This window comes from Talpa occidentalis, unplaced genomic scaffold (genome assembly GCF_014898055.3).
Source record: "Talpa occidentalis isolate TD23 unplaced genomic scaffold, MPIMG_talOcc4v2.1 talOcc4.14, whole genome shotgun sequence".
Classification (NCBI taxonomy): Eukaryota; Metazoa; Chordata; class Mammalia; order Eulipotyphla; family Talpidae; genus Talpa; species Talpa occidentalis.
In genome coordinates, this window is record NW_023601433.1 from 72,477,503 (window position 1) to 72,604,943 (window position 127,441).

Sequence of the window (127,441 nt, forward strand, 5' to 3'; positions counted from 1 at the left end):
TTCAAAATGGTGGTTCTAAAGGAAACCGCCAGTTCCCAGTCTGTGGTGCCGAGAACGTATGAGAGGGAGGGTCAGAGAGATAGGGTAAGGGTTTCAAAAACCCAGTAGGGTTCCATACCCAGCAAAACTAAGATTGAAAGGCTAGCTAAAAACTCAGGTTTGTCTACATTAAAAATCATTGCCACTGTCGTGGCTGATATCCCAGCTTTGACCTCGGAGGCCCAGCTTGGCACGTCCACTGCCAGACTCTCAGACCTCACTGTCTCACGTCCCTTCAGGCCTCCCCTTTCCTCCCCTCCAGCCATACCAGTCCCCATACACACCAGTCCCCCATAGACACTGGTCTCTCCACATTTCAGGGGCCCCTTCCTGCTCCCCCTTTACCTGTTGTCTCCCCCAAGACTCAGCTCACCATTCCCCCTTCCAGAAGTTGCTACGGACTTTCAGGTCACCCTGACCTGGCTCCCTGGGGCCCTCTATGTAGTGGGATCTTGAATTACACAGACCTGGGTCAAAATCCCAGCTTTGCCACTTGAGAGGGGACATCACCTCTCTGAGACTCAGTTTCCCCAAGTGGCCAGCAAGGATGATCACCTCATAGAGTTAACATGCGGGCCAGTGGAATTATCATCACAAAGCTCTCAGCACTGACCTGCCTCTATGATAGTACAGTTCTGCTAATTGTTGCTTTCTTTCTTCATTTATTTGTCTGCTTCCATCCCAGGGGCCAGGGGCCAGGTCTCTAGTCCCTGAGCCTCATATTCTGGTGCCTCCCAGAAAGGACACTCCCAACAGATGTTTCCAAAGATGTCAGAGGGGGAGCCAGAGCTACTTAGCAGCTGGGTGCCCCCATGCAGTTATTTCCCTGCTCTTTGCCTCAGTTTCTGCATCTGTCAAATGAGTATCGATACTACCTACATCACAGAGTCCCTGGGAGGATGAGTGAGTGAGTGCCTGGCACAAAATAAAAACTATTTAAGTCTTGCTTTTATTATTTGACTAATAAAACCAGGGAACTGAATGATTTATTATTTCATCAATAGAATTGGAGACAAACACATTTCATCATGTGTGGGGAAGGGGATTTAATGATGAAATGACTGTAGTTACTGAAGCAGCCCCATCTGCACCCACCCCTCAAAGCTCCGTTCCCAGGGCTTCAAACTGGTGACTGCGGGGAATAATGATTTGGGATATTTCTTTTAATCAGCAGAGTGCAGGCGTGCTATTTCACACGCCGGCTGTTTAAGTGTATACCTAGTTACAGCTGACTGCCTCGGATGATTGGTTGAGGGGGCTAAGTTCCTGTTTGTCCCCAATCAATCTGGAAACTGAAAAGCAGCCAGAATATTCATTTTCCACCATCAGGCCTGCAGGCTGGGATATTGGTGATGGAGGAGCCCCTGAGCCCAAGTGCCTGGTGGAGCAAGAGCTGGGGTCTCCGGGGCAGGGCCTTGAGCAGACCATGTCCTCATCATCAGTTAGGGGGCAGAGCACCAGGTAGGGGGACTGAGGGCCAAAGTGGTTAAGAAGTAGCTCTGCACACATGCTCTTAGTGTCGAGGGTGTCTCCTTGACACAGTTGAGCCTGGCGTGACACCCAGACATGCAGGCTAGGATGCGTAAGCACCTACTGTGATCTTCCATAGCATGCAGTGCTTAACAGGGAAAACACAGAAGTGTAAGAACTAAAAATATGAATTCCATCTGGAAGAAGCAAAAGTTGGGGAATGTGTTTATGAAGATGGCCCCCTGACAAGATGGCATTCATTCAATCACTCCTTTGTTTACTTTGAAACTGTGGATTAGCACCTACGATGAAGCAGGCGGTTCCGACGACTTACAGATGCCAGAGAGGAGTAAAAATGCAGACCCTGCCTCCCAGGAGGCAGCAACACACTGGGCAAGATCAAGAAAGTGCATAAATAATAGCAAAAAATAGTAATACCAGCTGTTCATTGTGCACTGACAATGAACCGGGCTTCACAAGAGTTATTCGATTTAATTCTCACAATAGCTCAATGAGATCTCTCCTATTTTTATCTTGGGTTTGCTGGAATTTCTGAGAGGGGTCAGGTTCTTGACTGAGGCTCCTGCAATTAAAAAGGAATCAAAAGCGAAACCAGTCCCATCTGCCCTAAACCCCTGCAGCTAACCATCAGGCTGTCCTGCCTCTCAAAAGAACTAGGACACAAAGCTTTCCTTGCTAGGTGGGAACTACAGAAAATCCAGTGGGACTTCTAGAAGTGTGAGTGCCCACCCACCTGGGCTGAGATGAGGTGAGCCCTTGACAGTGACATAAGGTTCCCCAATCCCCAGCACACACCTTGGTGTCTTGCACATAGTAGGTGGTCAGTAAGTACTCGCTGGCTGACTAACAAGGTCAATTGAAGCCTCCCTGAGCTTCACCAGGCAGACTTCTGCTCCCTTCTTGCTCGAGCCCTCTAAGACAATGGATAAGCAAAAACTTAATCCACCAAGTCCATGAAGAGCGATTGTGATAAGCTTCATTTTGCAGTTGAGGAATCTGAGGCTACTGAGAAACAGGGGGACACAGGTTTGAACCCGAGCCCCAGGGACTTTGAAGTTCACGTTCTTTCCCTTAACCTTGGCTCTACCCAGGGGACTGACTCAAACAACAGCCTCAGACCCCAGCCCCCAAATCCTTCCAGCTCCATGTGTTGCCTCTTCCCCAGATCCAAGGGGCAATTTGTCTCATTCTGTGCCTTATTAACATGGAGCCACCGTGGTGTTCTGACTCCCAAGCCACCAGCGTCATAAAACATTCATTCCTGTCACTTCCACAATGGAAAATGCATCTTAATCCTCCTAGTGTGACCTTGGGCTGCTGTCTGCAGACCCAAGCAGGAGGCTGGTCCTTTCAATGTCATCCTATTCCCTCAACCAGCCTGGGGTTTCCTGAGCTGCAGCCTTTCAACTGTGGACTATATTTTATTCCTTTTATTGTTCACCAGTGTCTTATAGGTGCCAGAACCAGAAGGGATGGGTGTCCCTGCTTCCCCCAGTGCATATTCCCCACAACTGAGCATATAGTAGGTGCACAGCAAATCTGCCTGGTTGGCCCAGGCCTTCACGCATGCTGCTCCCCCATTTCATGTGCCCTCTCCCCTTCTGTCCTGCTTAACTCCTCACCCTTGTGGAGATTGGAGGTGATCAGGGATGGTCTCATGAAGGCAACATCCATGTGCACCAATTCACCAGCCAATGAACTTGACAGATGTGGACAGGGGAGGGCGACCTGTGGCAGGTGTCCAAGCACTTCAGGGAGGGAGGGACACTTTAGAGAAGAGCATCCAGGCCCGTGCTCTTTCATGTCCTCCCCCGCGAGATGTGTTGGCATGATTATCTCTATTAGAGAGATGATGAGTCTGACAGTCAGAGGGCTGGAGGTCACATGTGAGGGTCTCAGAAGCAGCAGGGAACAGCCAGGCTCATTGCAAGTGCAGGCAAAATATGAGGCTTTGATATGATCCAGAGGTTTGTGCCTCAGGAAAAAGAAAAGGGAACACTTGCTCCCCTCGGGTGGCTGCCCCAGCCCGAGGTCTATTTACTCTGCCTCTAAGAACCGAGCACTGACTGCATCACACGCCTGTGGCTCTGCCTTGTGCCTTCCAAGGGGCCCAGCGCTGGATGGCAGGGAAGGAAAAGGAAGCATCACCTTCGTGTTCTGGGCTCGCCTCCTCGTCTTGGAAAGCGAGTCTCAGAACATCTGTTCCACCGAGCGCCAGCATATTAAACAGCCGCCGAAAATGTATTGTTGCCTCCTTCAATACATAGCAATTACATGGCGTGTTTTGCTCATTAGTAAGAAATTGACACAGAGGCAATCCTGCTTTTTAAATTACCACTAATCTCACTGCACCTGTTTGGGAAGAAGGCTGGAAGGGGGAAAAAAGTTAGTAATAACCATTTCATGATATTTTAAAAACAAACACTTCCAGAACTCCTTTAAAAATAGCTTTTTTTGGTTTTCGGGCTGCTATCTTCTTTGAAGAGGAGCCCCTCAGCCTCCTGCCACTGGCTGCGTCACTCTGTGTTGGCGTCACTGGCTTGAAAGCCACATATCTGGGGGCAGGGAGGCTGGGTGATGAGCACGGTTTCCTCAGAGTTATTAAAATTGAGATGCTGGGACTGGCTGCGTGTCAAGGGACTCGGAGGGTCAATGGCAACCATCGCACCTCAGAGGCTTGTGAGAAACTGACATCCATGGGTGTGACAGGGATGCAGATGACTTCACAGGGCTCAGAGAGGAAGAGCCATTTGCCCAAATCACACAGCTTCCCTGAGGGCCGTGCCTGCGGAGCCGCGCTGTGTGCCTCTGCTGTTGCACATGGGGTGACTTGCCATGCCCAGCATGGAGGTTCACTACACACAGTAGGTGCTCAATAAATACACCCTAAGATGTGTCTGGGATGCTGCTGCCAAGACCCTTCTTCAGGGATGTTCTCCAGGCTCCTGAGTCAGTCTCGTTCTCTAGGAGGCAGGTTGCGCAGGCGTCAAGCCTCTCTGGGTGATCTCTGCCAAAACTCTCCATCCCTCTGAGTGCTTGTGTCCTTGTTTGGGAATCAAGACACTGATAATCAGCATGTCTCAAGCTTGCTGGCTGGTTGGCAAGAGCTATATATGATCATGGGGTTGAAGGTGTTGAGCAATTGGAGCAGTGGTTGAGAACCACGACTATTATTTTGGAGTTGGCCACTCCCTGGAGGAGGTGCTGGGGCAGTCTCGGATGAAAGCAACACTTCCTCAGACCTCGGTTGGGTAGTGGATTCTCGGTGGAGACATGCAAGAAGAATGCGTTCATTCATCTGGAAAGCCCTGACAGGCACTACTCTGGTGAAGCACAGGCCTCAGAGCTGGGGTGAGGCAGATAAGGAACATAGGGCCCTGGTTGATATTCCAGGGCGGGGGTGAGTTAGTATCCTGGGGCTGCTGAAACAGTCACAAAGTGGGGGCTTCAAACAACAAAGATGGATCTCTCATGGATCCGCAAGCCAGAAGTTGGTTCCTTTAGAAGCTCTGAGGGAGAATCTACTTCTCCCCTCGCTTCTAGTGGTTGCCCACAATCCTTGGCAACTCTGGCTTGGGTGCTTCCCTACAATCTGTCTCTGTCATCACGTGGCATACTTATTTCTGTGTCTGGGTCCAAATTTCTTGCCTCTGATAAGGGCACCAGTTAGTCACCATGGGCCTACTGTAATCCAGCATGACATCATCTTAATTCATCTGCAAGACCCCATATCCAAATAAGGTTACAGTCCCAGGGACAGGAGTTAAGACCTGGATATATCTTTTTGGTGGATACAGTTTGACCCACTATAGGGAGTTAGGAGGCAAATACATACAAACAGACTGTGCCAAAAGGGTGGCTGCCATGACCACAGTTAAAGGGGGAAGGAGAGTTTCAAGCAGAAGGTCACAATGAGGCAATGAGCCCCACAGGCATTTATGGTATCAGCACTGTTCTTTCAAAGAAGAGCAGGCACAAATGTCCTGAGGCAGGACCAGAAAGTGCTCAGAATGAGAAAAGACAACCAAGAGGTCAGGATGGCTGAGTGAATAAGGGGAAGAAGGAAGTGCCCGTCTACTGTCTTAGAGATCAAGGCTTCAGCTGTTACTTGGAATAAGAAGGGAAGGCATCAGGACGGTGTTGGCCCATGAAATGACCTTGTGTGGTTTAGGCTTTATGAGGATCTCTCCAGCTGATGCGTGGAGAACAGATTATAAAAGGGCCAACGGTAGACGAGAATAATTAATTAAAGGAAGACAAGAAGAGTCCTGCAGTTCATCAATGGACTTGGTCTGGTTATTCTGTTTGATCCATTAAACTCCCCAAAGAAGAAATATCAGCAGAGTGGCCCATCACCCAACTTCCATGTGCATTGAAGTGATGGTCTTACTGTACCAGGAAGAAAATAAGCAGCCCTGGAATGAGGGTGAATCATAATGGTCTTTGATGCAATTGAATTTGAAAGATACTTGCATCCTGCACACCTCACTGATGTCAAGTTCTAGTCAGCAGGGGCCTGGGATTGAAGAAATTCAGTCTCCCAATACCCACATGAATTACAGAGGGGAAGAGAGGAGTTTCTGTGCACACACAGTGAGCTCTAGAATAGAAGGGCTTTGGTTCCATATGGGGCATCTGGGAGGTCTTACTGGAGGAGGGTAGTGGCTGAGCTGAGCTTCTGTAGGGTTTGGGCAGAAAGAGTTACAGTGTGGACCTGCCTGGCTTGCAGAGGAACCTTGAGGAAGGACGTTGAACTTCAACTTGTCTTATGAACAACTAAAGTGGAGGGTGTGCTGGGGGTAGGAGAAGCTGTCATTTTTCACCCTCCCTCCTTTTTTATATACTTTGTGGGTGTCCAGTGAGCCAGAAGCTGCACTAGGCACCAAGAAGCAATACTTAAGAAGGCAATCTTGTCCTGCTTAGAGCCGTCAGCTGATGGTATTTCAATGCTTATGTGCAGGTACATTATGAAGAAGGGGGTGGGGCCATTTAAATACCAAATCAAGAGTTTGTGCTTGTTCTTTCAGGCACTGGGGAGCCATGATAGGCTTTAAATAGGGGAAGGACATCATTTTATTGGACAAGGGATAATCATTTGAGCAGCACATGTAGGATGGATTTCAAGGAGGCCAGAGGCAGTGAGGTGTGTTTGCATCAAAAGAAAGACCTCAAAGACCTGCCTTTATCTGGGCCTATCTGGTCAGCCCCGTCCCTGTGTGGCAGGGAGGTGGAGGTTGGCGCACCACAGGACGAAGAATAGGCTGCAGGTCTGGAAGGGATGAAGGGTTTCCATGGCAACCTTTGCTTGCCTGTAGCCAAGGTAGCTCTGCAAATTCCCTAGGCAAGATTCCTGTGGACCTTGAAGCCGCATCCCTGGCAGCTGAAAGCCTGACTTCAGAAAGAGTGGGATGCAGTGGAATTAGAAGGGGAACGGGAGACAGTAGAGGCAAAGCCGTTTGCCTGGAAGCAGGACACAAGCTCACAGGCATCCTTTGAAACATCCCTGTACCCCCTCTGCAGGCTCCTGTCCCTTCCTCCCAGTGGGGACTCATCCAAGCCAGCCCATCCCCCTGGACTTGCATCCTGCACCACGGGGGCTTGGGCCACCAGGAAAATGGGCTTACAGTACCTCCTTTCAGGATGCCATGACTTACAATACCATTAACCAAGCCCCCATACAACACCCGACCCCAGGAGGTATGTAGGGACAGGAACAGGACCCTGAGCAGGTTTTCTGATCCAGCAGACCGGGTGAAGGAGGAGTGAGAGGGTCCTGGAGCCCTCAGTGGCTTTTGCAGGCTTTAATTGGGAATTACCGGGCACATGGCAGGCAGGGGTGCTGGGGGGTCGGGAGGCTGGCAGGCCTCTTAGCCCCAAGCAAGTCTTCATTCTTTCTGGGCTCTCTGGCCTCTCACGTTCTCTCTGCTTCTCTCATGGTTCTGCTTCTGCTTCTCTGATTCTTCTCTCAGTTTCTGTTCGTTCTTGGCTTCTGCTGGCGTCCCTGTGACGCCGCCCTTATAAACTCAGTCTCTCAGCCCAGGTGTACCCCCTCCAGGTGCCCGCCATCAGGCATGCATTCAGGACCACAGGGTTCCCTCATCCATCCTAATGGCAGGAGGGCAGAAAAGCCTGATACTTTTTACCTTGCCCTACAAGATGGGTCCAAATGCCAGCAGTTAGTTTTCTTCTGTGTTGTTATTAGCGGATGCGAGCCTGGCTATCAGCATGCCGGGGCCCCTTCCAGATCAGACACTGAGTGTCCATGACCTAGAGACACTCAATGCCCTGCTCTTCCATCTCCTTGTCCTTTTGTGCCTCGGGGATACTGGCCCCATTCCCATGCACCCCAAGCTCTCTGCCCTGATTACTGTTGCCCTTGCTGCTGCTAGTATTAGCGCTATTATTATACCCCCCACACTATCAATACCTGCTATAAAGAGCAAAGATGTTGAGTTCTGCAAATGTTCCACTTAGTTGAGAATGTGAAAATATTGGACCAGAGCAAAAAAGGACACACCCTTTTATCTTCTGTGTTTTGAGGATGGGAACCAAATGCTGTATTATGTATCAAGAGAGGATTACTGTTGAGACTTATTAGGCAAGTTAATTCTTAAATGTTCATTTGTCTTAGTCCAAATAATTGAACAGACTGGCCCTCAGTTCCCAGTCTGGGCCATCCCAGATGAACCCAGATTCTACTGAGAATCTCAAGTGTGGAACCTTAGGTGGCATGGCCTCACTGCCTATTAAAAAAAAAAAAAGCCACATCCATCTGAAGCAGGTTAAGTTCACCGCTAGTCTAACTCTAGACCACCCAGAGTTTGACACATTTGTTGGGGGAGAAAGGGAGAGAAGGGATGGAGGTTATGGGGTCTCCCCTTGTACTCACCAGCACCTGAGGGGCGGGGGCAGAACATGTCTAAGTGCAAGAGCACGAAGGTTTCAAACCTGCTAGCACTCCTGCTCGCGACAGAGTCAATTAATCCCACAACATTTCTCCTGGGTTGTGCTGTTAATTGAATTAAATGAGATGGTATTTGTTGAATAGTTAGCACTGTGCCTGGAAATGTTTATTGCACAGAATTGAATCTGTAATGGGTAACGACTGTTAGCGTAGTGTTGCTGTTCTTAATTAGGGTGATTGATAATCGCCTCCATCAGCACAGCACTTAGAACTTCCAACTCAATTTTTAATGCATTTCCTCATGACATCCTCTGGATTTCAATTTCCCCATCAGACAAAACAGGGGAGGAAGAAGAGGGGGTGGGATGTCACTATTTGAATCACATGACATTGCTGGGAGACCATCCCCCCTGGGCCAACCTGAACACGCGTCCAGACCCTGGAAGGGTTTGCGGGCGTTGAGAGTGTGCTATTTCATGTTGTCGAAGTGGAGCGGGGGAGATATCACTGCTGTATCTGTCAGAAGACCCAGACCCACCCCATAGTATGAAATGACTGCCCAGCTGTGCTCCTTTGCCTATTCCAGGTCCACACTAGGCCCAAGTAAATGAGGCCATTTGACTCTGCCAATCCAGACAGTTCCTTCTTTCTACTGGATTAATAATGTTGCTCCCACCTCCGCTGCTGCCCCATCCCAAGTCCATGTCTACCTGGAACCTTAGAATGTGACCTTATTTGAAAATAGGGTTTGCAGATGCAATTGGTTAAGATGAAGTCACATGGGGTGAGCGGGGAGAGAGGAAAACAGGTAGCCTGAAGCCTTGTGTCCTCATAAGATGATCATGTGAAGGCAGAGAGGAGACACAGTCAGAGCAGAGCAGCCTGTGACAATGCAGGCAGAGATTGGAACCGCGCAGTTACCAAGCCAAGGCATGCCAAGATTACCAAGCCAAAGCATGCCAAGAATTGCCAGGAGCAACCAGAAGCTGGCACAAGCAAGAAAGGGCTGTGCCTAAGTGCCTTGACAAGGAGCCTGGCCATGCTGGCACCTTGCTTTTGGACTTTTGGCCTCCAGAACCACAGGAGAATAAATAAATCTGTCTTGTTTTAAACCCCCGTTGGTGGTGATTTGTTATGGCAGCAAAAGGAAGTTAATACACCCTCTTTCAGCCTCAGTATCCTATATGAGGGTGCAGTGCAGTACAAGTCTCCCACATGGCTGGGAGAATTGGGCAAGATGATCTATGCGACCAGGCCTGGTCGCTGAAGCTGATCAAGAAGGCCAAGCTCCATGTGAGCTCCACGGCAGAGTTCCAGCCTGGACAAGTTCACCAGGGCTGGCGGGATTGCAGGGGAGGGACAGGGAAAATGCAGTAGCTGGACAGAGTCCCTGATCACCACCCGGCAGCAGAACCTATCAGGTTGGACTTTGTACCCTTTTTCAACCCAAAGACTCAGAATGCCCTTCAGAGTCAAGTTCACTAAACTACCTCCCTAAAGTTCACTAAACTACCTCCCACAAGTTCACTAAACTACCTCCCACAACGCCCCCCACCTGGAGGATGGGAACTGTGACATTCCTGCCTCCTAGCTTCGCCATGAGGGTTAGCTCCGCACACACAGGCCCTCACACAAAGGTACTTGATAAGTGGGAACTACCATTGGTATTCAGCTTGTTGTAACTCCCTCTTGCAGGTGCAATTGGTTAAGATGAAGTCGCATGGGCGGGTGGGGGTGGGGAACAGGTGGCCTGAGGTCAAGGGACTCACCAAAGTTGTACAGTCATCAAGCCCTTGGTCCAGGACTTGGAGGTGGGATTCTGGCTCTGATCTCATGCATCTCAGATCCTCTCTGGAGAAGCAACTTGCCTCCAGCTTCTAACAAGGAAATTGGGTGATGATGGGGGATGGGAGGAGGAAGGGAGGAGGTTTCCAGAGTTGAAAACCAAAGTTTGGGTTGATGTGGCACAAAATGTTGACCCCATTTTATTTGGTTTTGGTGAGCAAGTGGAGAGGAATTTGGCTTGGAGGCCAAAAACCCCATGGGTTTTATTTCCAGGTTTGGTGCAAATAAGCCAATAGCAGAAGCAGAAGCTGCTGTGGGAGAGGACCGTGAGTCCACCAGGGCCCCAGCATTACTTATTCAGTGCTGTGTCCCCAGAGACTACCCCACAGCCTGCAAAGATGGGAGAGCAGTCGAGCATCATCATGTTGTGCACACACACACACACACACACACACAAGAGGAGTGGGTCTTCAGAGTGATACCCATTGTACAGATTTGAAATCTGAGGGAGGGGACATGACAAGCTGAGCTTTGAATCAGGTTCTTCTGGTTCTAGATCCCTCTTTGGCCACCTTATGTCCAAGGTGGGCATCTCCAGGTAAAATCCTGGCGCTCTCTGCTCCCCTGAAACATGCCTGCTGTTGCCCTGCTGTTGTTACTGTCTGTATGTCTTTTCATTTGTATTTATTGTTCCCAGACCTTGTGTTAGTCTGCCCTTTCTGCTTCCCACTCACGGTGGCTTACTCGTTGTCCTCTTCTATTTGCGTTAAAAATGGCAGAAGAGGGCCTCCCCTGGTGGCGCAGGGGTTGAGTGCTGGGTTGTGAGGCTGCCCTCAACCTCTGCAGCTCCAGTTTGATCCCCGGCCACTGGTGAGGGTCCCACAAAAAAAAAAAGGCAGAAGAAAGGTTATCAGAGACCTGGACTTTGTTTTTAAACCCACGGGGATCAGCTTGTTGCTCACGCATAATAGTTGCCCACAAAATGTTTGATGAATTTAGCTTATTTAGTTGAACTCTGTTTAGTCCACGAACATTCGTTTATCATTACTTAGCTGAGCTGATTAGCCGTGTTTATTGCTTACACTCTCAAAGAGGGCACTATTGTTCCTCAAGGGGTAAAATTTGGGTTGGGGATTCCAGTATATGTATACATCACAAATCTACCGAAGCAGAGAGAGTTTAGCCTGAGGATTACATTTTCATGAAAAATTATCTTATAAGGCTGCTGAGATGAGTGGTGATGAAAAGTAAAAGACTTGACAAACAGATTCATAATGCAATTCATTCAAAACCATCATTTTAAAAATCTCGACCACAAAACACAAATCGACAAAGTATGTAATTCAATCATTCACAAGCATGAACCGCTAGAGGAAGCTCAGGGGAAGTGTTTATTCTTCACAGAGGTCAAGTAATTGCACCTGCAAGTGCCCTTGAGGGGCCACCCACAACTGATTAAATGAGCTTAAAATGTTTAAACCAATAACACTGGGTGCTGGCAAGGTTATTGTAACATAGGTAAGTCCCGACGCTTTGTAATTTGAAAGACCCCTTAGGAAAGCAATATGGCATTTCTGTTCAGCTAGAGCTGTGAAAATCCTTCCGCCCTTTGACCAAAGAATTTCATTCCAGGGAATTTGTGTGTGGAAATGAAGTCAATGGTAGCAAAAGTTGTATGCATAAACACGCTCATTAACCCTAGGTAGCAACGAGAAAGAAATAAAAAAGGAAGGCAGGGAGCGGGAAAGCGAGGGAGAGATGTCTGCTGAGCACCTGGTGAAACTCCATTAACCCCCGCCACCCCCCAACAACAGTAGGGTAGGAAGATTTGGGCATCTGTCCAATCTGGATGGTGGGGGGCAAGTGCTTTGGGAAGCAGGGCCAGTGTCAGGGGATACATTGCAGAGGTCTGCGATGCAACCTCAGCAAGCTGAGACCGTGGACAGCTACTAGTCAGGGGACGTCCTGCTCGGCCCCTCGCCAGCAGGTGGCGTGACTTGAGGGTTGTTTCTTCTCCTCAGAATTCTATTACCTGGTCCTCCTGACTCAGGGTTGTCCAGAAAGCCAGTGCTTGGGGATTTCAGTTAACTTGAATTAGTTAAGAGGCCCCCTATGGAGCCAGCCTGGGGTGCACTGTGCAGCTCAGTTCTAAAGAAAACCTAGGAGTTCTCTCCCACCACCTGTTTTCTCCTCACCTGAGCATAGGAAGGCATCCATCCTAAAGCACAAACTAGCTAAGGCCAAGGCATCTGTGTTGACAAATTATCCTTTGCGCCTCCCTGGAGCCTGGTTAATGCTATAGGAAATCTGCGCAAATCCCCCACAGCTTTCCACCTGGGGATGCCTGGAGAAAGAACTTTCATCCACTCTGGTGTATGAATTCTCAGACAGCCTGGGATTTCTAAGTTTGAGGGGTGCCTCAAACAAAGAACACAACTAACATGAGCCCCCGGGCCCCTGGTATGTGGAAAAGAAGGACTTCTGTAGGTTTCGTAAGTCTGGGTGAAGACACAGCACTGAGGCCAGACGGAGGAGTCACTCTTGACCAATGAGGATAACTTTTGCCAAGACAGTAGGGTTTAGGACTGCCACTGTCATTTCCAAGTGATCTCACCAACATCTGGGCCCAGAGTTACTGGGTTGTCACCTGCATGTTCTCCAATGTTCAGCACAAAGGACCTAGCCAGAGACAGACAGGAAGAGTAAGCTGAGGCAAGAGGGGGTGCACCCACAGGTGTTCAAATAACATGGGGGCAGGACTGGGCAACACCCCGGGAGTCCAATGAGAGTGAACTAGACAAGGCCCCCGCCCTCATGGAGCACAGTCAAGTAGGACAGTCATCGTGTCATTTAAAAATCACTATAGGGCCTCCCCGGTGGCGCAGCGGTGGAGCGCTGGGTTGCGAAGCTGCCCGCAGCCTCTGCAGCACCGGTTCGTTCCCCAGCTGCTCCCCGGCCACTGGAAGAGGGTCCCGCATGGCGCGCAGACCTCTCCTGCCGCCCGCTGCTCCCCTCAGCAGTGTACTTCGGTCCTTCTGCCTGCTCTGCTCCCCGCTCTGGCTCTGGTGAATTCTCTCACCCTCCCGTGCTTCTGACTGTACCCAGTGCATGTATAAATAAATAAATAAATAAATAAATAAATAAATAAATAAATAAATAAATAAAATCTTAAAAATAATAATAATAATAATCACTATAAAATGGCCTCCGTGAGCTCTATCGTGTTAAGAACGCAGGAGGAAGCTGTGAGCTAGTCCTAGAGATCAAAGAAGCAATGGTGAAGCCGAAGCCTGAAGCAGGATTAGAAGTGGGGAGGGGAGACCATTGTCTCCGTTCTCCTTCTCTTGCCCTCCCTGCTCACCAAACAAGACGGGAAAATAGATGAGGAGAGATGAAAGCAGGACGAGCCTGAGCAAATAGGTGGCGAGAGGAGAAAAGAATACAAGAACGAGATGAAGAGTGAGACGCAGGAAAGCAGGTGGGGACTAAAGCAATGAAAGGGGCAGCAAAGAATAAAGGAACAGGTGTTATGGGACAGGAGAGAAGCTAACAAGTGAATGTGCTCACTTGTTCACTCCAAAGGAGGTAGATACGAGGCCAGCCAGGTGAGCAGGAGACCCACGCGTGAATGAAAGGCAGGTTGCTTCCAGTCCAGCTTTTTCCTGGGGCCAAAGTGGTCGAGGGTTCTTTGAATGAACAGAAAGCAGAAAACATTGAAGAGAAGCTCGTGTGTAGCTTGTAAGTTAGAAATTTTCAAACTTGTCTGCAGCATTGGAATCACCTGGAGTCTTAAAAAGTACCCATGCCTCGGCACCATCCCAGAGGCTGAATAGTGGGCTGCTTGTGAGCTGGGCATGAAGGTTATCAAGAACTCCCCAGGTGGCTCCTGCACCACGCGGGCTGGGACACAGGGCCGTAGGGCACTGGTTCTCGGAGTCTGGTCCCGGGCCAGCAGCATTAGCGTCACCTGAAACCTTGTTAGAAATGCAGATTGTGATCCCCTGTCCCTTGAGTTGCTGAATCCAAAACTCTGCCAGGGACTGGCATACTTTGCCTTAGCATGTCCCACAGGGGATTCTGATGCTAGGTCAAGCCTGAGATTCACCTCTTCAGAGGGGGTCATCACCGGGTAAGAGTCCTTTGAGAGGTAACCTGCTCTAGCTGGAGAAGACAATGCTCCCATTACATGCAAAGAAGGAAAATCCAGACTCCTCAGTTCCTCAGCAGCTAGACCATCATAGTCTAGACTAGGGGTTCTCAACTTGGGGGCTGGGGGCAGAGTTTGGGAGCAATTTTGCCTTCCAAGGGACATGTGGCAATATCCAGCGAGATCTTGGGTTGTCACAACTTAGACTAGAGGCTGCTACTGGCATCTAGTGTGTAAGAGCCAGAGATGGTGCTCCACATCCTACAGTGTACTGGACAACCTCCACCAAAATTATCCAGTCCAAATGTCAATAGTGCGAAGGTTGAGAACACCTGATCTAGGTGAACGCACCCAGGAAGACTTTGAGGAGAAGCACCCAATATGAAATGCCTTCTTTCCGGTCTCCCTCTTTGCAGTTCATAGACTCTCCGGCACTTGGCAGGAAAGGAAACAAGCCAAGAACAGAAATGATTTCCTAGGGTCTCACGACACTCAATTGCTATCCATTAATTCTTTCCATAATTATTTGTTAAGGATATACTGTATGCAAGACACCGTGTTGGCACAAGGGAGACTTATAACAGTAGACCAGAGATGGTGCCGGTCCTAATGGTGCTCACAGTAAGCAAAGACATAAAATTATAAAGACTTCTTAATTTAAGGTGGCTGGAGAAGGTACTTCAGAGAAGGGGGCATCTATGATGAATCTGAAGCCTGAGGAGAGGCAGCCACAGGAGAGGGAGCAGGGCGTGCAGAGGTTGCAGAATCTGGCTTCTCTATGTGGTTGAGTGTCTGTGGCTTGCTGGTCTGGAGGAAGTTACTGGAACTTGGAGGAGAACAGGCATTTAACTCCAGTCAGCATTCAGAGTCTCATAGAAACCCCAGGGAGTTTATCACATCTAAGACCCTGATACCATCTGTATTAGAAATGAGAATCTGACCAGACTGCTTATGAAAGATTAGCTTTAGTTCTTTCAGGAGAATAAATGGCTTATACCAACTCTGGCTGCTTTATCGGCATGCTCCTGCCAGCCAGTTGCCCTCTCCCTACATCAAGATGGCCACGGAAGGCCTCCTGGAATGAGTCTGTCATTTCCAATTCAGTGGAGCTAAAAAGTCTTTTGTAAGCATCCACTCTGCTCAGGGCCAAGTGGAGAGCTGTGGGAGGGGAAGTGTGAGAGGAGGCACAGCCTCTACTTTTGAAATACACACAGGCTCATAGGAGAGTAAGATTCTTGTATATCTACACATCTGACAGATGCTGCCCAAATGTAGCCCCCTGTGCCAGGCACTGTACCAGGCACCAAAAATGGAGAAAGGAAAGATGCAACCTCTGCGTATCTGGTGTGTCAGATCACAAATTGTTACACAAGTATAAGAAGTAAGCAGAGATCAGGCTATCATTAACCCAGCCCAAAAATCCAAAAGGGCTTCCCGGAAGAGGTGCTATCTGAATTAATACCTGAAGAGGAAAAAAGAGGGTTTGAAAAAAGAGCGGGCAAAGTCACCATTGTAGACCATAGCACAGACAACACAGCACATTTAGTGTATAAAAAAAGCTCCATATTAAGCCCTTTGTGTGAATTAGCACACTTATAAGAACCTTCAGACATAGGCACTACTGTATACATTTTTTCTATGTTTAAATGATAAAACTTGGGTAAAAGGACATGATACACAAGTAGCAAATTGTAGAACAGGACCCAACACCAGGCAACTGAAACTGTTTTTTCTAACCAACATGCTTACACTACACGTGTCTGCAAAATTATATGTGATTCTGTATCATTAGATGATTGAATTATAAAGGGTCTAGGGTGAGGTGGGGAGTGAGGGAGTCAAAACTGAATCAGGCCTGGACTAGAGTTAACATGATTTATAAACAATGTTGAAAGGAGTAAATTATATTCTGAGGACTAAGTAGGAAAGATTTTTTTTTTAAGATTTATTTATTTGTTTGTTTATTTATTTATTTATACAAGCACCGGGTACAGGCAGAAGCGCGGGAGGGTGAGAGAATTCACCAGAGCCAGAGCGGGGAGCAGAGCAGGCAGAAGGACCGAAGTACACTGCTGAGGGGAGCAGCGGGCGGCAGGAGAGGTCTGCGCGTCATGTGGGACCCTCCCCCGGTGGCCGGGGAGCAGCCGGGGATCGAACCGGTGCTGCAGAGGCTGCAGGCAGCTTCGCAACCTGGCGCTCAACCGCTGCGCCACTGGGGAGACCCTAAGTATGAAAGATTTTAAGCAGAGGAATAATATGGTCATATTGGAATTTTAGAAAAATCACCATGTAGGAGGATATTTTGGATGGGGAGGGGGAGGAGACAGGAGTGAGAAAACCAGTGAAGAGGCTGTCATAATTATCAGCCAAAAGATGATGCCAATTTGGGCCAGTGGGTGTAAAGGAATTGGTGATGTTGAGAGAATGAAGGATCAGAACAGTTTCCGACTGATTGGATATGGATAGAAATGGGAGATGTATCCATTTTTAGCTTGAGATAGGATGCCACAATAGCTTGGCATAGGTTGTCACAATAGCTAAAGTTTACCAAAAAATAATTGCATTTTTGTCCCAACAGAGAGAAAGAAAAGAACTTGGGATTAAGGTCAGAAATGAATGTGAAGATAAAATGGGGTTTGGCACCAAGGCAGCCAGGATACTCCTGGATAATTTTGGAAAGAATTGGGGCGAAATCTTTGTAATGACTTTCAAAATGGAGTTTTGCCTTGAAGGGAAAGCTGAGAAGCAAGTAGGATTGAGGAACCATGGGGTGACAGCTGGAGTATTCTGCTCTAACTAGTTTTTTTCCGTTAACTAGTAGGCAAACCTACTAAGAAAGAACAAAAGCACATATCCGCACATGTCAGGAAAAGGCAAAAACCTGAGTACAAAGAAGGAGACATCAGGAGAGAATATGGCAGCAAAAGGGGTCAGTTGAGTAAAGAGGAAACTGGACATGAAGAAATACCCTGAAGTGTCTTATCACAGATGTAAGAGCTATTAAGGGTGCGATCACACCTCTATCGAGTGTGGGTTTAGAGATCATGGATATAGAGCGCTGAGCAGCTACACAAGCAAAATTTATTATGCATTTGACCCCGACAGGCTGCATCTCTGATTCTCATTTCCTAAGAGCACTGTGTGTGGGGTCCAGAGTCCCAATTTCCAGTTCCCAACACCCCACCTACTGAATTTACATTAGTCTCAACATATCTTGGGCCTCAGTATCCACAACTATGACACATCTTTCTACCTGTCTTACATGTGGGCTTTGAAAATATGACAGGATCTGGGCCTCCCCTGGTGGTGCAGCAGTTGAGCGCTGGGCTGCAAAGCTGCCGGCAGCCTCTACAGAGCGGGTTCAATCCCCGGCCACCGGCGAGGGTCCCACATGGTGCAACAGACCTCTCCTGCCGCACCCGCTGCTCCTCTCAGCAGTGTGTTTTGTCAGTCTGCCTGTTCTGTTCCCTGCTCTGGCTCTGGTGAATTCTCTCACCCTCCCGCACTTCTGACTGTACCCAGTGCTTGTATAAATAAATAAATCTTTAAAAACAAAAAAAAAAAAGAATGGCTGTATAAAATGGATACAAGAATCTCAGAGACATCAACTTAGACTCTAGGGGGTTGGAGGTGGTTTTGAGGAGGAAATGGGACTGATCAGGGAGGGGCGGCTGGGGGACTGTAGGACTCCAATCATGTGAGTGCTAGAGTAGGTAAGAGTGTTCAGGGGTAAGGAAGAGCCTAGATGATCAGATACATAGGGAGATAACATCAGAGAGGTTTGTCCTGTCCAGCCCTAGAGAATCTTGAAGGCTGATGACACCATTTGGGTTTTCTCTTGGGGGAAGGAATTGATTGAACTTGGATTAAAGAGGAATTATGAGGATAGTAAGCCAGTTTCCAGGGCTAGAATGAAAAACATGAAAAAGTAGAAGGAAGGAAGGAAGGAAGGAAGGAAGGAAGGAAGGAAGGAAGGAAGGAAGGAAGGAAGGAAGGAAGGAAGGAAGGAAGGAAGGAAGGAAGGAAGGAAGGAAGGAAGGAAGGAAGGAAGGAAGGAAGGAAGGAAGGAAATTCACAACTCTTCTAGGGGAGAAAAGGAACATGTATGGTAGGTATGAAACTTAATCACACATCTTCTCATCTCAATCTATAGAATCCCTCATGGGAAGGAAGAGAAAGCTATTACTACAGATGTGGTGAGGAGCCAAGATGATATATTCAAGTATTCATTAGCCTCTTCTATGTGCCAGCTCCAAACTGCTGGTTCTAGTTTTATAAAAATAGATATTGTTCCCATTCTGAGGTATCTTTCCCAGGGGGACGGGCAGATATTGAGTTAGTAATTAGAAGCTCCAGGAGCTCTGAGAGCATGTCGTGGGGGGCTGACCCAGTCTAGAAAGCCAGGGAGGTGATGGTTAAGCAAAGAAGCTGAAATCTGAGTGGGGAAGGGTAGCCAATGCAGATAGGAGGACCCCCACATGGAAGTTCAAACTGTCACTCACAAGAAATCTCAGCTGCTAAAGAGAGACCAACATGTGTTCACTAGAACCCCAAAGCAATCCACAATAAGAGAGAACAATTTAAGCACAAGATGGAGAACTTTAGTTCCTCTTCTATTCAGAGTGAGTTCCTTTAGAATCTCATGTTTTAGAGCTTCCACACCCACCTTCCCTTTATTCTCTGCTAAACTGACAATGGATCAGTTTCAGATCGAATGCTACCTCCTCCAAGAAGCCTCCTGGCACACCCAGCCCTGGCTCCCCTTAAATTTCTATGGGAAGGATTCTTGATACTGCTCAACACTTCCACACTGCCCATGGTCTGCTGGATGCTGAACACCAATGGGCCTCTCCTTCAGCCTCATCCTCACAATGAGTTCAGAAGATGGACCTTGTTATCTGAATACCAGAATCAGTGCAGGGCCCACAGACCTGGATTCTAAGACCAGATCCAGTGTTGTGTAACCTAGGGCAGGTGCAGTTCATCTCTGAGCCTCATCATCTTCATCTGTAACAAGGCTGCCAGTAGTAGCCCTATCTGCCAGGGCATGTGAGAGGGTTGTTGGGGCCATGCATGGCAATCACTTAGCATACTTCCCATCCATCTATGTCTCCACATCACCAAATGGGGAACAAAGATTCAGGGACGTGAAATGAGGCATCCAAAGACAATTGGTGAGTAAGTAGTAGACCCTGGATTTGAACTCAGATCTCTGAGGCCTCCAAAAGCCTCGTTCTCTCCATGCTGCCACATGCCCTTGTTGATATCCTTTACCTCCTTACACCACGCATTTAAGGAAAACTAACTACATGCTCAAATCTGCACAAACATCTCTTATTCTTCCCCAAAACCACCTGAGCTAGACCTTTCTGCAGTGTCCTACATCACAAATCTGATCTTCCCAAAGTCATCCTTATTCAGCAATTCCTTTCTTCGGAAAGTGTCCACATAGTTAGCCAGGGAGAAGGCTGCAACATTCTCAACACCCCCTCCTCTTCAACCCACCCTCTCCAGATTGCATCCGTCCTCAACACCTTTGACCCTGAGATCTGTCCCAAATCTTTTTCACCTTTCTGTCTCCACTGTTAGTGAACCCTCATAATCTCTCACCTAGATTGGTCCTTGTACTATACACCCTTTCCAAGCTTCAGCCAGAAAAAGTGATCTTGACAAATCTAGGAATGTCATTTTTACCCCACGTTTAAAATCGCCCATTGATCTTGAGATAACTCTCAACCCTTTAGTGTGGACAGCTGAGATGACCTTTGTACATCTCTTGGATCAATGATTCCAATCACAAAATTTACTGCTGGTGACCCAAAGAACAAATGCAAGGGCATTCCAATTCTGAATTCTTGCCAGGCTCTGAGGCTGCATTTGCTAGGGCAAGCACTGCAGGGAGGGTCGGGAGATGTTAGTATTTGATGACTAGAGGGCACAGAGGTTAACAACAGAGCGCAGACTTTGTCACGGCTCCCTGGGGAGAGCCACAGAAAGTAGGAAGAATAGTTTTCTTGGAGTTGATTTCCTAAATTGATGGTTTGATCTTGTTACTTTCCAACTGTGTGACTTTGAGTAAGTCACTTAACCTCTCTGGGCTTCCGTTCTGTTTACTATACAAATACAAATGAGGGAGATGAAGAAGATTAACTGTTCAACCTCTAGGGTTTAACACCTAAAGGGGGTATTATACTGAACCACATGAAATGCTGTTATTTAACTTTCTCCTTCTTTTCATTACTACAGTGGTGGATTCATATATTCATACTTCAAACCAAAGGTTGGCAGACTTTGTAAAGAGCCAGAGAGAAATTACTTTGCTGGCTGCCTGGCCTCCAAGACAGTTACTTAGCTCCGCCTTTGCAGTATAAAAGCAGCCGTGGACGATGTGTAAAAGGGAAAGTGTGTCTATTCCAATGAAACTTTATTTGCAAGAACAGATGGCGGGGGCAGATTTGGTTCCTGGTCTACCATTTCCAACCCCTGCTTTTGGTTCATTGTTTTCCTTTATCAATAATAATTTCTATTGTAGAATTTTCATAGAGGGGCTGTGCATGCCTAACAGAGAGGTGAACGCAAATCCAGGTCGGTCTTCTTGGTTGTATCCTCTCCCATGTAGGCAACTTAGACCTGACATGTGGTTACATGGGGCTCAGTTCATTCACATTGCACAAGAGGTGATTTTTGAGGGGACTCACAGGACCAGGCATCCCTGATCCCTCCTCTGAGCTCTCACCCTAATGACGTAATGACAGGGCTCTGGAGCCACAAGTTCCAGCATCCAGAAACTCCTGGTGCTAACGAGCTGGGAGGCCTGAGGGTGGAATTGCTGGAGCAAGGCTTCCTCAGCTGGCACCCCATGGGCCTCTCCAGTTGATCTGAAAGGCCATGGCTCAAGCTGCTTCTCCCTCCAGTCGCCGGGGAAAGGCTTCTGAGCCCGACACCAATTCAGATCTGTCTGTGCCAACAGAGCTTCGAGCGTGCCAGTCCTGAGACGGGAAGAAAATGAATGCTTCCACCAAATTAGGCCAAGTAATACCCGTTTTCTCTAGGGGGAAATTATTTAAATAGCATCAAAATCAATTTCCGTGCCATTAAATATTCTGGTCTGTGTTTTAATTGAGACGATTACATATTCCCCCAAAAAGAGAAGAGCTATTTGAAGAATCGCGTCTTTTCTCTCTCCCTCTCCCTGGAACTGACAAGGAAATCACCTCGGAGAGCTGCAGACCGCCAGTTACCCTGCCTCCACTCCTATTCATCTTCTTTAGCATTAACCTGGTTTATTATTTTTCTTTAAGAAATAAAAATGGAGCTCTGAGGCACCCAGGGTACCAGGGACTCAGAGTTCTTCAAATGAATAAACCAGGTCATCCTGTCTTCTCCTTGGGGGGCTGGGGCTGGGGTTGGTTGCCAGGGGTCCATGTGCCTGTAGCTGGCAAGTGTGTTTGGTCCAAGGGGAACAGAAGGGCTAGGGTGGCTCCTAACCTGTGCTAATCCCAGCTCCTCCTCCTATTCAGTAAGCCTCCCGGGTGCATCTTCCAAGCCCAAGGCACTCGCTCCAATTCCCTGAAGGGGCTCCCCGTCTGGTGTGGGAGATGCGCCTGAAAACAAATCATTAAACTAAGCATGCTAAGAGCAAGAATAGAAACCAGGGCCCCAGTGAGTGTTCCTGGAACTTTCATTCTGGTGGCAGTTCATTTTCTGTCATTCTTTGTTTCACATCTGTCTCTCCTCCTAGCCTTTCAGTTCCGGGAGGTCAGAGACCAAGTCAGTCCTATTTCCACTGTATCCCCAGAGACTAAATGATTGGCAGGCTCAGAGAAGGGGCCCGATTAAACTAAAGGAGGGAAGGAAAGAAGGTAGGAAGGTAGGAAGGTCTAAAGAGAAATGAGCTCAGGGTTGAGACTTGTAGGATGAGTTCATTGATGGCTGAAAAGAGGGAGGGTATTTTCAACCTAGGGAATCACGTAGAGGAAGTCGTTCTAATACCATTCCATCAAGAGTGTGTATGATGTACTAAGCAATTTACCAATATCTGCTTATTTAGAGCTCTCTACTATCCTGTGACCGAGGTAAGGAGACTGAGGGTAGGGAGGTTAATTCTCCAAATTCTCATTGCTAGGAAGTGGCAAGAATATCACTCAGTGTTTCATGACTCAGGACTTGGTTCTAACCACTGTGTTTTGCTGCCCACCCTTCCAAAACATGGAGTTGGGGTCTTGTTCCGAATTTAAAGATAGTGATATTCTTAAGTTTTTATGAGAGATTATTAAAGATTATAATTATGCATATTTAAAAATTAGTGGTATATGGAATACCATAAAAAAAAAAAAACAGAGTTTGGAAAATACCAAGGAGTTGGAGGGCTGTAGGGTGAATGCTAGAAGGTAGGATGTGGCGCTGGTGATGTCTTTCTGTGGAGAGCCTTGAATACCGGGTAAAAGTCTTCTACTTCAATGTATAAGCCAGTATTTCCCAGGCTGTAACTCTGTGGGAACTCTATTTTACACATAAGTAAGTGGGATGTGGATACAGGAACGACAGGGAGGGAATTTCACAGGCAAATGGTTTGGAAAACATGGTGAAAACCAAACTAGACACGTTTTCCTTTGCATCAGGACTTGTCAGAGCCTTTACCATGAAGCTCAAAGAGGAAGAGAAAGCATTTTCAAATTTACTTTGGTGGCACACCTCCCTATAGTCCCCTGAATAGCGAATTTGGGGGTTGCTGGCATAGGAGAGGAAGACAGATTGAGGGGTTTTAAGGCAGGGGGATTGCCAGGACAGCAGGGAAGGTGACTGGTGAGAAGAGGCAGGATTTAGATGTCCAGACTCTATTGAATTCAAGACTCTCCCAGCCAGGATGTGCGTGCAGGCCATGGGGGAAGGGGCTGGCCTGCATCTGGCCCGCTGGCATCAAAGAGAGGCTTCCACTCACGGTCGGTCCAGTGGGAAAGAAACTGGATTCACACACATGGCATTATCCAAACAAAGCCATGTAGCTTCTGCATAGAACAATGGGCTGGCTTTTCAGGGTAATTTAGTGACTGTGGCATATCGCCCAGGCCATCAATTAAATTCCAATCCAATTTCCTTCCAAAGCATCCTCTGCCTTGGGAGTTCCTTTTCAACATGGAGCAAAATGAGGCAGGAAGATGGATTGGGCAAAATCCACAGTGAGTTTGCTTTTCAGAACGGCCAACCTCTCAGACCCCGTCTCACCGTCCAAATGCAGTCGCCCAGCGTTAACAGAGAATTAGATCGAATTAGATCATGGAACAATTTTAAAGCAATAGGAGAGTCCACCTAAGAGAAGGCTGAGGCTCAGTCAGCGGGTGGCCAAGGTCATGCAGCGATTAAGTGAAATTCCTAAACTGCTTCCCAGCATTTACTTCTTCCTCATTACAACCCACTCTGCCCTCAGCAATTAGAGGGAGGAGGAGCCTTAATCTGGCTTTATAACCCCTCACTTTAGTCCCTCCAGAAGCAACCCAGTGAACCTGGAATAAAATCTGGGTGGGAGACAGCAGGCAGCAAGGACGTGATACGAAAGATGTGTTGTGACACATCACAAGGACAGAGGTACAGCTTTTCCCCAGTCGGCACTGTGTGTGGACATTCGGCTAGAGGGTTGTTGGTGGAGGGGACTTTCCCTCTACATTTGGGGGGGTTTAGCAGCATCCCTGGCACTCTCCACCCCAGTCATGATAACCAGAATTGTCTCCAGACATTATTGGGTTGGGGGGTTAGGGGCAGAGTACCCCTCATTAAGAGCTACCAGCCTAAGAAAACTCCTAGGAAGTAGGATGTGTTTGAAAGACGGTTTGGGAATCCACACTGGCTGCTCCACCTACTGGGTGTGAAAACTCTGGCACTGTCTTTGCTTATTTGGACCTCAGTTTCCTCAGCTATAAAATGGGAAGGATTATTTCTCTTCCACAAGATTGTTTGCACTCGGATGGAACAGGCAGTGGATGTGATGGTACAATATTCATGCAAATGTGCTATAAAAGCATGATGTGATTAACTCTAGTGCAGCATAATGGACCTTCACTGCTATAATGACATGGGCATGGGGATATTATAGGATAGAATTTTCTCCATGACCAGAACTCCAGAAGGCAAGGTTCTCAAACATCAAGGGCATGCAACTCATCTAAGGTACTTGGTAAAAGTACAGACCTGTTGGTCCCATCTCCCCCCGCACCCCCCCAAAAAAATCTAATTTACTGCATCTGAGATGAAACCCAGGAATCTACAATTAAAAATCATCCCAGAAGATTCTGCTGCAAATGGTTTTTGAGAAACGGGAGCCTAGGGAAGACCTTCCCCCAGACTCTGCACTAGCAAGACCCAAGGCTTTCTGGCAAAGGATCATGAGCTTAAATGGATACACAAACCTGGAGCATGAGGAAGGGTCCTGGATACTGCCCAGGGGTCAGCACTGTGACCCTGCCTCGGGGTTTGCAGGCTGAGCGTTCATTGCGTTTTCAGTGCCCCTTTAGGAAACTGTGTTTGCCCCCAGTCTCTGATCCACCAGCCACCACGTCGACTTTATTTTTCATTTGCTTCTTACATAGCGTGACTGCCTCTCAAACATATTTTGATGCAAACAGTGCCCAGTGTCTGATCAAAAATTATGGTAAAACATTGTCTTGTCATGAGGCTAATAAAGCATGTTATCCCGCCTGTCACAGAAGTTGCCTGACGATGCTGTTTGTGATCCGCCAGGGCCTGGCATTAATCTCCCTTCCATGCGGCTACAAGAAACAGTCTACCATGGGGAGATCAATATTACATTATCTCACCACCTCTTCCCCCCCCCCCCCCGCCAGCTGTGGCCAGTGAGCTGTCATTCCCACAGTAGGAGCTGAGGGCCCAAAGGGAGAGGGCCAGGAGAGGAGGGAAGGGAAACCATTTGAGCAGGAGAAGAATGCTCTCAGGAAAAAGAGCACTGGGCAAAGTGTCAGAGAGCCCGGAACACAGAAAGTGGCTAAAGACACCATCCCTGGAGGTAAAGAGCCCCAGGACAGTGCTAAGCCTAGAAGTTCCGGGATAATAACTTCATTTTCTGGACCTCAGTTTCCTTATCTATAACATGGGCAAAAACGTAAGACCTGACAGAGGATTCAATTAGATGATATTTGGTGTCAGTCCAGTTCTTGGCACGGAGCAGGGGCTCGGCTACTGTTATTTTTGATATTCTTGTCATCTTCATCACTTTGATATTCTTGTCATCTTCGTCACTTCCTAGGTAACGCTGAACAAGTCACTTTCTCTCCTTGGCCTCAATGAGGATTCCTTTGCATCTTTAAAAAGTAAAAACAAGGGCCTCCCCAGTGGCGCATGGGGTTGAGCACCGCACTGTGGGACAGTCCGCAGCCTCTGCGGCACGGGTTCGGTTCCCGGCCAGCCAGGGAGCAACCCACATGGCAAGGCAGACCTCTCCTGTCTCGCCTGCTGCTCCCCTCAGCAGTGTGTTTCAGTCAGTCTGGCTGTTCTGTTCCCCGCTCTGTCTCTGGTGCATCCCCTCACCCTCTGCATCTCTGGCCTGTACCCCAACTCTTGTATGCATAAATAGATCTTAAAAAATAAATAGATAGATAGATAGATAGATAGATAGATAGATAGATAGATAGATAGATAAATGAATGAATGAATGAAAACAAGAGGCTTAAGTTATAGTAGCAGAATTAACAGAGGTTTTGGAAGCAGATGTTTGTGCATGTCAGGTAGTGAGCACCCCTCATGGAAGAAATAGTACCAGCAAAGACATGGAACCCAAAAAAAGTAAGAGGCAAGTTTGCAGAATAAAAGTTAGGAATGTCTCTAGCACCCTGCAGAGAATGCAGATATGCATTCAGACCTCCTGGAGATTTAAATTCGGGACCACTACAGATTGCTGAGGTTCATCTTTGGACCCTTCCTTTCATCTCTTTCTCCTCCAAGAGGAGGTCAGAATGGCACAAGGGAAATGTATTTCTTTCAACTTAAAGCTGGTCGCCTAAGGTGGCTCTTGAGAAAAAGCCCCTTGGTGTCTCCTGAAGGGGTGGGGTCCTTCCCTGCCTGCAGTCTCTGCCCCCAGGCCTTCCTACCTTCTTGAAACCTCGTTATGGGTAAGTCCAGCCTCCTGGATTCATTTCATGCTTAGTTAAAGAGGGAGTTGCAAGAAGCAATCCCCACTCAGGATGTAATGAGGTGTCCACTAATGATCAGACAGCAAAATGAGGATGAAGTGTGGCCAGCCAACCCTCAGAAAGGGGAGTTTGTACTGCAATAGTGTCTGCTCAGTCTCTTCGAATATTCACTCGGTTCAGATTTTCATCCAAACTATTCACTTGATGCTTAGTATGTGCCTTCATCCCCAAATCCTTGGAAGAGGATAAAATAAAAGAATGGCAATATAAAAAGCGTAATTATTAGTAGTATTTATATAAACAACATTAGATTTCTGTCTGCTAGTTGCTATGTCACTTGAAAGAAGCTAGATAGATTTTTCCATCAAAACTGGAGGATTTATGCCAACTCTTTGGTAGGATCACTAAGGATGAACATTGTATATGACACAGGCAACATTCTATTGAGAATATACCTGACAGAAGCAGACACACCTGTGCACCTGTAAAACCTCACTGTTGAGTTGTGCTCTTCATAATAGCCCCAACCTGGAGGCAACTCCATCGCCCTCCAACAGTAGGATAACTAAATTGTGGTATGAAATGGAGTACCACACAGCCATGAAAAGGGAAGGAACAACCACCCCATGCAACAAGATGGACAAATCTCATAATGAGTGGAAGAAGCCAGAAACAAAAGAGAATATGTTGCATCATTATCCAATGAATTCATAAGTAGTCAAAAGGGGTCTCTGGGGACCTCTCAGCACTCAGCCCCGACTCTGGAGGCAGCCAGGCCAGGGTTCAGGGCTAGCTGAGGAGAGACTCCAGAAATCCTTAGTTCACATCCTGGCTTTGCCACTTACTGGTGTTTCCTCATCATTAAAATGAAGACAACAATAGGTCTGTCTCAGGAAAAGAAAAAAAAGGTTTCAAGGCCACAGGTAAAGCCACAAGAATGTTTCTTTGTCTCCAGCAAATGAAATCATGGTTGTCCCCCTGTCTGAAGGGAATAGTCTCATCTTCAAACTAATCAAGCCTCACCGTTGTAAACTGCTCGGAACATCTTAAAACTCAGTGACACACATCACGCTCCATCACCCCAATTTTTGCTTCTGGAAGGTTGACCAAGCAAAGATCACTACCTTAACTTTACAAAACCTAGGCTGTGAGGATGGAATTTACTCAAGGCCATGCAACAATTTGCTGGCAAAATCAGGGCCCACCCCCAGAGTCAAGTCTCTGGATTTCTGGATCTTCTCCACCCCTGAAAACATCTGAGAAGCTTCCAGGGTTGCTGAGCTGCTCCTTATTCTTGTCTAAGAATGGGCGCAAACAAGAGAGGTGGTGAACTTGCCCCTGACACCTCTCAAACTCAAGGCAAGCTGCCAGGAGCCCTGCCCAGGCACTACAGCTGTCTGTGTGCGCCTGGGAGCAGTTGAACGCAGGTAGCTTTCCCGCCCTGGGTGTGCTCTCTGAGCTGCCTTGTTCCGTCTCCCAGCCCTCCCTCAACGACTCACTGATTTCTCTGTACACAAATAGATCGCGCTGTGTTGCTCTCCCTGTTCCTCTCCCCCTCGCTTAGGAAGAAAGCACAAAAGTCACACCAAGAGAAGTGAATGGAGGGAGGGTGGGCAGGGGGCCGTGGGGGTGGAGGTGGGAAGCGAGAAGAGCGTTTAATTGCTAATCAGTTGGCACCCATGTCAGCCCCAGTTAATCAGATTGTTAAGGATGCAAAGGCAGCTCGCACCCAGTGCCAACAGCTATCTGGGCTCATTCATGAGAAGATAGATGCACCGCCGGCTGCCGCTCCGATGAGACATAACTGGACATAAAAGAATGTTCAAGGCTTTCTGAACTCAACATGAATTACAAAGGAGGCCCATTCGTGGGGGAAAATCCAGCTCACAGAGGACAATTATCGGATAATTACTCTTGTAGCCCATACACTGAAAGAGTCTTTTCTTGTCAGTACAAGCTCATCCTTTTAACACCTGCCACAAGGCCCCCAACCCCACCCCGGCCTTCCTGCATTTATGCAGCAGACCCAGGAGGAGTCGGTGTCAGCTTCCATGTGCAGTTAGGTGCTTCTGGAGTGGCGTGTCCATCTGCCCAGAATCTCCCTCCATCCTTCTGACCTCAGCTCAAAAGGAGGGACGTGCCGGAAAAATGAGGAGAGAACAAATGTACCAGTTGGGTTCTACATTCCCCTGACCCCTGCTGCTCACGCAAACTGTGGAATTTATGGAGACGGGGTGTTCCATCAGGAAATTCGTTTTTGTAATTACAGCAAGTAAGGCTATGCATTCACCTGGAACATGTGGAACCCGTGATGCTGTAAAACAAAGCATGTGTGTCGGGGATTCCGTCTGCTGAAGACTCATCTTTGTGAATGCCAGTAGCGTAAACCAGCCACAATCCCTCCCTAAAAGGGTGCACTTTATAAACACTGGAGTCTTGTGTGTGGCCAGTATATGCATGATTCATTCAATAGGTATTTATGAAGGTCCTGCTATGTGTCAGGCTGTCGGCATGGAGTAGGTTTGAGGAGACAGTGAAGAATCAGGCAAATGCGATGACTACCCTTGAGAAATTTAGTCCTGGGAGGAAAGACGAGAAGCCAGACAAAACTGATGGTGTGATTGATGCCACGGCTTAGCTCTTGGGTGTGCTACAAGTGAAGGGCCGGAGAGTAAGCCCAGGAGAGACCACTGGCCCCTGGAAGGAGGGTTTAGGAAGATGCTGCTGCCTGCTGGAGATGGGATGGTCTGGCAAGTCCAGGAGGGAAACAGAGTTTTCACGACAACAGCTCTGGGAATGATAGGATACCTGAGAGCATCTTCTTAAGACACAGCCACTCCCTTTGCTTCTGCCATAGTGGGACTTGGGTTCTTTGGTGCATCATAAAAATGAAAAGCTGAGCGCATCTGATTTCCCATTTGACTGTGTTGAATGGACCCCCGCGTCTGGCCTGCCCAAAGGGTCTGGCCTGCCTGGACATGCCCTGCGCTCTCTCTGACTCTACAACGTCACGGCGAATCGTCACTTGAGATGGTCTTTTTCAGAAGGATGAAGATCCTGTGCCTGGTGGAGAGCACCGCTAGATCATCTCCTGGTTCAGGAAGAGCCTGTGTTGAGGGATTTTCCTGCCTCTCTTCCCAGGGGAGGCAGGACGCCTATGGGAGAATTCAGTGGGACTTTGCTTTGGGGTCTCAGTTTCCTTTTCAGTCCTTATCCTCTGGGGAGTTCTCGGGCTTCTAGGACCCCAGCCCTCCCCGCTTTCCTGTCACTCATCCCTCTACCAATAAATTCATCTTTAGAGGAGGAAGGGCATGGAATAGAAATCCGTCCATTTTAGTCCACTTAGTTCTGAGGATAAAACTGGGTAAAAAAAAAAAAAGGACATTAGGACCGGTTCAGGCAGAAGACAATACTCCCCGGTGAACAAAGCATCCCCTGCCCAAGCCCCAACTCCTCCTCATCCCGCCCTTGCTTTCCTGCTCTTCTCTTTCTTCTGGCTTCCTTAACGAATTCAATGAATACTTATTATTGAATTCAATAAGTATTTATTGAATTTATTGATTTCTCAGACCCTGAAGACACTATTATAGGTGATTGGTGATATATGGTGAACAAAATAAATTTTGTACGTTTGTACTTCTCACCCATCACTACATTAACTTGACGAGATGATGCAGGTGCACTATCACTCAGCAGGAGGGCCAGGGGCTGCTGGTGACTCCCAGGGAGGCTCTGAATATGCCAGTTATTCCACACTTGGGACACGGTTGGTCACGAGAGACGATGCTTGTGGTGTGGACCATCTCACAGAGACAAGAATGAACAAGGAGACAAGTCACCAAGATTAATTCTGATGGCAGTAAGTGCTCTGAAGAGAATGAGCTAGAAAGTGGGCATAGCGGTCTCTGAATGACCGGAGAGCCAGCCAAGCAGCTCCATAAAAGAGAGGGACTCAGGCCTGAGTTGCAGAATGAATTTAAAAGGTTTAAGGAGGGGGAAAAAAGTGTGTGTGCTCATACTGTAGTTTGTGGGGGTGGGCGGGATATGGTAAGAGATGATGTCAGAGAGAGGTCCCAGGCCGGAACCCCAAAGCCTTTGCAGACCACGGATGAGAGTTTTGATCTTATTCACAGCGCTACAGGAAGCCACTGGTGGGTTTGATGCAACAAGATCTTATGATCTAATTTATATATTAAAAGTACTACCCACCCCAGGTGATTTTTTTTCAACTTAAAACAAAATCTAATCATTTGATCATTTCCAAGCCTTCATCTGGTACAAAACCTGACTGTGGGTCCATTTTGGAAAGGTGGAGGGAGATCCGCAGTGGCTGGTGGCCTCGCTCTAGATGAAGACGCCCATTGTCTGTCTTGCCAAAAATGGAGGACCTCCTGGGGCCATTTGATATGAACTTCAAAGTCAAGACTCCCTAGAAGAGTGTGATGAGTTAGGTAAAGTACAGCGTGCTTAACCTGAGTGTAGTAAACAAAAAAAGGGGACCCTGGGAAAAGTCTCCCAAGTCTCTGGACTCTACTTAGTCCACATGGGAGGTGGGATGGCTGTCACTCACCTCCCCAGTCCTCGCCTCTGAGCTTCACCAACTGGAGAACAGACACAAGAACCAGATGGGATGAGCTTTGCTGCTGGTGAAGCGGGCCTGCAGACCACAGATGCACCCCACGCTGTGTTTCCTTCCCCAGGGGCTTCAACTGGGGGACCCCAGGTACCACTAGAAAAATCTGAAGGCAGAGAGACCCACACGCTACTGGCTTCCATCTCAGCGCTCGGCCCTGTCCATAGGGTCCGTGGCCAGCAGCAGCCCCAACACCTCCACTCAGGTGGCCCCTCCTGGCCCAAGGGGAGCCAGGAAGGAGTGAAGAGGGAGAGCACAAATACTGTTTCTTGGGGACTCCCAACTGGAACAAAGCACATTTCCCCATCCTGATGAAATGTTTGTTTTCGCCATCCTCTGAGATGGGCTAACAAACCTCAGGAGGTTCATTATTATTATTACTATTATTACTGATGATTATTGCTGTAAAAATAGCATGCACATAGCAAATGAATCAAATGACATAAAGCAATGCACGAGAGAAAGTGAGTCCCTCTTGCACTTTCTGCCGGCTCCGCTGACGTGATCCATATCACTTTGCTCAAATGTACTCATCCTCTCACTCTCCTGAGGCCTATTATCCCTACCAGTATACCTTGACGTTTTTCCACCTCACGCTGCATTGTGTGGGTACATAGTTCTGCTGTGCTTTTTATTACAGTGTTACAGTTTTTGAATAGGTAACACGCACACATACGTACACCTGTGTAAGCATGTGCAGACATATGCACACATACACGTATAGGCGCATCTGTGAAAAGGTGTAAAGTGATAATCTCCTCCCCATCTTTATTACCCACCCTCCTATTTCCAATGCCCACCTCCCCTTTAACCAGCATAATTAGTTTCTTGTGACTCCCCCCTTTGAAGATTATTTACCCCCACATAAGCAAATGCAATCCTGCAAATGGCCTTATTTTCTCTCCCTGTTTTTACACAAAGAGCTACAAACTTGGCACACATGGCTTTTTTACAGCATGGAAACCTCTTTGGTCCAGAGAGAGCTGCACCATTCCTTTGCATGCATTCTGGCTGGATGTTCCTTAATTGATTTAACCTTATTGATGGAAATTTGGTTCGTCTCCAAGCCTTTTGCTAATACAAACAGGGCTGCAGCATTTAACCTCATCCATGTATCATTTTGCACATGGGTAAACATCTCTGTAACATAGATTTCAGTCCTTTGTCCCAGAAACTCTTCTCAAAGTCCAAATGGATCAGCACCATAATCTAAGGGTTCTTATTCTCTCAGGGCGGAGTGAGCCAGGCAAGCCAGGCTCTCTTGGGCTTAAAGCAGTGGGTTGTGTTCAGTCACTCACTACTGAAAGCAGACTTCTGGACGCCAGCACTGTTACCTGGCCCAGTGGCTGACACATGGAAGGTGATCACTGAATGAATGAATTAATGAATGAATGATAAAGGAAGAAAGCAATGATCAAATGTGAGTGGGAGAAGGAAACTCAGTTCTCAATCAATCCAGCTTTCTTAGCCATAAAATGGGGATTATGCAAAAATCTTCAACCCAAATATTCACTGATATTAACAAAACAAAGCAGATGAGCTCCAGAAGGGAGAAAGAAGGTCTACTCAGTTCTGCAGGCAGTGACACTTCACCTGTCTTGTCCACTGTAGTTGACAACGTGGCTGTCCACCAGAGGTGATTTTGCCCCTACTCCAGGGGATCTTTGGCGATGTCTAGGGTCATTTTTGTTTTTTTTTTATCATGTTTTTGTTTGTTTGTTTGTTCGTTCGTTTTTGTTTATACATGCACTGGGTACAGTCAGAAGCGCGGGAGGGTGAGAGAATTCACCAGAGCCAGAGCAGGGAGCAGAGCAGGCAGAAGGACTGAAGTACACTGCTGAGGGGAGCAGCGGGCGGCAGGAGAGGTCTGCGCGCCATGTGGGACCCTCCTCCGGTGGCCGGGGAGCAGCCGGGGATCGAACCGGCGCCGCAGAGGTCGCCGGCAGCTTTGCAACCCAGCGCTCAACCGCTGCGCCACCGGGGAGGTCTAGGGTCATTTTTGATGGACACAACTAAGGGAGGAGGAGGTGGCCTCTGGTATCAAGTGGGTGGAGGCCAGGGATATGGTCCAACACCCTGTCCTGCTCAAGCAAGTCCGTTGTCCCCAGCAGAGAACTATCCAGCCCAGATATTGAAGCATAGAATTAGCCGGCATTCTTGTGGCAGTCCAGATGTTGTCATTTTTGGTTTTGTTTGCAGTGGTCTCGGTGTGGCTTTTCAAGCTTCCAGTGCCTTGTTATGTTACTGTTACTAACATGCCATGTGACCATAGGCAGCTCTGGCCCTCTCTGGTCTTTAAGTCTCTGGAAGTTTGTAACCACAAACTCTAAGAGCCTTTTACTCTGTCAGATGTGCTAGTTTGCTTTTGGTTTTGTCCCTGTGGGGGCCAAGTAAACCAAGCAGGGAAGCTGGGCACAATCGTTACTGTTCAGTGTGAAAGTTAAGGAAACCACTGCTGACTTGGGTATTAACACTGATGACTACAACAGTGACTTTTTCACGCAGCCATTGATGGAAATACACCCAGCACAGCTCCTCCCAGTCCTGTCTCCTAAAGGTACTCAGGGTGAATGCTCAGCCGAGGAAAGAATTTTCCCTCTCCCAGCCAGAAGCTACATTCCTAAGGGTTCTAATGACATGCAACGGGGTTCAAAGACTCAGTGAGCCATGAAGCCCTTCTCTGATTACAGATGTGTCTGCCTCCCCTGGGCCTCTCCATCACTAGGGGTTAAAGGCAGCCTTGAAACTCAGCTCTTCTTGTAATTTTTTTTTTTTTGTTTAAGAAACTTTTAAGTACTTATTATCACACTTTGGAAAATACCCACATCACCGAGAGGCCAATGCCCAGAGGCAGCCAGGACCATTTTGCTGCCATTCCTGAGTCCTGCCATTCCTGGGGTCATTACCCCAATGCAGTTGGTTTCAGCTGGGTGTTCTAGCTGTTTTCATAACATCGTAGAATCTTCTTGTTCTTTTCACTGAACACGATGGCAGGATTCTCAAGTTTTTGTTCCCTCCACTTCTCGTTCCATCCATGTGTGCCTGCCTGATGAGACGCTGTGCATAGAATCCAGGCCATTCCCAGCCACTCTGCTGCTGCCGGGCACAGACCTTCTGCTTCAGCGCTTCAGAGCTCGTTATGCTTTTTCGATGTTAATAGGACGCTTCCCAGTCTAATCTTCCATCTCCCCATCAAAGCTAGAAAAAGGAGAGAGAGATGTGCTCCCTCCCCAACTTGGATGGCTGAGCAGATGCTCCAGCGCCTTCCCTGCTCCAGCCAGCCCGGAGAGGAGCGGCTGCAGTGTGCATTTAATTACAGCGCTGCCTCTCCTGTTTGATATCCGTATTTGGTTATCAGTGTGTGGCTGTCTTCCTAAACCTGCAGGAATCACATCCTAGAGTGTTGACTCTCTCATGCCCAGCATCAACCAGCAGACAGAGTCAGCATCCAAGGCTTTCACTCATTAATTGATTGACAGCATTCGAATGGGTCACTGAAGGCACACGATAACGGAGGAACCAGTCAAACATGACTCCAGTGATTGCAAAATTTAAGTGCCTGGAGGAAGAGTCCATTTAACCCAGCGGTTGCTAGGGCCCTAGGAAAGGCCAGACTATTCCTGCAAGTTATTAAGTACCTGGATCTCGGAAATTCTGGAATCCAATTTTCACTCATTCCCAGTGGGACTTGGTTTGGCTTGGCCTCATCTAGCCAGCGTGGCTGCAAAGAACAAGGCCCCAGGTCTTGCAGGCTGCATGCACTGCAGATCCCAGACACATGCTCATCTGTCCTGGGCGTGACCTTAAGTTTGGAGTCAGTCAGCAAGATCCCAGCAAGTGTGAGCTCTGAGGATGGGGATATTAAGGGCAGGGAGGTGGATTTACCTGGTGGATCAGCAACTCATCTCAGGAATAAGGCTTTCAGTAGACGAGCACTGACTCTGTGCAGTGGATTTACTTCCTCGTGTCTGGGAGCTATTAGGGCCCCCAGGGCAAAAACCAGGACCAACAGAGAGGAGAGGCTTTTTTGCCCTGGGGGCCCCAGAGGAGGGAGTAATATATGGGGAGGAGCAGATCTTGAGGTCCCTTTTGTTGCTCTTACGCCCTTGCTGGCTGTGTTGGAACTCCTGGACCGGGGTGGCAAGGGTTGGTCACAGGCCTTGGGAAGAGTCACCACCTCAGTACACACCCATACCTGCAAGGCCAGGCCCCAGGGAGGCCAAACTAATAAGGCAAGACCCCGGTTTCCGGCATGTACTTTCCTGATAACCCTAATAATAAGAATCACCAGAGGGGATTTTCAATCCTCAGTTTTCCAGACCCCACCCCTGGAGACTCTGATGTGATGGATCTGGTTGGGAAGACCAATAATTTGTATTTTAACAAGGTACATGGTAGGGTGGGGAGTGTCAGCCAGGGGGGTATAAAATCTTTAGCCCACCCAGCAGAAATACAGAGGAGAGGACTTCAGGGGAACAGTCCTCTTCAAACTGAGGAGCAGGAAGACGCCAACAGTAACAGTAGCCCATATTTCTTAAAAGCAGCTAGTATGGTCTTTGGCATCAGGAAAACTAAGATTTGGAACCCAGCTTTTCTGTGTGATCTTGGAAAGTCACTTGATATCTCAAAGCCTCAATTGGCTCATCCATAAAATAGAATAGTAACTTCTTTTTTTTTTAAATATTTATTTATTTATTTATTTATTTATTTATTTATTTATTTATTTATTTATTTATTTATTTATTTATACAAGCACTGGGTACAGTCAGAAGCGCGGGAGGGTGAGAGAATTCACCAGAGCCAGAGCGGGGAGCAGAGCAGGCAGAAGGACCGAAGTACACTGCTGAGGGGAGCAGCGGGCGGCAGGAGAGGTCTGCGCGCCATGTGGGACCCTTGCCCATCTGCCGGGGATCAAACCGGCGCTGCAGAGGCTGCGGGCAGCTTGCAGCCCAGCACTCAACCGCTGCGCCACCTTATTCAACTTCTATTGAATAAGGTTGAGAAAGAAAGAAATAACAAGTACAGAGCCTTCAGCACATTCCTGGCACATGTTCAGCCAGCAGTAAAGTAATCAAAAATAAAGTTTGAGGTCACTATTACTATGGCCAAGGCATGCCAGCCAGCTTCACGGGGCCTTCTGTCATCTTTTATCACCTTCCCTCACTTTCTCTCTCGCTCTTTCTCTCTCTCACCACCTCCCATCCCTCGCGTGATCAAGGGGACATTTCTGTAACGAGATTGCTCAAAACTAGTGTAGCCACAAAGGACTATGGGTGCTTTGGTGGTGGGAGAGCTACAGTGACCACACCCGAGGGGAGAGATTCTGTATAGTCAAAATATTAACAAGGATAATACAACATATAGTAATCATAATGAAACTCTACGACCCCCCCACCAAGACATCAAAAATCAAGACGGGGTTGGAGCCTGTCACTTTGTCTTTTTTAGCAAGATTAACCAAAGTTTCCAAGAATCATTGCTGATTACTGGATTGTTTCAAAAACTGACAGTTTCAGGGCTGGAAGGGCCCTCTCCTTACCTGCTCTGGTCTGGTGCCTATTTGACTCACAGAGATTGGAGAGATGAGGAAGCCCACCAACGGCATGTGAGGGCACTATGTCCAAAGTAGGACCCTCCCCGGGCCCCCGCCCCTGGTTGCAGCCAAATGCTTTGCACTGAGTGGCAGCTGGGTCTTGCGAGCCAGGAGTCCTGCCCCTCTCCCATTGCCTTCTTGCACTACCATCTACAAAGATGACCAACATCAATCATTCAATAAAAGCACCAAGAATATAAAAGCTGCACTTCTGAGCAGACCCACATCTGATCTCCGCGGAGGCGGTGGCGTAGCTGTTACATAACCTTAATGACTTGCCCAGGCTGGCAAGGCCAGGAACTGTTGGGGCAGGATTTGGACCCAGGCCTAACTCCAAAACCTCCACGCTCCCCCTTGGGACCCGGATACCTGCTTCAACCCCTGGATGACCTTGATCTTCCTGCTGGTCATCCACACACCCTCCCTCCCCCGTGCCTGCCCCAGCCCCTGTGCTGCCATTGACCGGGAGTGCGCATTGGCTGGTAATCAATGTTACACAACAGGAACATTTGTCGATGCCAGTTGCAAACTGTTGCCGTCTATATAGATTAAGCCACTGCCGCTGACTCCATGAAAGTAAATGAGCCTTTCCAATGGCTGTGGAAATAAATTTAAATGACAGTGCTGAAGGGCCCAGAGACCGTGGCTGACTGAGTGTCTCTCTGCAGAAAATCTACAAGGACAGCTATCGGTCTGAGCACCATTGTCTCCAGGACATAATCCCGCTCTATCTCAAGGCAGTGCTGGGTTGTTCTGATCGCTCGGCTTCCTGCTGAGGGGTGGATACAGTGATGACAGTTAAACAGTGACAGCAGCTGGCACATTCTAATCACTCACTGTGAGGCACCCAAATGTGTGTGGGTGTATGTCTGCTTCACAGGCATCATCCTAGGAAACAGGAAATAAAAGGTCCATTTTGCAGCTGAGGAAACTGAGGCTCAGAAAGGTAAAGCCATTTCCCAGCTTGCAATTGGCAGAACAGGGTCGCAAATAAGTAAATGAAGCTGAATTCAGGCATGATTTTGCCTGGACCAGCCCTTATTTAAAATTACTATGTGGTTTTCCTTTCATGACAAAAGTAAATCACACAGAGTTAGCAGGCTACACAGGCCCACGAGGGCCTGGCCCTGACCGCTCTACCTCACCAACTTTTTCTCTAGTCACCTTCCTCTTGTGTCCTCTGCCCTCTTGCATTCCTCAGCCAGACTTCCACGGTCTTCCCACACCCTCTGTCCTAAACCTGCTTCGCGATTCTGAATCCTCGTATCAGTCTGTGCATCCTACAAGGTCACTTTTCTATTAGTTTAAAATTTTGCTCCTCCAAGCTGGAAGGGATCATGCTCAGCAAAATAAGCCAGAAAGAAAAAGAAAAATGCCGGATGGCCTCACTCATAGCAAGAATTTAGAAAACCTCAATAAGAGACCAGGAAAAAGACTAATTATAATAAAGTAAAAATCAAAATCAACAAGTAACTAGAAACTAGAAACACACCACAAAGAGGGGGAGGGGAGGAGGGATTAGGGTCAAAATATGGGGTGGTGGGAATTGTATGGGGAATATAACCAAGATGAAAATGCATACACTGTGCAAAAATGAAAAAGATGTAAAATATATATAAAATAAAAAAATAAATAAAATAAAATAAAATAATTTGCTCCTCCAATGCCAGACAATACAGCCCTGAGCCAGGGCACATGGCTCAGAGAGGAGAGTATATGGGCTGGTTTACAGCCCCACCCAAGTCCTTGTGCAGTGAACAACCTGCCCAACTGTGCATGGCAGTCCTGCAGGGTACATTGGGTTAGGGCCTGTCCTCTCTGTCCTTTAGCAGGAAATTTTGTCTTTTCAGGCATTTTCACTTTGACTATGACTAGTCCTCTTTTTCTATTCACTTTGTCTCCCAATACATATGCAACTAGATGTTAAGACTCTTCTGCCTTGGTTTCTGTAGCCCTAATGCTTAACTCAGGCTTGGCATGATCAGCTCTGAGTCTCCAAGGGAAAGAAGAGAAAAGCAGGAAAGGAGGCAAGGAGGGAGGGAGGACAGAAGGAAGTAAGGGGAGAAGGGAGAGAGGAGACAGCCCTTTATTTGTTGACAGAACACTGCCAGCGCCCAGGGAGGCCTTGGTTGCCCCCTTGGGAAAAACCACCCTCAGAATCTGACAGAAGGTAGAGGATCTAAACCTCTTTCTTGAGCCTGTTAACCGCTGTCTTTTCTCCTCTTCCCAAGATGCACCACCAGAGGGAGACACTGGCCTCTCAGACACTTACCTTCTGCCTTCAGAAGCACAGGGGAGCAGCAGTCTGAGCAAAGAGCACCCCCAAGAGAGGGTAACAGTGACACCTCTGAATCCAGCAAATCCTGCACAGTCAGGGGAAGAGCTTCTGGAGCCTGAATTGGAAGGGGCAGCCCCCTCATCCCCCTCAGTGGGTCAAGACCCTAAGGCCCTGTCAGCCCTGTCAACGCAGACTCCAGAAGAGGCGGGCAGCAAGCACACCACCGCCCCCAGGAAGAGGCTGCCCTCGCTCAAGCAGGTGAACTTGGCCAGGAAACAGCTGAGGCCCAAGACCACCTCCACAGCTGCCCTCCTGAGGACCGGGTCCCAGCAAGCATCCTCAGACCCGGGCCTCCTCGCTGCCATCACCGAGAAGCCCCATCCACCAGCCGACCTGGACCCAATGGCCTTGGCAGGAGAGGGGACCCGCCAGCTGTCCTCAGAGGAGCCCATCTGGCTGGACAGGAAGGACAGTGCGGTCCCTACCACACCTGCTCCCCTGCAGATCTCCCCCTTCACCTCACAGCCCTTCATGGCTCACACCCTGCCCCAGAGGCCAGACCCTGGGGAGCTGGTGATACCTGAGGAGGCCCAAGAAGCTCCTCCAGAGGATGCCAGTCCCATGACCCTGATGGACAAAGGTGAGAATGAGCTGACCGGGTCAGCTTCGGAGGAGAGTCAGGAGACCACCACATCCACCATCATCACCACCACAGTCATCACCACTGAGCAGGCCCCAGGTAAGCGCCCAACTCCTCCAGCCTCCTGAACCAGGGGAGGGGGGAGGGAGCCAGGGGGCGGGGCGGCCCATCTCCATCATAAGTGCCTGTCCATGTGTGCTATCTAGGAGCTTCGCCCATGGCTTAGAATTAATATCCCCACCTTAAAGATAAGACAGCTTATCTGTCAGGCCCCAAGACATCAAGCGACCCGCCCAAGGCCACACAGCTAAAAAGTGGGATTCAAAACCTTTTCATCTTGGAGCCAAATTCCTAAGTCTGCCTAGAAGGCCCCAACCTTCTCAAAGTGCTTTGCCTTTTATCATTACATGCACTCTGCTAGACTTGGTGAAATGCACTCTCTTTCTCCAGTTTTTAAAATTCTTCTATTTTCTTTTCCGCCTTCAAATAGAGACAAGTGTCAATCATACACTGATTTCGGACATAGACCATGTGACCCTGATTAAAGCATGTGAGCTTTAGGTTTGAATCCTGCTTGCTGTGTGAGCCTGGCTCAGAGATGCCCCCTCTGAGCTTTGGCTTACTTAGCTCTCAGATCTGTCCTTAGTAGGCTGAATAGGGTCACCGCTACTCGGGATGGTGCCCAGCAATATGTTGCTGTTACAACATGTTACAACTACATCTTGTTAGTGGTCATTTGTGTCAACTGCACTGTGTAGATCAACTGTACTGTTGATTCTGGAGCTGAAGGAGAATTAACAGTAAGAGGAGTGGGGGCTAGAGAATGCAAGTGTCCCCAGAGCTCTGTCTTACCCTACAGCCCATCTGAGAGATTCATCTGATCTTCCTCAGTGGCCTAACTAAAGTGCTCTCCTCCAGCCCTCTGCAGCGTGAGCTTCTCCGATCCCGAAGGGTACATTGACTCCATTGACTACCCACCGCTGCCCCTCAACAGCTTCCTGGAGTGCACGTACAACGTGACTGTCTACACTGGCTATGGGGTAGAGCTGCAGGTAACCCCCGAGTCAGGCTTACCCTCAATCATCTGGTTCTTTTCTCCCTAATGAGGATAATTTGAGCTGGGCTATGGTGAATGAATAGGAGTTCCCAACTCAGTTCACAGCTGAGATAGCTCGGCACATGTGGAGGGGCAGGGACCTGTTGATAAATTAGGAAGTATTGTGCCTGGAAGGAACTTTTTTCTAGTACCCGCTTATCACACACACACACACACACACACACACACACACACACACGTCCCAGCCAGTTCACTTGATCTATAAAATAAGAATGGAAAACCAGGTTGGTGTAGTGCTCAAGCATCTGGGTTTTAAGTCCCTGTTCTACAGTTAAAACAGTTTCTTTAGGCAAGGGGTTTCCCCACTCTTGGCCTCAGTTTCCCCATCAGTAAAACAGACAATCATGTCATGACTTTACAGGGCTTGAGAGGAGAGATAAATATTACAACACAGAAAGAGCATTTAGCGAGAACCTAAAAAAGTAGAGAAAGTTCAGTGGCTATTACCAATCGTCTTCACCCTGGTCCCAGATCTTCTCCAACTGACCAATTCCTCGTTAGAAGTCCTTTTTAAAATGGACTGAGGGGGCCTCCCCGGTGGCACAGTGGTTGAGCGCTGGGTTGCGAAGCTGCCCGCAGCCTCTGCAGTGCCGGTTCGATCCCTGGCTGCTCCACGGCCACCGGAGGAGGGTCCCACATGACGCGCAGACCTCTCCTGCCGCCCGCTGCTCCCCTCAGCAGTGTACTTCGGTCCTTCTGCCTGCTCTGCTCCCCGCTCTGGCTTTAGTGAATTCTCTCACCCTCCCGCGCTTCTGACTGTACCCAGTGCTTGCATAAATAAATAAATAAATCTTTGAAAAAAAATTAAAATAAAATAAAATGGACTGAGGAAAGGAAATGTCCCACATATGGAAGGAGGTGGTGGCAGACTCTTCGAGCCCATGGTCAGAGGTCTGGATGTGGACTTTCTCTAATAGACAACAAAGAGCCATCAAACGTTTTTGAGTTGGGTTGGTCATATGACCTGACCAGAACTTTCCTTTAAGAAGGTTCTTCTGACTCATACAGGAAAGATAACAGAGCTAACCCTTTCGGCAGAACTTGGCATCTTTGCACAGAGCTTAGCATAGTATGTAGCACATAGTAGGTAATTAATATTATTTGTGTCATTAAAATAAACTGGAGAAAAATTACAGCACATCTGATGCTGGCACTTAATGCACCCTTTCCACTGTGCCTACTGCTCTATGGTTTTTTTTATTTTTATCAGGCACAGTAGAATCCATTCATTGATCACCTACTATGTATCAGTCACAGCTGTTGATACTAGGGGATATGGTGATGTGCAAAAATGATGCAGTGCCTGCCATAAAGGAGGCTTTTATGACTCACACACACAGAGAGAAGACGTGAGGATGCCATTTGGAAAGGTGTCTAGTAGATGTCTATAGATGTTTATAGGGGATGTGGTAGACTCACAATGGAGGCATAGGCAAGCTCCTTGAAAGTAAGAGATGGCTGCACAGAGGAGGGCAATTTTCATGGGGCTTTGGCAAATAAGTAGGAGTTCATCAAAGAGGAAATAAAGAGCAAAATGTATGGCCTGAAAGAGAGGGGCTCAGAGGTGAGCCCTGACCTGATGAAATGAGGGTCAGTCAGGCTAGGGTCCAGGGCAAGGAAAGACATAGATATTCAAATTGGGCATTGGAAACTGGCCAAAGTCCCCACCCCACCCCTACCCCATTGTTCAATGTCTTTGTGTATGATTGCAGTATTTCCCTTCCTTTTCCTCCAAGACTAGAAAAGGGATCTTGGCAAAGCAAGTATCATTCTTTGAGGAAGCTCTGGAGTTGGAGCCATCATTTATTTGGGAAGATAAGAAAATGGACCTGAGAATGCCCTAGAGTCTCCTCCCCCAACTCCCTCACTGAGTACCTGCAGAAGAGGGAGGATGTATCCCATCATTCTGTAAATTCTTAATGAGTACTCTCTGTGCGCCAGGCACTCTTCTAAGCACTGGGGAGACGAAGAAACATGGAAAAATCCGTAGCTCCTTGGAACGTACATTCTAGTGGAGTGCCTCTTCTGTCTCCCTGGAGATTGGACTTCAGGCACAAGCTGAACAATCCCTGCCCTCCCCCTCCTGCTCCAAGGGAATTTACCCCAGCTGCCAGCATCCACAAGGGCCCAACTGTGGGAGCCCACACTTCCTTGCAGCACCTCTACCCTCATCTTGGTTCTACTCTATTCCCTCAAACTTTGGGGAGATGAAAAGGGTCTAGATATTCATAGATGTTTCAGGGCTGGGGCTTGGGGTCTGTCCCATTGACTAGAGGTCTGTTGAGGGGTGCAGCAATGGTATTGCCTAGAACCACTTGGGGATGCTGTATTTCAATGTCTGGGGTCATTCGGGGTGCTGCATGTATCTGGAGTTTTTTTGGGGAGTGCTGCATTGCAGTGCCTGGAGCTGACTGGAGGCATTGTGTTGGCAACACTGTGGCCTGGGGTGGCGCTGTCTCAAACAAGGCTCAGGTCTCCTCTGTCTACTCCTGCCCATCCCCAGGTGAAGAATGTGAACCTGTCTGAGGGGGAGCTCCTCTCCATCCGTGGAGTGGACGGCCCCACCCTGACAGTCCTGGCAAACCAGACGCTCCTGGTAGAGGGGCAGGTCATCAGAAGCCCCACCAACACCATCTCTGTTTACTTCCGGACCTTCCAGGATGACGGCCTTGGAACCTTCCAGTTGCACTACCAGGGTAGGATGGGGCTGATGCTAATGAGACATAGCTGCTTGCCTCAGTTTCCCTCTGGAACCTCTGAAACAAAACTCTTTGTTCCTGGGTGCCTCTGGCACTTTGGTATATCCCATGGACCCTCTTCTCGGGAAAATGCCTTCAAAAGCATAGATAAAAAATATAGACTTTAAGGAGAAGCCAGTCATACTGAGTTACAGTTGTCAAAATATTGTTTTAATCTAGAATGATCTATGTGCTTCTTTATTAATACACTAAATAATAACATCTCCTGGTGGTTCTGATAATTACTATAATTTCAAAGTGCTGAGGAGCATAAGAAATATGTCAAGATATCCATTATAATATGAAAATATCTGTGATTCCTCCAGGTGACTAAGTCACAGTTTCCATTAATATGTTGCAGTTTGTTGCCCACAGTCATGATTGCGGGAAATACGCAAGTTTCATTAAAGGTTAATGAAAATAAGAAAGGCGCTTTTTCTCGTTCAAGTTCAGGGTACTGCCATCGATACACGAATCCCCTGAGAGTCCATGGCCTCAACCGCCATGGTCCCTCCATGGTCTTTTCATTTTTGTTTGGGCTTTATCCCACTTCGTCCTTGCGTCCCCTGCGCAGGAGGGACATTGCCAACTCCAGGGAAAAGGAAAGGAGAGTGGAGTGCAGGGCAGTCATTTCTTTAGTTTCTAAGCCATGGAGTAAGACCATAGACTCACACTGGTTCTCTCCAAAACCCAAGCCTTTACCTCCCAGGGCAGCTGTTTTCAAATTTTCATTGCCACAGACATTTCCTGAAGAGCTGGCTGTTCTACTTCTGATCCGAGAGTCTGTTTTGTTTTGTTTTTTTAGCAAACACCTAAGTCGTTTGTGCAGGTGGAACTAACTACCTGAGCAACCCATCTCTTCCAGGGGAGAAGGCCATTCGTGCCCACGTGGAGAGGCTTAAATGAGATATGGGAACTCACTTCCCCCCAAACCTGTTGTCTCTGGTTAGGCAGAGTGGAGCCCAGAAAAAGCGCTAGGCTGGCAGTCTCAGCACTGCGTGATCCACGAGAGGCACAAAAATACCCTCCTCCAGGGCTCTGGAGTCCCCCGGGGCCTCGTCCTTGCTCCTCAGCACAAACTGGCTCCCAGGATGTGGGTCACATTCCCCACCGCCCCCTCTGACCATGGCTGCGCGCCTTTGCTATCTTCCCAGCCTTCATGCTGAGCTGCAGCTTCCCGCACAGGCCCGACTTTGGCGATGTCACGGTGATGGACCTGCACTCGGGCGGGGCGGCCCACTTCCACTGCCAGCTGGGCTACGAGCTGCAGGGCGCCAAGACCCTGACGTGCATCAACGCCTCCAAGCCCCACTGGAGCAGCCGGGAGCCCATGTGCTCAGGTACGCTCAGCCCCTCCAGACCACACACAGCAGGCCCGACCCAGGGGAGGCCAGCCCCAGGGCCTTAGGACTGACTTTAGGGACAGGCCCTTAGCCCCGGGATAGAGCGCACCCAGCACGAAGGCCCGCGGCCATTTCAATTTTGTTTGGCTGTGGCAAAATACACAATACCAGAAAATATGCCATTGGTGACATTCAGTACTTTCACAGTGTTGTACAACTACCATCACTATTGCGTCCCAGCACATTGCTTTCAGCCCCAAGTCACTTCGAATAAGTCACTCCTTACTCTCCCCTCCCCCAACCCTTGGCAATTGTATTTCCTATGGTTGTCATCATACAGTATGTCATCATTTGTGTCTGGCTGCTTTCATGGAGCATAATGTTTTCCACTTCATTCCTATTGTCACACGCATCATAACTTCATTCCTTTTTATGACTGAATAATATTCCATCGTGTGTGGCCATATCACATTGCATTTGTTCATTCACTGATGGACACAAGGTGTTTCCACTTCTTGGTTATTATGAATAGTGCTTTTTTTCCCAAAGATTTATTTATTCATGCATACAAGAGCTGGGGTGTAGGCCAGAGGTGTAAGGGGTGAGAAGATTCATCAGAGACAGAGTGGGGAACAAAACAGGCAGATCCACTGAAATACACTGCTGAGGGGAGCAGTGGGCGAGACAAGAGAGGTCTGCTGCACCATGTGGGTTGCTCCCTGGCCGGGGATCGAAATCGTGCTGCAAAGGCTGCGGACAGCTTCATAGTGCTGTGACTTAACCCCTTGCACCACCATAGTGCTGCTATGAACAGTTGCATGCAAGTTTTTGTGGGGACTCTTGTTTTCATTTCTCTTGGGTATATGCCAGATGTGGAATTACTGGGTCATATGGTAATTCTATGTTTAACTTTTTAAGGAATCATCAAACTATTTCCCACAGTGGCTGCAGAAGAATATAGGCTACTTTTATTAACTGAGTACTTACTATTTGCCAGTCTATGGACCATGTACAAGAAGAATATTGAGAATATAAAACATAATTCCTGTCCGCTAGGCATTCATAGCCAGTGGAATCCAAAAAGGACAGCTGATGATAAGGTCTGAGGTCTGATTGTTATAGTATCAGTCCCCTGAGGCCCTTCAGAATTTTTCTTCTTTTCTTTATAACAAAGAAAAAAAATCAGACTGTATTTGCTCTTCACACCTTTCTTACGTTAATCTTTATCTATGTGTAAAATCAGAGAGGAATTAAACCTCAATTTATGCTAAGAAAGATGGATGGGGAGCCATGGCTGGTAAATTAAAGCCAAACAGAGCCATCAGTTGGCTTAATAAGGCAAGAAAGGGAAACAGAGGGGCAGCAAATGAGGGGGAGCTCAGGGAGAACAGACGTCCCCCGCCAGGGACAATGTCCTCCACCTCCTCTTCTCCAGAGTCATAGGGCAATAGTGCTGGATGCATTTTGAGCACCTACTTTGTGCCAAAGACTGAGCCAAACACTCTTCATCATTTCATTGATTGTTCATCACGGTCCCATAAGGAAAGTGGACTTCTCACCTTTTTATAGCGAGTGAACGCAAGACCCTGAAAGCTCCAGTGACTTGGCCTAGATTGACCAAGATAAATGGCATAGGTGAGGCGTGAACGCTCATTTCAGGACAGGAAGGCAAACTGGATAAAGGAACATGGTGCTCTGTCCAAGGTTCTGAAAGAATCACAGCAAGTTCTTGAATTACCTCGTTTCATTCAGTTTTGATTCATTATAAAGCTGATGAGGGCAAAAATATTTATTCCTGTCTGGGGGCCTGTGTGGGGTGGCATGTACTCCCCAAGTCTGCCTGTGTTTTCTTCAGACGCTCTGCTTTCCTCCCACATTCCAAAGATGTGAGCATTAGGTTAAATGGTGTGTCTGTGTTGTCCCTGTAGGAGGGAGTGTAGGTGTGTGAGTGTCCCCTGCAAAAGAAGAGGCCCCTGCCCAGGGTTGGTTTCCATTTTGCACCCCCAGCTGCCAGGACAGGTGCTGGCCACCCATGAATAAGTGAGCTGGAACTAGTTGGATGGAACATGAATGAATACAAATTATTGTTGACTACTAGGAGTGTTGGGTCTTTCTTTAGAAGTTTGTTGATGTTTTGCAACCAGAACTATGTGCCATGAACTTACCTCTTATGGTAAAACTGACTTTGTTATAAACCTTTCTGCTTAAAGTTACAGTTTCCCAGAACCTATAAACAATGTTAAGTAAGAACTTACTGTACAGAGTTTCTTGGCAATGTCTTTGCTATAGATCACAGCAAAATCCTGAGCAGAGAAGAGGGTTCTATTCAATTGCAGTCATTCAATACATACTTAATGAGAATAAAATGTCACTAAGAATAAGAAAAATATATCTTCACATTTGTATGTCTCATCCCCATCCACAAATCACTTTTTTAAATTTCTTTATTAGATTTTTATAATGAAAGTAACATGGGTCTGGTAATGAAATTTTTTTAAAAAATACAAAGTATAGGTGATAGGAGCAGATCACTTTTATATTCATGGTATAAATTGATCCTTGCAAAATAGTTCATTGAACTAGGTGTAGCAGAACAAGAACTTTTCTTCACTTAAATTATAGTGGGCATTTTTCTTTATCTCCAACTGTTCTTCGAGAACATGGTTTTTAGTAACCATATAAATAGGTATATTTATTTCACCAGGCATCGGTGAATGTACATTCATGTTATTTCTTATTTTTGGCCCTTAGAAATTGGTTCACAGTTCACAGTTGAGCAGTGAACACCCTCATCCATAAACTTTTGTGAAAAATTCCAAATCTTTTCTTAGGATTAATTCCCCAGAAACTTAATTACTAGGTTAAAGTGTCTGAGCACATTTTCTAGATTTTTTACCAAATTACCCTTCTGAAAGGTCATAGCAATTTGCATTTCAACCAGTCGTGAATGAGAGTGACCATTTCCCATCGCCTTGACCAGCTCCTGTTTTATTTCTGCTTTTTATCTTGGCCAATTATGTGGATGAAAATAGAAGGGAGTTTAGATTTGCATTTCTGTTATTATTAGGGAGGGTAACATTTTTTAGTGCCCACTTGGTACTAAAGCATTTCTTCTTTTGTGAAATGCCTGTTTATATCCTTCTTGATGCCATTTTATAAGCAAAAATCAGGGTGCAGCCAGCACCATGGAGAAACCCATCAATCACAGTCATTCATTCCCTGCATGGGGTATACAAGGTGAGGGTCTAATCATGGAATGAGATCTCCTGTCAAACAGCAGGACAGGCCTCCTCCATGATCTCCCCCTTCCTGCCTGCAAAATGTTGGGAACCAAGAGAAGATGAAATGCTCACTTCCCCTCTCTCTACTCTCCTCTCATTGTCCTCTCACCCCTGCTTTCTGGGCACAGCTCCTTGTGGAGGGGCCGTGCACAATGCCACCATCGGCCGGGTCCTCTCCCCAAGTTACTCCGGAAATGCCAACGGGAGCCAGTTCTGTGTCTGGACCATTGAGGCTCCAGAAGGCCAGAAGCTGCACCTGCACTTTGAGAGGCTGTCACTGCATGAGAAGGACAGGTACTCTTCCCAGGGCCCCCACTCCTCCCCAGCCTGCTGGAATGTGGCAAGGTTTTTGTGTCTTGAAATGGTTGAAATTTTGATTCATTGAAGTCAAGAAAGGAAGATCTAGGGAGGATAACAAGGATCTTAGAGACCACGAGCTTTGATCTTCTCCTTTTACACATTAAGAAACTAAGCCGTCCAGAGGAAAGGGGACTTGCCCCAGATTACACAGGAAATGAAGCAAGAAGGGGATCTAGATGCCCTACATTGCACTGCCTCCTTCTTTCTCCTGCACACCTTTTTGCAGTTGAACACAGAAGGGGCGTTTATGGAGCTCCCTCTCTGTGACTAGTCATGTGTTGTACTCCATGGAGATTAGGTGAGAAGTAGAGAACTTTGCCTCCTGGGATAAGAAGTAGTTGACATGGGAAAGCAGACATGGTGTGCAATAACAAGGGGAAGTTAAATGCAATATCTAAGCAAGAGCACATGTATAGACTTTAATACAAATAAAATCCAGAACCCTAAAGCTGATGTTCTAAAGTATTCTAGACCACTCTAGAAAACTTGGACCTTAGCTATTTAGACTCATCTTAGTTTAGGTTATCTTGACAACAGGCATGGCGATGAGGATGAGAGGGAAAGTAGTTTAATTGGAAGCTGATCCTAGAAAGCACTGGTAGAGGCAAGGGGGCATGAACAGAGAAGAAATTATGTGTTAATCGCAGGTAATGGTGGGGCAACTGGGACTGCATCCACGAGGACCTCTGGGAAGCTGTTGAGCGTAGCTTAGTAGGCCTATTGGAGGGCAAGAGAGCTGGGGTATTTATCTACCACATTCTAACATCAAATATTAGAATCACTGTGCTCTGACTTCTTTGAAGTTTCAATTCTATGCTATCAAGCTCTTTAGGTAGAAAAGGATCCTTACAGACAAATGAGTCATTTACCTAGAGTCCACTTCCCACCAAGTAGTCCAGCTTTATCCTGAACAACTTGCTATCAGTAAATCACTGCCTTAAAGTGGGAAGTGTAGGACAGGGGCTCCAAAACATGGCTTCTCAGTAGCATCATAAAGGCTTGGGTACTCTTAAAAGTGAATTCCCAATCTTTCTTCCTGGAGACTGAGTGAGGAGCCAGGCCTGGGAAACCTCAGTGAAGGACACTATCTAAAACTATGACCTTGGATCTGCCTCTTCCAAATGGCTCTGAGAATAAATCAAAGTTAAGTGTGTATTAAGCAACAAAAATGAGAAGGGAAAGAGGGTTAACCAAAATGGTAATTTCTGAAAGTTATTTAAATCTGGATAAATGAGCCAAACAGACCCTCTGACAATGTAACTTACTAGTAGTTTCCACGGGTTTCTACAGAGGTCTATGAAAGTATGAATTTACAACCCCTGGGGAAAGCTAGTTCTCAAGTGTGTAATAGGGAAAGATGTCTGTAGTAGTTCATCAGCTTAAAGGCCAGCATACACGCGCATACACACACACACAGAGAAGATACTCTCTATGCTAAGAAAAAAAATGACATCAACTTTTTCTATCCCATGTCCTTTAGTGAAGAAAAACAGATAAAAATATTACAATATATGTATTTGATTGTCAATTTAGGCTATTTTTCATATACAGAGAAATCCTCTTGCTTCCCAAGTACAATGATGTATTGGGCTTCATGTCAAAAGCTCTCTGTGAATAAAAATCTTATAGTGAGAGAATGGGTGGCAGAATTTGAGAATTATGAAATGGAAATTAGAAAAAAGATAAAAGTAATATATTAAATAAGCAGGGATTATTAAAAAAAATATATTACAATATACCAGCTGCAAGAGGTTAGCACTAGATAAGACTCCACATAAGAAATAGGACCTCAGGCCTCCCCTGATGGCACAGCAGTTGAGCACCTGGTTGCGAGGCTGCCCGCAGCCTCTGCAGCGCCAGTTTGTTCCCTGGCTGCAGGCGAGGGTCCCACAAAAAAAAAAAAAAGAAATAGGACCTTGTCTAAACCTTGAAAAAATTGGATAAAGGAACCCAGAATAGAGTGGGGAGAGTCTCCCAAGGGGGGAAAGTAGGGGGATCAGAGAGAACACGGAAGTAGAGGAGAAATTTCTCATTGATTTTGCAGGGGGAGGAGAGGGGAGCTGCTGTGACAGAGGTCTTTTCACGAGTAAGAGAAGAAAATAAAGTTGGGAAGGTAAATTGGGGTCTGAAGGTCTTTGAATGCTAGGCTGCTCCTATAGGTCCTAGAGAGCCATGGAAGGATTTTTGAGTAGAAGAGGAATACCAAGAAAGATTTTAAGATGATTTTCCATAAAAGGAAGTCTTGCTAAACTCCAGTGTCATAATATGCAACATAAAAGAGAGGTTCTCTGGTCAAACAGATTTGGGAGATGCCATACTACATCCCTGTCTTGAAAGGTGTTAGTGGAATTAGCTAGCATAGACACTGACAAATCCTGCAGAAAATAATTTTTATTTAACCCAGCATTTCCCAAATCCATCAGACCATAGCCCTCATGTGGATTTGAGATAAAAAACATACTGCTGTTTCAGAGAACAGAGCAGGCTCATGAAAAACCATGGCTCCAACATTTATGTATGTTGGTGACATTAGAAAATTCATCTGTACAACATAAATCCTTTTTATGCTCACAGTAAAAAAAAAAATTCAAAGAATTAAAAATTCCAGTTTATGGCCCCATAAAAGAAACTCACCTAATCGTGTACTGTTTTCTTCCCCCATGTTTGCATAATTTCTTTAAAAATACCAGGACTAGCAAGGAGTCAAGTATCAAATGGTTTTAATAACAGTAAAAATGAGTACCAACATTTTGTGCTACATTTCATTATTCAGGGTATTCAATCCTGTCATATTTTCTTTTTTTTTTTTTAAGATTTATTTAATTATTTATACAAGCACTGGGTACAGTCAGAAGCGTGGGAGGGTGAGAGAATTCACCAGAGCCAGAGCGGGGAACAGAACAGGCAGACTGACAAAACACACTACTGAGGGGAGTAGCGGATGGCAGGAGAGGTCTGTCGCGCCATGTGGGACCCTCGCCGGCGGCCAGGGATCGAACCGGCGCTGCAGAGGCTGCCGGCAGCTTCGCAGCCCATTGCTCAACTGCTGCACCACCAGGGGAGGCCCAGATCCTGTCATATTTTCAAAACCCACATGTAAGACAGGTAGAAAGATGTCTCACAGTTGTGGAGACTGAGGCCCAAGATGTGTTGAGACTAATGTAAATTCAGTAGGTGGGGTGTTGGGAACTGGAAATTGGGACTCTGGACCCACACACAGTGCTCTTAGGAAATGAGAATCAGAGATGCAGCCTATCAGGGGTCAAATGCATAATAAATTTTGCTTGTGTAGCTGCTCAGCGCTCTATACCCATGATCTCTAAACCCACACTCGATAGAGGTGAGATCACACCCATTTTGAGATGACAAAACAGAAGGTCCAAGTGGTGAAGTGTCCTTGTCCAAAGTCACACAGCTTGGAAGTTTCAGAGGCCAGGACTCTGGCTGTCTCACTGTAGATGTTAGAAATGTTTCAGAAATGATAATAGTCCATTAATCCCTGCACCTCTATTAGTAATAATAATCAGTATTGATTATTAATCTGGGCTATTACATCATGTATATCACTTTCCTTACACCACAGAATCAGCCCATGAGGCGTCTCCAACAAGCATCCTGGAACCTTCTCTGGGAAGCTTGTCTGAGAAAGTCAGGGGCAAAGTCAGGGTTTGAGTCTGAGGCTCCAGAGGCAGCAATCAGAGCCGCTCTCCCTGCTAAGTGCCGTGACCTGCTGTCCTCTCCCACTGCCAGGATGCTGGTCTACAGTGGGCTGACCAACAAGACAGCTCTCCTCTACGACTCCTTTCAAACAGAGAGTGTCCCCTTTGAGGGGCTGCTGAGCGAAGGCAACACCATCCGCATCGAGTTCACCTCCGACCAGGCGCGAGCGGCCTCAGTCTTCAACATCCGATTCGAGGGTGAGGAGCCTTGGGAGTCCCGCTCCTCTGGGGGGTGATACAGGATCAGAGGAAGCATGGTGGGTCTGGGGCTGCATCCCAGAAGGGGGAATATCTGGCCTGCTGAGTCTGGGGGAGACCCAGTGGCCAGACTGACTCTTTGACTTGCAAAGGCTGACTCTGCAGCACTGGGAGGGCAGGAGTTCTTATTTCCATTTTAGATATGAAAAGTGAGGCCCCAAGAAGCCACGTGAATGGCCCAAGAGCCGTCAGCGTATCAGCTGGACCTGGAACACAGGGTCTGGTTCTCGTTTTCCTCCGAGCCTCCCTGGACAGCAAAAGGGGCGGATCCCTCTTCTGAGACATAGGCCCGGGGTGGCCCCTGACTCACTTGAACTGCTGCCTCTCTTCTGTCCACCCCCCCCCCCCAGCCTTTGAGAAAGGCCACTGCTACGAGCCCTACATTCAGAATGGGAACTTCACCACATCCGACCCCACCTACAACATCGGGACCATAGTGGAGTTTACCTGCGACCCTGGCCACTCTCTGGAGCAAGGCCCCGCCATCATCGAGTGCATCAACGTGCGGGACCCATACTGGAATGACACGGAGCCCCTGTGCAGAGGTGAGTGGGCCCACCACCTCCTCTCAGGCTGCCCCTCAAATGAAAAGTCCAAGGCCTCAGTTTAGCGGCATGTCTATGTCACCAGTTCACATGCTGATGGAGGGTTAGGACCCTCTCCAGGACTCGCTAGCTTTTGTATCACATTTGTTGCCAGTCCTTGAGGAAAGGGCAAAATGGATCATTTTTTTATAAAGTGTCCCTACTTCAGACACAGCTTGGTGAGCAGATTGCTGCACGGATCTCAGCTCCTGCATTACCCCCAGGTTGTACTCTCGTGCAGTCCACAGCCCGCCCAACAGCACATGGAGCCCTGGCTTGAATTAGTAATCGTGATGATATTAATAGATTTTAATAGAAGTGCAAAACTGTGCATGCACTCTACCACGGCCGTGTGCTTGTTACGACTTCATCTCACTACAGTCCTGTGAAGTACTGTTATTATTGACCCCATTTACAGCTTAGGAGACTGAGCGCTGGCGTGACCCGCCTGAGAGTTCATGAGGATAACTGGCAGGGGCAGGAAAGGAACTCGAGTCTCTGTTTTCAGAAATTGCACTGTGAGCAACTCAGGACAATTTTAGTGTGCAGGGCCCTCATCTACATGGCTCCCCACAACCCTTCCCACTCACCCATATTCAAGGCTGCTGAGCCACCCTGAGCCCGGCTCCATGTGGAGCCGCCTGGATGGCAGTTGGCGTGAAATCACAGCCTTGCCCTGGTGAGGGATTGATCCCTGTATTAAATGTGCTGGTTTAACAGAGCGGAATTTATTGGTGCTTTGGCCTCTGCCACATTGAAAACTTTCCAAAGTGGTAAACACAGAGTGGAATTTAAAGGGCCAGGTGCCAGGCACAGCTTCTTTTCCACCTCCAGTTTGGACCCAGGGCCTTTCACAGCTACATCAACCAAGGCTCACTGAGCACACACCTAGTGCCAGGCACTGTGCTGCGCTCGACATCTATGAGCTCAATGAAGCCTCAGAATAACCCATAGGGTCAGCAGTGATGTTACCCCACGTTACAGAATACAGGAGCACAGGTTCCAAGAAGTAATAAGCCTTGTTACAGAGCCTGTTGGTGGCCCAGGGAACATACAAACCCAGGCCCACCAGACCTGAATGTACCGCCTCTTAGCCCATACGCCCCTGCACAAGGTAGGACTGCCCTGGCTAGGATTCATTTGGAATTCTGGGCTCTGTCATTGGTGCTAAAAGAATTGCAGTCATGTAACAATAAATGCATTTCAGTCAACAATAGACCACATATACAGCACTGGTTCTATTAGTCTGGATGATGTGTCTATATTATAGTAGATGTACCATCCATGTTTGTGTAATTGCATTCTGCCACATTTGCATAAAGATGAAATTGCCAAACGCACCCCCACTGTTAAGCAATGGATGACTATATACAGCCATAGCCCCACCTTCACCAAGCCTTAGCTAAAAGAAGCAGGTGCCAGTCTCCTCACATGTATTGACCACCTGAGGTGAATGCACCTGTCCACACACAAAACAACCCATGGCTGTCTGACTTCATAGTACAAACACTTACTTGCTCTGCCAGATAGGCTTCCTTATGAATAAAGTGTCTCTGTGTTTGTCTTTGTCTTTTACAGCAATGTGTGGTGGGGAGCTCTCTGCCGTGGCTGGGGTGGTGCTCTCCCCAAACTGGCCAGAACCCTACGTGGAAGGTGAAGATTGTATCTGGAAGATCCACGTAGGGGAGGAGAAACGGATCTTCCTAGATATCCAGTTGTGAGTATTATGATGGCAGGACTACCAATGCAATCTCATTGCAAAAGAAATTTCTCCTGATTTATTCTTTTTTAAAAAGATTCATTTTATTTATTTGTGCATACAAGAGCTAGGGTACAGGCCAGAGATGTGGGGGGTGAGAGGACTCACCAGAGACAGAGTGGGGAACAGAACAGGCAGACTGACTGAAATACACTGCTGAGGGGAGCAGCGAGTGAGACAGGAGAGGTCTGCTGCGCCGTATGTGTTGCTCCCTGGCTGGTCGGGGATTGAATTCGTGCTGCAGAGGCTGTGGATTGCTTCATAATGCGGTGCTTAAACCTTTGCGCCACCAGGGAGGCCCCCTCCTCGTTTATTCTTTCAGCCAATATTCGTTAAGCATCTACTGTGTATGTGAGAACTGTATAAAGAGTGTGGGAAACAGTGAGGGAAATGATAGTGAGGGAAACAGTCCTCGTATACACACAGAAAGAGCCCCTGTCTTCAGGAAATCCAATGTACTAAGGAAGCAGACATTAAACTAGGGGGGAAAAAATACCAATAATTGGTCCCTGTAACTGTGCTGTCAGATTCCATCATGGAGATTTGTTATAAAGAGGAAGGTCAGAAAAGTCTTCCCTAAGGATCTGATACTAAAGCTTGGGATGAAGTGATAAGCTGGAATGAATGCATCAAAAAGGAACAGAATATGCAAAGCCCCTGTGGCAAGAACAAGCACATCATTTTCAAAGCACTGAAGGGTCCGTGTGGCCAGCAGGAGGAGAGCAGTATAACTTGTGCTCACTGAACTACGGTGGTTTATTTTCCTAGCTCACTCAACTAAGCCAGAAGGTCCTTGCAGTCAAGTCTGGTCTGAGGTCTCCCTGAACCAAGGGATAACACAGAGCTAGATACCTAGCAGGTTCTCAGGAAGTGAGAGCTCAATGAAGAAATGCTGTTGTGAGGGGACTTGCCCGCCTGCGTGGCTGTGTTGTCTGTCCTCAGTGCGGGTACCTAATAGGTTCTCCATCAAACCTCTCCTTACCCCACAACTCCTCAGGGATTGAGAGAAGGGGACAGAGCCAGATGGTGTCTCGAGAAGCAGAAGAAAAGGAGTAGCTGACAGACCCAGGGACAGGGACAGTGGGAGTGGGGATGCCAACTTCTGGAAAGTCTCTCTGGTCTCTGGGGATCAGCTCTCCCCTCAAGCCTCGAGAGTTTCCACAGTAGGCTGAGAAGCATGGCTCAGGAGCTGCCTGGCTGGGCCCAGAATTCTTCCTAGAGAAGAAGAGTGTTATTTGCAAATAATGAGTGACTGTCTTTTGAAGCTGTGAGTGCAGTGTGCCCAGCTGTCCCAGGACCTCCTGTTCCAGTTTAGTTAGAGATTTGCAGTCCTTGGTCAGTTACCACTTGGGAACTCGGGGCCAGGTCGGCCTAGGCCAGAATCTACCTGCTCTACTTCCCAGTGGGGCGACTTGGGGCTTCTCTCCTAGGGCTGTGTACTCGTGTCAGGAGGGTCTTAGAAGTCAGTGTTTTGTGCTGCTGGAGGCAAGTTTGAAGTGTTCCTGGCCTGTGCCTCGCTCACTCATCCGCTCACTGCTCAATGAGAACCGACCCCCTTCCTCCCGTTCTCATCTCGCCGTCATCTAGCGTCTGCAATAAAATGCTTATTCTTTCAGGACATGCTTTGAGTGTCAACTATTAAGTCAGCTCCGTTTTAGGAACTGGAAAATTTCGGAGAGCTGTCCCTGCAGCAGTCCAGTTCATATTGGAAAGGAGTGGATTGGACGGTCTCTCTAAATTCTGGCAAGAAGACAACTTTGTACCTACTATGTGCAAAAGCAAGTACTGGAGGTACAACTGTGAAAAAGTGGAACAGGCTCTGCCCTCACTGTTTAGTGGGTGAGGTGACGGAAATCCACACGCAGTGTGATCAGAGTGAAGGTGCAGGGCAGGGAGCTGAGGGGCCTGACTGAGGTCAACAGGAGCCTCCAGGAAAAGTAGCTTCTGAGCTGGAATGAAAGAGATGGCAAGGGGAAAGGAAGGGTGGACCAGACAGTGAGAACAGCGTAGGCAAATCCTGGAAATAAGAGACGGAGCTTACTCAAGCGGGACTGAGGCAGTTTAACTGAGTAGAGCATGGAAACAGGGTAGGGGTCCCAGAAGGAAAGGGTCCAGGGAAGCCTCTGGGTTCCTCTTTTTTGGTTTATCTTCTAAAAAAAAAAAACAACAACAACAGCTCTTAATTTCATTGAATTTTCGCCATCACAGACAAAAGAATCTAGGGTTCAGATACCCCCACACACACCCCTAATGATGCTCAGATCCACTGGTAGAGTTTAGGGATCAAGTGGGGTGGGATGTGAGGGGCCCTATTGATTTTCTAGGTCCTCTGGGCACCAGATGCCAGCCAAGATGAAGGTGGTGGTGGGATCACATGCAGGCCACAAGCTGGGGCCAGGAGAAGGGGACTGTGCCCCAGGGAGGCCTCCAGTCCCTCCACGCAGCAAGCAGGCAGCAGCATCCCAGGCCTGTAGGACTTGAAATGACATCAAAATCAATTCCATCCAGTTTCAGTTCTCATGGACAGATTGCAAAGACTGTGATTTTTGTCTTTGAGTGAGTTCAACTCCATTCCACAAACATTTATTGCGTCCCCACTGTGAAGAAGGCGTTCTGGCTGGGTTCTGGCAGTGAGCAAGACATATGCAGCCCTGCCCTGGGAGCCCTCATCATCAGCTGACCTAGCAGAAGCAAGAGGCAACGCAGGGGCCCTGGGTGTGGGAGCTCACCTGAGCCTGGTAGAGTACACGGAGGAAAAGCTTTCCCGAGAAAATAGTATGTAAGTCAGTGGTTCTCAATTTTATTCTCAGGGACACTTGGCAATGTCTGGAGGCACTTCTGGTGATCACTTGAGAGGACAGTCGTGCTGCCAAACACCCTGCAGTGGCCAGGACAGCCCCTGCCATCACCATAAAGAATTAGGAATTAGCTCACTCAAAATGTCATTAGTGCCAAAGAAGAGAAGTCCTAACCTCTGCTGAAACCTGAAAGAGAGAAGAGAGGCAAAGATGGAGAGGAACAGTGTTCCACCCAGGGGAACAGCCTATGCTAAGACCCAGAAATAGGAAGTCAGGACGCTCTTCTGAATTGTCCAGAATGTTGAATGTTTACTGAACACTTAGTGCAGCCCAGGCATTCACGTCCCAGGAACCTTCACAGCAGGCACATGCAGTGCAATCCATTACTAGTTCCATTTCACAGATGAGTAAACTGAGGTTGGAGAGGTAGAAGAGTTACCGCTCACATGGCAGGGAGCTAGCAGAGCTGGGATTGCATCCTGCAGGGCTGGGATCCTCTCCAGCACTGGGAAGGGGCTGGAGGAGTCCTGTGTTCCTGGAGCTCAGGTATCCAGGGGGAGCCACATCCGTGAAGAAGTCCTGCCATGTGGCAGTAGATGTAACCAGGGCCCTGAGGACTGCATTGGGGAGGGGAGTCGGGATGTGCCCTGATTGGGCAGTAAGGGGAGGGTTTTAGGCATTTAACGGGATTAAAGCTTTGCAGAAGGAAGCCTAGTCCTCTGGTCACCAGCCCAAGGCTCCCTCTGGCAATCTCTTCTGGCCCTCACTTGGCAGAGGGGCGTCTGGGCTTGGCACCTCCTTCCTCCCACAGAGGGAATGAAAATAGCATCTCACCAGCGAGGGTTACATGAGGCCCAAGAGCTGCTGAGTTTAATTTATCTTGCTTGGTTTCCACTGACAGTTTTAGTAAACCAATTTGGGTTTGATAGTAAAAATAATTCCGTCCTCAGGGCCCCTCAGCACCGCCTAAGTGTTTGCAATTCTTATTTATCACATTGGCGAGGGGGAAGGCGTTTGTGCTGCAAACTGAGCTGGGTAGGTGGCCCATAGTAGGTGCTGGCCAATGTTTGCTGAGTCATGAGGATACAAGCTATATGTGCCAGGGGAGAGGGGACCTTCCCTACTCACCAACTGAGGCCTGGCTATTGCTGCCATAGGTACTTAAGGCAACAGTTCTAACTATTCCTGATTTATTAAGGACCCACTATGCGCTGGACCCTGAGCTGTGTAGTTTATATTTGTGAGCAATGACAAACATTATGGAGAGATAATAATGACATAAATTAGAGCTAGTGTGAATATAAATCATTGCAGAGGCGTAATTACCCAAATTAGAGATAATGTATGCAAAGTGCATGGCATGGGGTCTGGCACATAGTTGGTGCTTCAGAAACAGAGACTGCAATTACCAGGAATCTTTATAAGGCAGAGGTGATCATCAGTGCTTTGTAGATCTGGAAATGACCGTGCAGGGAGGTATAGTGACTCCTCATGTCACACAATTAGCGAAGATCTGAAATAGGGGTTGCACTCACACTGCAGCCTCCTCTCTCGGTGATTTGGGTGGCTCTTTGGGGACCAGCTGTGTGTCTCAGTGGTGAGGCAGGGAGGCCTCCAGGAGCTCAGAGTTCAGGAAGGAGAGTAGGGCTGCAGTCAGAGGACCTGGCAAGAGGCAGGTAAAGTACTGTGACTGAGGGGAACAGGAGGAAGAGAGCAGCGAGCTGGGTCTATCTCTGCTACTTGTGGAAATATCCAGAGACGGTGACATTCAAACAGAATCTTGCAGAGTGTGAGCTGGCTGGGCTGGAGTGGTGGAGGGCATTCTGGGAGGGCCCATGTGAGGGAAGAACAGCAGCAGGAGAAACGGACATCCTGAATTGCAGCCTTAATTAGGCAACGTCTGGCCTGCATTGTTGGTGCTGGAAGTGGGGCGTGCATGATCTTAAAATGAGTCAGGGCCCCAATACTAAAGCTCCTTCATGCCCCACGTGCCTGGCCCCAAACCCATGTGTGCTCCCTGCTCCATCAGGAATCTGCACCTATCACTACTGAGCAGGAGCCTTTGGAATTTGAAGGATTTCTGAAATCTTTTTCTCACACTTGCTCAAAATAGAGCACAGAAAGGAAGATAAAAGTAGGAAGGAATTATCAGTGAAAGCATAATAGAATGGAATCTCTGGAAGGTGCCCAGAAAAGAGAGGTAAGCTGCCTAGCATCACACAGCAAATAAGTGTAAGGACCAGAAACACAACCTCCATCTGTCTGACTCTGCTGCTCACTGGCAGGTGATCCCTGCCTCATAAAGGTATATTTTGTTCTTTAGCCCCCATGCCTGGCACACAGTACGTGCTCAATAAATATCCACTGAATAAGAGGGCGCTTGTAAATGTGTAAGTTGATTAACACTTAAGTTCTTAGTGAACATTAAGATTGACATAAAATAGACAAATTAGCACAGATAACACTATTTCCACCCCCAATGACATGCCCTATTTTGTGTAAAGTATTGGCATGCATCATTTCCTTGAAGATCATCATAGAAATCATCACAGCATCTATTATTGAGCACTTACTATTTGCCAATCACTAAGTGTTTCACCCATTTAACTCTTACCAAGAGCCATTTAACTGTCACCAAGAAGTCTATGTGATATCACCATGACTTCCCATTTTACAGAAAAGGAAACTGAGGCTGAGGGCCAAAGTCTTTCACCTGAGGTCACACAGCTAAGGAAATGCCAAGTCAGGACTTGAACTCAAGTCTCTGGGGCCAAAGTCATGGTCATGACCACATAATAAGTGGCAGTGAGCTGCTGCATCAGGGAGAAGCCCCAACTCCATGTGATAGAAGAACAAATTGAGCTTCAGAGAGGTGTTCTCCCTTTCCTGGTGCCCACAGAGAATATGCACATATCTCTGGAAGGAAAAATGTGTCATGCCAGGGGCAGCTTGCTTCCCCCGGCTCCACTGTTGGGCCCAGGCCCACATCTCCCCCTTCATGGACCCCAGCACAGTTCTCTAACCAGAAAATAAAATGACCTAATAACAAATCCTGTAACTGTATGATTGATAGCTGCAGAATATTTCTCTTTAGTCGCTGCCAACCTGCACTGTGCTAAGTTAATTCCAAGCCCTAAAAATTAAGTGCCTTGTCCAGAGGCACTTCAGTCTCTCAAACAGAGATATAGTTGCTCTGGATACAGAAATGCAGCTTGAGAGCCAGGCAAGAAGGGAGATCAAGAATCCAGGGTGACTTTGACCCCAGAAGCACAGATTTCCAGACACCAGCAAAAAATCATGGGAGAAATGGCACACAGTAGAAATAAAACTGGCTGGACCCAGACTTTTCAAGCCATCAGCAGAAAGGATTTCCCCAGAGCCAAAAGTTTGGAGGACTCCAAGAAGAAGTAGCTTAGTTCATAGAGCCCAGATTTCATTATGTTGCAGAAAATGACACTGAGTCTCAGAGGTGGAAAGAGACTGGCCCCAGACCACTCTGTCAGTCAGCTATTGCTGCATAACAAATGACCCCCAAATCAGCAGCATAAAACAGCTAGCTTGAGCCATTGCTCACACATCAATTTCTGGTCTGGGTCAACTCATACAGCTGTGGGCAGCTACTGGTTGGGCAGGTGGTTGCGCTGATGGCAGCTCACCTGTCTTACACATTAGGGATGGGCTGGCTGTCAGACAGTTGCAGCCAGCCTACTCTGGGATGGCTTATCTCTGCTCCACATGTTAGCATCCTCCAACGGCGAGCTCGGTCTTGTGCCCGTGGTGACTGGCCAGGGCTGTGAGAGAGAGGCAGAAGCATTCAAGCAATCTAGAGCCTACGCTAGGAGTTGGCCCAGCATCATGTCTGCCACATCCTGGCTAGGCCTAGCCCAGACTCCAGGGGTGGGGAAGCCAACTCCACTCTGGAGGTAGATGCTTCCAAGTCCTACTGCAAAGGGTATGGATGCTTCCAAGCCCTACGGCAAAGGGTATGGACCCAGAGAGGGCAGAACTTGGAGACTAAATGTGCACTCAAGCTACCACATATAAAGAATGATGGGGGTTAGAAATGAGGTCTCATGGTTCCAGTCCAAAGCTCTAACTGACATCACTGTGTACGGCGACCCCATAGGGCAGACAAAGTTATTACTACAGAGGAGAAACTGAGGCTCAGAGAGGTGAAGTCACTTGCCTAAATTGCCACAGCCAGGAAGTGAAGGAGACAATATTTGCCCCTAGGGCTTGATGCCTGGCATATGGGAGACTCTGAAAGTGTGTTCTTCTCTCCACCATATTTTCAACATGTGGTTGGGTTGGAGGGTTGATGGGGGCACACTCTATAAAGATCCTGGATTTTCTCAGGGAGAGGAAAAGGCCTTTGCTTGTGGAGGGAAGTTTTGGATTCAGGTCCAAACTCTTCTATGTGTTAGCTGTGTGACCTTGGATAAGTCACTTCACTTCTCTGAATCTTAGCTCCCGATCTTTAAAGTAAGGATAATGAAAAATAATAATAATAAAAAAAAATAAAGTAAGGATAATAATAGTACCCACCTCTCAGAGTTTCTGAAAGGACAAAACACTTGGCAAGGGTCTGATCTGTTGCACTCACTCAATAATTTGATAATGATGATGATGGTACCATGGAGGGTGCGCAAACTGAGCTTCATTACACAACCACACTCATACATGTTCACACTCAGGGTGACCGCCCCACGCCTGGAGTTGGGGTGTGGCAGTGAGGAATGGAGAAAGTTCATCCTGAGGAGCTTGGAAATGCAAGTTCTAAGACAGGTCCTGCCCCACACATGCCAGTCTTCTTCAGTTCCAATGCCACGCTCCTCCCAGCCATGGCGATGGCAGGAGCAATGTGGCAGGAGGTCGGGTCATTGCCTGGCTGGTACACACCTAGGAGCATGAGGTATTTGCCTACAATTGCATCTGACACCTTAGGGAGTCACGAATGCTGGTTTTATGAACCCCTGACATGCAGCTGTCTCGCCCACTTACTTGTCAGCAAGTGTTTATTGGGGGTGCACTGGGCAGCTGGTATTGTCTGAGATTGATTATCTGGGGCCTGAAGAAAACTCCTGGAATGGAGCCCTCACTGTGTGCCAGGCTCTGCTGAGAGCACGGCACCTCTGTCGACTTTGTTAATTCTCAAGACGACCTAGGCGTTCACATAGTGGCGTGCCCCAGGCCTCAGAAGGGACACAAGTGTTCAGAGGTGCGTGATGACTGGCTGGGTGGACATTGGGTGCCCGGGTTCCAACTCAGCCATCTGCCACCCAGTCCATGTCCCATCTCCCCTCCCACTTCTAGTGAAGTGGAACCTGATGCTCTGAGAGGTTTACACAGGTGCTAGCGGGGCAGACTTGCGGGTTAGACAGAGCACCCTGGCAAGAAGGTGGAGGGGGACAGAGTAGGGGTGAGGGAACAGCGAAGGAGGCAGAGGACCTGCCTGACCTGGGTCCTGTGTGGCCACAGCTGAGGAAGCCTGGATGCTGCAGGGCTGTCTCCCAAGGAGAGCTCTGGTGGGCCCTCAAGTTTCCAAGCAGTGTTTCTTTTCCTGAAGGAGAGCCCCACACAGGGCCCACGCTCCCTGACTCGCTCTGGGTTTATAGGATGGTTCTAGCAGCTCAGATGAGCCACACTGAGGCCTCACGAGGAGTCAGGATGGAGATATGGAAAGCCAGGAAACACAAATTCAGCAGCTGTCAGCCACCATCACATCTTCCTCCAGCAACACAAAGCCCTCAGCCCCCTCCCTCTTCATGCAGTTGTGTGTGTGTGTGTGTGTCTGAATATGTCACATACATCACCAACAACACATACCACACACATATATGCCACACACCACACGCACACCACTTGGACATATACTCCGTACAGCACACACACCCCAAATCCAAATCCACTCTTTGGTTATGCTCTCTCGAGTTAGTTCTAGCTCCCTGGCTTAGAAGTCTTAAAACGAAGAAGGCCTTGGGTCCCACCCACTAAGTTTATAAATGTGGGGAGGTTCACATCAGAAAGAGGAAGGGCCAAGTACATCTCCACATGGGCAAGTTGAGGAAGGACCACAGACCTGACAGTGGTTGCCTTGGAGCCTGGGAACCCCGGGCTGCACTTCCAGCCTCTACGTGAATACTTGTATCCCCAAGTTGATCCCTTCATGGGACAGGGGGACCCCACAGTGAAGATGTGAGATCCTACCTTCTGAATAGAAGGAAAATGTGAAGTGATTTTGAAACAGGAGCAGTCAGGGCAGGAGGAGGCTAAAGGATGGGATACCAGATTAGGCCACCCACCTGCCCAGGTTCACAACAAGAGAGCCAACAAAAAGCCTCAAAAGTCCAAAAGCCAACACCAAGGGCTGTAGCAATACAACACCTATACATTGGGTCCTGAGGGCTACAGCCAATCAAAGGACAGTACCCGATTAAAGGACAGGTCACTGTCTGTGGGGTCTCACCTGCAGGCACAATTGCAAGAGTCCTCAGTCTCCAGGTTTATCTTACAAACAGGGGAATCATAGAACTTACTGTATCCACAAGTGGCTGGCTGTCTCACCCAGACAGTGTCAATGATGGTCACCACCGCTAACCAGGAGTGCTGGATAGCTCTGGCCAGTAGTGCTGGTCACTACTGGTCCCCCTAAGGCAATGTCGGAGACACCCAGTGCTAACAGCTCTTTGAGACACCAGGCCCTGGGCCTTTGGTGCGCCTTTCAGGCAATGTCGAGACAGGGCCAGAAGCCCAGGCTCTGACACAGGTCTTCAGCTCTTCTTCCCCCTCAGAGGCTGACTGCTGAAAGCTTTTTTTTTTCTTTCAGCTTCTGGTCCTTCTTTTTCAGAGGCAGGAACAGTCTTCCCCTTCATTCTTCTGAGGCAAAAGAATCTTTTTTTTCTTCTGAGGCTAGAACCATCAGCTCTCCACTCCCTCTGACCCTGGCTTATATCCTGTTTCAGGTGCCCCCCCACACACGTCTGATTGGACCACTTTACAATCCTGTGGCTGATTGACCCATTTAGCACCAATCAGCTCATAACTCACACCTGATTGGTCCATTCCATGATCCAGGAAGTACACGGTTGCATAAAAGGGCTCTGAGGAGCAACTGCCACAACTGACTTGTGGTGGAGCAGAAAGGTAACAGAACACCACTGCTGCTGCCTGCTCCCACAGCTGACATGGCCGGGTTCTGGTAACAATTTGACCAGAGTTGTTGTTCATTCATTTTTCTGTACTTCAGGGATTCTGAGATTTTCATCTGAGGAAACTGTGGCTCTGGCTGAAAAAGTGACTTATCCCAGAGCAGAGAAGCAGCACAGGGGGCTCCAGTCACTGAGACCTCCTCACTCCAGGTCACCACACCCCTTAGCAGGCCGTGTGCTTCTTTATAAATTTTTTTAAAACTAAAAATGGACTTTTAATCTAATTCCTGACACTCGTTCTGTCATTTCCAACACTCAACAATCGCGAGGGCACTGAGGCCCAGAGAGGCTAAGCCACTTTCTCAAGGTCACCCAGCTAGAAACCAGCACATTGACCCCAATGCCCATTCTCTTAGCACTGCCTCTCAAGGTGGAGCAGGAAAGCCAGAATGGCTGAGGCTTGATCTCCGAAGATGAAGCAGCCGGGAGCTGTTGGGCTTTCCCTGGTCCTCAGGGCCAGTGTGACATGTCTTGTCCTCTACGCCCCCAGAGCTTTGCCGGCCACATTCTGGAGGTGGAGCTGAGAAGCGGTGCCTCCTGGGCGTGATCCCCCAGGAAAGGTGTATCTGGCGCAGGAGTATCTTCCCTTCCCCTTTGGGGATGAGAGGGGAAGGAGAAAAAAGAAAGGCAGGAAAGGGTGGAGCCTGGGGCTGTTCGCATTGAAACCTCCAGGGCCATGACTCTGGGGCCCTGGATGCTCCGGCCAGCCTTCACCCCCCAGAGAGGCTGAGCATCGAAATCATGTGGGGCGCAGCCTGGGCATCATGGGGGTTCTTCCATCTCCCCTGGGATTGCAAAGAGCAGCCAGGCCTGGGCAGCCTGGGCCAAAGCCAGGCTGAGCCTACACAGAGCACTTGGTAAAATACTTGGGTGATAAGGGGAGGGAGGGAGGGAGGGAGCAAGGAAAGGAGATAAGGAAGAACTGAGCAAGAAATAAGAGAACTGTTCACATTTCTATGCTTTAAATTGCCCTTTTAGGAAGTCAAAGAGATTGGTTTTCTATGTCCTCCCTGGAGCTGACATGGTTTCTCATCCTGTCTGCCATTTTATCAAATTAAATTGAAACCAAAATTAGCACTGAGCCAAAAGATCCCTCAGCAATTCAGGGGCGCTCAGGGCCTGGCGCTGCCGCATGGCACCGGGAAGGAGCACAGCCGCCCGGGGGGGCGGAGCCTTTCTGGGCTCAGTTTACACCTCTGTAAAATGGGTTAAGAACATTCTCACTGGCCACCTCATTATGTGGTCGAGAGGAGCCACTGAGAAAATGGATGCAAAGGAATTCTGACACATCGCTTGTTAAGTGTGTTTCATGAGTTTCATCACACTGACAAGTGCCTTCATGGTCCTGATTCTCTTTTTTCCCCTTCTTAAATCCTCCAGTTGTCATCATCTCTGCATCCTATGACAGTCCTGCCTTCATTGCAGTTGCTGTTTTCTTAGGAAAGTCATTGAATCCTCTGTGCCTCAGTTGACTCATGTGGGAAACTCATTTGTGTAAATGGCATTTCATTCACCTGTGCCAGCTCTGTGCTGAGCGGCAGCGGGGGAGGCTGGTGAGGGGGCAGGGAGCGAAGAGCCTGTGCCTGCAGGAGCTTGCCCTCCTTTAGGGGGAACATGGGCAGGTGGGGGCCCCTGGTGAGGTTCTGCCTTCCAACCTCAGAGGCTCGTGTCCTTATAGGACCCCAGTGTTTGCCTTCTGTAAGTTTCTCCCCCTCTGGGTATCAGTTTGCTTATCTGTGAAGTGGGTGAGAAGAGAATTGCTTACAAGGTTTATCTGAAGATAAGATGAGATGGTGCAGATGAAGTGCTTGAACGAGCTCCCGGCAGCAGGAAGCCTGTGGAAAGCTTGGCCAGTTACTGCACACAAGCGTACCTCGCTTTATCGCCGCTGCTTTATTGTACTTTGCAGATATTGTGTTTTTTTTAATAAGACCCATCCTCTAGCAGCAAAACGATTATGAATCACTGAAGGCTCCAGTGATGGTTAGCATATTTTAGCTCAAGTGATGGTTAGCATATTTTTTAATTAAGGTCTGTGAGTACATTGCTTCCCTAGACTTAATGCTATCTCGCACATTTAATCAACTATAGAATAAAATAAACACCTTTTATGTGGAGTTGGAAACCAAAAATTTAATGTGACCAGCTAGTTGCGATAGAAGCTCTATTCCATAGTCTCTCCAAGGCTGTTAGTGCAGGGTTCGTGGGGAGAGCAGAGCGACCCTGGGGGACGAGTCATGCCGGCCGTGGGGCAGAGAGGCAAGGGGAGGTGTTGCAGAGAGGACCCAGCAAACTGGGGACTACAGAGAATCTGCAGTTCAAGATTGCAGAGATGCTGGGGCCTGGACTGGGGACCTTCCAGAAGGTCTGAGAAGGGTTTACTGTGACTTTATTCTGTGGGCTCATTTTTGCTATTTCCACAGTCCCATTTCTATTATGAGCTGCTGCTTTTTTTCCTCCTTAAACTGCATGTAAATTGCTTGCTTTTTCACTTGGCTTACCCTAAGCAAAGTAATGTCCATGAAATTAGAAGTTTGATGTGCAAACCATTTATTTATATATTTTTTCTAGTTCACATTTAAATAAATACATAATCATTAGATATTTTAAAATATGTTTGTCTACCTAAAATCATCTGGAAAATACCACTCAGGAAAACCTTTTAAGGACAAGATTTCTAAGCAAGGGTCAGATGTTGGTTTAGAAAGAAAGAACAGAACGTGGTTTCTTCACCCTTTCTTTCTATACTCCTGCTCAACAGTCAAAAAGCTCACCCACCACCCTGGACAGGGGTGCCGGTGAGGGGGTGGAGCACCTCCTACACCATGCCTGGGCATACACTGCCCTCTGCTGGCCAGGAGCAAAATCACTTCACAGAGAAGAATTTGCTAATCTGTGTCAAATTCAAATTTGCATTCCAGGCTCACCTCTTCGACTCTCTGGATCCTAGTGAAGGCAATAATGAGGGTCCCTCAGGCAGTTTTTATCCTTTTTGAAGAGGTAATACATTCCCATGATTCAAAATTCAAAGATACAAAAGGGTTTACTGTGAAAATTAAGTTTCTCACCTAACCCCACCCCCACCCCCGTTTCTCCAATTCCCCTCCCCAGGGGCAACCACTGTAACTAGTTCCTCATGCAGCCTTCCCAGACACTTTTTTAGATAGTTCAGAAACCATAACAGAAATCTTATAAAGCCACTCAGACTAAGTAAGCAGTTTAATGCTGATTTTATTGCATATTCTGTGACATAGCGGCAAAGAAAAACAAAAACAAATTTGCTAAGGAGAGATGTAAAATGTTAAGGAGACAAAATCTTTTGACAGAGAGGCTATAGAGAGAAGAAATGTTACTTTGATAGAAAAAAATTAGTAAGCATGAGTCCAATCAAATGAACTTGAGCAATGACTTAATTGTTAGGTTGCATCCAGAGGAGGGGGGCGTGAGTGGGGTGTCATCGTTCTGCAGATTCTACTGTAATTTTTTATTCACATTTGCTGATACAAGACTGACCCCAGGCACGCTTTTCAGAGACACTTATATGTGGTTTTTACAGAACATCAAATTAAATAATGGCTGAGATGTTAGACTTTGTTTTCTGACAGCCCAAGGTTTGAGTCCCAGGTCAGGTTCTTAGGTGACTTCTCCTGGTTCGGTCTCAGTTTCTTATCTGTAAAATGGGCTTGATCATAAGTCTTAGCCCGTGGGGTTCTTGTGGTTCCAGCGCCTGATACTCCATAGACTTCTTATTATTCTGAAGCTAAATGAAGGTCTTGGGAGATCCTTTCTGGAAGTCCAGGAGGACAAGTGTTTTTACTGTCCTGAATTGGAGGAATTGGAAGACACCCCAGTGCAGGCACTGGGTGACATAGCTATAGATGGCTGATCAGCGCCGGAAGGGACTGTGGTACGTGCCTGGAGCATCCAGCTGGACAAGGGGAGGGAGGGAGCTAGAACCCCACTGGTCAAGGCCAGAGTGAAGGGGGTGAGGCTGATCAGGCAAGCAGGGTTGACCTGGTTTGATCCTGGAGGTCTGCATATCTAAAAAGAATGAAGGGTGTGGCAGCAAGGATCCAGCAGACTGGTAGGGCAGAAGGCACTGGGGGCAGCTCCAATCTTTCAGAGCTTTTCAAATGAACCCCCAGAAACAAATGTTGAAAGTGAGAGGAGTTCCCACCAGCTGGCACAGTAAGAGTCCATTGCGGGCCAGGGACCCCAGGCTGAGATGGAGTCAGTTCACTCCCAGTGGGATCTGAGGCTGAGCCCAGACATCTGCCTGAAGCTGCCACTGATTCCCCCACATCATTCACATGTACGCAGAGCGGGGAGACAGCGGTGCGCTGGACGGATGCGATGGCTTCCTGGCCTCAAGGAGCGCCAGTCTCTGCGCTGCAGACATGCCCCAGACCACAGCGGAGCTCCATGCGCAGAAGCTCCCAGCCCAGACTCAGAGAGGATGGTTGGAGCCTCCGCGAAGCATGAGTGGATGCCAGACGTTACCCAGGTCTAGAGAGGAAAGAAAGCTGTTCAGGGTGGAAAAACTGGTATTTGGAAAGCCCCAGAGGTGAGCAGGGGCACCATTCTTTGGAGAGATTGCCAAGTAATTCAGAATGTAAAACATTTTACATTCTAGAATGGAAAACAATGGGTTGAAAGGGACAATGAGAGATGAAGCTGCGGGGAGCTGAAGGGTAAAGAAGAGAAGCACAGGCCCTTGAGGCCAGGGTCAAGAACTTGTATTTTACCCTGAGACGAGGCGCATTTTTTCAAATTGAGGTGAAATTCACATAATGTTTCATCCACCATTTTATGTACAACCCAGTGGTGGTTACTACATACAAAATGCACAATCCACACCTGCATCTAGTCCCAAAACATTGTTATCATCCCCCAAATAAACCCCATATCTATTAACAATTGTTCCCTATTCCTCACCTACCCTGCTCCTGCCCCCAACCTTTGGCAAATACCAACTAACTTTCTATCTCCATGGATTTATCTGTCCTGGATATTTATTATCAAGGAGCCATACAATGCATGACCCCTTCATGTCTGGTTCTTTCACTTAGCATAAAGTGTTTAAGGTTCACGTATGCAACAGCACATTGTTCCTTTTCATGGTTGAGTAATATTCCATTGCATGGCTATACTGATTTGCTTCTCTGTTGATCTGCTGAGTGAAGGGGCCAGATTTGTGTTTCACAAGAGTTCATTGCAGCTGTGGGGAGAAGGCTTGAGGTCAGGGAAGGGTGAAGTCAGTAGGCAATGAGGTATTCTGTAGTCCAACAGAAAGACCATGGGGTGAACAGTAGAAGAAGATATAGAAACTGAGGTCTTCTGGCAGGAACTCAGGCTGTTGCATCCAGGGAAACCTTCCTTCTGGCTACTGAGAGGGACTAACACAGGAGCTGACCCTGGGAAGCTCTGTCCTGTAGACTCCTCCCTGAGGCGAGCCTGCTACACCCAACTGTAGTCAGAGCAAGCCCACCTGCCTGTCAGCTCCTCTCCATCTAGAGTCAAACTGACGTTCTGATCTCTCGGTGTCTCCTTGCGTTATCTGGCTGACAGCTCACTTGAATCCTCAGCAAAAAGCTTCATTCTGCCCTGTGGCCAATCTCTGCTCTTACATCTCTCATTTTCAAGTCGAGGACATCCCAGCGCCAGGGACCCTGGATGCACTCAGCGTAGCAAATGCAGCTGCATGGGCGAGTGAAGACATGGGCTCATCTTCAGAGACTGGGCAGAAAATAAATGATCGGCATGTGTGTGTAGACCTCACGGGAGCCTGTCTATCCGGAAGGTGGACACAGAAGGGTACAACAGCGAATCACTTTATTCTTTCTCCCACAGCCCCTTCATGCACATTCTCCTGATATTTTTCTTCTCGGAGTGAAAGCTTAGCTTTTATGGGTCTCTTGGTTGTAACAAGTGCAGTGCAAGCTAATGATCACACAGCTCTAAACATTACTCATTCTCAAACTACCCCCCTCCTGCCAGGCTCCCCAACTGGGGACTCTGCAGTGAAGAAAGGCCTGGCGGGCTACTTCTGTCTTTGAACAACCTCACGTATGTCGTGGGGGTACAGGACATGGTGTTCTGCTCCTCCAGAGCACTGGTTTGGGCAAAGCCTCCTGAGCCTGGCTGCTCTGGACCTCCCCCTGCTGGGTGCCATCACCCTTTCAGGATGGAAACGCTTTTAAGGAGACCCCCTTCTGCGCATCTTAAGGCTCACATCTAGTGCTGAGGAATGTATTCACCTCTCTCCTCAATGACGCAGCGCACTCCCGCGTCCCCTTTCTCTGTCCCACCACCAGGCAGGCAAGCAGGCAGGCAGACAGGCAGCTCCAGTCTGACTTTTATCGTAATTCTTCTCTGGGCAAGCGTGAAATGCAGTCACTGTTCCCCAAAACTCCAGGGGTCACTGACCCCGTCCAAGCCACCAAGCATTTCCTTGAAGCCTCCCCACCAGACTTAAGGGAGGGTGATAGACCTTCTCCCCTCCATGGGCCCCAACCCCTCTCCCCGCCCTTCCCCACACTCCTGCAATCCTCTCCGATGGCCCAGTGATCTTTAAGCTAGAGGTGGGGACACAGCTCGGATTGGAAGAGCGGCATAGAGGGTGCTGGCCAAAGCCATGGGTGCCCTCCCTGAGCCCCGGGCCCTGGCCAGCGCCTATCCATGATGGCTTCCTGCCACAGGCCTCTCCACCTCCACAGAAGGCTTTCGGTGCTGCCACGGGGGAGGCCAGAGGTGTAGGAGATTCCTCCCTTCGCAGAAGCCCTCGGCAAGGAGGGGAAAGTTGGAGAATAAATGCCCAGCTCCCTCACTCCCGGTGTGCACCCCACTGTCTCTCACATCCTACAGGACTGAACCTGTGTCTGGTGGAATTCGCCATGCGTGTACCGTGAATTGACTCCTTGGCTGCTTCTGTCTCCCCCAGTGCTGCCTGAGATGGGCCTCCAGGAAACACTCAGCTCTTCACTCAGGCTTTGCTTCTGGAGAACCCAGGCTCAATATTTAGTACCGATTGGCCTGTTCTTAGCTTAGGGGACCACTACTGAAATTCCAGGACAACAGCAGTTGCATTTAGTAGTCTGCTGCACACCTTACAAAATGTATTCACGGAAGTCAGAGTTTCTCAATCGTAGTACTATTGACATTTTGGGCCAAATAACTCCTTACTGTGGGGAAGGGTGTTGTCTAGTGCATTGTAGGATATTTAACCGTATTTCTGGTTGTTTCCCAAACTGTGGCAGCCCCCCTAGTTGGGACAACCATGTCTTTAGGCATTACCAAATGTCTCTGTGGTGCAAAACCACCTCTAGAGAACCACTAATGTAAGTCATTTGATATAAACAGCGACCCACAGCGAAAAAGATACTGATCATGGTGATGGTGGTGGTGATGGTGGCAGTGATGGTGGCCATGCTGGTGGCGGTGATGGTGGTGGTGGTGATGATGGTGATGATGTTAATGATGTCAGTGGTGGTGATGACAATGATGATGGTGATGACGCCGTAATGTTATCACATAGGATGTCACCTTCACACGGGTTGATCTAACCTGCTTGGGTGCCATCAGTGAACCTGGAATTTGATCCCAGATCTCCGCCTTCCTTATCTCACTCCCAAAGCCCATGACATAGACTGGAAATAATTATTTCAGACAAAGAACCTGAGAAAAACCACATGCCTTCAAGTGGACAGAGCCAAGAATCAAACCATGTTTTGTTTTTTTATTTCCAAGGAGGTGTGCTCATTCCAGAGCGCTGCTCCTTCCAACTTTACAAAAAACAAAGAGTTGTGCTATGGTTTTAAAATGAAAGTTTGCACCCTTGTGGATGCTTCTGCTGCACTTAGATATTGAAATAAATGATAGCATAAAGGCAAGGTGCACACTGTCTGGAACACACTGTTAAGAGCGAATCGGCTGTGAAGTCGGCTCAAGGAGTAAGTATGAGCCACAGGCCGAGTCTCCCACTTGCTAGCCCAGCCCTTTCCTGAGTGGTTGATGTCACGTGGTACTAGAACAAAAAGTCTCTTCCCTGTCATAGGTCAAGAGCTGACATCAATCCCACTCTGTCCATTGTCAAATAGACTCTCATATCATAACATTTATTGAGCACATACTGTGTGCAAAAGAATTTCAATATCGTAGGGTCTAGAAGCTGCAGGCTGGTTGGAAACTGGCAGGGAGTTGGGGGAGTCCAGGACTTTGTCTTAAAATCCTGCGTGTAAAGCAAACAGACAGCTTTTATAGGAGAGGATGTTTTAGGGGTCCTGCAGGGGAAACTGATGAGATTCAGAGAGCAATTAAAATCTCCCTAAGCCACCGCTTGGGACAGCTTTGTGCGAGGAACTATGAGAGGTGCTGAGGGGACACTGTGGTGAATGCCCTCCACCCCTACCCTCTGGGACAAAACCTTCCATGGCACGCCGCCATGCACTTCTGTGGGCTTGTTCTTGCTACTTGAAGCTCCAGCATGGGCGGCCGCACCCCTACCCTGCCCATCACTCTTAGATGAAGCCGTCAGCGGGGAGGGCTGTTGTCAGTCTGTGTCAGTTCCAGGAACTTCGCGCAGGGCCCTGTCCTGGAATGCCTCTCCCCTGCAGTGACATACTCAGTCAGGTGGCTCCCACTGGAAATCTTCAGTGTCTCTTGCATCCCCAGCAAGATGGCATCCAAATGCCCATGCTGGGCCCTTGAAGCCCTCCCTAGTCTGGCTCCTGCAGAATGCTCTAGGCCCCCAGATCTGTGTCTGTACCCCAGGCACGCTGACCACTGGGCAAGTGTCTTCAGGAACCAGGATGCTCTCCCTTCCCCCTCTACCTCTTGCTTGGCCCTCTCCCACTGCCTGCTTATCTACCACGTGGTCTCCTACTCTGTCTGGAGATTCCAGAGTAAGTATTATCTCCTCCAGGGAGGCCTCCATGCTGCCTCCAATCTGATTTCCATGCCTTCCTTTGTGCTTACCTTCACCCTAACTCCTACCACAATCCCTGGGGTACTAACCTAAATATACTACTCCTCTGTGACTCCTAATTTTCTGAGCACAGCACAGTGCCTGGCACTTAGTAGGTGTTCAAAAAATACTAGAGAGAGGGACACAATAGGACAAAGCTCCCAGGGAAAGAAAGGAAAGAGGCACGCGTTAATACCTGTCATGACGGAGGTGGTCACAGCCAGATCACCTGTCATTCTTTCAAGCAGAGATCAACTTTATCCAGCGTGACTGACATGAGCACATTTCTGTGGCGTATTGAAGTGTTTTCTGGATTATTAACTATCCACAGCAGGCCAAACTTTTAGTGTCAGGGGACTTTCTTGCATTCAAATCTTTGAAAATGTGTCATCCTTTAATGCTACGAACAGTGATAGCAGGTTTGAGCATATTTCATAAATAAAGGGCCTCTGCCCCACCCCTTAAACATAACAGGCAGCCTAATTGATTTTGAGGACTCTGCCACATAATAAATGGAGGGATCATTTCACCTTACATGAAAACACAAGTTATCACTAGCAAACCATCAACTTGCTCTGCGTCAAAGAAAAATGAAAGCACCTTGCCTCGCTGCGGCATGTAGGCTGGTGCCCGGGCCCAGCCTCGCCCATGACAAGGGTCTGAGCGCAGCTCTCCTTACCACGCAGCATTGGATTCTGGTCACTTCCATGCAGGGTGCCCAGGCATCTGCACACCTATGTGCCAGCCTACCAGGAAGGATTAGCCTGTCCTGGTTACCTCACACAGTGAGGGACCTCACACAGTGTCTTAAGAAAGGGTGTGTGGCCTGAAAAAGTCTATCAAAGTCTTGTCGAAGGCCCATCACTCTGCTTCACAAGACCCTCCTCTTCTCTCTGCCCTGCAGCCTCAACCTGAGCAACAGTGACATCCTGACCATCTACGACGGAGATGAGGTCACACCCCACATCTTGGGGCAGTACCTTGGCAGCAGTGGGCCCCAGAAGCTGTACTCCTCCACGCCAGACCTGACCATCCAGTTCCACTCGGACCCTGCCGGCCTCATCTTTGGGAAGGGCCAGGGGTTCATCATGAACTACATAGGTAGGTGTCTCATACAGTCAACGCCTATTTTTCCTTGTGTTTAGTTACAGGTTAAGATGATTTCCTTTAAAAACACATATTGAGGGAGGAGGCTATGCTACATGGGCTAGTTAATATATTGGGCCAATAAGTAGATGTCATTTTTAAGAGCTTTAGTTCACTAGTTGAAAGAACCAGGGCTTGCGTCCTAGCAATGACACCAGTGACTGTGTGACCTTGGGCAAGTCACTGGACCTCTCTGAAACTCCTTCACTTCATCTGCAAACGGAATCACCTACTCCACAAGGTTGATAACATGCTCTAGTAGATTATGCCTCAGAGCTAAGTTTCATTCGTCATCAGCTTGGATTTTATATTGTCCACCCACTCCCCTATATTTGCAACTTCTCAAAACATCATCTTCAGTTGCTTGCCTCAACAGAAGCTTGGTTCTCCCCTAAGAACGCATCTTCCCCTAACGCCCCATTGAAATGAGACAGCTCTTTCTCTCCTACCTCACATGCATTAGAACCCCCAAGATGTAAAATATGTCTTTTCTGGGGGCCTCCCTGGTGGTGCAGGGATTAAAGACACAGCGTTATCAAGCTATTGGCGGCCACTGCAGCACGAGTTCGATCCCTGGCCACCCAGGGAGCTACCCACATGGTGCAGCAGACCTCTCCTGTCTCACTGCTGCTCCCCTCAGCAGTGTACTTCAGTAGATCTGCCTGTTCTGCTCCCCACTCTGTCTCGGGTGAGTCCTCTCACCCCCCACATCTCTGACTTGCACCACAGTTCTTACATGCATAAATAAATCAATCTTTAAAAAAATAATCAAATAAAATGTCTTCCTTGATCTTCACTGTACCCTTAAAATCATTTCTCTCCCCATCTTAAAAAAAAGAAAAACCAACCAGCTATTAAGTTTAAGCTAAGTTCACACTTCACCATCCAATATTTTCTTGTTCTAGTTGCTTTTTCTACTCACACCCTTCCCTCCTCACCCTGGGATCCCCCCTGAGATCCTTTACCTTCCTCTACTCAGCCCTAAACATTGGAGGGTCCCATGTTCCATCCTGGACCCTGCCCTCTGCTCTCTCTAGACTCACTCTGTGTGTTCTCATCCAGTTCCAGGTTTTCCACTGATCCCCAATTTGTACCTCCAACCTTGACCTTTCCTGTGAATTCAGATTCATCTAGACAAACTCCCTGCTATGACCTCTTGCACGTCAGTTGGCTTCTCAGACCTAACATGGCCAAACAGAACGCTTTCTTTCCCTACCCCAACCCATCACCACCCAACTGCTCACCTCTGTCTGCCCATCCCAGGAGACTGAATACACCTTCCTGTTTTCTGGGGCTGCTTCCTCTTCCCTTGTTCCACATCCAGGCCATTCTCTCTACTTCCCTTCTACAATATGCCTCAGATCCCAGCACCACTCCATCTTTCTATGGCCACATAGAAAGTTGGCATCATCCCAGGGACAGGAACACTGGGCTGCCAATAGCTTGGCACTGATTCCAGCCCTGAAAGGGACTTGAACTAACAGAGCATCTGATGCAACTCGTGACACAGTAGAAGCTCTGGACCACTGAGGATAAGGGACTTATTGTACAGGAGCATATCTGAGCTCACCCCAGGGTTCCCATTCCCAGCTCTGAGGGTTTCTCCACCTACAACATTCCTTGCAACAACAGAGAACCTGAGAAGTGCAAGGGAGAGTTAGATCTTTTGCCATCCAGAATTGTGAGTGCTTGCAGCCTGAGGATTTCTGCGCCAGATTCATCCAGCACTTTAGGGACCTTCTTGCACCTCCCAGGATGATGCCTACCAAGAGGTTGACAGCCTGATTTCTAGGATAAATCAGGGAAAAAGAGGATTCATCCTGCCAAGTCTCCCCACTACCACCGCCACCACCTAAGACCCTCTTCTGGACAGTTTCCATGTCTGGTTCTTTCTTCCCCTTATCGTAAAGATGTACTCATCTCACCTAATAGAAATTGTTCTCTCTGAACCACCTGCCTCTAAAATACAAGCCACTCCCCTGATCATTGACTGTCTCCAGGAGCCTCCAGCTTGTGCAAATAAATCCATTGTTTTTTTATTTCCAGCTGGTGGGCATTTCTCATCCCTGCCTGCTCTGCATGCACCTCTCGAGAGGCGCACACAAGTGTTGACTGTCTTTTTTATGTTTCTCAGGGGCCTTTTTACCCTTGATGGTGCTGCTAAGTATTTTCAGACTGTTATGGCTGCTACTTCATGGTTTCTTACTGCTTACTGGGCAGTGCCCTGGGCATTGGGGAACAGCATGTGCTGGCTGTCCAGGCCAGTGGCCCTCCAGAGTCAGCTGCCTTTGCAGGGAAGGCTTCTGGTTCTTGGCTTCCATCTATCCCCTCAGCCATCCCCTCCCTCCCCACTGGAAGATGAGGTCATGGTTTTGTTCATTTGTCTCCTCCGGTGTCTGAGTCAGACCTCCAGAATGGCATTCCGCTGGATGGCAGAAATCCGACTCCATCCAAGGCTGCCCAAGGTTAACCAGAAAGTCTGGCCAAAATTAGTTTGACAACAACTTGAAGAGGAGGCATTCTTGGTAACTGAACCTGAAACTTAGATTTGTGTGACAATTTAAAGTTGGCAGGCACTCCCACATACATCATCTTATTTCATCTTCAAATGTATTATCTTCCTTTCCCAGAGTTGCGTTCACAAAAACCTCATCGCATCTCTTCTGTGCTAGACCCTGTGCTAGCCACCAGGATATAGGAATAAAAAGGATACTCTCTCTGCCCTGGAGCCAGTTAGAGAAAATAAGTGAGGTAGTTCCATTGACAGACAATGTCAGCAGCATGTGTTCATGCTGTGGGAGAATCTGTGGGATTCCAGAGAACTCAGGATACACAGCCTGGCAATGTGACTGACACCAAGAGAAGACAGTTCCTTTTGTTCTTATTTCTGCTTAAAAACATACACACACACACACACACACACACACACACACACACACACAGAGTTAATGTCACAGGGAAGGCAGCCTTCTGTATTCAATTTTGATGCCAATCTGTTGCCTGGGACTACCTATATTGAAGATTGTTAGAAAGAATTCAGAGGAGGTTGTGCCTGAAGGTGATGAGAAAGAATGCCATGATTGATTAGTAATGTCTGCCTTGGCATGAGAGAGGTATTTGCTATGAGGATCTAGATTTAACCAGACATATATGCAACTCCCTTTCAGAGGAGGCATCAGATGGCAGGGTCAGGGGCTTCTGTGGTCATCTAGAGAATTCTGAAACTCCTAGGCTAACCTCTAGGCCTAACCCCAACTATTGGAGGTATTGAAGGCTTATCTGCGGTGGCTGCTGTCAGTCTTTCATAAGAACACTCTGACCTCCCATAATTCTCCTTTGCACAAGCAGCTACAAAGAGCCATTCTCTTCACTACTTCTTGGACTTCACCAGTGCCTGTGGTCCAGTGCATGGGAAGGAAGGAAATTGGGATTAGGCTGTGTTTTTCAAAGAGATATTCATCCCTCGTGTGTTTATTCCTCTAATGCTGGTTTAATACAAGAGTTACACATTGTAGGTCAACTCCAAACAAATGACAGTGGCTCCCTGGAGTGCCGTGTTGAGAAGGATTGGAAAGTTTCAGTTTGATTCAAAGAAAATGATGGCTGTGACTGATTAATGAGAGCTGCCTGGGCAAGAGACTGGTAAATGGTAGCAAGTATTCCACACACATGTGTGTTTCTTTTGCCCAGAAGTTGGACCATGAAGCTAATCCTTACCATGAGATTTCAAATCCTTTTCTTCCCTGGGCCTGGCATATAGTAGGTGTTCATAAAGCCTTGTTCAAACAAATCAACGAACCCCTATAACTCATCTTAGGGCTACTTTATCTTACACACTAATTGGCTTTCACGTTATCCTTTGGGTTGGCAGGACTTTGATTTTTGTCTCCACTCTAGGATTGAGGACAAGGAGGCTCAGAGATATTAACTGGCACTTCGGGAATCACACAACTTCTAAAAGTTAGAAGAGAACTGCAAGGGAAGTTGTCCAAATCCTTGGCCAGTTTTCTTATTCTTATCAAAAGGCACAAGTCATTTCAGAACCTACTCTTGGGGTGTTTGATTAACTTGCAGATTCCTGAACTGGGGTCTTTGGAGGAGGATTCTGCGAACCAAAGAACATGAAGTTCAGGTGACTTATCCAAGGCCACCCAGTTAGTCATGGAGGTGCCATTGGAGTTGGCCCTGCAGTATGTTGGTTGCAACTGACTAATCACAAATGTGATCCCTGCCACAAGGAGGCAGGGGGTCTATGACATAAGCCGTGTTGGTTCATATGGAAAAGTCAGACCAGCAAACCTTTCTCAGTCTCAAAGCATTTAGCATAAGTATCCAGTATTTGCCCCCATATCTCCCCCTTAATCCATAGATTTAACATTTGCAGCTGTGTCCCAAATCCAGGGCTTGGCTGATTTTTCAAAGGCCTAAAAATAGAGACTCCTGTTCCCCACTAAGCAATTCTAGAAGCCATTTCCCTCTCCCTTCTTCTTGCAGACACCCATGAGATCTCCTTTCCTCAAATAAAATCATGATGAAATCCCAGGAAAAGCCATTGCTTGTTTCTCAGAATGACTTTCCTGCAGACAATAGAGGTACTTTGCTTTCCCCAGAAGCACATAAGAGCTGCAAATTAATTACACAGCATAATTAGCTCCCTTCTAAAAATCTGTGCAGTGGGCACTTTGCAACAAGAATAGTAATAGTGGACTTTAGATTGTTGCCTTAGTAATGAGAGTTTGTCAGAGAGGAACAGAATTAGTCCAGAGAAAGATGCATGATAATAAGCTATGTGTAGCATTTTCTGGAGTGTGGTTAATGTTCACTGATGATATGCAATGTGATTTGAAGAATGCCCCAATTTGGTTTTTTTTCTTAGTTTTTAATCTTAATATGCAATGCAAAAGTATATTACTAATTCATCAAACCCATGGATTTATAAACATTCTTAGGATCAAGGAAAGCATATTATTTACATACCACTGTGTGAAAATAACCCTCCAAAATTAACAATTTCATGGTTTCTATGGCCAAGAATTTAGGAGCAGCATTAAGTTGGGAGTTCTGACTCGGAGTTTCTCATGAGTTTATATTCTAGATGTTAGCCGGAGCTGTAGTCTCAGCTGAAGGTTTGACTGGGGTTGGAGACTCCACTTCCAAAATGGTTCCTTCATGTGGCTGGCAAGTCAATGCCAGTTGTTGACAGGAGAGTTCAGATTTTCTCCAGCTGGGTCTCTCCAATGGTCTGCCTGAACATCCTCCAGAGAAAGCAATTCACAAGAGAGCACTGATTTTAGGGCCTAGCCTTGGAAGTCACATGCCATCACTTCTGCAATACCCTGCTGGTTCTGCACATGAGCACAACTCAGTGTTGGCTAGAACTAGGCTAAGAATGGAATTCCAAGGGGTGAGAATTATTGAGACTTGGAATCTGGCTCCCACAGCAAGGCAGGCATGGGTATGATGACATTCACGAGAGGTACGGAAACTGGGACACAGAGAAAAGTGACCACTGCTCAGCACACTGCTAGCAAGTGCCAGAGCTAGAATTCTAACTCTAAATCCTAAACTGACTTTAGAGAATGTTAAGAGAAATCAAGAGAATGTTAAGTTCAGTGGCCCATGGGAAGAGGGAATGTAAAATCTCCATCTGGAAGAATTTCTTGCAATTTAAGATTTGGGAAGATGTGATAGTTATTTCTGGAGGCTTTTTCTTCTATTTTCTCTTTCTTCTGATATTTGTCAAAGGAACCCCAAACAAAAAGACCACCTCCCTATCTAAGGATGATGCTTTTGTTTTAAAGAGGTGTCAAGGAACGACTCCTGCTCAGATTTGCCTGAGATCCAGAATGGCTGGAAAACCACGTCTCATACAGAGCTTGTGCGGGGAGCCAAAATCACCTACCAGTGTGACCCCGGCTATGACATTGTGGGGAGTGACACCCTCACATGCCAGTGGGACCTCAGCTGGAGCAGCGACCCCCCATTTTGTGAGAAAAGTAAGAGACTTATTTTCTTCCTCTAAGTCAGTAGGTAGCAAATCCATCCCACGGGGTGCTTTTTGCATAGTTGCAGTTAACTTATTGAATGTAGAAACTGCCCTCCCTCCTACTCCACCAACTCATCAGTGTGGCACACAAATTTGCAGCTCTAGGGCAGGAATCTCAGACTCAGATGCCTTCATCAGGCAGAAGAGAATATAAATGAGTGAAATAGGTTGGGTGTGATACAATAGAGAGTGGTGTGGACTGTGGTGAATAGTAATGCATGCAGTGTGTATAAAAACATCATTCAAATTCAGTTCTTTAATATACCTAGAGAAGGGCCTCCCTGGTGGAGCAATGGGTTAAGACACAACCTATGAAGCTATCCGCAGCGTGAGTTCGATCCCCAGCCAGCCAGGGAGCAACCCACATGGCACAGCAGACCTCTCCTGACTCGCCCACTGTTCTCCTCAGCAGTGTATTTTGGTCAATCTGCCTGTTCTGTTCCCCACTCTGTCTCTGGTGAATCCTCTCACGCGCCCCCGCATCTTTGGCCTGTACCCCAACTCTTGCATGTATAAATAAATAAATCTTTGATATATATATATATATATATATATATATATACCTAGAATCTCCAAGCAAAACAAGTCCAAGTTGGCCCCTGTAGTTCCTGTTGAAAATCCCTATAGCAGATAGCAAACTTTACACAGACAGCACCCATCCAGCTCCCTGGTTCCTTCTGTCTGCTCCCTGCTCCTACTACAGGTTAAGCATGGTGATAGCTGAATCTAGTGTATTGAGAAGGGCTGGGAAAAGGAAGTATTTCTGGTTTTTACACTTAGTGGCAGGGGGAGAATTTAAAATTGGAAATGGCCTCTCCACACCCCACCCTCAGCCATTTGCTTCCACCTCCTACATAAAGTTCTAGTCCACACCCTCTTGCTGGAAATCTTGGTAATACTTTGACAAAGCTGTTCAGCATGACTTGGAGCACCAATTTCACAATAATAGATAATAAATGTGAGCAGAGACAGAGAGTATCATGGGGGTTATAAACAATTCTTATAAACATCCCAACATCAAAGTAATTCCTTATAATTACAGAAACATAAGTGAAGTTGTTAAAGAGTCACAAACTCAGTTATATAAACAGATCTCTGTTTCACAAACACCTGCTGGCTGTGTGTGTGTGGTTGTGTGTGAGTGTTTGATGTGTCATGTATTGGTAACCCAAGTCCCACCACCAACTCATGAACGCGAAGTCCATTATCATTATACAAAACAATTTAAAACCTTGGAGAAGACATAAACTAGTTCTTCTGCGTTTCCTCACTTGCCTCCATTTCTGCCAAGAAAAGGCCCAAATTAGAGCAAATAACTGCATCAAGCCCGTCGTGTGCAGGTGTTTGTGTTTGCCTGCTGGACATCCCACTTGCTCTCCATTCAAGCCAGGGACTCACTAGTTGCTTTCCCTTCCATGAAAGGAGGGCAGCAGGATCTCCTTAGGACCATGGGGCTCCCCGGGAAGTGCCTAGCTGTTGTGAATGCCTCACAGCGCTTAACACTTTTGACATTAAAAGATGTGTGTGGTTGGGGATGAGTGTGTGACATAGGGGATGGAGTCAAGAGGTACAAACGTCTAGCTATACAGTAAGTCGTGGAGTGTAACGTGTGGCATGGAGACCATAGTTAAGGATATTGTAATGCATATTTGCATCTCTAAAGTTCTCATGACAAGAAAAAAAATGGGTGACTTTGCAGTAACCAGACTTCGTGGGGATCATCTCACAAGTGTGCGCAACTATGGAATCATTATGTTGGGCACCTGAAACTAATGTGATGCTGCAGGCCAAACACACCGCATTTTTTAAATACATAAGTGAATAAATATGTAACCATATGTTAAAATTACATGAGTAACAAATGTTGACTTGTAGGACTCAAGCAGCAGTAAAATTATGAGCTAGAGAGTGAAGATTTTTTGCAATCATCTGCTCCAGAGATGATTCCAGTCTTTAAAGTTTATTTAAATTGTTCCAGCTGGAAGCACATGATATGTGTGTTACACCTGTATGAACATGTGTGTGTATAGACATATAAAGATATTCACACCGAAATAGCCACAGATAAACTTCATCAGCACAGAGAGCAATTGATACAAACTGCCTTGTGACTGCTTTTCCTCTCGATTCAGAAACACAAATACCTTTTCATACCAGACAGATTGTCTACTTCATTCTTTTTTAATTGGTTTATTGTTGTCCTTTTATCTGTATTGATTTTTTTATTTAAAAAGTAGTGGATGCTTTTTTAGGATATTCAAGCACTACACTTGGCTGTCACTAGTGATTGTTCGGGGTTTTTTGCAATAACTATTCCATGCTTTTTAATTCTTGCCCTGTCAAAGGATTTGCGTTGTCTCTTTTTTGCATCACTGTATAAGCAGCTGGGCAGCATACAACCTTGTACACAGATCTTTGGGCCCTGATGCAAATGCTTCTTTGGGCAAATTCCTAAATGTGGAATTCAATTCAAGGCCCTCTAATCCTGGCTCACCTTGAGGAGCACAAAATGTGTTACCTTCCAAAAGGGAGAATAAGTTAGGAAATGTTCTAGATCATTCTGTAATTTTGAGCCAACCTGTGATCGTCAGGAGCCCTAACACACTTGGTCTGCTTTCGCCTTGTCTGTGTAGTTATGTACTGCACCGACCCTGGAGAAGTGGACCACTCGACCCGCTTGATCTCGGACCCTGTTCTGCTGGTGGGCACCACCATCCAATACACCTGCAACCCGGGCTTTGTGCTTGAAGGGAGCTCTCTGCTCACATGCTACAGCAGAGAAACCGGCACTCCCATCTGGACATCACGCCTGCCCCACTGTGTCTGTGAGTCTGTTACTGGCAGAGCCCCGGTGCATGTCCAGGGCTGGATTCCTCACTCATGGTGGAGGGCTGCTAGTGGAGGGCTGGGCTGCTAGTGGAGGCCTTCTGCCCTGGATCGTGTGTTCTGACTATCACAGGGAAGTAGCTAGGAGAGACTGAGGGCATGGATACTCGGATTTTTTGTTTTTTGTTTGTTTTGTTTTATTTTGTTTTTAGTTCATTTATTTCTATGTATCTTACATCATTGTTCATATAAATGGTGCTGGGAAAACTGGACCACCACATGCAAAAGAATGAAATTAGATCACTAACTCTCACCATGCACAAAAATCAACGCAAAATGGATAAAAGAGCTGGACATAAGACCTGAAACCATAAAATATATAGAAGAAAATATAGGTAAAACTCTACAATACTCAAATATTTATGGTAAACTTACCAGGCACCGTGCAAGATCCTTGGCCAAGTTTCCCTCTGCTCATCCTCAGATAGCCTTGCAAGTCTGGCATCATTGCCTCCACTTTAAGAGGAAGATACCAAGGTTCAGAAGGTGAAATCTTTGCTCTAGATCACACAGCTAGTTCACAGGGAACACTACAGGCAAACCCTGTTGACTCTATTTAAAATTGAGCCATCCAGGCAGTACTGAGTAGAGTGCATTTAAACTGCCCTTGTCCTGAGCTTCATGGGGCCATCCAAGCCATGTTTGCTTAAAAAATACCTGATGGGATATCCCAATATTATCTCAATTAATAGTAAATAAATGGGGCCTCCCCGGTGGCGCAGCAGTTGAGTGCTGGGTTGCGAAGCTGCCCGCAGCCTCTGCGGCACCGGTTCAATCCCCGGCTGCTCCCTGGCCACCAGAGGAGGGTCCCACATGGAGCGCAGACCTCTCCTGCTGCCCGCTGCTCCCCTTGGCGGTGTGCTTCCATCCTTCTGCCTGTTCTGCTCCCTGCTCTGGCTCTGGTGAATTCTCTCACCCTCCCGCACTTCTGACTGTACCCAGTGCATGTATAAACAAAAACCAAACAAACAAATATATGAATAAAACATGCCTCTATTAAAAAAATGGTAAATAAATGATAATTTTTTAAAAGGAATTAAAATGAAAAACTTTTTTAAAAAATGAATTGGAGAAACTAACATTTTGGGTGTGATTGGGTAGCTCACTTTGGCTAGAAAGATATATCTATCGAGTAAAATTTGAAAAAGTACAAAATCAAGACATCATAGGTTTCTTTGCCAAAAAAGTTCCATAAGTTTCCAAGAGCTCTCTGAAGAATGGGGTTCCTATTCTCACCAGCAGGGGAGTGGATAGGAGCAGGCAGAGGCTCTCAACCCTGGTGGCCTATGGGAATCACCCTGGGAGGGCAGGTTAAAACTCCCTGGAGATTCTTGCAACTGCAGCAGGCTGGGGTGGAGCCAGAGGCAGCCTAGCAACCTGGGGAGCTCAGAACCCCTGCCTCCAGAAAGCATGAGCTTCTACAGAAGGAACAGAGCCCTGAAGGCTATTGGGGTTTAGAATCCATCAGCAGCACTAACACTTCCTGAGTGCATTACGAATGCCCTTAGGGGCACAGCCAGCTTGAGCTGCCGAAGTTGCTAGAAGGTCTGAAAGGGCTGGGGAATCAAGAGTTTAACTTTAGACCATAAAAAAAAAAAAAAAATACAGTAAGGTTTTCATGGACTCATTTACACCGATGTGATGGTGCTGAGAACAGGACTTGGGTAACCCCCGCAGGCACTGTTTTCTGACTCTCACAAGTCTCCCAGCTGGTCCACAAGCTGTGCTGGACATGCGAACAAGTAGCCCCGCGATTGAGGTGGGCCACAGCCATTGCTGTTGGAAGATAACTGGAAAGCCGGAAAGTCCTGTGCATTTCCATTGATAGGGGCATACTTATTGAGCACTTGCTGTTTACCAGGCACCGTTCTACGCAGGAGATACGTGTTTCCTTTGTTACTGCCAGGAAACTAAGACCGAGATACCCACTGCTTCAGGTAGAGAACGGAGCACTGTCAAATTCAAACAAATAGAAGATCTTCCTCTCTGTTCTGTTCGTGACTTAGTCAAGACCAGGGTACTACGAGTTCATAGATTTAGTTTCCTCTGCCCACAGAGAGCAGTCACCACACAGACCCAAATAAGTGCAAGGTTTGGGTTTATGTCTCTCTCCTTGCTTTGTAGATGTCCCTTCATTAACACTGATTCCTTTACTAGAGGAAAGTTTGCATTTCTGGGTTATTTTCTTTCTTCTCAGACAGGAGGTCTTTTCTGGTAAAAACATGTCACATTACATCTAACCTCTTGACAAATGTTTAAGTGTAGAATGAGGTCGTGCTTACTCAGGGTTCCGCGGCAGATCTCTAGAATGTAGTCCTACTGCACAGCTGAAATTCTAAGCCTATTGATTAGCAACTTTCCCATCCCCCAGTTCCCAGCAACCGCCATTCCACTCCATAGCTCTATGAACCTGCCCAATTTAAAAACCTCTAAAGTGAATTCATGCGATATTTTTCCCTTCAGCAATTAGCTTAGTTCACTCATAAAATGTCCTCAAGGCCTAACCATATTGTCGCCTATGGCAGAATTTCCTTCTTTTTCAAAGCTGAACAATATTCTATTGTATGTATTTTCCAGAGAATAGCAGTGGGTGTTATTTACTGACTGCAAGACATTTTGCTAAGAGCTTTGTATATATTTGCATGTGTGTATGTAGCATGTGTATGAGTATATGTGGGTATGCACATATATGAAGAAAACTAAGGCTCGAAGGAAAACACAGGTAATGACAGTGATTCATTGAATGGGTGAAACACATCACTAACCAGATTACATATAAGTGAATGTACTTGTATGCACACATCTGTAGACACACATCATCAATACAGAAACGCATGGTGCGTGTATGCGAGACTCAGAGAATAATGATAAAGTCACAACTTCTTAGGCAGGGGTAGCATTTTGGCCTCTGAGTCCAGGCTCCTTCCACCAGCAGAGCCAGCCCCATCCTTTCACTGAGGTTAGCAGGATGCAGACCTGTGCAAGGACAATCCCAGGGGATCTGGAGCCAGTGGCCCTAACCCCTCCACCCCCACACAGCTCCTCCCCAGCCCCCAGGCCTTTGGGCAAGGTTGACACTGGTTACTTCCTTTAAGGGACTGAATTGTGTCTCCAGCAAGAGTCCTTGCCCCTGAATTGCGACTATTCTTGGTGAAAATAAAGACTTCGCAGGGCCTACCTGGTGATGCAGGGGTTAGTCTCAGCGGTATCAAGCTATAGCCACTATGGCATGAGTTCAATCCCCAGCCGGGGATGTGACCCACGTGGTGCAGCAGACCTCTCCTGTCTTGCCTGCTGCTCCCCTCAGCCGTGTATTTCAGTAGATCTGCCTGTTCTGCTCCCCACTCTGTCTTGGTGAATCTTCTCACTGCCCCGCCTCCACACTTCTGGCCTACACCCCAGTTCTTGTATGCATAAATAAATAAAAATAAATCTTAAAACAAATTTTAAGAAGTAAAGACTTCGCAGGTGGCATCAGGCTGAGATGAGGCCCTACAGGATTGGGGTGTGCGCTAATCCAGGGATGGGCATCCTGATAAGAAGAGGGAGACTTGGCCAGAGGGAGAAGACCCGAGGAGGGGAAGGCACAGGGGAAGGCCCGAGGAGATGGGGCGCTCAGAGCACTGTGCCGGCAAATCAAGGGGCACCAAGACTGGCCAGGGCCACCGGGAGCTGAAGAAGCAGGAAGGAGTCTCCCTCCAGGCTTCAGAGGGTGCTTGGCCCTGCTGCTGCCTGCTCCTAACTTCCAGAACTCTGGGGCAATAGTTTCTGTTGCTCCAAGCCCCCAGTTTCTACTTCCCTGGGGTGATTGTAGGGGGACCAGAAGCCTCTGAGTAATTCAGCTGCAGAGCCCCAGACATGAAAAGTTAAAAATACAAGCTTATGGGCCCCCCCGGTGGCACAGCGGTTGAGCGCTGTGTTGCGAGGCTGCCCACAGCTTCTGCGACCCCGGTTCGATCCCCGGCTGCTCCCCGGCCATCGGAGGAGGGTCCCACATGGCGCGCAGACCTCTGCTCCCCTCAGCAGTATACTTCGGTCCTTCTGCCTGCTCTGCTCCCCGCTCTGGCTCTGGTGAATTCTCTCACCCTCCCACGCTTCTGAATGTACCCAGTGCTTGTATAAATAAATAAATAAATCTTTTAAAAAAAAAAAATACAAGCTTATGTAACAGTAGCGAAAGGTGGAAATATCCTTGAAAAAAAGCAGAAAAGGCACCTCCTAATGAGGCCCGGCCCCAGGAGACCCTCTGGGCTGTGAGGAGGCTGCTGGATTCTAAGAAGCCCGTCTGCCTCCCGGCGGGGCCACCCTTCCCTGGAAATGCTGGGAAGGTTGGAGCTGCAGTGTGAGCTGAGACGGCTTCCCTGACACCCATGCTAATGAGTTCATGAGTCAAGCGGGGTGTCAGGAGACACAGCATCCTCGCAGGATCCTGAGGGAAGGGCCCACTGCCGCTGCAGCAATGCTACGGGTGGGGCTGCCAGAGGTGATACAGGAGGCAAGAGAAGGATTGTGCCAGCCACCAGTGCCCACGTGGCAGGGAGGTGGTGCCTGGGTTCTGGGGTATTTTTATAAGGTTGTTGGCCATAAAGTAACTTTAAAATGCTTCCTCCACTGATCAAAAAGAACAGCCCTAATTTGATAAGCATCTTTGCTATGCTAATTCCTTCCCCAACAGGAACATGTTTAACCCCACAAAACAGCGTGAGTGATACGTGTGTCCACTTAAAAGCAGGCATAGAAGGCCCAGAGAGGGTGAGTAGCTTGCCTGAGGTCACACGGCAGAGAGAGGAAAACCTGGGATTGCAGTTGGATGGGATGACTAGAGCATCATTTCCCAGCTCATCACTGCAGCCCCAAATGCTGGGTGAAGCTCTGATGCTTGACTATTGACAAAGATCTTCCATCAACAAATGCATGAAGCAGAAGAGCGAATTATAGAAACCTGGTTGTCTACAGCTTCTGTTCACAGTCACTTGCCCAAGGCCTTAGGTTGGTCCAGTTGGGACTCAGAGCCATGTCTTTTCCCTCCTAGCCCACTTGCTCCTTGCCACTTCAAGTACAGGCCAGGGAGAGAGAGCAGGAACAGTCTGGGTCTCACAGTGATACATACCAGCTCTGCTGGGTGACCTCCAGCAAGAAACTTGCCCTCTCTGGGCTTCAAGGCCTTCGTCTGTGGAAAAAGGATTAATATTCCCTACCAGACAGGGTTGTTGAAAGCAATTCATTCAACTTTCAACAAGTGCGTCCCCTATAAAGGCACAATCTGAGACAGAGGTGTGACTCTCAACAAGCTTGTGTCCTCATCGAAAAGATTCAAGAAACAATCACGCCAATAATCAACATAAAAGCTTATAACAGTGTGTCTGGCATATAGTAAATGCTCAGTTAACATTGGTTGCTAAGAACCACTCAGCTTCTTTCAATGTTCCCCTACTAGGGAGCTAGAATACAAACCACTCAGAACAATAACTAGGAAAACTGATTTTGAGCATTTTGCTCAGTGTGCACCAAAAATGTACATTTTTTTGCCCTATAGTTAAAGGGGGGGGGATTAAAAAAACAGGGTAATTTATGTCTGTAGCAGTTCAACTCACTTGAATCTCTGGGAGAGAATGGGTTGGGGTCACCCAAAATTGCAAATGGAATTACTTAAAACCTTAATGGGTCTCAATCAAGGTGGATGTGGCTCCTGTGGGAACATTTGCCAATGATAATTTCTAGAGACATTTTTGGTTGTCACAACTGGAGGCGAGGACCTGCTGCTAGTACTTCGCTGGTGGAGGCCAAGAATGCCGCTCAGCAGCCTATAGTGCACAGACCCACTCCCATCACCAAGGAATTACCCAGCCCAAGTGTCAGTAGCATCAAGGTCGAGAACGTTCACCTCAGACAATGATATTTCAAAATGTGGGTGTGAATGTCATTGTCTGGGTGTGAATGTCATTGTCCAGCAATGTCTCAGCTAAGAATGGAGCCTTAATCCAGTCTGCTAACAGGCAGGAAAAAATGAAGTCCAGAGATGTTAAGTGACTCACCCAAGGTCACACAGCCCATCCTGACCTCTACTTTCAAAATCAAGTCACTTTTCACATCATTCCTGCTGTCTTCTGGTAGTAGAAGACAGACACAAATGCTTTCAAAAAAAGGCACATGGGATTCTACTCAGACTCATCCTGATAGTTGGATTGGGGATGAATCAGACTGATTTTGGAGCCAGCGAATGCTGGACTTGAATCATAGCTCAGTCGCCTCCTTCTTGTGGGAATTTCACGAACCCATCCCCCTGTGCCTCAGTTTCCTAATCTATAAAATTGCTGTCTGATATGGTGACTAATGATGAATTTGGGCCGCCTGGATAGGAATCCTCTCTCTCCCACTGACTAGTTTGACAGACTCGCCAGTATTTCTGTGCTTCATTGGTCAGATGTAAAATGGGGAAAGTGATCATAACATCTGTCTTGGGATTGTTACAATAATTAAATAAGTTAATAGATGGGACCCTCCAAAGAGCACCTGGCTTCTGGGAGGCTCTCAGTAAGTGGTGGCTACTCCAGTCATTACTGTTGCTACCTGTAAGGATTTGGGGGATATGGGGGTGGGGATTTGAACTGATGTACTTGAATACCTTGGAAATTAAGTGTTAAATTATTAATTCCTTAATCATGTCAGTACACCAAAGCAGCTGTTCTGAGCCCTAAACCTTCAGCCCTGAATTCTGGCTGAACTGTGGAATCATCTAGAGAGCTTTGGAAAGAATGCCCTTGGTATGGGTCTAATAACAGCCAGGTGAGAAGAGCTGAGGATGCCTCCCTTTAATCTTTCTAAACCTGCTGTCAGTATTTTCCTTTACAACCAGGTCTAAGAATTTATTCTTGTCACTATGTCCCTAGGGCCAGGACAGTGCCTAGCATGGGGTTGGCACCTAGAAAATGTTTATGGAATACATAAATGTCAAGTTAAATGAAGGCAGGGACCATGTCTATCTTGGATTATCATTATATAGGTCCAGGGCCAAGGAAAGTGCCTGGCACATAGAAGGTGCTCAATAAATACGTATTGGAGTCATTAATATGTTCATTTGTGAAAGGAAATGGCAGGGCTGTGGAGAAATCCTACTGAGTAGCCACTGCCACCTGCTGACCATTTTGCTACACTGCAGGTAACTCACCTGAGATTTGCCTTCTCTTAAGGACCACTTGCTTCCCTTCCACCCTGTAAATCACACATTTTATAGACAAGAACATTGAGGTCCAGAGAGGTCAAATGTCTTGCCTGCAGATGGGCAGGTGCACAGCCAGGCCTGAATTCCGGGTCACTGGACACAAGGTCATGCACTTTATTCTCACTTTCCTGCAAGGGAATTAACCGGTGCTCTTTCAAGCAGCCTTATTTGGGCAGGTACTATATGCCAGGCTTTGCAGATGCAGCAGTAAGAGCCAACCCCAGCAGAACAGAGCTCAGCTGGAGTGAAGACTCAAAGACTTTTTTAGAGGAATCATTAGGGCATGATGGATGCAGGTCCTGACCATGATTTTCTTTGCATTTATTATAAAGGTAACACATGCCCAACCTGTTTTTTTAATGATACATCAATGTGTTATAAATATAAAAGCGCTGGTCAACAGCTTGTAGGGAACTGAATCTTGGAAGTGAGTCCTAGATGTCATAAATATAAAAGTAAGATTTTTCCCTTCCTGCAGCTCATACCCTAGGCTCATTCTACAAGGCTGATGATTCCTTACCAGTCCTTTTAGGCATCTCCCATGGATTCATAAGCGAGCACTATCTAAGGGCCTCACGATTGATTTAAGGAAGGCATTGTGATTTGACTCAAGGATCAAGCACGGAAACTGGCTGCATGTCCAGCCTGCTCTGATGTACCCCTGTGTGAACTTCAAGCCTAGAGCTGATCTTGGTTTAGTGGAAGGATTAGTCTTGGCCAAGCATTTGAGGTTCCAGTTGAGATCCTTATTATACTGTGCGTCTCCTACTCAAGAGTTCCATGGGACCAAGAATTATATTTGTTTTATTCACCCCTGTGTCCTACCTATGTGCTGGCAGAAGGAATTAGATCACATGCTGAGCCTGGAATGGGTTAAACCTGCAGATTCAACTCTCCAATAAGTCTTAAGCTACCAAGGGTCATTCGTAGTGCTCCCCCTGTATACGTCAGAGTAATTTCTGATGCCCCTGAGCTTCAAGAGTGTCTTAACCGGCTCATCTTCACTGAGAAAAACTTATATTAAATAATTAAATACAATGTATGCAGTGCTGGGGCAGAAGAAGAGCACGAAAGACTAGTGGCTCAATTACACACTGGGGGCATCAGGGAAGACTTCCTGCAGGAGGTAAAAATGAGGACTGAGCATTGAAAGACAAGATTTGTCTAGGTTGGGTAAGCAGGTGAGGTGTAAGGTAAGAAGCTGGAGGAATGTTTCATAACTTAACACCATCTATTCATTGCTCACTGAGAGCATGGAAAGAGCATGGCAAGCATTTTACACTTATCATCTTAGTGAATCTTCCAAATCCCTACAAGATAGGTACTACTAGTATTCCCATTTTACATGCGGCGACAGGTTCAGAGAGGTTGTGGTCCTTGCTGGAGGTCACACAGCCAGTAAGATTTTCAACCAGACTGTACCATAACGTGTGCCCAGAGGTAGCAAAGGGAGTCTGGGGAGTGGAAAACAGTTCACTGTGGGGAGGTAGAGAGGGATGCAGGGCAGTCGGGCCTAAGTCAGACGCGTGGGCTCCGAGCAAGTCCCACTCCATCGGGCTCATTTCATCAGCTCCTTTGGCTTGCATTGCAGCGGAGGAGTCCCTGGCCTGCGACAACCCAGGGTTACCTGAAAACGGGTACCAAATCCTGTACAAGCGGCTCTACCTGCCGGGGGAGTCTCTCACCTTCATGTGCTACGAAGGCTTCGAGCTCATGGGCGAAGTGACCATCCGATGCATCCTGGGGCAGCCATCCCACTGGAACGGGCCGCTGCCTGTCTGCAAAGGTAAAGAGACCTACATGGATGGGGACTGAGGGGCCCGGAGCTTCGGGACTAGCTTGCAGGGAATCTGAATGTGCTCCAAAAAGCCAAGCGCCAAGCTACTGTATTTTAGTAAATCTAAGATGCTACCATCATTTCCCGCACAACTGATAAAGTAACAGATTGCTGCCATTTAAACTATAACACGTGCCGTCTTAGCATTTTTACTTACTGAAGTGAGCTCTCTTCTAAGTTGTTGTCAGAACCCGGAGCCAGCCTGCCTTTCACTCCCCCTTCCAAAAGATGGCTTAGATGCTTCCCATCTGCTGAATCCACTTCTCACAATCACTTGACTCCCCAGGGTAGCTTGGGCTTCCTGTTTGATTTGGGGTTATTCTCCCACCAATTCCCCAAAAGCTGATGAAGCCTGGATGAGCGAGAGCCCGCACGGAGATCATGGGCACCACCTGGTGGTAGAGATAACAAACCGTTGATTCGAAGACACCCCATCTCGGAGATGGTAAAAAGGGAGGGGATGTATTTTAGTTCATTGAAATTAAGTTGTGTCACACCCAGTTGGTTTGAGCCCGTTTATCTGGGTATTTGGGGTGTGCAATTAGTACACCCTAAATGCATTCAGTGTTTTGGACCAGCGAATCCTAACCTTTTATTAAGTTAATGCCCCTTGGAGAATCACACAAAAAAACTCAGAAATATTGCACCTGGTAGAAAGCGTGCAACTTTACATTTCTACTTGGGTACCCATAACTTCAGTGGATCCCCAAGTGCCTTATTCATGAACTCCAAATATTTTAAGACTTAAAAATACTTTCCCCGTTGTATTTCTTGTTCAGGGGTATAGACAAAATAATTCAAAACAAGTGTTCAAGCCAATTCTTGTACATGAATGTGCAAGGCAGCACTATACACAAAACACGGAAATAACCCAATGTCCATCAACGAATGGATAAGCAAAATATGGCATATTCATTAAAAAAGAATATTATTCAGCCCTAAAAAGGAGTGAAAAGCTGATGCCTGTTTGTAGTGCCAGCAGGAAGGCACAGTTCAGGATCTCTATGGTTGGAGCAGATGGGTAAAGGAGGGTCCTGGAGCCCTCGGTGGCTTTTCCAGGCTTTTATTGGGATTTTACCAGGTACATGGCAGGCAGGGGTGCCAGGGGGCTGGCAGGCCTTCTAGCTCCCAGCAAGTCCTCACTCTTTATTGGGCATTCCGGCAATCTCTCGTGGCCTCGTTCTCTCTCTTCTGCTCATTCGCTTTCATTCCCTTCCTGTCTCGCATGTTCCCCTCCATCCCCGTGACGCCGCCCTTACAGGCCCAGTCTCAGCCCAGGTTTACCCACTTCCCCACTCCAGGTGCCCGCCATCAGGCATGCATTCAGGACCACTGGGATCCATCCTTAATCCTGAAGGCAGGAGGGCAGAAAAGCCTGATAATCACTTCCCCTACACTGGTACAACACGCGTGAACCTTGAGACACTATGCTTAGTGAAAGAAGCTGGGAACAAATGATCACAAATTCTCTATTTATATGAATATCCCAAATAGGCAGATCCTGAGAGAGAGTGAATTGGCGTTACCCTGGGGCTGAGGGGCGGGAGGAGTAACTGCTTCATTGGTCCAGTTTCCTTTCGAAATGGTGAAAAAGCTTTAGAACTAGAGGTGATTGTGGTACCATATGGCTAATGTGCTAAATGCCACTGAATTATACATTTTAAAATGTTTTCATTAAAAAAATAAATTAATAAAGCATTTGGCTTATTTAGGAAAGAATTGTAGGTAACAATTTGAGAATATCGTTAAATTTACATATTGTATAAGTGTGGGGCCGGAGCTGCTTTTTCCAGTTGTCACGGAGCTACAGCAGCTGGCTTGGACCAGTGAGGTGAGAAACGCAGGACAGAAAGTCATTGGGCGGAGGACACTGGAGAGAAAAGACAGAAATTATGTACTTCTAGACCTTTGTGAAATATCAGTAAATGTCTTTTTTTTAATGAGTTACTCTTATGTTTTGAGAATTTTACCTGTTTTTTCGGTTGTAGCGCAAGGAAGAGCACAGAGCAGATGTCTATAATTCAAGCAGACAAGTGAAGGAGAGTCCTGGAGCCCTCGGTGGCTTTTTCAGGCTTTTATTGAGTTTACCAGGTACACGGCAGGCAGGGGTGCTGGGGGGCCATGAGGCTGGCAGGCCTCCCAGCCCCTGGCGTATCTTCACTCTTTCTGGGCTCGCCGGCCTTCTCTCGGAGCCTCTGCTTCTCTGCTTGCTCTGCTGCTTCTGGTGGTTCCGTTCTCCTGGTATCCCCATGACACCGCCATTATAAGCCCAGTCTCTCGGCCCAGGTGTACCCACCTATGTAGGACCACACCCTACTCCAGGTGGCCGCCATCAGGCATGCAATCAGGACCGCAGGGATCCATCATCAATCCTAATGGCGGGAGGGCAGAAAAGCCTGACAATTATTTACCCTGCATCAATGTTTTCCTGAATCACCCAGTTAAGCCTCTAAGACAGGTGAGTTATCTTCTACACTTAGAGATGAAAAAGAAGAGGCTCAGAGAAATTAAGTGACTTCCCCAAAGCCACACAGCTGGAACGAGAGGAATTCACAGGGGAGGATTGTAAATTCCCTGCCTTTTCCACAGCCAGGTCGTCAGGGCGCACTTCAGGAATGTCTACTTGCATCTCAACCAGCCAGTCCCTGAGCATCAGAATCAGCCAGAGAGTTCATTAGAAAGACATTCTGGGTCTGCACAGTCAGAGTCACTGACGGGGGCAGGGAGGCTGAAATGATTGCCTTACCAAATTCTAGGTTGTTGAAATCTGCACTTTGAATTTGAGAACCACTGAAGGCTGCGGGCTCCAAACAGAGGGCACTGGCATCAACATATTCCCGGACTTTTCCGTGGAGGTGTCCATTCACTGGGTTCAGCGCAGGACCCAGGGAGCAGATTTATCCACCGGTGAGGTTTGTCACCCACCAGTGTAGGAAACACCAGCATAAAGGATGTGATTTACTCAGCTAGGAGTTAAGCTGGGCTTATCCTATGGAGAGCAAATGCTTTGTCGAAGCAGTTCTTAATAAGAGGCCAAGGGGTCCATTGAAAGAGCAGAGAAAACTAAGAAAGCAGCAATTAGGATGTAAGAGAGCTGCCTGCCTCCACCCCCACTTCCTGCCATAATTTTGATTAAAGCCCTGCATTTTGAATTTATTTTCCATTGCACAAACTAAACGGGCTCTGTAGCTGGTTTCCTGAGTAAAGATTTCCCGTGATGATTCTAGCATAGTCCCAATAGGAGTTAACTTAGTGTTGTTGGTAAGTTTTCTGAGAGGGTAGGGGTAACTAGAGTTTGTTTTTAAGACACCTAAGTAAGAATACCACACAAGGACCATTTCTGACTCTATACATTATCTGCCCAGTGACTTTTTGGGTTAATTACAACAGTATCTTATGCAGGAAGTAGAAGAAAGCCAAGTTAAAAACGAAGCATCACAGTTCCTCCCTCCACCCCCCACGCCCCAGAAGCCAGCTCTGTCCCTAATGTCCATCCCTGTGAGTGTCCAGTCTCATCTTGCCTTTGAGTTATACAAATAAACATACTGTAATAAACAACTAGAGGGTGTTCACTTATCAAAAAAGAAGTCATCGACTATATATTGGGTTGTCAGAAAATTCATGACATTTTCTTTTCTATATTTTTCAAGCAAAATATTGCCTCATGACTTTTCTGAAACCCAATAGTACTCTGTTTAGCTTTTCCCCACTTACAGACATCTCTCTAGTTAGGAAAATAAAAACACACATATAATTCTGCTTTATCTTTGTAACTGCTGTGCGTTGTTATACGTGCATCATAATGCACCCACCTTTCCCCTGTGGATGGCACATGATTAAAGCTGGGCCTTGGTGCCGCCCCCTTTCACCCCTTGAAACACAATCTTTTCATCTAAGCCTTTCCTCGAGGGACTGTGCTTCCTTGAAACCCATCCATGGTAGGGAGCTTGTCCTGCTCAGCCACCATGATGCCTCCAATGCCGGAGAGCAGAGATGCCAGCCTCCCACCATCTCAAGCTTCCAGAGTAAATGCACAGGGAATGCAGGGAAACAAATGAATTCCAGAGAGTTCTGGTCTGTGGCAATGTATGAATGAAAATAGTTTCACATAGAATATAAATCCTAGTCAAGTAAATTTGGAATAGAAAAGAAATCAGAAAGGGTCACATACATGTGTGTTTCCAAGCAGGAAGACTTTCCTCTCGCGTTGGATTGGGGGTTTTGGCTTTTGCCCTGAGCCTCCCCAGTCATCATCCTTGGTTCTCCTTGAAAGCAGCAAAAAGGCCTGAAGAGCATGGTGCAGAGCAGAGGTCAGAGAAAGTCTAGCAGCCCCAGGGTGAAATCCTGCATCTTCGCTGGGAAGCTGCCTGGCACTGCAGAAGTTGCTTCACTCCTCCAAGCCACTGTTTGGATAGTGGCTTTTTGGGGTGATGGCAGCATCCAGCTCCTGAGAGTGTCCGGAGGGTCAAATGAGCAGATATCACCGCAGCTCTTCAAAAGATGCCTGACCCGGGCGAGTGCTCAGTGGTCACGCACTGCTCTTGCCAGTGCCCTGTGCCTGTCATATTTCTCTCACCTCTCTCAGACCTGAGGAAGGGAATCTGTCCAGGCCTTTCCACTCAGGCCAGCAGCCAGAGAAATATTCTGGATTAAAAGGATTCCTGATTAAAATGCAGCGCTCCCATCAGCAAAGAGTGACCTGGGCTTTTGCGCCTCATTTTTGTTTGAATTCACGCCACACTGACCAACACTTCTGATTTCTCTTTCAGTTAATCAAGACAGCTTTGAGCACGCTTTAGAAGGTGAGTTCGGGAGGGGAAAATATCCTATAAATCAGACTCCTCGCAGAAAACACAAGCACGTATTTGACTAGCTCTATCCAGGTGCTTAAAAAAAAAAAAAAAAAAAAAAACTCTGCCTCTTCATTGCTGAAGGTCACGTGGAAACAAATGGTTGTGAAAGAAAAAATCATGGGGTTTACAGCTTAGGGTCTTAACGATGGCCCGAGGGGGATTCGACACTCATTCTGCTCATGATGATGAGGTAAAATCTCCGAGTCCCAAACCTGCAAAGAGCTAACCCAGCTGTAGATCTGCTCGCCCCTGGGGAAGAGTCTGGGGAAATTCAACCCAGTCATGTCTCACCCTCACCCTCCTGGTTTCCACGGGCGGGCCCTGGGAGGGAAGCTCTGTAGTCTGCTCCTCCTGAGGGAACCCCCATATCTCTCTTCCCCGACATCCATGTCCCTGCAGGCCCTGCCCTCTGCTCTCCTTTTTCATTCAGAAACGACATGTGCGGCGTGTCAGTGTGGAACAGATGTGAGAACCATCCCGGGTCTTGTTTCTGTGGCTCCTTCTCCCTCCCGCCCCTTCCGTAGGGGAAGCGTTCTGCGCCCTGCAGAGTCTCCATTCAGTCTGGCACAAAACCACTTACGCTGACTTTGATGTCAGAAATATACACACACCGTTGCATTTTAAAATGTTTTAACCAAGTGTGCAGTTGTCAGCATTGCTTCTGGAGCCAGCTGTTTGAACAAAAGCCAGCTTTCTGGTAGCGAGCAGTCCACCCGGAGCATCTGGGCCTTGGGACTCGTAGGCTCTTAGGTGCCGTCCTTGTTAGGGAGGATGCTGAGCCCAAGCAAGCAGGGGCAGGGCTCAAACTAAGTGCAGGGCGGAGTGGCTGCTGGGCCCCCTGTGAAGAGATGGGGTGTCCGGCTCTCTGTGGCCATCCTTTTTGTCTTTTGCCGGAAGAACATCTCAAAGGCCCGGGGCTGCGCAGAGATCACATGCGTCACCTGTGCTTGTGCATTTGTTGTGGTGCTAGGGTCGGTTTTTCCCACCCTGTTCGTTGGCGTTAGGGATGAGAGATGGGCGCACAGCCCGGTGCTGTTAGAAGTGGCCTCGGAGAACCGCAGAGGAAAGGCAGCCAGAAGCACCTAGTCTCCAAGAGAGGCGGGGGCTCCCTGCCAGCTGAGCTAGGCCGGGGTAGTTCTTGCAATTTCCACAAACGTTAGGGGATGACAGGAGGCTACCAGGGAGGCTGAGTGGTCTCCCAGAGAACTGACCCGTGGCCCCTGAGCATCAGAACTGGGTCTTCACGCTGGGAGAGTGATGACTCTGGCAGGACTGACCTGGGTGCCCAGCGCCCTCTTCTGGAGGGCCTGATTGCAGCAGCTCTGGGAAGGACCCACTCTGGGGAGGTCAGGAGGCAGGAAGTGGGGGCAACAAGCTCAAGCTGCCCACCTCCCCAAGAAGCAGCCAGGTTGCAGAACTCTGCTTAGAGACCGCATAGCGAGCCTCGTGGTGTGCACCTGCCCACACCCAGTCGCAGTTCCAGGCTGCTCCTCTCCTCTCCGTTCCGTGGAGTGTCAAGGGAACCTGCGTGCCCCACACCTCACTGGGGATTTTCTCCATGTCTCCCTTGAATTGTAATTTAACCAGATTTCAACTGTACACCATCCCCCATTAAAAAAATAGGGAGCCTGCCTGGTGGCGCAAGGGGTTAAGTCAAAACACTATGAAGCCATCAGCAGCCACTGCCACAGGAGTTCGATCCCCGGCCAGGGAGCTGACCCACATGGCGCAGCAGACCTCTCCTGTCTCCCCTCAGCAGTGTATTTCAGTAGATCTGCCTGTTCTGCTCCCCACTGTCTCTGGTGAATCCTCTCCCCGCCTCCCACACCTCTGGCCTGTACACCAGTGCTTGTATGCATAATAAATAAATCTTTAAAATAAAGAAATAAAATAAAACGGGCACTGTATGATGGGGATTCAAACAACTAACCCCTACAGCCGCCTCCCCCACTCCCGCTCCCTCCAAGGATGACCCCGTGGCAAAGCCCCGTCCCTTTTCCTCTCTCATTCCTGTCTCTCCTCTCTGGAGATGGCCCTCCAGTCTAAGGCTGTGTGGCGTCAGCTCTCTGAGCAGGTGTGGAAGGGGCAGAGCAGGTGCCCCCTGGAAGCTGGGGACCTGCGTGGGGGAATGCAGGAGACATGAGGGCCTCATTAGTTTCTGTGTTCAGTAGCAGAAGCGGCAGCAGAGACCTCACTGGAAGGGGGCAACATGGCCCTGGCAATCTTCATCCCGGTCCTCATCATCTCTTTGCTGCTGGGAGGAGCCTACATTTATATCACCAGGTAGGAGCTTGAGGGAGGGGCATGGGCGGCTGCCACCTACTCAGGCCCCAGCTCAGCGCTAGGGAGTAGGGAGGAGCAGGCATGTCACCTCTCTGAGCCTCAGGGTGTGACTGTGGGGATGCTGTGATTCAGCTCAACTCTGGTAAATATTTATATGGGATCCCTCCCACCCTTCTGGTAGGATTGCTGAGCATACTCAGGAAGCAAGAGAGACTGTATCCCTCGCCTCAAGGAGCATGGTGCAGGGGAGAGACAGACAGCTCACACGGCAGGCCCCTCTCATGCAGTCATTATTCACAAGTTTTTTGTTTGTTTATTTTTAATAATTTATTTATATATAATTTTACATTATTGTTCTTTTTTTACAGTGTTTGCTTTCTTTTCTCAGATGTAGTGTAAGTACATTAGAAGTATGTCATGTATTAGAAGGTGATAAATAGAAAAAGAATAACCAGAAGGGAGAAAAAGAGGAGTAGCGTCGGGATAGTGGTTGAACTTTAGGTAGGGTCCATAGAGAAGGGCCCACTGAGTAATGACATTTGAGTAAGGACCTGAAGGCAATGAATAAATGACACAAATATCTGGCAGAGAAGGGTTCCAGGCAGAGGAGCAGCATGTGCAAAGGCCCTGGGGTAGGTCCTAGTATAAATTTTTCCTGCCCTGTGGAGCTCACAGACTAGTGGAGGGAGGGAAGCAGTTCACAGTAAATGATAATGCTTTATGACGAGCACAGTGAAGAGATAGTGTGGTAACAGAGGAAGCGCCTTTAAATAAATGTATGGTCAGGGATGACTGTTCTGAGGCAAGATAATATTTAGTAGGTTGTTGCTGCTCTTAGCATTAAAGAAGCACCCGGCCTTATGTGGTTCTAAGTTGAAAGCAATGTGATTACAGCTTTCAAGCGCCTCAGAGTTGCACCTGTGAGAGGCTGTTCCCACACCTCCTTATTGTTATTCTCGGAGGTGCCAATGCTCAGGAAGTGGCACCAAGTGTTTCCTTTTCCTTTGAAGGTGTGTCCTAGGCCAGGAGAAGTAACTTCTCGCTCCTTAATTGTCTTTTTGCAGATGTCGCTATTACTCCAACCTCCGCCTGCCCCTGATGTACTCGCACCCCTACAGCCAGATCACCGTGGAAACCGAGTTTGACAACCCCATTTATGAGACCGGGGTGAGTTGATCTCGCTGTGCTCCCTGGTGCCTCCCTCTCCATCTGCCCAGATTCACCAACATTAAAACTGAAGGTTTAATTTCCTTTTGATGACAATGCCACTGGTAGAAAGGCATGGCCCAAGGTCCTGTCTCATCCTGCCAGGACATCTGATGAGATCACTGCTGGAGAACCAGCTTTCTGAGAGCTGATGACAAGCCTGTGGCCCTGTTCACCCTTAGCAGAATGTTCACGGAAAGAAGGGGCTACACTATTGACCCATGGAGAGACAGCGAGGGCAGGTCAGGGTCCATCAGTGCCTGGTAGATGGGCATTCCTATGCATCTGTTCAACTCCACTCCTATTGGCTGGCCATGTGCGCCATCCCTACATGTTTGAGTGACAGCCTGTCATTGGGAACTAAGGATACAATCATGAACCAGATACACATAGTCCTGCACCAGAGATAATATTATATTACCCATGATTGTAACAATCATAACCATCGTGAGCCTGGCACCTTCAATGCATAATCTTCTTGATTCCTTGCATTTCTTTGCAATCGATTCTTGCAGTTATCTCTGATTGTCCAGTGAGGCCCTTGAAGTTCAGAGAGAGGAAAAATATAATTTGGCCAAGGTTGTATACAACCAGAAAGCCCAGCCTGGAGCTAAGGGGCACGTTCTACCTGATGCTGCATCATTATCCTTCCCTGCCTCCCCTTGAATAGCCAATTAAATATGCCAATGAATATCTTAATTCCAACAAATCATCATTTTTAAATGCTGACAAAAAGGAAATTGGACAGGGCGCTATAAGGACAGATAATGGGGATGCTGGGAGGGGAAGGGAGAAGCATCTTTGAGGAGGTGATAGTGAGGCTGGGATAGGGAAGGTGGGTAGAACTTAAAGTCGAAGAAGGTTGGGCAGAAAAGAGAGAGGTCATGCAGAGATCAGGGCCAGTATGAGGAACAGAGAGCCTGGTCATGACTTTGCTAAACCACAACCCGTGACGTTCACTGTGGAACGATGTGCCGGCCTCTCATCTCCCCATGCTTGAGAGGCTCAGTGACCTCCTCTGGAGCAAAGCCTGTGACTTCTTACATGTTCCTGCTCCTCTGGCCCAGAGGCCTGGATTACATTACACATACTCCATAAATATTAGAGAAAATGGAGCTGCTTGCTACCCACCTGTCATCACTAGATACAGCACTGGTAAGAAGAGGTCATACGTTATTTTGTACTCTATATAACCTGTTTTCAAATCCTAAAAGACAGTCAAGCCAATGAAAAAAATAGCAATTAAGAGACGAGATCTTATTAATACTTATTAGTATAGTCTGTCAATTACCTACAGCTACAGTGATCCCAACTACTGTTACAGTGAGTAACAAAAAAAAAATAATCCCCAAAATCATTCACTTAAAGCACCAACTGTTGATTTTCTCATCAGTCTGCAGGCAGTTCAGCTGGGCATTCATCCTGTTTGAGGGTCTGGGACTGGCTAGTTGTTGGGTGACTCCCTGTGCAGCTCTGCAAAGGACTAGCAAGGCACGCTCTGCTGTGGAGGGGGCAGGGCACAGCAGAAACACACGAGCACTATTAAAGCCCCTCTTGTGTCCTATCTTCTGATAACCGCTCAATAAGAGCAAGTCTGGGTCAAGTGGAAGGACGATGGATGTCTCATGGTCAGTGTGGTGGGTGCAGGCAGAGGTGATGGCCTATGCTCATTAATGTGTGGCTCTTCCAGGCAGGAGTTTAACAGAACTGTGCTTCTCTCTCCTGCAGGAAACCAGAGAGTATGAAGTTTCCATCTAAAGAGAGCTACACTGGAGAAGGGAACCGGCAGATAGGAACTCAACTACAACCTCCTCGAGAAATTCATCCAGAGATCATGTGGCATTTGATAGAAACCCCAGAGTGTCCGCTGTCTTTTCTTTAGACTCTTTATTGAAGATTTACTGTTTTCTTCACTGTATTTATTATATTTAAAATTGAAATAGGTGTGGTTGGATGCAGCCAAGTTCATGTTACAGCCTCAGTTTTGAAGGCAGGCAGAAGATCTGCAAAATGGCAAACGCAGCAGCAGAGGGGACAAAACCCAGGTTGAGTTAGTCCCATCAGCAGCGCCATGCTGTGGCTGCATCAAGCGCATGCATCTTTCGGGACGCCCATGGTGTTCGTACAAAGCTAAGTCCCCAGATTAGGTTGGAAAGAGTATTTCTTGTGGGCTAACTTGGGCTGGAATTTAGCACGGATATTTAAACAAGTCTGCTCCAAAACCCCTGAGTGTCCTCCCTTCCAATTTTCCTGGCTTCTGGAAGATCTTGATACATCCTCTCCCTCCCGTGGCCTTTCTGAAAGCAGCCCAAGGGGTTACATCAGCACTCTCTCTAACAACCCTGGCCTCGCTGGTTGCTGGCAAAATAAGAAAATGTTTTCTTTCCATAAAGATGGCAGATGACAAAGGAAAATTTTCAGAGAAGATGAGAGTTCTGAGAGTCAGAATGAAGAAGTCGGTGAGGAGGAAGGTTGAGGGAAGGAACTGAGTTAATAACATGCTCTTTTCTTTGACATTCCTTCCATGATAAAACAGCAGGTTATCTAAGCGTGCCAGCGTGGATCACCTTGTTCAGCAAGGCCACCCTCCTGGGGGAACAGACCCCAGCGCTAGACTGGGCAACCCCGCCCACAGAGCTAGGGGACTAGCACCCTGAAATCCAGGGATGGATTTTTTCTTCTCCTGGGGTGTGCTAGAATGCCTGAGCCCTCCAAATAAGGGAGATGTAAGTGCACTGTTTCTCTAAAAAGCATCACCTTCAGAAAAGATTTGCAATCCAGTATTGGTAGGATGTGGGGGGTACAGGGGAGAAGGCAGGGCTGGAGGGGGAGGAGAAGGATGAGCCTATAAGAAAAAAAAACCCTACTCTTCTATTTCCTGAAGCTCTGCGCAGATGTGGAGAGGCAGCGTGAATACTGCCCAAAGAGATTCAGAGAAACAGAAAGAGGGGGTTAAAACCACGATAGAGCCTTCATCCTAGGATTCAGACGCCAATGAAGAGAGGAGGGATTTCAGGTCAGAAAGGAGTCCACCCCATATCCATCTCACGGGCGTCCTGATATGTTATCAGGATTCGTTCATCCCCACCTAGTGGGGCAGGAGAGTGTGTGGCCATCTGGAAGTTTCTTTTCTAAATACAGGTGTAAAGCAGAAGCAGGGGGTGAGGATAGTGAGTTGGACGCAGATGCACCCACCCTCCTGGGGCCACCCAGGGGTGCCCACCTGGGTGACATTGAGTCCTCTTGGGCACCCTCTCACTTTAGAAGGTTTTCAAACAAGAGAAGACTCTCTTGCTGCCAGCCACTGGGCGAATGGCTGGCGTCCATGTTTGGGGGAGGGCTTGTTTAGGAAGCCTTTCAAGTGGGTGAGCAATTGGCTTTGCACACAGTCATTTTCTCCTATTGACCAGGAACTTGGAAATCGCATTTGGGGGTCTGAGAATGCTGCCTAGATGTATGCTCCTTGAGGCAAAAGGTCACTAGAGGTTGCTCTCGAGGCACCCCAAAGTCCACCCTTTTTTACAAAAGATCCCAAGGAGAAACACTCCAGACCTACAGTGAGCAACGCCGTGTTTGAAGAACAACCAACAATGCCAATGATGTCACTTTTTTTTTTTTCTTAAGGCAGAATCCAATTTTTGCTTTTGTTTCTATTTGATTCTTTAGTCTAACCTTATCCCTGGGTCATCTGGAATGAAAAACTCTATTAATGATGTTTGATTTTAGGACATACTATGGTTATGTGAAAACTAACCATTTGCCTTCTGGAAAGACTGACAAAATATAAAATCTTTATTCTAACCCTGTTCCCTAAAACTGGCCAGACCGTGGACCAAGAATTTTTATGGGCTATTGGAGAGCTAGAAAGGTGTTGATCTTTCTTTTCAGGATATCAGTGTCTTAGTTCTGTCTTAGTAGTACAGCACCTGTAGCCATGTTTTAAAAGTTTGTTTTAGCCTAGAGATGGGTATGGCAACTCGACAATGTACAGTGTGATTGAAAAGACAGGTTGGTGTCTATTTTTCTTTTCAAAATATCTGAATGTGTATTTGTAATATGTAAAGGTTTAAAAATAATAATAATAATAGTGCCAAAAATGTACCAGGATCTCCTTTCGGTTCATATATGTCTGTTTTTATAAGATCAATAATGAAAACCCATTGGGATTAAATATTTTTGAACCGGGTACACTCTTGAGAAACTCGAGAATGGACTGAACCTTCCTACAAGCCACTCTTTGTTTTTGAAACAGTGGGGAAATGCGTTTACAGAGATTTCGAGCTTCCCAGAATGCATGTGATGGCGTGTGTTACATGCTAATTCTTCTAAGCTGTATCTGTCAGCTACCACCCTGTGCTTTAAAAGTGCACACTCTACCCTCCTCAGCTTGGAGCTCATTCTTTTGCTTTTTGGGGGAGTGGGGGCAGTAGAATTGTTTAGCCCACATAAGTATTCTGGTCACTACCAGATGACCATCTGGACTTAGTTGCATAGATGTGCTTTAAACTTGAGCTTTCGAAACCAGCTCCCCAGAGAGCTGCGAGCTTCAGAAATTGCCAAGCAGCCCAGCAGGAAGGGAAGTGGCCTCCTAATTGAGATAGTGGAGGAGGATGGGTAGGATGTGGCAGGTGGATGGGTAGATGCAGACTGAGGCGGGAGTCTTGGGCAAAAATGGCCTTTCTGTGGAATAAATCCGAAAGAGGTGACTTTCCTAGGCCCTTGGTAGGGGCAGTTGGTCATTGGAGGGCAGATGTATGGAGTAGCTCAGCACCCCCAAAGGCAGGCTTTCTCCTGGGAAATTTTCATTTTCATTTTATCCCCAAATAGAATTAAAAAAGCAAAACAAACTTTCTAAGCTAGAATAATGAAATTTAATCATTTTCCACTTTGTATATATTGATGCTAATAAAACAAATGAAAAAAAGAGTCAGATCTATGAGGTTTTTGTGGCAGCTACGGCAGGACAGCGCCAAGGGGCATCTGTCGGTTCCGGCATTGGCCAGGCTCACACCTACTGATGCTTTGAATGCTGAGACAGGACTGACCACTCTGGGAAGGTTCTGGTAGCATTTGGGGAATGTTTGGAACAAAACAGATCTGAGGAGACTACCCTCAGCAGGCATACCACCACTCCGCAGCTCGCTCAGGCCTCCATAACAAAGCGCCATCGAGGGGTGGCTCAAACCCAGTTCCGGGGGCAGCCTTGGTATTTGGTTTCTGCTGAGCTTTTCTTCCTACCTCACAGACGGTCTTTTCATTGTGTCCTCTTGGGGTTATAGGGATCTGGCGGGAGGAGAGAAGGTGGGGGGCTGGAAAGCTGGGAGGGAAAGAGAGATCTCTGTCTCTCTTCCTCTTCTTATAAAGCCACATTCCTATCAGATCAGGGCCTTACTCTTACCAATTTACTTAACGTTAATGATGTCCTAAAGGGCCTGTCTCCAAATATGGCCACAGTGGGGGTTATGGCTTCAGCATATGAAGGGGGGGAGGGGTCCACAAGTCCATAACATTCTGCCTCTAGTCCCCCAAAATTCATATCCTTCTCATATGCAAAATGCATTCATGCCACCCTAACAACCCCCAAAATCCTAACTCACCAGCATCAATACTAAATCCTAAAGTCCAATGTCTCATGTAAATATCATCTAGATCAGGCCTGGGTTTGAATCATCCCTCCTGAGACAAAATTCCTCTCCAGCTGGAAACCCGTGAAATCAAGCACAGGTTCTGCACTTCCAAAATGCAGCAGTAAGATGGGCCTAGGACAGACGTTCCCATTCCAAAAGGATGAAATGGGGAGCAAAGAAGGGTGATGGCCCCAATGAAAATCCAAAACGTGGCAAGGCAAGTTCCAATGGATCTTATGACTCTAGAACAGTCCTCTTTGGTACAATACCCTGCCCTTGAGGACCTCTGGGGTGAGTGTCACCCCCAGGGCTCTACGGGAGGGCAGCCCAACCCATGAAGCTCTGTTGAAGGGAGTCACAGATGCTGTCATGCTGGCTGGACCAGACACATTCCCGCCCTTTGAAACCAGGGCAAAAACAGCTTTGTTCCCTGGACCCATGGTGGGAGTGGTGGACATGAACATCCCTGCATGAACATCGGGATCATTCTTCCCTTTTCTTGAAGAATAGTGCCTGTCAACAGCTGAGTAAGTCTATCGTTGCACCCTACAGAATCCAAGAAATCTCTGGGGGGCACAATAGAAGTTGTATGCAAACCCACCATAGCAGGAGTTCGAGACACAGAGCTGATTTTCAAAAAAAAAAAAAATTAATGGCTATATGTGCACTGGGGTGACACAGAAGAATCCCAGGAAGCCTCAACCCCAAAGCTGTCCTCCAGTTCTAACCCACCGGACCCTCATGGAGCTCACAGGCCATTCCAAAGGCTGGGAGCAGGGTAGGAGAGCTGGGGGTCACCCCTTCCCCAAAGGCAGTCACTCTAGGGCTGGAGGGCTAGCAAACTGGAGGGCTTGCAAACAAGGTGGGCTTCAAAGAAAGTGCAGATCCACAGCAGAGACACTCCTGTCTCTCCTCTCAAGTCCATTGTGGTCTTTCTCTCTTCAGCTACTGATGTTTAACTGCTGATGTGTCCTGGCTTGTGGGTTTGTTCAAACTGAAGTTCAAGAGAATTATAACTTATAGGGTCATATTTAATAAATAGCAATCTCACACATTATAATCTTATAAATAAAATACCTCTATCTTATTTTACTGTGGTATGTGTCGTATTTTGATTTGGTTAAGCCACTGACTGCTTTTGTATCATCTAATTTGATATCTCATTTATTCCTGTGAGTAAAAAAATGAGCATCATTCTCCTTTGACAGATGTGGGAGGTGAGGCTCAGAGAGACTAAGTCACTTGCTGAAATCCACACAACTGGGACACAGGGAACGAGACCCAGGAGGCCTGGCTCCTGGTGGGTGCCCAGTGTCAGAGAGATCAAAGGTCAGTCTGAGCGGTGCCACCTCCCCCAGGGGTGCAGAGAACCAAAACCCCAGTGTAGGGACTCAGTCTTATTTGGCTTTGGTCCCAGAAGGTGTTTGGCTAGATTCACAAGTGACTAAAAGCCAGAAATCTGGTTTGAATCTTGACTCAATGATTAGCAAGTTATTGAGGTGAGGGACCCTGGTTAGTGCTGGGGAGGAGGGAGAAGACTTCCTACATCACTGTGGAGATTCCCAATGCATGTGGGGGGCTTCTACACACACACACACACACACACACACACGCACACACGCACGCATGCACGAGCGCACACACACGGTGACAGTCCCAACTATCCTAAATGTAATAGAATGTTGGGTCAGACACTTCAAAGTGCCCTTTCTATATGTGTTTCCCTTCTCTTTGCTGAAAGAACCCCAATTTTCTACAGAGCAGCAATTTTCAAGGCACCTTCAAACAACTGGTCATGGTTGATGATGATGATCAGGCTGCTACCCATTTTCCCAGCCCCCTGAGGATGGGGTGCATCCTCTGAGCCCTTCTGGGTAGTAGTCCTCAGTGGAGGTTGGTTGGGGGGTGAGGTGGGCAGAGGGATGTTCTAAGAAATTATGTATTTGCTTTCCTAATGAAAGGGAAGAAATCATTCCCTTGCTTCAGACCTTGAACCCAGTGGTGATGCTTCAGCAATCAGCCACCATCTTTCAAAGGAAGTGTCCAGTGTGAGGAGAAAAGCCATCCACTGACAAGAGGGAGGGGTAGAAAGTCGCAGGCCCCTCGTGGCGCCAAACACTCCTCCTGGACATGAACACGAAACATATCACAAAGCCAAGCCATACATTTTGAAATGAATTTCATGTTCACCTTACATTTCCAGTATGTTTTTATTTGCACTAAACTAAGAAATTACCATTGTAAAGTGATGCTATGAATACTACTGTCTGCAATGTTGTTGTCTGGCGCATAGTAGGCACTTTTAAACACTTGTCAAACAACGTCCACCCAACAGAGAAGCCCGGGATACGGTCAGCGTCAAAGGGGTGCTGGGTGCCTTGGCACCACCAGGTGGCGTCCTCGGCCTGGCTTATCTGCGGATCTTTGCCTCCTAAGGAAGCGATGCACTTCCTCCCAAAAGTTATTTTCTTGGGACAAACTCATTCAATGTAAAGCGTGGTTTCTGACACCAGAGAATATGATTTGGGGAACTGACTGCCTTTCACTCTTATAAGAAAATGAGGGGCCAATGTCATAGTTACCTCATCCTCGCACATGAAACGAATCCAGGCATAGTGTTAGCCACACAAAATGGGGTCACCTTGGACCCAGGGCTCTTAGAGTGTTGCCCTCAACTGACGCTCTACTCTGAGTCCACACAAGATTTGCAGAGAATCTGACTTTCGCTGACATCCTCTCCCAAGGGGGAGAGGGACTGAGTGGGAGGCATATAAGGCGTATCATCCAGGGAAGCCTCTTTAAAGTCCACTCCTGTACCCATTTCTGCCTCAAGAGTCTCACGCTCTTGGGGAACTGCTCTAGCTCCCCAGTGGAGCACCTGGCTCACTGCTCCCACCTTCCACCTCAAGTCTCAAGTTCCTTCTCCATAAAGGGACCACACTTTTCATTTTCAAAATAAAAAGACAGGAAACCCAGTTAAATTTGAAAATAAGTTTTCAAAACCACATACTGTTACAGGGTAGGGCCAGGGGCACCCGGGACCCCGGAACCCACCCGCTCTAAATAACTTCTACCATCTACCACATAAGATAAAACATAGTCTAGTGCACAAGACCTTCAGTGGAAACTTCAATACAATTAGCATGCGGTAAAGAGAACAAAAGACAAAGAATAGATAAAACAGCTTCCACACGAAGCTCCCAAAGTTACCATCCCCTTGTGGGTAAACGCCCAGCCAAACAGGGTTGGCCGCAAGCAGGGCCACGGAGGTCAGAGAGCCTGCCACACGTCTGAGGCACCTTCTGGTGGGGATTCATAGTAAAGGGGCCAAAGGACTCAGGCAAGTCTGGGGTAAAAGGAGCAAAATCAAATCAAGATCGAGGCTGCCATTCTCAGCCTCGCCAGGGGTCTCTCACCCATGTCTCTGTCTCAAGTGTCTCCTTCCATGTCCCCCAATCCCTGACTTACTGTTTCCTGCCAATTCTGCCCCTACTCCCAGTGTATGAAGACCCCTATGCTTATGAGGAAGAATGTTCCTACTGTTTCGCCTCCTGTCCCATTTAGAAGAGGAACAGTGATAGCAACGGACAGAAGATAAAGAGGGAGGGTTCCAGGCAGGCAGACCTGGCTCTCCCCTGAGCCTCCTGCCAGCAGCCTCAGTTTCCTCGTCTGTTAAATGAAGCTGGTAATAATGACAACTACTCTGTATAGTGATTAGTGAGAAGGAAATGAATCATGCAAGTAAAATGCTTAGTACATTGCCTGCCCCGTGGCTAGTGCTTGAGCAAGAGAGGTGTAGCCCCTTAAGCTAGCAGTTTTAAATATTGTTGAATAAATGAAATCAATAGAGAACCCCAAGCTAGGGTGAGTGCCTCCTGTGGCCCCAGAGGACTGGAGGACCTTGCTCCCCACTCACTCTGCAGAGTCTAACAAGAGCAGGTGCTGCCCGCCCTGTGCTGGCTTCTGTGCTCTGCGCTCACTGTCTTGATGTCCTTAGTAATTTTTGAACAAATGGGTGGATACTTTTATTTTGCCCTGTACGCCATATGCCCAGTTCTGGCTGTATGTGTCTCACAGTCCTGTCCTGTGAAAAGCATTGAGGGTCTAGGAGAAAGGTCCACTTTGGGTCTGGACCCCGGGCAGAAGGCGGAACAGAACCAAACCTAGACATCTCTAAGTTAGCCTAGGCACTGCACCAGGGGTCAGGGCAGCCCCGGGCATGGAATTCTTGCTAGAGGGCGGCCCTTAGCATTGCTGGAGGAGAGAGAGGGAGGGTGACAGGGTAGGGACTGAGGGGGATTGTCTCCTGGCTCCACTGGATCTATCCCTACACCCCACCTGTTGCATCGGGCAACCCCACACTGACAAAGAAACAGGAGTCGTGGAGCAGGCTACATAGTGCAGGGTGATGCTGAAGAGCAAGATCCCAGCTGTTTTTATTGATAGAATAATCATACAGTAGCTGTGTGGGGTAGGAGGACAAGTAAAAAAAGGATGGGTGACACTCAGGAATGTCATCAAGGGCTTCGGGGGACGTGAGTCTGCTGACCAGATAATTCTTATCTGCTTGATGACCAAGTGTCATCGAAACCAGACCCCAGACCCCCAGCCATGATCCTAATCTTATCAGCAAGGCTTTCCACTGATCACCTTCTGGGGTGCCTTGTCATACATCGGTCCTCGGACCCCTGGCGTTCCCAGTCATGCCTCTTGATGCAAACCCTTCCCAGGGTGATCAAGCTTTCTGCTCGTGATTGATTTGAAAGGGCACCCTGTAAGGTTTGGCTCCTATGACTGGCTGGTTCTGAAGGGCAGTGCTGACCTTGGAAAGGAACGCAGAACTGCAGGTGACAGCAATGGTGGCCGGACAGGCCGCTTAAGTTGAGCAGACCCACACCCACCTCTTCTCTCTACCCTGTGCCCTCTGCTTTTTTCTTCGCAAAGAGACAGAGCTGCCTCTCCTCTCCTCCTCTGGCTCTCACTCCCTCTTTCCCGCCCACTCCCTTTTCTCAGATCTCCCTTGGAGTCAACAGGTATGTGAGTGCCAGGAGCGCTGAGCACAGATCCGGGCCCAGCCCTGGCCTCTCTGCTTCACCTTTGCTGTCTCTGCGTTTGCTCCTCTTCGGTTTTTCTTTCCTTTCTCAGCCCCCCATGCTGCCTTCTCTCGCCTGCTGATTCTTTCTCTTGGTCTCTGTCTCTGCCTCTTTCTAGTTCTCGCTCTGACTGTCTCAGTTTCCCTCTCTTTTAGAGCATCTGCTTATTCTCTCCCTCTGCTTCCCTCTCGCTCTCCTGTTCTCTTTCTGTCTCTCCCTTGGTGTCTGTCTGCAGCCACCCCCGCCCCGCGCCCCCGCACCAGCTCGCTCTCCCGGGGACCTAATTGTCAGGCTGCTCACGTTGTGAGCTGCCGTGAAACCTGCCACACACATTCTCAGAGCTGGATTTTTCCTGTGTCCACCTCTGTTCAGAAAAAAAATCTTTTGACCTTTGAGAGTCCAACAAAAAGAGCACGGGCCGCCCCAGGGGCAGCAGCTCGGGAACAAAAACCTCCTTCCTAAACTTTGCTTTTGAAAGAGATGCTGCCCTGGGGCATGGAGAGCCCTGGAAGTCCTGCTGCGTCGACCCCACCCCACCCCCTCGGCTTCCCCTCCCACGCCCACTGGAAACACCAAGGTGATGGAGCTGATGACAGTTTTGCTTTCAGGAGTCGGTCAACAGTGCAGCAGCTGTGCCCAGCAGTTCCTCCTAATCCTGCTGAGATGTTTGCCACTAATCCCTCTTTTGTCACAATTTAGCTGTGAGTTGAAGAGAGTGACAAGACAGGGGGAGAGGAGAACGAGGCTGTGAAAGATCCTGGGGAGGTGTTAAGAACACAGCAGCGGAGCCAGACGTCCTGGGTCCAGGGCTGCCCAGACATATGAGAGCCGATAACTTGGGTCGCTGTGACAGCTAACAAAGGTTAAGCACCCACTATCTGCCCGATAGATAAGCTCCACAGAGGTGATCCCACTTAACCTTCCCAGCAGTGCTGTAAATGACAAAAGAGGCAGATTGGGAAACTGAGGCTCAGAGTAGCTGGGTGAGTCATCCAATGCCAAACAGCCCAAGGTCACCCTTCAAACAATGTGATTCTTGAGTTGAGAGTCTAGAGAGCTTTGGGGGATGGTGGGACCTCACTCCCAAAGCCTTGACCTATGCTCAGCCCCAAAGAAATACCTCATCCATTCCAACCTAGCCTCTGGGGATGGTGGAGCTTCTTCTAGTGCTGCCCCAAAATGGAGTCCACGTAATTATTGCAAATTTGGGCTCCCACAGGATCCTGGTTGTGGAGGGAGATGGGCAAAAGAGTAAGGGGTATTTTTAGCAAGTCTTGGGGGAAGCTGGGTCTGGCTCCTGAGCATCTAGAACCCCAGCCAGAGGTCACCCCATGCATGGCTCTTGTGGACCTGTAAAGGGGCAGAGGTTGTGGAGTTAAGCAGCTCTGCGCAGGGGACACCGGACACATTCTTCTCCTGGGGGCGTGGGGCGGGGGAGGGGGGTAGGACTTCGGCAATCTAAGATATTTTTGCTTCTCACATTTGAATATTTCTGAAATCAGGAAGGATCTAACCAACGATGTTCTTTTATAATTACTTGGCAACACTTTCTTTAGTGTACAGGAAAGAACAGTGAGTCCTACAGGCAGGGTGGAGCCTTCTATTCCACGAACTACAGTAGCTCATGGGATTGGCCCTCACTGGCCCAACCTGGATCATGTGCTCCTGTGTGGCCACCGCTGGTTGCAATGCTTCAGTTATCCAGCATGGCTGCTATTAGGGGTTGGGGCTGCATCACTCCCAAGCCAGTGGACCAACACAGGGAGAGGTGGTTCCTGAAAGCAAATTAAAGTGTTGCTGCTAGAAGAGAGGACTGCGCAGTCTGGGCTGAGAGGAACAACTGTTGCTCCGCCCAAGTCATTATGAATGTGGTAAAAATATGTGCATGCATCATCCCTGCCAAGAACCCAGTGCATTCATCTGCTATTATTATTATTATTATTAAAGATGCTAAGTTGCAACATTTCACATCCACCAGGATGGGCATAATTCAAAAAAAATGAAAAGAATGAATACTGTCAACAATGCAGAGAAGCAGAACAATTGTGGAAGCAGTTAGACAACTTTTCAAACAGTTCAATATTGAATCATCCCATGTTATAGCCACTCCACTTCTAAGTACATAAAGGAACTGAAAACGGGGACTCAAAAACAAATGCATGGACATGGACATTCGTAGCAGCTGTACTGCAATAGCCAAAAATTGCCAAAAACCCAGAGGACTATCCACGGGCAAATGGATAAACGAATTGTGGTCTATTCATATGTTAGTGCATCTGAGAGATCTTTGTCTGGCTTCACCAACTTACCCACTCAAATTCTGAAAGAACCTGTGACTGATTTCTATACCATAGGGGAGGGGTGGCAGCTACCCTGGGCCACACTCCCAGGTTGAGAGATGGGGGTCCTGGTCATATGGGGTAGCTGGAAAGGAGGGTATTAGCCGGCTGGGGTTCAGTGGTTGAAAACCACAGGGAGGTGATAAACAAGGACCAGGGTAACCCAAGAACACAAGCGAGGACTGGGCTCCAGGGGCTTTGTGACACGTGCCATGAAATATTGATCTTAAATAAAAAGGGGCAAGGTACAGACGCTTGTTACAACTTGGATGAACCTTGAAAACATTATCCCAAATGAAAAAAGGCCCCTCAAAAAAGGGTCCATATTGGCATGATGCTATGTCTGGAATATCCAGAATCAATAAATCCATACAGATGGGAAGCAGATTGTACTTCCTGGGGGTGAGCGATGGGGAGGAGGGAGAATAATTGCTTGATGAATATGGGTTTTCTTGGAAGTGGGGGGTGAAAATATTTTGGAACTAGAGAGATACAATGGTCCCTCAATATCGTGAATCTACTAAATGCCACTGAATTTCTCACCAGAGACAGAGTGGGAAACAGAACAGGCAGACTGACAAAATATACTGCTGAGGGGAGCAGCAGGCGAGGCAGGAGAGGTCTGCTGCACCACATGGGTATCTCCCTGGCCGGCCGGGGGTTGAACTTGTGCTGCAGAGGCTGCGGATTGCTTCACAGTGCGGTGCTTAACCCCTTGAGCCATCAGGAAGGCCCCTGAATTGCTCTTTTTTTTTTTTTTTTTATAGAGGCATGTTTTATTTATTTGTTTGTTTGTTTGTTTGTTTGTTTGTTTATACATGCACTGGGTACAGTCAGAAGCGCGGGAGGGTGAGAGAATTCACCAGAGCCAGAGCGGGGAGCAGAACAGGCAGAAGGACCGAAGTACACTGCTGAGGGGAGCAGCGGGCGGCAGGAGAGGTCTGCGCGCCATGTGGGACCCTCCTCCAGTGGTCGGGGAGCAGCCGGGGATCGAACCGGCGCCACAGAGGCTGTGGGCAGCTTCGCAACCCAGCGCTCAACCCCTGCGCCACCGGGGAGGCCCAGAATTGCTCATTTTTAAATGGTTAGTCTTGTTATATGAATTTCACCTCAATTTTTAAAAATCAGTGGGAAAATAAAAATAAAGCTATATGAGCCCGCCAAGAAATACCCATGGTTGAGGAAGAATATGAGGCAGGGAAGGAGAGGCAGTCAAAGAAAACGAAGTAGAAGCAGGTCACACCCTTACAGAAGCTCTACCCATCGGGCAGTGCGGGGAGCCCAGTAGATGCACACCCTAGTGTTCCCATTCCAAGGGCGAGGGAGCAGAGATATTTGTGCCAGACTCCCCCAGTCATCCACGAGGACTACTCTCAGAGGGTGTTAATTCCCTGACAGAGTGACCTGCCTGCTGTGCCCACAGAGGGGCCCTCCAGACAGAGCCCTCAGGCAAGCGACACAGGAGTGCAGACAGGGAAAGGACCAACCCCCATCCCCCCAGGGTCAATGATGAGAATATCTGAGGTGACAAAGGCCTTCCTTCTGCCACCAAGTGCCTTGTAAAATCCAGAGCAGGGCTTCCCTGGTAGCGCAAGGGGTTAAGACTCACCACTATGAGGCTGTCAACAGCCACTGCAGCACAAGTTCGATCCCAGGCCAGGGAGCTACCCACATGGCACAGCAGACCTCTCCTGTCTCGCCCGCTGCACCCCTCAGTAGTATATTTCAGTCAGTCTGCCTGTTCTGTGCCCCACTCTGTCTCTAGTGAATCCTCTCACCCCCCACACCTCTGGCCTGTACCCCGGTTCTTCCATGAAAAAAAAATAAATTTTTAAAAAAGGATTCCTTTTAAAAACAACCAAATGCCACACCCTGCTCATTTGGAAGCTGGAGAAGTCCAACCAGCACTCCTCTCACAGTGCCCCACACCTGATACATCAGTACCTGAATTTTTTTTTTAACTATTTTGGGCTGATTCTGGTTGCCTTTTTTTTTAAGATTTTTTTTTTAAGATTTATTTATTTATTTATACAAGCACTGGGTACAGTCAGAAGCACAGGGAGGGTGAGAGAATTCACCAGAGCCAGAGCAGGGAGCAGAGCAGGCAGAAGGACCGAAGTACACTGCTGAGGGGAGCAGCAGGAGGCAGGAGAGGTCTGTGCGCCATGTGGGACCCTCCTCCGGTGGCCGGGGAGCAGCTGGGGATCGAACCAGTGCTACAGAGGCTGAGGGCAGCTTCGCAACCCAGCGCTCAACCGCTGCCCCACCGGGGAGGCCCCATCAGTACCTGGATTTTGCAGGTAGATCATACACCTGCGGATGTCTCCCAAAATCCAGTTGAATCTCAGGGTTTGTGGAAGCACATGTCCCTCTCTTGCCTCCCTTGCAAATATGTAAAAATCATGAATTTTTAAGGCAGCTAATCCAACCTGATATTTCCTAACCAGACAAGTTAGGGCTCCTGGGAATGAATTCCGCAAGGAAGGAAATGCCAGCCCATGGGCAAGAAGCCTCCCCTTGCCGGAGCCACCTCATCTCCCTGGCACTGTGATCACACGTGTGTCACAGGCGGCAGCCACCACATCTGCTGTGCTTGTTGGATTAAAAGTGGGTGTGCTGAAGACAAGTCAAAATGACTCGGAGATGTGGAGAGGAACAGTTTACGGGCCCAGAACACTGGGGGGGGAAACAACTTTATCTTCAGATTTCTTCTTCTCTTTCCTTTGGAAGGTCAAGTTGCTCCTGTCAGAGAAGGCCAAGAATGTAGTGATTTTGCTGTTGACTTAACTGATAGACCGGCACGCACTCTCCATGGTAGCTGGTATGTGCTGAACCTGTCACCGCCTCTTCAAAACATTGCTGGTTTCCATGGAAACCGAAAAGCACTTACGGAAAGAGCTACTGGAAATTTCAAGTCAAGATGTCCAAAACTGTCCCTGTCATCTATTTTCCAAGACCTGATTTGAAAGAGAAAAAAAGCACTTTGCCAGAAGAACAAAGGAAGATAAACAACAAGAAGAATGGCTTGGCACCATTTCTAGATACCAATGTCTTGTTCAGATTCTTTAAAAAATAAAAGGGAGATTTGGGGTGAAGCAGAGTCACCAATTGGGAGGCTCCTGATTCCAGACGTGGCTTTGTTAGGGCCCACCAGGATGTTTGCCGGTCAGGGTTTAAATCATGACAGGACAGCGCAGCAACACCAGGCTTAATACTCTCACTAAGTGAACCCAGAGGCTCTGCGCGCCAATCTAACTCCTACTCTCAGCTAAAAACGACCTCCTCCACTTGCATGATTATATATTTTTTAAATCCACTCTGTAAGGCACTAATGTGAAATGAAAGATAATGGCTTCCTTGAACAACAGTCACATGGGCAAGCCGTAATATGCAATCTTTAAAAAAAATGCCTAGAGTAGATATTTACTTTATTCTCTAAACGTAGATTCAAAGGATAATTAGACAAACTGGAATTATTTTATATTTCCCGATTATGATGTAAACATTTGTGAACTATAACCTCAGTCTGGCCTTTGAATTTTGTTTTGGCCATTAGGAAACTGTAAGCTTATCCTTTGGGCTTTTCCTATGATTTAAATAGTAAGTGGAAAACTTGTGACCCTTCCATTGCACATACTGGAATGAATCTTCCCTTCCAGTTGCTCAGGGGAAAAGTCTAGGAATCAACTTTGATTCCTCCTGCTCCCTCGACCCTCATGTATTAGTGAACACAGGCGGCCATAACAAAATACCACGACTGGACAGCTTAAACCACAGAAATGTTTTTTCCCATGGTTCTCATGGAAGCCCTAGATGAGTGGACAGTGGGTGGGGGTGTGGTGAGGGCTCTCTTCCTGATGCAAATGGCTGCCTTCTCAATGTTCTCACATGGCATGGGGGTGAGGGGTCGCTGTCGTCTCTGGTGCCTCTTCTTATAAGAGCACTAAATCCATTGTGGGAGCTCCACCCTCTTCTAAGCCAAATTGCCCCCCAAAGACCCCCATCTCTAAATACTATCATGCTAGGGATTAGAGTTTCAACATATGTATGGGGGGACAGGGCTACAATCCAGTCTGTAGTATCCCACATCCATCAATCACCAAATCTTGCTGGTTTTAGCTCCCCAATATTTTTCCCTTTCTTTGTCTCTTCCCTGTTGCCACTACCACTGGTCTTAACCCTTGCTAAGTTTATGACAGTAGACTCCTAACTAAAATCTCTTCAAATCCATCCTCCATGGAGTAGCCTTGTTTTTCAAAAATTGAGGCCAGACAGTATAGCATGGCAGTCAGACGTCATAGGAAGGCATAAGTATATCTGAGAAGCAATCAAAAATGATAAACTCATGCCATTTTCAGCAACAGGGATGGAGCTGGAAGGGGTTATGCTCACTCAGTGAAGTAAGTCAGAAGGAAAAAGAAAAGTATCAGACGGTCTCACTTATAGTGGGAATATAAGGAAATATAACAAAGGAAAAATACAAAATTTGCAGATAAACCATATATCTGAGGTATATATCATGGAACAGGGAGGGAGAGGTGTCAACATAAGAGAGGGATGAGCCCAAGGGACTATGGTGATAGTCACGGTGCCGAGGTAATGGGAGAATTATGGGTGCTACACCTGAGGGGAGAAATCAAATATTGTAGAAAAATGAACAGCAATGTAAAAAAAATTGAAAAATTAGTTTTTTTTTAAAAGTACACTGAGAAGGTCAAGAGGTGGCTTGTAGTCACAATTCATGCTCTGTCTCTTGGAAAACCCAGCCACCACTACAACAACCAAAGCCTCGGTGCCTCTTGCTGGCCTCCTGGCCTCCCCTGGCTGAGACTGGGCTCAGACACACCTCCACTGCGCGGACATATCAGGAGCCGTGGCAGCCCTGGCACCCAGGTCCACAGTCAGACCAGAGACCACGGAGACCCCACCCCTGTGGATTGGCTGAAGTTCCCTGATCCAGGAGTTGGAGTCTGGCCTCTCCAGCAGCTCCTCCAAAGGGCTGTGTCAATTGGGCACTTAGTGCTCCATGAGACAATTTTGACCAATGAGGGTCCAAGAACCAAGTGCAAGCCAGGAAAGAACATTCCGCTCTCTCTTCCTTTCTTCAGTGAACTGCACAGTGTTTCTAGAAAGCCTGAGCAGAAAGATCTCATGTGGCTGAGTCACTGGCAGGGCCACTCCATGCTCCCCCTGATTTGTTTTGCCACCTTCTTTGGCTCATTTCCTGCCCTCTAATCAACCCCTAACTATTCCAGTATTGCTTCCGCTGTATTAACATCTCCACCATCCCTGCCCCACAAACAAGCCCCTTCTCTGTCATTCCACAGGAATCCAAATGACTGAAACCCTCAGTTTTATTGAATGCTCTGCTCCTCCATCTTCCCCTGGGGGCAGTGAAGTCCTGTGGGGGCAGGGACTATGCTCTATTATGTCTGGAACTCCCAACGCCTAGCTTTGTGCCTGCAGTGCTTGGCAAGAACTTATTAAGTCGAAGGACCCCTTTATGGTCACTTTGTAAAGCCTAAAACAGTGAACAAGATCTCCACAGACAGAAGACACTAAAGAAAGGCATTCCTGGACAGAGATAGCCTGAGCAAACACACAGGGCAGGAAAATGCCAGTGTCTGGGCAGTGAGCATAGCCAGCTAGGTTGGGGCTCTCTTTTAGGCCTTGACAACCAAGCTCATGATTTGTGTACCTTTCTGTGGGGTAAATTGGGAATATTTAAGACCAGGGAGTTTCTTTAGAAAGCTTAAACGGTCAATGATACATGTAGGATGATATTGGGGGCTGGGAAACAGATTGGGGATCAGAATTGCTATGGTAGCAAAGAGGGTGGCAAAGAGATGCTTGTGGGAGAGACAATGGGGGTGGAATCGACTGGATGCAGCCAGCATTCGGGAGCAAAGGGAAACAAAATTGGCTTCTAATGTTCAAAACAAGGACTCTGGGTGAATAGTGGGGCTGTAACAGGGTGGTCCCCAGGAAAGGGGGAGGTTCCCTGCCCCACCCAAGGGAGGGTGGAGCTGAGTAGGAAGAGGAGAAGCAGCAGAAGAGACTGAGGAAGGAAGGAAGCAGGATGGAGCCAGGAGACCTGGAGGAGGCGCGTGGAACCTAGAGACACGTGAAGAAACTGCGCTTGTCTTTTGGTCGTGGACGGGGTGACACAGATGTGGGTGAGACCCGTGGGGAGGTGACAATGGCAGCTTTTATCTTGATGTTGATTTTGCTCTTTTCCTTCCGGGCTTGTCTGGTTGTTTCTGACCCTTTGCTGTGGGTCCCCACTGGAAGATGCTTTAGACTTGTGGCAGGCTTTGGGGCCTTGCTCTGGGCCATTCCCATATGGATGGAGTTTTACCCATGAGGGGATCGGTAACTTTGGGTGCTTCATTTAGAAACTAGACTCTTTGCCTTTCCTGTATTGTTTTCCTAGTTGTATTAAAGTTCCTTCCCATTAAAAAGTCTCCTATGTTTTGTGTTGATGCGGCGGATGGCAGAACCCATTTAGAAAAGGCAGGTTTGCGGGGCTTGGGCTGCCCCTCTCTCTGTCCTATAACAGGGCCAGCAATAGGAAAAAGAAAGACAGGAGGAGTTGAAGGCTTAGAGCCCGGAGGAGGTATGGAAGAATTCTCAGAAGCATTTTAACAAAAGGCAGACAATCCACAGGTACACGCACGCTGGCAACAGGGACGACAGCTGAATCCAGGTGTGCTGGTTCTGAAGCTCATTTTTCCACCACTGTTTTTATCACCAGTGATGAGCAAAGGAGTAAAATAACATTTAAACACATTCAGAGGGCAAGCGCCATCCATCCTGCCAAGCCTCCTCTGTCGGTATCCGCCCCGTCATTTATGCTTTGGGCAAACACTGCTCTGGGCTAAGTGAGTATGTTCCTTTAGGCACAGAAATGTCGTGAGACAGGAAAGACAGCAAAAGAGTAGGGAGAAAGAAGTGAAAGTTACATAACAATAGGAAAATCCCTCTTTTCTTACACTCAGTCATCAGAAGAAACGTGGAGGTTGGATTTCCAGCAGGCTGGTGTTACTTCTGCTCTCGTCACCAGTCACACGTTTGAAGAACCTCACAGCGCCCTGTGCTGTTACATGGCTGGTGAGTTGAAAGCATTCACGAAGCTTCCTTGTGGACAGATGGCCTGAAGGAAGATGGGAAATAGGCGTTGCGATCTCTGTCTTCTGAGGTCACTCTCTAACATGGGCAATTCACAGACAGGATTGTTTAAAAATAAGAGACTAGAGATTAGTCAACATCAAACAATAAACGGCTAAAGGTAAATATTTAGTACGTTCATAGCATGCAAGCAAGTAGAACATTTAGAAAGGAGTGTGAAGGGAACCAAAGAATGTCATTTTGGGGTGGAGCACTTTAAAGAAAGCTCTTGTTTCCTTTTCATTAAGTTATTCTGGGGTGGGAGCATTCATTGAGGTGCTAGAGAAGATGTGAAGAGCTATAAGGCTGAGCACCCAAGTGTTACAAAGTGGTTCTGAAGTAAAGATGAGCAGTCCACTCAGAAGGGAGGCTGGGGGCTGGGAATCCACCAGTTTCTAAAAGGCAAGTCCAAGTGGCTCAGTCCTTTGAGTATCCTCAAAACATCTACCTGGGCGGGAACTGTCTCAGCAGTTGGTATATGCAGACGCCGGTTTCCACCCAGAGATTTTGATTCAGCCATCAGGAGTGGGGACAGAGAATCAGCATTTCAACGCAGCCCCAGGTTATTCCGAGGAAGCAAAGTTTGGGAAGCCTCTCTCCCAGGCCCTCCTACTCCGTTCTCGTGTATTCAATCATTTACGAATATATAAATGAATATATATGTAGTGAGTTCCCTTCAAAGCATCAGAGACAAAGGAGAGAACAAAAAGACAAAATCCCTGCCCTTCTGCAATTTATGCCCTAATGGGGGAGACAAACAATGAAAAAATAAACAATAAATGTGGTGACATTGGGGGGAAGCCAGGCAAGGAAGACTGACCTATGCTGATGTATTTCCCAGGTCAAGGAGGCCCTCTCTAATCAGTGGTATTTGAGCAGAAACTCAAACCTTCTCAGTCCACCAGACCCTCCTGGGCTGCATATTCCGCCAGTCCTTCCTCATGTTCCAAATCATTCATTCATTGACATTTATCGAGGGTCTCTTGTGTGCCAGGCAAATCTTTCCCATGCCTGTTGCCTAGTTTTCATTGCCTGGCTTCTTGGCAGTTGCACAGTTTCTTCACAGCCCTCCTGACCCCACCCCCCGCCCCAACTCTCTCCCTCATATTCCATGACCTTCCACCATCTCCCAAAATCAACACGGTGCTTCAAACGTCACACTCTCTATGGCACAACCTGCAGAAGTCTTGGCAAGGGCTCCATGGTGGCTGGATTGAGGGACTAGGGGGAGCAGGCAAGGCTGTGAGCAGCAGTGTATCTCCTCATGATCCTGCTAAGGCACCTGAAGCCAGCAGCTTGGATGACAATAGTTAAAATGTGTCTGTGTTGGTGAGTCACTGAAGCTGGGAAGGAGGAAACTAATAACTGGCAAATGATTTGCCTATGGCATCCCATTTAATCCTTATAACAATTCCATGAGGTTGTATTAAGCTTATTTTTGAGGGGTGACAACTGAAGCTCAGAATGCTCACGTAGCCCATGTGTCAGAGCACACAGCCAGTAATGGGCAGAGCTGGATTCCAACCTATATCTGAGTCTAAAGCTCCCTACTGTCTCCCACCAAATGAAGAGAGTTGATAAGGGGGATAATCCTGAACAGTGCATCTCAGGTGAACAGAAATCAAGACAAGTTTGCCAGCTAAAGACTCCAAGGAACTTTGAGTACGCAGCCTTTCAAGTCTAGGTAGGGCATATGTGTCAGCCAGCAGGCTGAGTTTATAATGATCACATCGTGACCTGATGACACGCCCACATCACGACCGAATCAGCTAGATAGACTCTGGCAGGGCGGATAAATTACTACCCTAGACAGGTGTAAGCAGAGGGAATCTGCCAACAAAAAGACAGCAAAAAGAAAGCTTGCAAAACCAAAACTAAACCCAAATGCATCTGGTTAGAATGTTGCAAGCTCCCAGGTGCATAAACGCCAAATTAACTAATGAGAAATGCAAACAGGACTCAGCTCTAAGGAGCTGCCCTAAATTCATGTGCTGAGCCGAACTTGTGCAGTGATCCAGGTGACTTCCAGTTGTGACTCCATGGTGCTCACCTCCCTCTAGGAACACAACAGATGACTAGGAGACTTACAGTCTGGTCTCTTCTTACAGGCTTCCTTCTCCCTGGATTCCTGACTACCTGCAGTGTGCAAAGGCAGCTGGCCAGGCAATGATGCTGGCACTGGGCTCCTGCATGCCATCCCTAGAGGGAGCAAATGCCTCTCAGGTTGCAGCTGCAGAAAGAGGGAGGAGACTAGGGGGACAGGATGGAAAGCCTGGAGGCAATGGTTTGGACTTCAACTCGGTGAGTCATGGCCCAGGCAGCTTTTTCCCAGATTTCCAAATTCCAGTAATAGTAGATCAGGGACTCTGGACCCATGGTGGGTGCCTCTTGCTCCATCTTGGCAGTTTTGAACCTACATCTGAATAACTTATCTTCAAAAGTAGATCTTGAAGGTTTCCCATGTGATGTGAAGTTACTTTGCCTGAAGCTGAGTCCTGTGATATCTGCTGTCAGTAGGCATGATATGTGAGTCTTGCCCTGTCCAAGTGGGAATGCAGCTTTTTCTTCTTGTGCCCTGCAGAAGGAAGACGCTCTCCATCAGTGGGTTCCTTCATTTTTTGGCATCCAGTTGGGCGTAACCCAAGGGAAACCCCAGCAGGAGATAAGAAGGCAGGAGAGTGAGGTTTCATCTCTGTGGGGTCCCGCCTCTCCAAATAGGAGCTTTGCTTCCAGCTTCTGCTAAGCACCCTCTCCCCCTGTCCCTCCAAGCCTATGGGTAATAGCTTCCATGTGACGGGCCCTGGGGTACTGCACTGTCCTTCTCCCTGCCCACCACCTTCAGCAGACCCTCCTCAAATGACCCAGTGGCATTGCCATCTCCCCACTTCCTGGTGCCTGCGTGACACTAATCATTTAGATAAAAGCAAGCCTTCCCCACTGCCCTTCTCCCCTGCCGCTGCTGCCCCCAACCTACCCTACTACCAACAGCCAAGCCTTGTTAAAGAGCCACTACAAGCGTCAAGGAGAATCCACGCCAGGCCACTTAAAATAAAACCCAAACTCCTTGCCGAGGCTTAAAATTCATCTTCCTCCATGCACCCTCTCCTCTGCCCCAACCTCTGGGCTTCTTGCCATTTCTTAAACACGCCAAGCTTGTTCACACTTTTAGAGTTTTGCATGCACTGTTCCTTCCTTCCCTCTGCCTGCCACTGGGTCCTGGGGCAGAGGGGAGGGCTTCTCGGAGGTCGTCAAGCGCAGTCCTCACTCATTCAAGCTTCCTGAAGCAGACTTCATTTTTTTACTTTTGACATCATTGTGCTGCAGGAGCTACAGAGGCAAGTGCCCATGAACTTGTCAGGTAACATAAACCAAAGAAGTGGCCAAGACTAATAAATGTCATTCAGCCTTCTTGGTCTGGCTTTTGTTTTTCCACTTTTGACAGAGATGTGGAAGCAGGGAAATTTGTCCTCACTACACACACACACACACACACAGGCACAGGCACAGGCACAGTCAGCTACAGTAGCCATGTTGCCACCATCCTTGGTATTAGGGAGCAATGGGGAGTGGTTGGAGACTGCAGCAAACCACCCACCAGCCAATTTGCTATTTTGCAGAAATCTGGCCCATTGTTAGCATATTAGCATTTTTCAAAAGAAACTAGAAATCTAGATTTATTTTTAATGCAGCGTTTCCCAATTTCTAAATGTTGGAAATTTTTTAAAGCCTTGGGCAGGCCACACTAATCATATCTCTGCACTGGATTTTGCACAGAGGCTGCCAGTTCTTGCCAGACCCAGCCCGTCAGTGGCCTGAGTGTGTAGTAGACACTCAACAATTATATATTGAATAAATGAAAAGCCTTCCCAGCAGACTGCTCAGAGTGTAGAAGTAGCTGACAAGCAAAACAACTTACCTCTGTTGGGAATATTGGAAAACTTGGTTCAGAATGTGAGGAAGCTTTTCCATTCTAGCTGGGAGCTTCAAGATGAATCTGTTTCTTGGTTCAGAGGCAGAATGTATGAAATTTCATGAGGATGAGATTTGTATACCTCTTGATTTGAGCCTGCTGTGGGTGAATACATTTGGATGTGGCCAAGAAGAATGTACATAGATGTGTTCTTTATTCTGATGGTTGGGCCCCTGGTATGCTGGCTATTAAATAAGGTTAGTATCTACCCCAGCTGGGTGCCAAAGTGGAAAGTTATAGTGGTCACTGTAACCTCTGAGGTTCTTGGAGATGGAAATAAAGCCTTGTTGTCTGAAACCAACCTAGAGCATTTAGGGCTTGAATATTATTCCAGGTTTTGAGGGAAAGTGATTCTCTTAAAGATTTCCTGGAACCCGGCCATCCTTCTCATCTGTTTTTCCATCAGAGAGACTTTAAATTTCTCATCCCTATCCTCATGCCTAACCAAAGTTATTCCAGAGTTTCCATAGAATGACTGGAGTGGTAGTACAGGTAGAGGTAATGAACTGGGCAGAGTGCTCGGGAACCCAGTGGAAGGCAGTGGTAGAAATATGTTGGCTTTGGGAAGACTCGCTAATTAATTCACTTACTCTGGTGGATAAAAGTCAGCTCTGCCTGGGTCTTATGAGTAGCAGGCTAGTGTCTGGTTCTACCTATTTGCACTGTAAGCAGGAAGTTCACCCTCTGTTAAAGGCTAAATTGATGTTAGCAGCACTTTATTGGATCAACTAAAGGTGATTTGGATTTGTTCCTGGAACACATCCAGCATTTGATAACATGCAAGCCTGGCTCTGCTTTCTGAACAGATAGGATTACTCATGTGTATATGCTAACCAGCCGAAGTGTGACATCCTATGTGATAAATTCATTTGGAAAGATATGCAAACTTATTCCCTAGAATTTCGGGTTCAGGTTTATCCTGATATTTCCCAAAGCAAAGCTTCCCAATTTTTATTTGGAATAGCCTAGGGCAGGCTTACAATTTATTTCAGTCTTAGGGACCTTCTACCTCCCACATACAGAAGGTCAATATATAAAGCTAATAAAGAGCCAGCTGCTTAGAGGGAAGTGACTGAGAAATCCTTTCTGCCCCTTTCCCTTGTTGCCCCCTGGGGCTGCCAGGAACCTCAAAACCGGAGCATAGTTGAAGCAGCTGTTCTCAAACATCTCCAAAAACCTCAAGTTATACTGGAAACTCACAACCAACCTTTCAAAAACGAAGTTAATTCCACCAAATCAAATTCCCTTTTTATAATTTATAATTGTGTGACATTTCATATATTCATAGAGGTTAGTAGGACAAACATTCATGTGCCCACCACTCCCTTTATTAGCTCTTAACATTTTTCTTTATTGCTTTGTTTTTTTTAAAGAATAAAATATTATAAATATTGTTGACGACGCCTGTGCCTTTCCTTAATTTCATTCCCCTTTCCCTTTGCTTTTTTCTCCCGAAAATAACAACTATCTTGAATTTGTATTAATCCTCCCGATGTAAGATATTTTTTAAAGGATTTATTTATTTTATACAAGAACTGGGGTACAGGTCAGAGGCGCGGGAGGGTGAGAGGATTCACCAGAGACAGAGCGGGAAGCAGAACCAGCAGACGGACCAAGGACACTGCTGAGGGGAGCAGCGGGACAGACAGATGTCTGCTGCACCAAGTGGGCATCTCCCTGGCTGGCTGGGAATCGAACCTGTGCTGCAGATGCTGTGGCCAGCTTCACAGCGTGGCACTCAACCCGCTGCGCCACCAGGGAGGCCCTGATGTAAGATTTTTAATACATATTAATATATATTAAATATATACATTTTAGCATTTATGCTACTACCTATTATGCACATTAATATCTATTAATATGTACATTTCCTCTTAATGTGTGTGTATCTCTATATGTATTTCCTGAACAGTATACTGTTGGTTTGCATGAGTTCACACTTTATATCAATATTATGCTACAGAGACCAGTCTGCAGTTCGCTTTTCCA

General features: G+C 47.6%; 1 protein-coding gene across 1 annotated transcript; it reads left to right on the plus strand.

Annotated features, from left to right (window-relative positions):
* Positions 1–37,117: 37,117 nt before the first annotated feature.
* Positions 37,118–103,117, plus strand: SEZ6L (seizure related 6 homolog like). The gene is made up of 17 exons (XM_054694682.1): positions 37,118–37,214; positions 38,964–39,749; positions 40,569–40,702; positions 43,271–43,463; positions 44,660–44,845; positions 48,258–48,423; positions 52,240–52,406; positions 52,817–53,011; positions 54,629–54,767; positions 74,682–74,878; positions 80,725–80,919; positions 83,603–83,794; positions 92,669–92,863; positions 97,684–97,716; positions 99,936–100,050; positions 101,115–101,217; positions 102,985–103,117. The coding sequence occupies exons 1-17, from the start codon at positions 37,118–37,120 to the stop codon at positions 103,012–103,014; spliced, it is 3,123 nt and encodes a 1,040-aa protein (XP_054550657.1). The 3' UTR covers positions 103,015–103,117.
* Positions 103,118–127,441: the final 24,324 nt, after the last annotated feature.

What these genes read in the sequence shown, in the direction of transcription:
- SEZ6L (XM_054694682.1), top strand. Translation starts at nt 37,118, where the DNA reads ATGACCTTGATCTTCCTGCTGGTCATCCACACACCCTCCCTCCCCCGT. An exon ending in CCGGGAGTGCGCATTGGCTG is followed by an intron (nt 37,215 to 38,963) that starts GTAATCAATGTT and finishes CCTCTTCCCAAG; the next exon opens with ATGCACCACCAGAGGGAGAC. An exon ending in CACCACTGAGCAGGCCCCAG is followed by an intron (nt 39,750 to 40,568) that starts GTAAGCGCCCAA and finishes GCTCTCCTCCAG; the next exon opens with CCCTCTGCAGCGTGAGCTTC.